The 144179-nt window shown below is 40.2% G+C and overlaps 1 protein-coding gene and 1 pseudogene across 2 annotated transcripts; one reads left to right on the forward strand and one right to left on the reverse strand.

Moving 5' to 3' along the window:
• The first annotated feature begins 23400 nt into the window (after positions 1 to 23400).
• Positions 23401 to 118170, forward strand: Micu2 (mitochondrial calcium uptake 2). Of its 2 annotated transcripts, XM_048341653.1 has the most exons (12): positions 23401 to 23615; positions 52887 to 53025; positions 66221 to 66252; positions 66352 to 66427; positions 76926 to 76973; positions 78623 to 78705; positions 90208 to 90273; positions 106962 to 107059; positions 109927 to 110098; positions 114456 to 114564; positions 115017 to 115174; positions 117569 to 118170. In XM_048341653.1, exons 1-12 carry the CDS (start codon positions 23409 to 23411, stop codon positions 117671 to 117673), a joined length of 1293 nt encoding a protein of 430 aa, XP_048197610.1. In that variant the 5' UTR covers positions 23401 to 23408; the 3' UTR covers positions 117674 to 118170. The 2 variants fall into 2 exon arrangements, with proteins under 2 accessions (XP_048197610.1, XP_048197611.1); XM_048341654.1 differs by lacking the exon at positions 90208 to 90273 and having other exon boundaries at positions 23409 to 23615.
• A 12658-nt stretch (positions 118171 to 130828) lies between these two features.
• LOC125348429 lies at positions 130829 to 132657 on the reverse strand (annotated as a pseudogene).
• Between the last annotated feature and the right edge of the window lie 11522 nt (positions 132658 to 144179).

Consider the following 144179-nt stretch of genomic DNA (forward strand, 5'->3'; position numbering starts at 1 on the left):
GACTAGTGTTGGCTTTAAGACAATCAAATGGTAGAACCACAAGTTTATTTTTACTTTATTTAACACACAGTTATAAGAGAACTACTTTATTTTTACTTCATTATTTTAGGTTGTCTTTTACTACTTTGTTTTTACAAGTTTGCTTTTACCTCATTGAATTTTATTTAACAAGTAGTTACAAGAGTACTACCATAGTGGAAGAAGGTACCCAGTTGTACCTTTATCATTGTTTTTGTCTAGAATATACAGATTGTTCTAATTTTTTCCATATTCCATTGGAATAACTTTATAGGAATGGTGGACATAAATACATATTTCAAGCACAGAAAAGAGGCTGAAATTCAAATAAAGAAGAGGTAAGTTAGGTAGTAAAGTCTACTACAAAAACACAGAAAAAAATCTGTGTTGTACATGATTCAAAGATTTAAGGCACTTATGCACATGTGTGGAAACACTGCATGACACCATATTAAAATATGCATTTCAAAACCTTTGAATACTCGAGTCCCTGCTATATATTGGCACAGGATTTGCAAAGAACCTACATACATACTTTTGTTTCTTTTTCTTTTTTTGTACTAGTCCTGGGGCTTAAACTCGGGGTCTGGGAGTTGTCCCTAAGATTTTTGCTCAAGGCTACCCCCTCTACCCCTTGATTCACAGTTCCATTTCCAGCTGGAAATACAATTCCCGTGACTAATTGAAGAGTCTCACAGCTTTCCTGTCCCAGCTGACTTCGAAGTATGATCCTCAATCTCAGTCTCCTGAATAGCTAGGATTAGAAGCATGAGCTACTGGTACATACATCCTCAATTATCTGTAGATTCCTTAGCACACATCGTATGACATAAGAGCTATGTAACTAGTTGTTATACTGTATTATACTGTTATACTGTATTGCTCTGGGACTCATAATGAGGGAGGGAAGTCTGTACATGTTCAGCTCAGACACAATTTGGGGGAAATCATCCCATCTGCTGTCTGGAAGAGATGAAAGGACCATGGGTCAGAGTGATGCTATTTCTTCTCTTGTTAAATTGGAGGCTCTCTCTGCAGTCCTACTTCCTTACTGCTGGAATCACAGCTGCAATCAGTATCTGTGTATATATATATATCTATACGTAGAGATTCAGGAACTTGACTGACGTGTGGTTCCGTTTGTATATATTAGGCAAGTACTGTACTTTAGAGTTTTATTCTCCACCCTTATGGTTTCTTTTTCTGCTTTGATTTCATTTGATTTGGTTTGGTATTACTTATTTTTATTTGGGTTTTACTGTTCTTGTTGTTTTTGTTTTTGCCAGTCCTGGGGCTTTATCTCAGGGTCTGGGAGATTCCCTGAGCTTCTTTTGCTCAAAGGTAGCACTTCACCACTTGAGCCACAAATAGACTGTGGCTTTTGTGGTAGTTTATTGGAGATAAGAGTCCCACTGACTTTCCTGCCAGGGCTGGCTTCAAACTACCATCCTCAGAACTCAGCCTCCTGAGTAGCTATGATTACAAGGGTGAGCCAGTGGCACTCTGCTGTTGTTGTTTTTGAAATAGAATCTCACTATGTTGCTCAGGCTTGCCTAGAACTTGAGATTCTCCTCTCTCAGACTCCTGAGGGTTGGGATTACAGGCATGTATCACCACACCCAACCACACACAATTTTTTTCAAGTGTTTTTAATCTATAGGTATGAAACCCACAGATATGGAGCTCCTGCTAGCATTCTTTAACCCTAAGAAGGATATACACTCCTTTCTTGAGAGTCTTTACGTGGCTTTTTTAATCCATTTTCTTCTTTTTTTATTTAAATGTTGTTGTAAAGGTGATGTACAGTGAAATCACAGTAACATAAGTCAGATAGTGAGAGAATCTGTTTTCTTCTTTAAACACATTCATACTTAATAAGTACTAATCCATCTCTTTCTGATTTTTCAATTATGACACATATGTGCTTTAAGCATGGATGATATTTATATAATATAAAAGGATTAGACATGCCTTTCTCTGTCAAACCCATACTGTGGTTAACAATCTTCAGCTTAGCTCTGTCTGCTCACTAAAGTTGCATATATGTGTGTGTGTGTGTGTGTGTGTGTGTGTGTGTGTGTGTGTATACATATATAATTTTACTACCTGCCGGCCTTTCCCACCTCAATGTTTCAAACATACTTTGAGACAGGTACCAGTGGTCACACCTGTGATCCTTGCTATCTAAGAGACTGAGGCCTGCAGTTCAAGGCTGGCCCTAACAGGAAAATCCATGAGGCTCTTATCACCAATTAAACACCAAAAAGCAGAAAGTGGGGGCTGGGGATATGGCCTAGTGGCGAGAGAGCTTGCCTCGTATACATGAGGCATTGGGTTCGATTCCCCAGCACCACATATACAGAAAACGGCCAGAAGTGGCGCTGTGGCTCAAGTGGCAGAGTGCTAGCCTTGAGCAAAAAAGAAGCCAGGGACAGTGCTCAGGCCCTGAGTTGACAGCCCAGGACTGGCCAAAAACAAAACAAAAAGCAGAAAGTGGAGGCATGGCTTGAGAGGTAAAACACAGGTTTGAGTGAAAAAGCTAAGTAAAAATACCCAAATCTTGAGTTCAACCCCCAGTACTGTCATGTGTGTGTGCGTGCACACACGCACACACACACACACACACATCTTTGAGTACCACAAGACACTCCTCTTTACCCTGTCTCTTTTCCCTGCATCCACCCCCTTTTTGGCTGCCTCTGGTTTTTCCATGGCAATGCCAAGATTCTAATAGTGTCACCTTCTTCCTTCAGGATCCTGTCAGCCACCAGTTTGTTTCCATTTTACCTCTAACTTGTGTTTTGAATTTCCTTATCCTTGATATCCACTTTCCCTGTCATAAGTCAAGTCTTTATTTCCTGACTTTTGGACCATTTAATAGCTTTGTAACAATTAGAAGCATTGATGATTCTCCATGAATTAGAGAATGGAGTCCAATAGGTCTAACCTAGAATTCAAAGCAAAATCCTTCACTCTGGGATTCTTTTTTTTTTTTTCATTTTTGATGGGCATATATTAGTTAAAGCCAAAGGGGTTTTACTGTGATAGATCTACACATGTACCACAGTCAAACTCAGCCTCTATATGAGTCCTCATTATCTTCCTAGTCCCTTCCTTGGAACAATTTCAACAGGTTTTGTTTTTCTACTTTCATACATATATAGAATATTTTAACCATATTCAATCTCCATATTCTCTCCTTTCACCCTCTCTTACTTCCCACTTGAGAATCCACCTCACCCCAATCAGAATGATCATCAAGAAAACAAATACAAACCAAAGCCAGCAAGGACATATGGATAAAAGGGATAACTACTTATAGACTAAATGTAACTTAGTGCAACCACTATGGAAATTAGTATGGAAGGTTCCTTAAAAAATTAAAGACAACCATGTACCAATGGCTCACACCTGTAATCCTATCTGTCCAGGAAGCTGAGATCTGAGGATTGCTGTTCAAAGCCAGCCTGGGCAGAAAAGTCCATGAGACTCTGATTTCCAATTAACCACTTTAAAAAAAAAAGGAATTAGAGCTGTGGCTCAAGAGATAGAATGTCAGCATTGAGCAAAAAAAGAGCTCAAGGACAGTGCTCAGGCCCTGAGTTCAAACCTGAGGACTGGTAACAAAAATAATAATAATAATAATACAAAACTCTTATATGTTCCTGCTAGACTACTATTGGCTGAATATCTAAAGAAATGTGAGTCAGCACACAGTCAGATTCCTGCATCACATGTCTATAGAAGCAGTTCACAGTGGCTACAATATGGAATCAGCCTCCATGGCCATCAACTGATGTAAAAGAAAATACATGGTCAAGTATTATTACTCAGCCATAAATGAGAATGAAATTGTCTTATTTATAGGAAATTGGTGGAAGTAAGAATCATCCTGTTAACTGAAAAGTCAGACTGAGAAAATTAAATATGACATATTACTCATTTTTTGGGAGGGAGGGGTGCCAGTCCTGGAGCTTAAACTCAGGGCCTAGGTGCTGTCCCTGGGCTTCTTTTGCTCAAGTCTAGTGCTTTGCCACTTGGGTCACAGCTCCTCTTTTTTTCTTTTGAGTAGTATATTAGAGATGCAGTTTCATGGATTTTCCTGACCAACCAAGCTGGCTTCGAATTGCGATCCTCAGATCTCAGCCTCCTGAGTAGCTAGGATTACAGGCATGAGCCACCAGTGTCTGGTTTTCACTCATGGATCCCAAGCTTCAGCCTTATTTGACACTGGCCTTAAACTGCAGCCTCCATTTATTGATATTCTCCCCAAAACATGTCTTACCTTTGTTCAAATATCTACTCGTTGATAAATTTGCAAATCTTGAACCACCAGCACAAACCACCCAATCTCTTCTAAGAAGAGTCCCATCATAATTAACCCCTGCTTCCCCAACACTTCAGACCTCTTCTGCAACATTTATCCCATTTTTACCCTACATAGGTTATTTACATGAGTCTTTATCCCACTAAACCTCACACTTTTTCAAAGCTTACACTATGTCCTCTATATTTCTGTATTTTCTACTAAAATATTTTTATCAAAGTGAGTGGGTCCTTTATAATATTTATATCAAGATGGAATAAACACCTCAATGAAATCAGAATTAACCATAAGAAGGAAACCCTGAAGAATAAATGGTGAGAAGAGGTTTTTCTTGTTTCCTTGTTTGCTTTTTATGTCTCTACATTTCTAACAACATGTTGTACATTCTACAAAAAGGAATAAGGCAGGATGGAGGATTTAATGAAACTGATTCAGGCAAAATTCATATGACATCAGGTAGAAAGGGCTTTACAACCCGTGCTTCTTAGTCAGTCCTCAGAATGTGGCATGGAGATTGCTCTGTTTATAAACAGTGACATTTTCATAAGGTACTAAACACCTAAAAAGGATACACCAAAGTCTTTTGGAAGTCCTTTGATCATATAATCTATTTCTTCCTTGCTTTGGAGGCTCTGAAAATGAAGATGACAGAGAGACAGAATGGAAAATAGAAGAACATAGAAAAGAAGCAAGTGACAGTAAAGAGAAAATAAAAGGCACAAGAAACAATTTAAAAGGACTAGCCGTGATTTACTACCTGTGGGTGTCCAGTATGTTCCTCACTTGCTCTGGGCCCCACATTTTCTTTGATCTTCCTCTCAGCTTGTCCCATCTGCTGCTCAGAGGAGATGGAAAAGACCAAGGGTCAGAGTGATGCTGTTTCTTTTCTTGTGAAACTGCAGGCCCTCTCTAGAGTCTTGCTTCCATCACATTGGAATCACAGCTACAATCAATGGCTCCCATGTATGTGTACCTGTGTGCAGACAGGAGAGGATTTGGCTGCACAGAGCTAAATGGTAGAGCACTTGTGTTATATATTCAAGGATGGGTTTCATACTTAGCACTGGAAGGGGAAAAAAAAAAACACAGGAGGTTGATCAATAATGGTTCATGCCTATAACTCTAGCTACTCAGGAGGCTGAGATCTGAGGGTTGTGGTTCAAAGCCAGCCTGGCAGGAAAGTCCATGGGACACTTATCTCCAATTAATCACCAAAAAGCTAGACATGGAGCTGTGGCTCAAGTGGTAGAAAACTAGTCTTGAATGAAATGGCTTAGGCACAGCACTCCAGGGCCATAGTACACACACACATACACACACGATCTCACACATACACACACACACACAATCATAGGAGAAGGTTGGGAGTTAAATCCTTTTTTAAAAAAAATTCACATCATGAAGCCTGATATTATTTTTCCTAAGAAAATAGGTCAGATGTTGCAGGGGTCTCTGCACCCCAGTGCTCTCCCAACCAGCGGAAGAGGCGAGGAAGCACACCCTGCCCGAGAGTGAACCCAGAATAGGTAACGAGCCACAAGTCACTCGCAGGCAGCCAAACCCAACCTTTCTGCCACGGTTAAACAGTAATTCGACCCCGGAGAAGTTCAAGACTGCTCAGTTTAGTGGTGTGGACCAGATCTTAAGTATGGGCAATGGCAGGAAGAGGAGGGTGTAACATACCTAGCCAGGGGCTATGATTGGCGGTCTGAGCTGTCAGTCAAGGGCAGAAGGCCATGGGACCTCCCTAAGGGGCAGCCTAAGTACTAGCAGGACCGCCCCCAGGTTACTGCCGGCAGCCATCTTGCTGCACGTGGTCTTAAGGCTGGGAGGCATAAGTACTAGCAGGACCGCCCCCAGGTTACTGCCGGCAGCCATCTTGTTGCACATGGTCTTAAGGCTGGGAGGCGTGGCCAGCTAGAGCTGCCTTTCCAGTTCCGGACCTGGAAGGCAGGCAGGGCTAACCAGGATCCCTCTTCCAGGAGGCAGTGCGAACAAGCATGCCCCCAGGGACTGAGGCAGGTGGGGCTCTTCAGGGCCTCACTCCCGAGGCACAACAGCCACACAACTCCACATACCTCCGGGGCATAGACAGGAGGGGCCAGTCTGTGTGCCCCACAAGATGTTATTGAATTTGCAAGTGTGAGCAAGTTAAGATGAGAGCATACTGGTTTAAAGTGGATCCTAGTCCAGTGACTGATATCTTTTAAGAAAAAGAGAATTTTAGGGGTTGTAGACATGGTTCTGCTGGTAGAGGTTCTGCAGTGAGAAAAGGCATCAGGTACCAAGTTCAAATCCCCATCTCAGACCAAAAAGAAAAAAGAAAAACTTGGACATGGACATTCACATACCCAAGACAGCCATATGATAAGGGAGGCAGAGACTGGAGTGAGGCAGTAACAAGCAGAAGAATGCTGAGAATTGCCCGCCACCACTAGGAGCTAGAAGAGGGAAGGAGGGATTTCTCCCTGCCATCTCCAGAATGGACCTGGTTCCTCTAACACTTGAATTTCAGACTACCAATCACAACAGCTGTGAGGGGACACACTTCTGTTATTTTAAGCCACCCAGTTTGAGGTCATTTGCCTGAGATACTGACATAGTGACAGGAAGTTGGGGAATCATAATCCTAAGAAGAAAGTTATAAACATTCTCTCCTCCTAAGGTAGAAATTCATCTAGTTGGCCCAGGCCACTAAACAATGTGGTTTGCCCTCCTTGGAAAAATATTTTGTAATATTAAACTCTGGCTGGATAATTTCATTTTTTTAATGTTTGAAATCTCAAGCAGACAAAGAAGCTGTCACGGGAGAGGAGAAAGTAGAGGAGTCAGCCGATGCTTGACATTCAGTAGGTGTTTAATAAATACTTGTTGAATGAATAGAAATAAAATTGTCAGAAAATGTCACAAGACATCAAAGCAGATTCTGATCCCCAGAGAATAGAACTGAGTAACTCAAGAGTATATGTCTGCTACCAGGGAACCATGAAATTCAAGTGTAATAGACCTTATACAAAATCTGGATAAACACTTGGCCCTGAAGAAAGTGCTATGTGCTCAGATAAATACAGTAGTTTCCTAAGAAGATGGATTGTAAGATGGATCTGTAGGGTAATATATTTGTGTACTCACTACTCATAAGAAATGTAATAAAGCTGGATGCCAGTGGCTCCCACCTGTAATCCTAGTTACCCAGGAGGCTGAGATCAGAGAATCTCGGCTCAAAGACTGCTCAGGCAGGAAAGTTCCTGAAACTTTTATCTTCCATTAACTAACATGAAAGCAGGAAGTAGAGGTGTGGCTCAAGTGGTAGAGCAAAAATATCCTTGAGCAAAAATAAAGCTTTAGGGACAGTGCCTAACCCTGAGTTCAAGCCCCAGGACCAGCACACACACATACACACACACACACACACACACACAATAATGAGTTAAAGAATTTGTCATGATACAAGCAAATGATATTTCACTTTTCTTTCCTGATCCACACCTCTTCTTCTGTATCTGTGAGTTACCTCTCAATAGAAACAGTACAGACTATCAAAAGACTCCATGACACACTGGGCCATTCATTCTTCCTCACAGACAATCCACGAAAATCTCCTCTTTCTCACCGTCCAAAGACCCTCCCCATCCTGCCTACACCTGCCCATTTCATTCCCCTTCTTTTGCAGCTTAAAGACTGTTATTGAAACAATAGCCATCTAACCATTTTTAATGACTTCCTCTGAAACCAAGCTTCCCTTCCCCCCACAATTCTTGAGTGGCACTGCCCCACAGAATTTGCAAAACCATGGAAATATTCTCCATCTATGCTGTCCAGCAGTAGGTACTAGACACATATAGTTATGCAATACTCTAAATATATTGAATGCAACCAGAGATCATAATTTAAATTTTTACTTAACTTAAATTTAAACAGCCACAGGTAGCTGGTGCCTACTACATTGGACAATATAATTTAAATTGTTATTTTTGTGTGTTTGTGTCTGCCCTGGTGCTTGAACTCAGGGCATGAGCACTATTCCTTAGCCTCTTTCCTCAAGGCTTGTTACTCCACGATTTGAGTCACAGCTCCACTTCCATATTTTTAGTAGCTAACTGGCGATAAGAGTCTCATAAACTTTCCTGCCAGGGCTAGCTTCGAACCACAATCCTCAGATATCAGCCTCCTCAGTAGCTAGGATTACAGGCATCTGCCACTGGCGCCAGGAGGCTTTAAATGATTTTTAAGGCAATCCCACTCTTTTTCACTGCTTCCTTTGCCTTCTGCTTCCTAACCTCAGACTCAGGTATGACCAGAAAGAGCTCATAAGCTTCCATCTCATACATGCTATCTATCCATTGATCCTGAAATCTGCAGCCTCTTGCAGGTGTTGGAGAGTTTTTCGGCACCCATTTAGCCTATGGAATGGCAACTATTTGAGGGAATTAATGAAAGTCACAACGAAACCCACCGTTCAGTCATTTGGATAATCCACTGCTGAAAGGAATTTATCACAAGAAGGAATTAAGCTGGCTCCCCCTGGAATTTTCATCTGATATTTCCAGTGACCTGTACTGTCAGTCAGTCAGCATTTAAAGATTCTTGGGAACTTCTTAGAAATATAATCTCCACCTTATCCCCACAAAACCTGAACTTGTATTTGAATGAGCTTCTCAGGTTATCTGTTCCCACATTAGTATTAAAAAGCATTCATCTAAACTATTCTGAACTGTCTCCATTGACTCCAATAAATGTGTGTGCTTGTTAGTAAGAAAGTAATGCACTGGTCTTTAGTTGGTATTATCTTTTAGGAGATGTGTAAATTACTTGTAGAAAGCTCATTAGTAAGCTAATTTACTACAACTGAAATTTAAGAAGTAATATATTGCTGTGGAAAGACAGAGCTAAATTAAAACTTGAAGAGTTGGAGGCACGAATCAAATGCTAGAGTGCCTAACTAGCAAGTATGAATTCAAACTCCATCACCACCAAGACACAAAACAAAAATGACTAGAAAACCTCAACTTTCTCTTTGGCCTCCAGTTATTGGTGTAATCTGCTAACATTGCTTTGTTTCAGTTACTTTTGTTTTTTTAAATTGCTATTCACTTGAGTATATTAAACATATAAATATATTCATTTAAATATATTAAAAATTCTCAGAGGGGCTGGGGATATGGCCTAGTGGCAAGAGTGCCTGCCTCGGATACACGAGGCCCTAGGTTCGATTCCCCAGCACCACATATACAGAAAACGGCCAGAAGCGGCGCTGTGGCTCAAGTGGCGGAGTGCTAGCCTTGAGCGGGAAGAAGCCAGGGACAGTGCTCAGGCCCTGAGTCCAAGGCCCAGGACTGGCCAAAAAAAAAAAAAAAATTCTCACAGTATTAAATGTATATCAAACACATTTAAATAAAATATATTTAAATTAGTTGGTTTTAAAGTGGGGTCCACCTTCTTTAGAATGTCACAAAAGGAGTGAAGCTAGGATTTCAAGGAATTTGTGTGTGTGTGTGTGTGTGTGTGTGTGTGTGTGTGTGTATGATTCTAATACTGAAATTATCTGTTTAATTTCCATAAGGTTACCTAGAATTTTCTCTTTATCTCTCACAACTTCATTGCCTCTCCAGACCAAAGTCAAGAGTTAAACAGCAGACAGACTTTGCCTCATCAAAGTACACTGTGAGCATATAGATATATCACAATGAAACCCACTTATACAATTAATTGATGCTAATTTTTTTTTTTTTGGCCAGTCCTGGGGCTTGAACTCAGGGTCTTGGCACTGTCCCTGAGCTTCTTTTGCTCAAGCCTATCACTCTATCACTTGATCCACAGTGTCACTTTTTCTGTGTATGTGGTACTGAAGACTCGAACCCAGGGCTTCATGCATGCTAGGCAAGCACTCTATCACTAAGCCACACCCCCAGCCCAAATTGTCTTACAGTTTCTGGCATGAGCCACTAGTGGTAAGCTCACTTTTCTTTCTTTCTTAGACTTTGCTGAGAATGTGAAATCTTTCATTTGTTTATCTATTTTTATTTGTTTATTACAACATGGGGTCAAATTCACCTTCATACTTAGCACTGTACCACCAAGCATTACTTCCCTACCCTTACACCTTCTTTTCTGTTTGCTATCAGTAACTTCATACAATCAAAAACCTTCATAAAAATAAAAAACAGATCTGTCCCCACTTGAGATATGTGAATTTTTTCCAGTCCCTCCCTGTTCTAGGGACTTCACAGACTATATTTAAATACCACAACTCTCACCTGTAACGCTAGCTACTCAGGAAGCTGAAATGTAAGGATCACAGTTCACAGCCAGCCCAGGCAGGAAAGTCTGTGAGAGTCTTATCTCCAAATAACCACCAAAAATCCCAAAGTGGTGCTGTGGCTCAAGTGCTACAGCACCAGCCTTGAAAAAAAGACTTAAGGAACTTAAGATTACCAGATCTAATCCTCAGTAACAGCACCCAAAACAAAACAAACAAACAAAAACCTTGCTCTTACATCCCCAAACATACTTTCAAATATAATAAGAGCTCTGCCTGCCAAGGCAGCTACTCTGGCTATAATTAAAAGGGAAGAAACGTTTTACATGAGAAAATGTATTCTCTAGTTAAAGCACAGGAACAAAATCCATGAAAGGTAATAAGATAATACTGTATGTTCCTCTTTGTGCTTTCTGAACAAGCCATTGGAAGAAAAACAGTTTCAACTCACTTACTATTTTCTATATGTTTTTAATGTTTCACATGGCGACCACCATGAGGGCCTGTAAAAATAACTTTAAATTCCCATGTCAAGTGAAGCCTGAAGATTTGGTTTCATTCTCTGAACTGCTTTGTTGAGAAGTATGCCCTAAAAGGCATTTCTCATTTTACTCCCTCCTAGCTTCAACAGCTGCGGGATGAATTCTAAAACGTCTTTAACCCAATCTGAAATGTAGAATTCTGATCTCTGAAGAAAGTATTTTGGAAGAGTCTCACACATGCTAGAGAAAGGATTTAAAGCTTTGATAAGGCTTCAGAATGTGAGAAGCACTGTGAAATTTTAACAAAGGGCCACTTGCTTCATCGCCCCCTCTCCAAGAATGCTTCAGATCTGTAATGTACAATCTCATACTTTCTATGCTATGTTATACATGAGTGAGTTGTACTTTATCCCTGAATTTAACAACCTTCCGGACACAACCCATTACCACTGCAAAAAGGAACCTTGAGAAAATAAATTCAAGTAAATATTTAGGTGTTTTGTTTTTTACAATATGCAAGTGTTATATGCATATATCTCTATAATCATAGAAATTTCTGTAGGTGGGTATTTTTTGGCTATTGCCTATAATTAGCAGGCTTTAAAACCTAGTGTATCTTTCTGAAACTGCAGGCAGTGATTTGTGGAATGATTGGTCAGTAAAGGCCCAGAGACACGGTGATGTAAAAAGCTATGCAGGGCAGCATCCTAGATCTTTAGATATGTATGCAAATGCTATATTCTCAGTGTTCCATGCCTGATCTTGAATCCATAGCTTCCTTCCTAGGTCTGACCGGCAGGCTTCAGAAAAGCATAATACATGTACATGAACACACACACACACACACACTCATGCACACACTAGGGCTTGAAGTCAGGGCCAGGGTGTTGTCTCTTGCGCTTGTTTGCTCAAGAGCACAGGTCCTCTGACCTTTTTGTTAGTACATTGGAAATAAGAGTTTCCCAGACTCTCCTGCCCAGGCTGGCTTCAAATTCTAACCCTCAAATCTCTGCCTCTTGAGTAGCTAGGATTACAGACATGAGTCACTAGTACCTAGTTCGACTAATGCCATCGTATCTACACTTACAGCAAGGTGCAATTCATTACTGCCAACATCTCAAGAAAAAATGGCAACACAGTACTCAGGATCTATCTCACTAACCGCCATGGTAATATCTGTATTTGCATAAATACATAATTCTAACATTAACTAAGAAGTCTCATGTCCTATATCACTGGTTTTTCTTCATTAAAAGATTTAAGTGGAATCTATAAACCCTAAACAGTCATCCTCCAGTTCCCAGAGGGGTGGCTCCTGGTCTTCCTTTCACCATGGGCAGCAAAATCAGCAGCTACTGAAGCTGCAGGAGTATTTGCGTATCATTTATGTACTTACATGATCTCTAAATATAAGCCAGGTTGCAGTGGCTCATATGTGATCCTAAATACTCAGAAGGCTGACATTTGAGGATCCCATTTCAAAAAGAGCCCAAGCAGGAAAGTCCATGAAACTCTCATCTCCAATTAACTGGCAAAAAGCTGAAAGTGGAGGTACTGCTCAAAAAAAACTGAAAGCAGAGGTGTGATTCGAATGGTAGAGTGCCTACCATTCTTGAGTGAAAAAGCTAAGCAAAAGAGTAAGGCTCTGCGTTCAAGCCCCAGTTCCAGAACAATAAATAAATGTTCTATGTAAGTGATTGCCGTACTATATTATTTAGGGACGGATAGCCATAAAAAAGTCTATCTCTGTTCAGTACAATTACAACTTTTTTTTTTTTTTTTGCTCTTTAAAAGGTGTTTATTTTTTGGGCACTGGTGGCTCATGCTTACAATCCCAGAAACTCAGGAGGCTAAGACCTGAGGATCATGGTTCAAAGCCAGCCCAGGCAGGAAAGTTCACGAGACTCTTATCTCCAATTAACTACCTCAAAAACGAAACTGGAGCCATGGCTCAAAGTGGTAGAGCTCAAGCCTTGAGCAAAGAAGCTCAGGGACAGGGCCCAGGTCCTGAGTTCAAGCTCCACAACCAACAACAATAACAACAACAAAGGCATTTATTGATCATTTAAAAAATAAAGAAAACTTTATTTATAACAAACATATACTATACATAGCTAGAAGGAGCCATAGGACATGCCCAGTGCAACCCCCTCCCATACAGTAATTTCACAGTAAATATTGTGAAGGGTATGGATGGGTACAAATGCCGCTGATCACTGAAGTCAGGCCCCTGACTCCCCTACACCTGTGCAAGTATACAGGCCTTACCTCTCAGCCTGCCCCAAGCCTCTCTCCAACAGTTGCAATTTGTTTTAATATTGTTGACCCACAGTTTGTTTTGGGTTTTTTTTTATTTTGTTTTGTTTTTTGGTGCTGGTCCTGGGACTTGAACTGAGGGCCTGGGTTTTTATTCAAGGCTAATGCTCTACCCCTTGGCTGAAGCAGAAAGCTTGAATTTGGTTTGGTTCACCAGCTCCTCAGGCCACAGTCACCCTTCCAGATGGCTACAGCCTTTGGATGTTGAAGGGAAGAAATGAGAGGAGTTTCTAGAAACAGACCCACCTACTCTTCTGTTTGTGCCCATACTGGGGATTGAATCTAGGGCTTAGAACTCTTGCTAAACTTTCTTTTGCCAGTTATCTTTATGTAGTTGTACAAAAATGTTGCCATTTAACAAGACAGTTTATGAATACAATGTATCTTGATCAATGTTGCTCAGCTTTTTTGTACAAAGCTGGTGTACTACCCCATGAACCATACTTCCACTTCCAGCTTTTTTGCTGATGAATTAAGATTAAGAATCCCATGAATTTGTCTACCTTGGCTGGCTTTGAACCTTAATCCTTAGATCTTAGCCTACCAAGAAACTGAGATCACAGTGTCAGTTACCAACACCCAGCTTCTTAGCTATTCTCAGTTATGATAGAGGAGCCATTACCCCCAGCCCTCATTTCTCCTTTCTGGATTGCCAGCACTTTATGATTTCCACTCCCTCTGTGAGAAACAGTGAATGATGACCAGCCCATTGTTTTTTTCTAAGTCTACAAAGCATAAAACAGATTCAGAACAACCCAGTCCTTTGGAGAGAGAAACCTCTGAAGGAGCTAAGATACTTCTTTCAGGTGCCATTCCTTTCCTGCTGGCCTTTCATCAGGCGGCGACTGGGTGGTGACATAATATGGAAATCTAAACACAGGTAGTGGCTCTGCTTTATGGGTAAAGGAATGAACAATGAAATTGAAATTTTTGTTTTGTTCCTTTTAAGAAACAAAGAGTCAAAGCTTTTGTCTTCTTTTAGTGATATCATTTTTTTAATCCTGGAGCTTGAACTTGGGGCCTGACTATTGTCCCTGGCCTCTTTTGCTCAAGCTTAGCACTCTACCACTTGAGATACAGCTCGATTTTCAGCTTTTTTTGTGGGGGAGTTCTGGTACTGTGTTTGAACTCAGGACCTGAGAACTGTCCTTGCACTTTTGTACTCAAGGCTAGTGCTCTACCACTTGAGCCATTTCTGGCTTTTTGGTAGATAACTGGAAATCAGAGTCCCATACACTCTCCTGCCTGGGCTGGCTTTGAACTGTGATCCTCAGATTTCAGCCTCTGGAGTAGCCAGATAAGAGGTGTGAACCACTAGCACCCAGCACTTTCAGCTCTTCTTTGGCAGTTAATCATTAAGAGTGGAGCTGGGTGCTGGTGGCTCATGTCTGTAATCCTAGCTATTCAGGAGGCTGAGATCTGAGGATTAGGGTTCAAAGACAGCCCAGGCAGGAAAGTCTGTGAGACTCTGATCTCCAATTGACCACCAAAAAAATGGAAGTGGTGCTGTGGTTCAAAGTGTTAGCGTGGTAGCCTTGAGTGAAAGAGCTCAGAGACAGTGCTCAGGCCCTGAGTGCAATCTCTATGATGAGAGAGAGAGAGAGAGAGTCTAATGGAAACTTCCTCAGCAGCTAAGATTACAGGTGTGAGTCACCAGCACCCTACTAATGATATCTTTTTGATAGTTAAGGATATCCCATGGTATTCTGGCTGCTTTGAAACATAGGAACACATGTCACAGACTTGAAATTCTTGCCTGAAATCTTGGAATCATGAAACATGTCATTCGTTTTTTTTTTTTTGTTTTGGTTGTGGTGGTTGTTAAATTACTGTCGCCTCCTTTCTCCTTGCTCACTTGGATGTGCCATCTTCCTAAGGCTATCTTGGATTTGTCTGAAATGTATTTTTTTTCCTCTGACAATACTGGTGTCTGAACTCAGAACCTCAAGTTTGCTCGGTTTACTTGCTGGACTGGTGCTCTATCACTTGACCCATGCCTCCAGCCTAGTTTTTTAATAGCTAATTAGAAATGAAGTCTCGTGGACTTTTCTGCTCAGGTAAGTACAAAACCTTGTTACCAAATCCCTTTCCCTAGAACATTCTTAAATTTTCTTCCATTCATTCAACATCTGACCTAAATGGAGTTTTATACATCACTTGGATTGTAAGCCGTATTTAAAAAATACAAAATAGGGGCTGGGGATATGGCCTAGTGGCAAGAGAGCTTGCCTCGTATACATGAGGCCCTGGGTTCGATTCCCCAGCACCACGTATACAGAAAACAGCCAGAAGTGGCGCTGTGGCTCAAGTGGCAGAGTGCTAGCCTTGAGCAAAAGGAAGCCAGGGACAGTGCTCAGGCCCTGAGTCCAAGGCCCAGGACTGGCAAAAAAAAAAAAAAAAAAAAATACAAAATAAAAAAACTCAGAAGATGAGTTCTTTTCTGAATCTCCATCTTTTCAAAATGCATGGTGAAATGCATAGTATAAGACTGTGTGAGTCTGGGATCTGTGTTGACACAATCTAGTTGAGGAGAAAGGAATAGGTATTGGTAAAAGGTAATCACAGAAGGCAAGTAAGTTACCTATGCAGTATGTAGATACTCAATGTTGTAGTTTCTCAAATGTTGTGTATATTTGGGTTTTCATAAACAAAAAGCTAAAATAGTATCATAATTTCATTACTTCAGCTAATAATGTTGTCATTCCTCCATTTTCATTAATGTACCTCTGTGGGGTATTTTCTTGAACTATGACATTTAGTATAAATGTCTAAATTAACAGGTTATTAAATCAAACTTTTGTGTGTCTGTCTCAGAAATATTAAAACAAAATTTTCCAATTGAATTTGAAGAAGCCAAATTGATCATATTGAGCTCACTAAAATAGTATTAACATTCCTCAAATGAATAAAATATTCATTGTGCCTATAACAATATTTACATTTTCTTTAGTGAAAATGATTTCACATTCAAAATGTAAATCTTTACTATGTGTCTTAAATATTTTGTTATATATGTGTAGACTTTAAAAATAAAAAAGCAGCCAGGTGCTAGTGGTTTATACCTACAATCTTAGCTGTTCAGGAGGCTGAGATCTGAGGATTGAGGTTCAAAGCCAACCCAGGCAGGAAAGTATGAGACTCTTATCTCCAATTAACCACCAAAAAACCAGAAGTAGAGCTGTAGCTCAAGTGATAGAGTGCTAGTTTTGAGCAAAAAAGCTCAGGGGTGCCCAAGCCTGCATTCAAGCCCAAAGACCAACACAAAGAAAAAAAAGAGAGAGAGAAAGAGAGAGGTAAAAACTGTAATCCAATTCTGCAAGGCTGTTAGATTACACAAGACTATGCATTAAGACTGATTTTCTTTGGTAAAAAAGGAGAAAAATATGAAGAACTCTCCAACATACATTAAAGAGGTTGGATTCATTTTTGTATTAATGGAGTCATCAGCACATGAATGGACATTATGAAGAACTATTGCTTAGGGTAGTCAGATGTTGAACTATATTTATAGTAGGTAACTGTGTATCTGAGGGTATGAATCACTCTCAGAGGTCTTAGATGAGTCAAAAGAATTGCTAATTATGTCTTCCTGTGCAGTTTGGGGCCGTGGGTAAAAATATCTGGGGATCATGACTGATACCAGCATGTGTAGAAATAGGTCGAGATAAAAATCTCACTGACAGGAGAACAGCACTGCCAAGAAGAGCCTTTTCTGTGTCTTTCAAATCCTCCTCTTGTTTTCATTCCCTTTCTTATCACCCAGGTTTTATATTCTCATTAACTTGTGCCCTGATAATAGTGAACATCTCTTAACACATGCGTTTGCTTTCAGTCTTTTTCTTCTCCCAAGCATTTCACAGATGGATGTCAGCTCAGTCTTTCTAAAACATTTCTTTCATCATGTGTCCATTAGCTGTGTGATTTCACCTTTAGAGGCCCTCTCTCTCCTTGTTGGAAAAATGAGGAGATTGGTTTCAGTTTATTTTCCCAGTCCTAAAATTTTTATTCTCTATCAATCCAAAGACGGTGAGTTGGTTTTTTCTTCCATTTGTAAAACTATATTAAGTGTGAAATATGTGCCAAGCATGCAACCATGCCTTGGAGCCACAAGGAGAAATAAAACTGATTTCCTTCATTCTGCCAAGACTGGGCTGGGGTCTGACATTGGATTGGGAAACCAATGCTTAAAGTGTGTGTGTGTGTGTGTGTGTGTGTGTGTGTGTGTGTGTGTGTGTGACACGCACATGCCAGTACTGGGGCTTGAACTCAGTGTCTGAGTACCGTTTCTTAGCTTTTTAATTCAAAGCTGGCACTCTACCACTTGAGTCACACCTTTACTTCCAGCTTATTGCTAGTAAATTGGAGATAAGAATCTTGTACACTTTCCTGCCCAGACGTACCTTTGAACTGCGATTCTAGGATCTCAGCCTCCTGAGTAGTTAGGATTACAGAAGTGAGCCACAGTGCTCAGTTATATTTTCTTTTAAGAGGTTGAGGGAGGGGGTAACAATGTTTGACAAGAAATGTACTCATTACTTTACTTATGCAACTGTAACCCCTCTGTACCTCACCCTTACAATAAAAGAAAAGAAAAAAAAGATGTTATAGAAATATAACACTTATTGTCTTCAGTGAGAAGAAATATTTGATCTTTTCAAGACCAACTGTCCATAGGAATTAAGAGTGTTTGTTAGCCAGGGGCTTGTGGCTCATATCTATAATCCTAGCTCCTCAGGAGGCGGAGATCTGAAGATCAAGGTTCAAAGCCAGCCCAGACAGAAAAGTCCCCAAGAGACTCTTTTCTCCAATTAGCTCCTCAAAAATGGGAAGTGGTGCAAAATGGTAGAGCAATAACCTTGAGCAAAAAAGCACAGTGACAGAGCCTAGGACCTGAGTTCAAGCCCCATAATTGACACCCCCCACCCTCACCCCCATCCCCAGGGAAAAAAAGCACATGATGGTAAATACAGCAGAAATCACTCCACAGTCCCCTTCTGGCCACCAAGCCAATCCAAGCCAGTCTTCTGCTCCAAGCCTTGTAAACACTCATTGCATCCAATCTTCCCCTGGCCCTTAGTCTTACCCCTTCTCCCACCTTGGAAGGCTCCCTCAGACTCTGCCAAGACCCACACTCAGTTTCCTCTCTTCCCTTCCATCTTTTCCTTCTACCCCAGCCATGCACCTTTCTCTTCTGTGCAGCTCAATATTAAAAAGCCATCAGGGGTTGTTTTGACATTGGGCCCAGTCTTTCCAGTGAAAATAAAAATCCTTGTGGGTAACTTTTATTTATTTATTTATTTGTCTATATCACTTCTGTCCTCTGCTTGAGCAGGGGAAAAAAGCAAAGGATAAATGAATTAAGACACCCTGTTTTGGAACTGTTCATGTTTCCATTCTGCTTTTCTCCAATTGCCATTTCAAACAGACTAGGTGTTAGCTGGAGATGCAGCTGCTTCTTATTTGGGAATTGGTTTATATATACACTGCAAAGATGAAAATACACCCAAGCTTAGGCTTTCTCTACAGCTGGTGATGAAGAAATGCACAAAGCTAGAGCCCCCAAAAGACCAGTATAGTCAATGTGCTTAGCCAAATGTCAGCAGCTGCCAAAGAAGATTCATACTTCGGATGGTTAGCTGGCTACAATTCTGTTCTATTGTAAGAGTTTTTCCTCTGCAAAAGAAAAGTTTGTATACAGTAAATCTTAAATGAGAGTTCTAGAGGGTCAGGCACATAACATAAAAATGAACGAATAAACAAAACTAATTACTATGGACAGTGTTCTAAGGAAGTTCAAAGATTTGCAACAAAAGACACTAATTAAAAATAAAGCTTTAGCCGGGCATTGGTGGCTCACAGCTATAATCTTAGCTATACAGGAGGCTGAAATCTGAGGATTGAGGTTCAAAGCCAGCCAAGGCAAGAAAGTTTGTGAAACTCTTACCTCCAATTAACTAACACAAAACCAAAATGGGAGGTATGGTTCAAGTGGTAGAGAACCAGCCATAGGTAAAAAAGCTAAGGAGCAGTGCCAGGCCTTGTGTTCAAGCCCCAGTACCAGTCAAAAATAAATAAATAAATGCTTTGTTCTGTTGATAAGTAGGGGGTTAGGGGGCAGGGAAAGAGAAACAGGTTGGTTGGCCTGATAGGTAACAGCAGGAGAATATGTCTGATGGTGAATATGATTTAAGTATATAGTTTGCATGTATGAAAATAGCACCATGAAACCTCTTGAAATTGTTTGGGAAAGGACAAAAATACAGGAGAAATGATAGAGTGGTGAGATTGACTGGAATACACTGCATACAGGTGTGGAAATGTTACAATGAAACCCCTCCTTGTATAACTAACCTATGCTAATCAAAACAAAATAATGCTTTGTCTTAAAAAAAAATACACTATACCAAAGGAGCAATATATTTCTGTACCCTTGATTGGCTAAACTTGGGGACAGATACTCTACAATTACACTTGTGCCACATACTTATTCACCTATTCTTATATGCATCCATTAAATGTCTAATATACTCTAGGTGCTGTACTTGCTAGGTGCTAAGGAAACGAGTAAAAAGCTACAATTGTCCTCCACTGAAAGATGCCAAATTCTGGGAGAAATAGAAAGTTTTTAAATACACCAAGTGATCTAATTGGAGTAGCATCTATTTTGGTCTGTAAGACATCTAGGATCTCCAAACACATCCTAAAAACCCTATAATCACCAGGAAATAGAAACAAAATAGATTTCAACAATTCAGGAAAGCAGGACATATATCAAGAACTACCAAGTTAGCAAATGTGAAAACAAACCAGCAGTTTACACCATCGGGTAAGATAGCTGAGAAAGTAAGAAGTCTTATGTTACCACAGGCTAGTGATCTGGATTTGGCAGACATTTCCAACAAGTTCAATTGATCACATAGCAAGACTAAGCCAAATCTGGAGAAGATGAATCTACATCTGTTGTGAGCCCACCAAGTGCCAAGTATTCTGTTAGTTACTTCATATAAATTCTCCCATTTAAATTTCCCACCCTAAAGTATGAGAGTTCTTAACAGATAAGAAACAAACACTTAGATGAACATTCCTCAGTACCAGGGGCTCACACCTGTAATCCTAGCTATTCAGGAAGCTGAAATCTGAGGATTGAGAAGTGAAGCCAGTCTGAGCAGCACCGTCTGTATCTCCAATTAACCACCAAAAAGCCTGAAGTGAAGCTGTAACTCAAGTTGTAGAGTGCTAGGTAGCCTTGAGTGAAAAAGCTGATGGACAGTGCCAAGGCTTTGAGTTTAAGCCCCAGTACCAGCACAGAGAGAGACAGACAGACTAAACAGTGCCCCCAATCACAGTGATCATCTTGGTAGAACCTTGAGATAGCTTTAAAATTTATGCATTGAGTCAAATCTCTTTACTTCCTTCCTAGAAGTCACGTTGAAAGTGATTTCAGCCACCAGGGAAAAGTGAAAAAGGTCTGAATGCAAATTAATTTTTGGCAAGTCAGCTAAAAGGAAAGGAGCACATACTAAGTGTGGATAACTAATTTATTCATAAAACTTCCAATAAATGGTCAAATTAGATTCAGCCTGGAAGCCTTTTTGTTGTTGTTATTGTTGTTCATTTGCAAAACTCTAAGATGGTAATGGATAATACAATCAGGTGTCTTGGCACCTTCAACTTGGGCTCCAAATTACTCCATGGCCAATTAAAAGCTTCAGGTAGCTGGGGACATTTCAGATGCTGAATGAGCAAAAAGTTAATTAAATTTACTCAGGAAAAGTGATGAGCAAAGAATGGAAGATCAGAGACTACAAAATGAAGCCAAGTTGTCTGCGTCAGCTAAACTACTTATAATACCAAAAGAACCTCCAGGACTGGCGCACTGTTCTGCACCTGCAGTAGGGAAAACACATATTTCCCAAGTAGTAGGGACATGAGTGGGTACACTGTTGCATCTAACATCAGCTCTTAATCCCAGGTGAGGTGATAACAACTATCAGATACTTGGTTGGAACAGAATTTAAATATTCAGCAAATACTAACTGCCTGGAATTGAGCGGCTTTGTCTAAGAGTTCATAAGAAAATTAGTCAGAAGGCTGAGATTGGATACAACTTAGCTGAAGTAAAAGAACAGCTAAGTCCAGGAGCATAGGAAAGAACAAACAAAACATATGGGAAAGGGACTTTTTTTTTTTAATGTTTTCCATAAGGAAAAAAAATCTGGAGGTGGATGTTGATGATGCTTGCATAACAATGTGAATTGACCTCATGACACTGCTGTTAAAATGGCAGTGTTGTGTATGTTTTACCACAATGAAAAATAAATTTTAGGGCTGGGAATGTGGCTTAGTGGTAGACTGCTTGCCTGCATGAAATGTTGTGTTCAATTCCTCAGTAGCAGGTAAGCAGAAAAGGCCAGAAGTGGCTGGGTGGCTCAAGTAGTACTGTGCTAGCCTTAAGCACAGAAAGGCTCAGGAATAGAGCCCAGATGCTGAGTTCAAGCCCTAGGACTGGCAAATAAATAAATTTTAAAGTAAATTTTAAAAGGTAGCTTATGCCTATAATTCTAGCTACTCTAAATGTTGAGATCTGAGGATCATGGTTTTGGAAGGGAAATCTGGGAAACTCTTATCTCTAATTATATTAAACAGCAACAAGCTGGAGATGGAGCTGAGGCCCAAGTGGTAGAGTGCCAAGCCTTGAGTGAAAAAGCTAAGACAGTACTCAGGACAAGTTCAAGTCTCAGTACCCAGTTCATGCATAAATAAATAAATGTATTTTAAAGTTTCAGCTATAGAACACACATACTGGGGCTGGGAATATGGCGGAGTGGTAGAGTGCTTGTAATGTATACATGAAGCCCTAGGTTCGATTCCTAAGGACCACATAAACAGAAAAGGCCAGAAGTGACACTGTGGCTCAAGTGATAGAGTGCTAGCCTTGAGCAAAAGGAAGCCAGGGACAGTGCTCAGGCCCTGAGTTCAAGCCCCAGGACTGGCCAAAAAAATACATAGAACACACATACTTTTTCTTTGTTTGTACTGGAGCTTGACTGTTAGCTTAGCTTTTCCACTTATTGCTAGAGCTCTACCACTTAAGGAATGCCTCTAATTTCAGCTTTTTGCTGGTTAATGAAGTCTTTCAGATTTGCCTGCTGGGGCTGGCTTTGAACTGATATACTCAGATTTCATCCTCCTGAGTAGCTAGGATTATAGGTGTGAGCCACTCGTGCTTGGCACCTTTTCTTGAATAAGGATAATTTACCATGGGTTAGGCAACTTGATTGTTGTTACTTAAAATAGTTCGTTAAAAAAAAATCCTCTCAAGATTATTTATGTAAACTTCTGAATAACAAGACATGGATATATAGATATATATGTCTTAAGAAAGTCTTAATCTAGGCAGGTTTGTGGAAATTAGGGCAAATACAGAATTGTGGGAAATGTAAAATTTTCCAGTCCTGCACCTCAACCCACTTTCAGGGACTGACTGGGATTCCACTACCAGGATGGTTCTCGTCCTTGATCAGAATTAACACCCTGGCTGTCAGAGGTGGCTTTCCCTTCCAGTTCCCACGGTATCCACCAAGCACTGGGTTCCTGCTTTGACCATGAAACGACACATTTTTCCTTAAGTAGGTCAAAAGCGCCAAGATTCCTGTCATACAATCTTTTGCAAACAAAACAAATACACACAAGTCAACTACAGCTAACTAGCCTACTTAATGGAAGCTCCTTGGATCATTCTATTATACACCTGGAGCCCAACTCCGCAGAGCTTCTTACCCTACAGGGCCACTCTCTGCCCTTTCTTAGATAAGGGAAGGCAGTATGATCCGACAGTTGAAGGAATTTCTCCCTGCCTCAGGCGGCCCTTTACCCCGGCGAGAGCCTGGCCTTGACAGCCCCACCAGCGCGCACGCCTGCATCTCGCGAGAACTGGGCCGCAGGGGGCGTGCCCAGGTCCTGAGCGATAAGGGGCGGGGCGTGGTGCCACAGCACTTCCGCAAACATGGCGGCGGCGAGGCAAAGTGCTCGGCTGGCGGCCTGGGGCGGCCGGCTGCGACGCGGGCTCGCGGCCGGCCGACGCGCCGTGCCGAGCCGGGGCTCTTTGGCAGCGGCTGTGGCTGGAATGGCCCTGGCAGGGGCAGGAGCAGCCTGGCACCATGGCCGCGTGAACGTGGCGACGCGCGAGGGCAGCCTCTCGGTGTTAGCACAGGTAGGGGCTCCGCGCGATCCGGGAGCCCACCCAGACTCCTCCCTCCTTTGACGCCCCCAGCGGGTTGGGTCCCGCCCTTCCCTCGGGCCCAGAGCGGGCGCCTGTGGCGGGTGGGCGGGGCTCGCCCCTTCCGGGCATCGGTCTCTCTCCCCCACTCCCATCCTCTCACCTTCCCCCCCCCCTCTCTGGGATACTTGAGGCTGGTGACCAGAGTCAGGCTTCCCTGGAAAATGAAGGCCGCGGGCCAGAAATGCACCCCTGTATGAGTGTGGGTGTGTCTTCATATACCATCTCTAGCTGCAAGCTGCTTCCCACCTGGTTAGAAAAGTGGGTTTGTGCCAGGCACACCTGGGGACTCAGGCTTGTCTTCCTAGCTACTCAGGACGCTGAGATCTGAAGATCTCGGTTCAAAGCCAGCCCGGGTAGGAAAGTCCTCGAGACTCACCGAAGCCTGGAGTGGAGGTGTGGCTCTAGTGATGGAGCCTTAAGGGGTGGGGAGAAAGCTCAAGGACAACGCCCTTGGGAGGGGCAGTTCAAGCTCCAAGACTGACCTCCCCCCCACCATTAAAAAAAAAAAAAAAAAGAAAAAGCGGGTTAATGATCTGCAGGTAGTGTTCCCCTTATTCCCTACCCGACACTGCCCCGCTTCTTTCTAAAGTTTGGTCAAGTTGCCCTATTAGCAGATACTTGTTGTTAGTAATGAAAATCAAGCTGTAAAAATTAAGCAGTTGTCTGGGAGAGAGGGAGGGAAAGAGTGGCATTGTCCAAAAAGAAAAGTACTCATTATCTGACTTAGGTATCTGTAAGCACTCAGTATATCACCTGCATAATAACAATAGAAAAAAAATTAAGCAGTTCTCCAGGCATTACTGACTCACACCCCTGTAATCCCAGGCTACTCAGGAGACTGAGAAGTGAAGAATGTGGTTCAAAGCTAGCCCACCAGCCCAAACAGCAAAGTCTGTGAGAGTCTTATCTCCAGTGAAGCAGCACAGAGCCAAAAGTGGAGCTGTGGCTCAAGTGGTAGGAAGCCAGCCTGAAGCCAAAATAAAGCAAAAGAGAAAACAAATGGTGAGAACACAGGTCCTGAATTCAAGCCCCAGTACTAGCACCAAAATAAATAAGGAGTTGATAACTTCCAGATATCCATTCTAAGGAATACTATTACAGATTATAAAGCCTGATGCTTAGTGGACCAAATGTACAAAGCAAAAAAAAAAAAAAAACTTTTCTCTTAAAAATCTCCATCTCGGCAAGAGCGGGTGACTCATGTCTATAATCATAACTATTCAGGAGACAAAGTCAGCCCAAGCAGGAAAGTCTGTGAAACTCTTATCTCCAGTCAATCACAGAAAAAGCCTGAAGTGGCCTAGTGGCTTAAGTGGTAAAGCACTAGCCTTTAACCTGAGCAAAAGGTGCCCAGGCCCAGAGTTGAAGCCCTAAGACAAGAAATCTTTGAAATGTAAACATCAAGTTCCTTACTTGGTAGGGAATTTACATGTACAATTTTTGACAATTTGAAAGATTACTTACAAAATATTGTATAGATATTTTAGTGTTAATGTATGTTTTCTGGGGGAAAAAAGTATTTTACTTTATTTGTTAGGTTTTTATTTCTAATGAAAAACTCAAGGGAAGCCAGACCAGTGGCTCGAGCTGATGCTACTCAGTAGGCTAAGATCTCAGGATTGAAATTCAAAGCCAGCTGGCCAGGAAAGTCCACAAGGCTCTTATATCCAGTGAACCACCAAAAAGCCAGAAGGGAAGCTGTGGATCAAGAGTGCTAGATTTAAGCAAAAGAGCTAAGGGGCAAGACCCAGGCCCTGAGTTCAAGCCCCAGTACTACCACAAGAAAAAAAGAGGGGTGGTAAGAAAGAAAAGAAAGAGAGAAAGAAAGAACTCAAGGGATGTTCAAGTACTTAAGAGACTGGGAAAACTCTTGGCTTCCTGAGTAGCTAGGATTATAAGGCATGAGCCACCAGCATCCCATTTTCTAGTCTGTTTTTGTTTTTTAATTCATTCTCCTTAAAATCTTTGTGCCAGTGTAGTATTTTGGATTCTTTGATTAACACTCATTTCCCTCTCATCTACAACTTTGTAACTTTAAGCCTTGTTAAAATAACACAGAAACTATTTTATTATCCATTTGTTTTATAATGTCTGCTGATACATTTTCTTGATCTGCTTATTAGACCAATTTAAGACAGTGGTTTTTCTTTTACTACCATAGTGTACAGTTCTTGTCAGCAACAGTAGCTGAATCTGAATACTAGGGTATTTAGTGTAGCTATAGCTTGAAAACTCTTCTTCCAGCTCTAAAAGGTGTGTGTTTGGATGGGGGAAGGGAGGGGGCAGTTACTGTTAATCTGCTATTATCTACTTTGAGAAGCAAGAATGTATAGTTGAGAATTCTTAAAATAGATATATACCAGAATTTGGTTTATAATTAATTATAATTCTTTATCTTTTGATTCAATTTTATTTTGTGCATTAGCATGGTTATAATTATTTTACTTAGTATCATGGATCTAAAATAATACTGATAATGTCCTTCATATTCAGTTATCACACTATAAATGATTTTTTATAAATGGTGAATTTATATTAATGGAGTGTTATGCTTCCCCCACCCCCCGCTGTGATCACAGCTTGCAGTTGTGAAGGTTATTCAGGAATTAAGCATAGAATTTCAGGTCAGGGGACATCTGGTTAGTTGGGTCTCCCTTCTTCCTTTCTTTCTTCTTTCTACCATTATTGAAATCTTGTTGTAAGCCAGGCTGTATGCACAAACTTGGGGGTGGAGGGGTAAGAAGACAGCTTATGTAATTGTAGTTTATTTGGAGAAGGCAGTTTGAATACAGTGTAACTGCATGTGTTGGGGAAGTGGCACTGTGGCTAAGTCTTGAGTGAAAGAGCTCAGGAACAGCACCCAGGCTGTGAGTTCAAGCCCCACAACCGACCAAAAATATCATGTATTGGGTGCTATGGAAGTGTGATACCAGATCACCTAATACAGTGTTGGTTTCGTGGAGGAATGATTAACCAGTATTGTGATTGGAAATATGGTGGACAGAAAGCCAAAGCAGTGTTGCAGCAGAGAGAATAGCCTGGAAGAAAGTGACTTAAAAGGAGTATAAACAGTGTCTGGAAATCAGATTATTAAGTGACTTAGAGCTAATTTGGTTAAAATTTCCTCATGATTTATGTATAGATCTTTGTCTGGAACACCATGAGGTGGTTCTATGTGCTTTATTTTATTTTTTGGCAATACCTACTGGGATTGGAGCATGCATTCTTACTGGCATGCACTTTTTTATGTTTTTATTAATTTAAGTGATTATACAAAGGCATTGCCAATCAACAAAGCAGTTTATGAAGATATGTGTCAATTTTGTAAAATATGCATTGAGTTTTATTACTGCATTCTCCCCCTGCCCCTTCTGTCTTCATTCATCTAGCATGTACTTCTACAGTTGAATCATACATACCTGTAACCTTTTTTGCTTTGGATTATTTTTCAGGTAGGGTCTTCCTTTTATCTTGGGGCTGTCCTCATCCCACCTGGGATGATATGCCCAGCTTGTTGGTTGAAATGGAGTCTTATTGCTTCAACTGGCCTTGAACTGTGATCCTCCCAACCCTGCTTCCCAAGTAGATATGAGTACCTGGGCTTTGTGTGGTGTCCTTTTTTTCATTACATTATATCAGAAAGCACATGATGTAGAATTCTATGATAATATTTACTTTTATCATATAGTAAAAAGATATCTTCCAGATTTCTTCATTGTAAAGTTTAAAAGTATTTTATACTCAGTGATTAATAAATGTTTTATGAGAAGAAACTTTTAGACATCATAGGACTTTCTCTTCTCCACTTTTTAAAAAAATTTACTTACATTTGCTTAGACTCATGGATTGAGTTTTGAGTTTTAGCCAAAGGATTTAAATCCATTACCACCACAATTTGTTTTAATGCCTGGTCTCTCAGTCTTCTGAAAGCTGTGCATTGGACATGCTGTGTGCCCTACTTCCCTTGTTCCTGGCAAAAAAGAGAAGGAAGAGGAGGTACAGTTAATTCTTGAATACCTCAGCTAAGACAAGAAAGCTTTTGGCTTAGGTAACACAGAATGACAGTTAATTTGTCCTAGATAGGGAAAATAAACATCACCTCTACCAGTGTTAAATGCAATCATTTCCCATATGCATTGTTTAAATGCTTATTTATGCTGGCTTTAGTGGTAGAAATATTTAAGGTGGTTGGGAAAAACACTACAAGTTGTGTTTTATTTGATTGTTCATCTTGCAGTATTATGAATTGAACCCATGACCTTGAATTTAGTAGGCAAATACTCAAGTTGAGCCACATCTCCCAGCTCATATCTCTATTTTGTTCTTGAGATAAGTCTTGGTACCTTTGCCCCGTCTGGCCTTGTAATCAAGGTCCTCATGCTTCTACCACTCAAGTAGCTGTATATGATACTGCCAGGCTTTCTGTTTTTTCTTTTCTTTTTTTGTCTGAGACCAGGACTTGAACTCAGTATTTGATGCTTGCTTTCTCTCATTGGCTGGCGCTCTGCCATACCTTCAACCCCAAATAACAAGTTTTAAATGGAGAAAAAGTAGGAAAATGAGAGCAGTAAGTATAGACCGCAAAGAAGATTAAAATAAGCCTGGCCCTGGTAACTCATCCCTGTAACTCTTGTTACTCAGGAGGCTGAAATCTGAGGATCTCAATTCCAAGCCAGCACAAGCAGAAAAGTCTGTGAGACTCTTATCTCCAGTAAACTACTCAGAAAAAAAGCCAGATGTGGAGCAGTGGCTCACATGTTAGAGCCTTGAACACAAAGAACCTCTGGGACAGTATGCATCCCTGAGTTCAAGCCCCAGGATCAACAAAAGAAAAAAAAAGATTAAAATATATGCTATAAAATCATCTATTTTGCTTGAAGTCTATCATAAATTTGATTTTAAACTTAGCTGTAAATTCACAGGAGAGTAGATCAGTTTTATGCTTTACAGTAGCCACTTGTATAGGAGCATAATTGATTCTATGAATGAAACAGTATTTTCTTCCATTTCCTGAAGAGCATAAAAGAAGATAAAGGATAAAGAGGATGTCCATCTTTATAGCTAAAGGTTTTAAAGGGCAGTCTCGTGTGTGTGTGTGTGTGTGTGTGTGTGTGTGTGTGTGTGTGTGTGTGTGTGTGTTTTACTAGGGTTTGAATTCATGGCTCTGCACTTGCTAGCAAAGACTTTAAAGTCAGACTCCCAGCTATCTTGTCTCTTTTTGTTTGTTTGTTTTTGTTTTTGGCCAGTCCTGGGGCTTGGACTCAGGGCCTGAGCACTGTCCCTGGCTTCTTTTTTTGCTCAAGGCTAGCACTCTGCCACTTGAGCCACAGCGCCACTTCTGGCCATTTTCTGTATATGTGGTGCTGGGGAATCGAACCCAGGGCCTCATGTATATGAGGCAGGCACTCTTGCCACTAGGCCATATCCCCAGCCCCCATCTTGTCTCTAAAGTAGTCATTTGCGTAGCCAAAGAATGACAAACTGATGTGTTCAATATGAGCTTACAGTTAATGAGAAAATATCAAATATGGACTGTCCACTTGTGTCTATTACCAAGAAAGTAAAAACATCAAATTGACTTTTGGATGTGGTAGAAGGGAAATTAATGGTGACCTTAATAACAGGAATTTCCTCTCAGCATTAGATTTGGAACATCTTTCCACAAGTGTTGGTGTAAACAATATTTAAAGTGTAAGTAAATTGCATTTATGTTAAGATATAACAAGGAATGCTTAAATGCTGATAAAATGATATAACTAGATTAGAAAAATATTATAGAACTGGAGAGGCTGCAGGGAGTTACAGGTCTTCTTCTTTGAGAAAGGAAGTTATAAGGAGGCCATAAGTAGGAAGGCTAGATTTTCTTAGCAACAACATCTCTCTTCCTGCATTATAACAGGAATGAAAGCAGAGGGTATCATTGATCCTTGACATTGGCTATGGATCAATTATACAATTTCCTCGATGGTTGGATGGACAGATGGACGGACAGACGGACAGAAAACAGGCTGGCCAAAAGTACCTGGTTGTGAACTAGTCTGGAAAATAAGGAGATAGATAGAATCAGGGAAATGTGGGCCATGTCAAAAGAGAGAGTAACCCTAACTTTATATTTAGGGAGATAGGGACAACAGAGTTCACCTAATCTAAGCAAGCTTAGATGCAGCAGTTATGATGAACTGCTGCAACAGACTTCTATAGCTTTTGCTTTGATGAGTATATGAGGTAATGAGTTACTTTTCAGAAATTTCAGAAACCTGGATGTTATGGATTTAGTACAAGTAATATATTGTAGCTGGGCATTAAATTTAAAAATCAGAACTCTTTCAAAATAGTAAGAGAATACCAAAGATGATTTTTTTCTTTGATATTAAATTCATATTAGAACTCATATTTTATGAGTTTAACCTGACTGAAACATATCATCACAAATTTTAAATGAAGGAAAGAATGTGGATGATCATGCTAAACAGTCAAACAGAAATGTGTTTACTTAGACGAGTGATGTGGCTCAAATAGTAGAGTACCTGCTAACTAACGGTGTGGCCCTGAGTTCAAATCTCAATACCCATGTGGGAGGGAGAGTACTAACCTAGCAGTGTGTTTACTTACAAATATTATTGAATATAGAGCACTCTTTCCATTGTATATCAATGATTATTTAAAATTTAATAAAATAGAGCCTTAATCAGTTTATAGTTTTAAATGATATTGCTTTCTTTTATTTCACATTGCCTATATTTATGGTGATTATGTTTCGAAAAGGGGGGAAAAGGACATTAAGTCGTTAACAGTGAGTAAAATTGGAACTTATTGGAATATGTTGCTAGCATATTTGTATGCAGTGCTTTGGGTTTCATAATATTCACTTAAAATTCATTTTTGAAGGACAGTAAACTTTATAGCAAAATGCAGGAGTTTAGTAACTAGGAAACATGATATGCCCATTGAAGAGTTAAAGCTTTCTTTCAACAGTGAAGCAAGAATGCAAAAAAGTTTGGGTTTGGGATTTTATTTTTTTCTGTTTTTACTTTTGCCTCAGGTAAAAATGTCTGTAGAAACAGGTAAAAGATGACAGACCTTTGATGTTAATAAGCCCAAATGGAAGTAAAAAATCAAAGTGTGTAAATAGCAAGATTATGAAAAGAAAAATGACCAAGTTATACTTTGTAATTATGGGTAATTTGTGCTTTTGGCATAGCTATTTGTCCCTCACGAATGAGAGACTGTCTTACGTTCCTTCCTTGTGTAATAGTACAGTACTTAACATAGCCTACTGTAAATCTCTGGAAGTACTTTTCTGGGGGCCAGAAGTAAAAAAGAAGATTGTAATATAAAAGCAGAAGACTATTTTAATCTTTTTCTTTTCCAGTTATATTTGTTTAACTGAACCCAAACAAAAAGTTGGTATTATTTGCTCTTTATTTTATAAACCATATGTTTTAGGAAACAGTGGATACAGTAATTGCTTCTGTTACTGGGAATTTTGGTGTTTTTGCATGAACATATCCTAAACCATAAATCGTAGCAGTGTATGAATATAACATTTATTAATAATATAAATATTTAGTGATTGATACAAAACTATTGTGCTGATAACCAATTTTCCATAAAAAGGTTATTACTAAATGGTTCTTTTGCTATAATTTCAATGTAAACATCACATTTAATTAGTTGTACTTTCAGTACAGTATAGTGTTGGTTTTAAATTTGCCGGGCTTAGCTCTATCCCTCCCCAACACGTGGGGAAGGGTCCTGGGCTTATCTATCTATTCTGCGGGGGATCCATACCTACTCTCTCACGCCCCCTCCGGCCGGTTCGTGGGAGTGGGGTCCTGGGTTTAGCCTTAGGTCGTGTGTGGGTGCGAGACCTCTATACTCGCCAGCCCAAGGGAGACACGAGCGCGTGAGATCTCGGAGACATCTCTGGGACGGTACTGTCTTTATTCAAATGAGAAGCAGCAGATATATCCCAAAGGCAGGCACAGGGAAAGGGAGAACATATTGGGCACGAGAGCTGTCCATCAAGTGATGTCAGGGGACCTCCCTCGGGGGCGGAGGTCCAGCCCCCCAAGGATGGGCCCCTGGGGTACCCCTCCATTGCACACGTGCTGCCCCAGGAGCAGGGCCTTCTCTTCCTGCCAAAGGCAGGAAGGGGAGGGGCAGGCCAAGGTCAGCTGTGGCCCCTTAAAGGCACAGCTGACCCCAACAGTATAGTCTATATAAAAATGTTTCCTTGACATCTATGAAAATTCTATGAATGTGTGATGTAGAACAAAAGTTGTGATTACCATTTATTAAGAAATACAGCCTTAGCCAGGTGTTGGTGGCTCATACCTATAATTCTAGACTCATGCCTATAACCCTAGCTACACAGGAGGCTGAGGTCTGAGGATCATGGTTTGAAGCCACTCTGGGCAGGAAAGTCTATGAGACTCTTACCTCCAAATAACCACCAGAAAACCAGAAATGGTTCTGTGACCCAAAGTGGTAGAGCAGTAAGTAGCCTTTAGTAAAAAGGCTCAGGGATAGTGCCCAGGCCCTGAGTTCAAGACTCATGACTAACAAAAAGAAAAAAAGAAGAAATAAAGCCTTATAAAATCCTAATTTTTTCCACCTGTACATTATATACTCTGTATTATACTAGAAACTTCATAGATTAAGGTCCCAGGCATCTTTGTCCTCAGTCCCTTGTCAGTGCTTAGCTAGTATATCCCCTAGAAATGCCAACCAGTTTTGAACTTTAGGCAACACAAACCTTAAATCTGAAAGCCCAAAACTTTTTTTTAAGAAATTATTCTAGATTTTTCAAAGCAAAATAAGGACTTAACTGGATCTGCTGTTGGTGATTATGTAGTTTTTTTCTCATTCCCTACCTACTATGCATAACAAGACTATACTAAAAAGAAAGTTATATATGGTCTGGTTTCAGTATTTTTGTGCATACATGTAAATACTGAGATTAAATCACACTGTTAAGTGTTTTAAAAACCATCTTTTTCCTGGGGCTGGGAATATGGCCTAGTGGCAAGAGTGTTTGCCTCCTACACTTGAAGCTCTCAGTTCGATTCCCCAGTACCACATATATGGAAAACAGCCAGAAGGGGCGCTGTGGCTCAGGTGGCAGAGTGCTAGCCTTGAGCGGGAAGAAGCCAGGGACGGAGCTCAGGCCCTGAGGCCAAGGCCCAGGACTGGCCAAAAAAAAAACCTGAAAAAAACATCTTTTTCCGTTTTATTTGTTCATTGTCGGGATCTCAAGGATCCCTTCTCCTCACTTCTCTGGAGGAGATGCCCAAATGTTGGAGTCTCTAGGACCCCCTTCCCCCTATCTCCCGGGGGAATGCCTGAACCCAAATTATGAAAGACACTCAGCCCTACCCCTCCCACCAGCAGAAGGAATAAGGCGTATCTTTGTGAACTTCGCTGAGTTGAGGAGAAATGATGAAATCCCCTTCCCCGCCAGCTCCCCTCATGTGTCTGATGCAGGAAGAGAATCCTGGGGAGACAGCTTGAAGGTTGAACGGGTCTCCGCCGCCCAGAGGGTGGGGAGAAGGATTTATTACGATGACAAAGGCGTAAGGGGAAGCACTTGGGGTGACTGACTGATTGGCTGACTGGGATGCCCATCAGGTGATGTCATGAACCTTCCCTTGTGGGCGGGGATTACAGCCCTCCCAAGAGCTGGGTCTCTGTAGAAGTCCCCGCCATGATGGCATGTACACGTGTTCGCCCCCCAGGAGCGGGGGCTTCTCTTCCTGTTACAGATGGAAGGGGAGGGGACAAGCTAAAGCCAACTGTGGCCTTTAAAGGCACAGCTGTCCCCAACAGTTCATAATTGCCCAATGAAGAACCAGCTTAAATCAGAAGCAGATCTCTAGTAAAGTTTCTTTGCTTCCTTTCAAATCCGTAGTCCTGGGGCTGGGAATATGGCCTAGTGGCAAAAGTGCTTGCCTCATATACATGAAGCCCTGGGTTCAATTCCCCAGCACCACATATATTGAAAATGGCCAGAAGGGGCGCTGTGGCTCAAGTGGCAGAGTGCTAGCCTTGAGCAAAAAGCAAAAAGAAGCCAAGGACAGTGCTGGGGCTCTGAGTCCGAGGCTCAGGACTGGCAAAAAAAAAAAAAAAAAAAGACAAATTCGTAGTCCTGGGTATTTCTAGGATGGCTCCAGGATTGAATCCAGGTTAGGGATTCCCCTCTCCTCCCTCCCTCTTTCCCTCTCCGCCCATGAGTTGTTCAGTTTGTTCACACCAAACAGTTTTGCAAGCATTGCTTTTGTAGTCGTTTGTCTTTTTATCCTGTGTCTCTCGATTTTGGTATTCCCTTTTACTTTCCTAGTTCTAATACCAGTATACACAGTTTCCAATGTACTCAGATAAGATACAGTGATAGTGCAGGTACAACCACAGAAGGGGATACAAAAGGATCATCAACAATAGAAGCTACGGTTTCACATGGCATGTTGGAAATAATTACAATGATGATATAACAGTCGTTTCCATAACATGGAGTTCATTTCACTTAGCATCATCTTATGTGTTGATAAGGGCATAGCTATTAGGCTCTTGTGATCCTCTCCAGCTACACTATATTATATTCTAGACCAATCTAAGATATATGGTAAAACCCTGTCTCAAAACAAGAGACTCAACAGGCTGAGATTTGAGGGTCACAGTTTGAAGTCAGCCCAGGCAAGAAAGTCCATAAGATTCTTATCTCCAGCTAACCACCAACAAGTCAGAAGTGGAGTTGTGGCTCATGTGGTAGAGTGCCAGTCCTGAATAAAAAGGTAAGAGACAGCACCCAAGCTTTGAGTTCAAGCCCCAGTAACAGCACAATTTTAAAAGAGAAAAAAGAGTGGGGGAGAGAGGAGAGAAAAGGAGAAAAGGCAAAGGGAGGGAAGAAAAGGAAAAGAGAAGAGAAGGAAAACAAAGGGAGAGGAAGACAAAGGGAGGGAAAGGAAAAGAAGGAGAAAAAAAAACTTGCAAGACTTTAAGAACTAAAAAGGGACAAAGATGTATCCTAAATATTAAGAACGTAGACTTTTATCCTCACACTATGTGACTGTAATTCCAGTGTGAGAACCCCTAAAGTCATATGCAAAATGTGTGTCTACTTTTTCTGAGAAAGGACACCTGATATTTTCAAACAGATTTACAACCTATTCAGTGATTAAGGAAAATGTCGAATATGAAATAGAAATCTAGTTTATCTAATTATTGTTCTCTCATATTTAGAAATCAAAGTTTTAGCTCTAAGGCTCAGAATAATAATAGTGGTCCCACATAATGTCAGTATAGTGTAAGTGAGCTGTGCACACTCTTCACAATGTGCCTTGTCACTGTATCCTTGCTCTCCAGGCTTTTACCTCTGTTTCTCTTTAGTACTTCTTTACCAAAGCTGTATTTATTATACTTAACAGTGATATTTGCCCCCTTATATAGAGAAGTGGGAAATGCAGTCAACAGCGGCTGTATCACATCCCCCCCACCAAGAAAAGAAGATGAAAATTAGAATTATGCAAATATATTAGAATATTTTAAGTCAATGCTTTTGAACATTTATTTATTTACTTACTTACTTATCTATTTGTGCTAATCCTGGGGCATGAAGTCAGGGCCTGGACATTGTCCCTGTGTTTTTATACTCAAGGTTGGCTCTCTACCACATGAGCCACAGCTCTACTTTCAGCCTTTTTGGTGTTTATTTGGAGATAAGAGTCTCATGGACTTTCCTATCTGGGCTAGCTTCCAACTGCAATCCTCAGATCTCAGCTTCCTGAGTAGCTAGGGTTATAGAGTGAGCCACTGGTACCCAGCTATCACAGCCTTTTTCAATTCATCCCATTCTTTTCTGGCTTATTTATTTTACCTAATTCTTGCTGGGGATTGAACCCTGGGGTTCACAAAGACTAAACACCATAGCCCTTAAAGTTTTTTTGTAGCAATGACTTCCTTTTAATATTTTGCTTTGTTTTAATACTGGTACTGGGCTTGAATGCAGGGCTTCATGTTCTTTTCTTTTCTCTTTTAAGAGAGTTGCTTTACATTAATGGTCCTGGAGTGTTTTAAATATATAGATGAGTACATATATATTTCAACAAGAAATGTAAAAATCTTTCAAAACAAATCACAACACTGGTAGCTGCTTTACATATGAAGGTCTTAGGGCCATTAAGGTCAAACTATTATATTAAGTATACTTTTTTTTTTTTTTTTTTTTTTGGCCAGTCCTGGGCCTTGGACTCAGGGCCTGAGCACTGTCCCTGGCTTCTTCCCGCTCAAGGCTAGCACTCTGCCACTTGAGCCACAGTGCCGCTTCTGGCCATTTTCTGTATATGTGGTGCTGGGGAATCGAACCTAGGGCCTCGTGTATCCGAGGCAGGCACTCTTGCCACTAGGCTATATCCCCAGCCCTATTAAGTATACTTTTAAAAAGACTGAAAATGGGGCTGGGAATATTGCCTAGTGGTAAAGTGCTCGCCTTGTATACATAAAGCTCTGGGTTCGATTCCTCAGCACCACATACATAGAAAAAGCCAGAAGTGGTGCTGTGTCTCAAGTGGTAGCATGCTAGCCTTGAGCAAAAAGAAGCCAGGGACAGTGCTCAGGCCCTGAGTTCAAGCCCCAGGACTGGCAAAACAAAACAAAACAAAAAAGACTGAAAATGAGGGCCTCAAGTTCTTGGTTGGCTTTTTTACCTGTGGTTGGTTGAATCACACATACAATTTCAGCTTTTTCTGTTAATTGGAGATACAAGTTTCATGGATTTCTCTGCCAAGATTGACTACAGACTGTGATCACCAGATCTCAGATTCATAGCAAGAGCCACAGTTAAGCCTTTTTTCTTTTAAATTGTAAAAGATAGCCAGTAGGTGGCATTGATGAAGATGCATTGTATTCAAAAACTGGAAATTCTTTTGTAAGACTACTTAAAGATTTTTTTTTTTTTGAGGGGTGGGTGGGATGGTCAGGCCTGAACACACTGTACTTGAGCTCTTTTGCCCAAAGCCAGCACTCTATCACTTTGAGCCACTGTGACACTTCGGATTTTCTGGTGGTTAACTGGAGATAAGAATCTCATGGACTTTCCTGCGTAGGCTGCCTTGGAACCAGGATCTTCAGATCTCAGCCTCCAGAGTAGCTAGGATTATAGGCATGAGCCACCAGCGCCCTGCTTAAAGATAATTTTTAAAATAAATTAATTAATTAAAGCCAGTTGCCAGTAGCTCACACCTGTAATCCTAGCTACTTCAGAGGCTGAAATCTGAGGTTTGCAGTTTAAAGCCAGCTGGACCAAGAAAAATCCTTGAAACTGTGTCTAGTAACTAGTGACATGGCTCCAATGGTAGAGCATCAGCCAGGCAGCTGTGCAGTCTGTACCAGAAATGACAGTTTTAGGGTGCATATAAAAAAAAAATGCTATTCCTTTTTTTTTTCTCTCTCTCTTTTTTGCCAGTCCTGGGGCTTGGACTCAGGACTCAGGACCTGAGCAATGTCCCTGGCTTCATTTTGCTGAAGGCTAGCACTCTGCCACTTGAGCCACTTCTGGCCATTTTCTATATATGTGGTGCTGAGGAATCAAACCTAGGGCTTCATGTATATGAGGCAAGCACTCTTGCCACTAGGCCGTATCTCCAGCCCTTAGGGTGCATGTTAAAGAAAAATCTTTGTTTTGACTCCTGCAAATTTAAAAAATCATATCAGAAACAAAATTGGGAACTTGGTATGTGATTGATTGACACAATTTACGTTTCCCTATTTAACTCCAGTTATTGTAAAAGACATGAAAAGCTAGGTGACATAGGAGCTGGGAATTTGGCTTAGTGGTAGAGTCTTTGCCTACCATACATGAAGCCCTGGTTTCGATTCCTCAGTACCACAAAAACAGAAAAGGCTGGAAGTGGTGCTGTGGCTTAAGTGGTAGAGTGCTAGCCTTGAACAAAAGAAGCTCAGGGACAGTGCCCAGGCCCCGAGTTCAAACCCCAGGATGGGCACAAAAAAAAAAAAAAAAAAAAAAGAGGTAGAACAGCTGAAGGTGAAAATCAACTCTGGATCTAGTAGTTGTGGAAGTTGACGTTTAAAGTGGAAAATTCTGTTTCACTTACCTAACTGTTGTTTTACTTTAGCTATACTTGGTGCTACCTTCAACAAATCTGGTTTTTCAGGAATTGTTCTGCAAATTCCTTTATAGAATTTAAAATAAGAGCATGGGAATCTTGCTATAAAATATACTCAAAAGAATAAAGTAGGGCTAAGAATGTGGCTAAGCAATAGAGTGCTTGCCTAGCATGCATGAAGCCCTGGGCTCGATTCCTCAGCACCACATAAACAGAAAAAAGCTAGAAGTGGTACTGTGGCTCAAGTGGTTGAGTGCTAGCCTTGAGCAAAAGGAAACTCAGGGACAGTGCCCAGGCGCTGAGTTCAAGCCCCAGGACTGGCAAGAAAAAGAGAGAGAGAGAGAGAGAGACTAAAGTAAAGTAGAAACAAGTTTTAGCAAATCCTTGCCAGGACTTAAATTACTTACTCTATATCTTATAGATAACATATACAGCTTTGCTTGAATAAAACTAATTTGACATAATATTATATAATCCTACGTATTTTTGTATTGTGAAGCCTACATATTACTTTTATTTACTAGTGATTTATTTCATAAGCCAACAGAATAACATGTATATTAGTACCTTGCTAGTGACAAGTATTATAATATTTTATACTCAAACAACAAAGCTGCTGGAATTTAGCTTTATTTATTTACTTTTGGAGGTGGATTTTGAACTCAGGGCCTTGTGGTTTACTGGCAAATGCTCTACCATTGAGGCCACACCCTGTGCTTTTGCTAGTGTATTGTCTGTTTTAGTAAAATAGTTGGCTCATCTCCTGGTCTTTTTCTTCAGGTGTACTTAAATAACAAAATTTTGTTTTAGAAATACTGTATTGCAATCTGTTGGTGAATCCAATATGAAGCTGGAGGGGGGGGGTGCGGAATCTGGTAAAAATGAAACCAACCAGCATAGAAGGCATGAAATTTATCCGATCCTTCATTCACATTTTTACAGGAGGGAGTGAAACAGCTGGTGTAATCCAATTTCAGAGCATTCTGTTTCTGAGAGATGCCATGGTTTCTATGCTAGGCAAACAATCAGACAGACCCCTTTGTTTGGTTAACACACCAGCACCTGTCAATGGCTTTGCCGCTTTCAACTCTTATTATGAAGGCATATGTAAAGTCTACAGTAATTAGCAGTATGCAGTAATTTGTACTTATAAAAGGATCATATGCATACTTAGTGAAATTGCATGTAGCACAGCACACACCCAAAACATCTAAATTGTTAAAACATCAAAAATTGTTAGTGAGGTTTAAAATATGCAAGCATAAAAACCAAATGTTTTCATATTTGTCCTAATGCTGGAATCTATTTTTAAATTATTTTGAATTTACAGTTTGAATTTGGAATTTATTCCCGTTCATAAAGATCCATTCATTCATGGCATGCCTGTTTTTATATTTGTCTTGAGACCAGGAGTCTAACTTGGTCCCCAACATTTTCACTCATTGGCTGGCACTCTACCAGCTGAGCCACACCTCCAATCTCAATGCCATGCTTTAAAAAAAACAAACATTTAACCATGATAAATATGAATTAGGAACTGAAGACACAAAGCTAGCTAAAAGGCACTTTCTGTTCTTGAGAAACAATGTAGTAAGACACAATTCTAGTAGTCGGTTATGAGAGCTTTGTCTAAAATTTCCTCAGGTTCTGTATGCTCGTGGAGTAAACATCTAACCCAAACGGATACTCCAGGAAGAACTTCTAAAGGAGGTACATATCAAAACTAACTCTTAATAAGTTAGCAAATGAGAAAGGGGACAAGAAGCAATTAACTGTATTGCATGCTTAACCTTGTGAAATGTTTTCATTACAGTCAGAAGCAAGTCTTGCTCTGTCTTTTGAAAGATTTACTGATGCTGATCAAAGGCAGCTAAATGAACACTGGCGCTAAAGATACCACAGTAGTGCAGACTAGTTTTAGGAAAGTCATGTCAGCAAGGATCAAATCTAAGGTTGGCATTTGAAATTGGCATGTTTGTTTTGAACAAACACCTAGTCATGAAAAAGTGGAATTTGAGAGAGGGAGAGGAAGGGGTGAAGGGAAGGGAGAGAGAAAGTCAGAACTGGAGCTTGAACTCAGGACCTTATGCTCTCACTTGGCTTTTTTCACTTATGGCTGGTGCCCTACCACTCACTGAAACTTCCAGATGTGGAATGTTTTTAAGAAATACAGTTTTTGGGCTGAGGATATGGCCTAGTGGCATGAGTGCTTGCCTCGTATACATGAGGCCCTGGGTTCAATTTCCCAGCACCACATATACAGGAAACGGCCAGAAGTGGCGCTGTGGCTCAAGTGGCAGAGTGCTAGCCTTGAGCAAAAAGAAGCCAGGGACAGTGCTCAGGCCCTGAGTCCAAGCCCCAGGACTGGCCAAAAAAAAGAAATACAGTTTTTGTTTTTAATGGGAAATTGTAAATCTGCTCCTATATTGAAGCTTCCATTATCTTTTTTATTTACCTGAAGTTTAAAAAGGTTTTGTTCTATTTGTATTTCATATACAGTTCTCACTATGTGCAGTCAACACTCATTGCAGGTTTTTAAAAATAATTTCAACCTTTAACTAAATTTTGTAAGATTAAGGTGTGAGACTTTAGAGATTATGATAGTCCAACTGCTATCCACTTTCAGCCACAAGCTTTGCACAGCCATCCTCACTGCATTTCTTTTAAACTAAGGAAGCAAATGGAGGTGACAGCCATCTGCTGGGGATTGGGAGATGGCATTCAGAGTGGATCACAGAGAATGTGGGAGCATGAGGGAAAGCGTGGCAAAATAATCTGTGAATGAATCACTTTCCTTCTGCAGTCCCAAACTATGAGATACATTCAGATACAGATTGCAGCTGTTCCCAAGAAGGCAAGGGAGGAAGGATTGGAATCCTTTAATCCATCCCTTCTTTGCTTCATACTGCATCACGTAGTGCTGGAAACAATATCCTGAATATTGTTATCCTTGGTGGCTGCCTGTGTTTGTGACTCAGCCCTCTGACAGCAGCACTTTCCCCAGGCTTCCTTAAAGCTCTCCATTTCCAGGAGACCTTTGTTGCATGCTATATAAGGTTCCTGAAATTAGATCATGGCTTCTGTCACAAAAGTTCCTTGTTACTGCTATGCATTTATTTGTCAGCTGCCCAAAGATCATGATCCAGATAAATTTATTTATACCAGACCTGTTACTTGTTTTCTATTTAAGTTTTATTGTATAATCTTGAAAGTTACTAGTGATGCATATCTCCTTGTGAAACGTAAAACTCAGAATGTCATGGTTGATAAATAACCTGAAAAAAAAAATTCCCAAAGTTTGAAATCTATCCTTGTGGGACACACGCACATGCTCAATGCTACTTGTTCTTTCCTATGCCTTTTCCAATAAAACCTTCTGTAATGTCTCTCCACTGGGAAGGGAATGCCCATCATTCATTTTAATCTCAGTATAATAGTTGGTCATAAGACATATATTATTTATTTATTAAGTAAGTTGTTGTTGATTAACTGTAGAAAGAGAAGTATGGTATCCTGTGAAGAAAATAAGCTAAAGCAACTCCATCATGCCTTGAAAAAAACACGATTTAATTACTGTTGCAGTGAGTGCTACTCATGATACTTTAGGGGGATGTGAGATATGATAAGTGTAATGCAACTCTTTTGGATATTTGTCGGTTGTGGAGTTTGAACTCAGGATCTGGGCACTGCTCCTGAGCTTTTTCACTCAAGGCTAGTGCTCTACCACTTTGAGACACAGCATTTCTGGTTTTCTGGTGGTTAATTAGAGATGAGTCTCATGGACTTTCCTGCCCTGGCTGGCTTCAAACCATGATCCTCAGATCACAGCCTCCTGAGTAGCTAGGATTATAGGTGTGACCCACTGCTGTCCAGCTAAGATAATTAAAAAAAAATAAGTAAAATTATTTTTAGAAAGGCCTTAAAGATAAAAAATAAAGCTTTAGTCTTTTAATCATTTGAAACATTTAAACTTTTCATTTCGACTATATAGAGAATGTATATAGTTACTAGAATACATATATTCTATATATAGAATATATGCCATTATGAGTACTTCCTAGAAATAGTAATGGAGGAAGGGGAAATGAGTATTCTGCTAAGCAATATAGTTAGCAAGGAATAATTGTCGGATGTTGGGATCTCAACGATCCCTTTCTCCCCCACCCCACGGGGAGAATGGTAACCACAAAATCTATGAAAGAGCACTCGGCCTTGCCTTCCGCCGGCGGAAGGCCAAAGTACTCCATGGGATTGCGCTAAGTTGAGGAAAGGTTGCTGAAGCCTCCCCTCCCCTGAGTCCCCTCACATGTTACCAAGAGCGGGGGCGAAAAGGAAGGCATCAGGGACACGCTGCGGTGGTGCTGCGGTGGTGGGATGCGTCTCAAAGACTTTAATATGGAAAGGCACTTATATAGAAGTAATGGCGGGAAAGAAAGGGGGCTGGCCAAAGGGCCAGTCATAGGGTAAGGACCATGTCCATCAAGTGACATCACGAAACTTCCTTTGTGGGCGGGACAACCCCATCATGGTGGCACGCACGTGTTCACCTCCCAAGGGGCGGAGGCCAGAAGGTGGGAGGGACTTCCATTGTCCCAAGGCTGGTGGATGGGCAGCCTTCCCCCAAGGCCATAATAATCCCCAACAAATAATTACTGAGAGAGATACTGTTTCATTATTTGTCAACAGCTCCTGACAGTAGCCACTCTTCTCAGATATTCCTGCGGGGGGGGGGGGATTTTTTAATCTATAAAATTAACATATTTAAGCATATGCCATTTCATCTTACCAAACATATCCAGGAAAAGCGACCTTCCCTCTTCATCCTCTGGAAAAAAGGCTAGAGAAACCAGGTACCCGTGTTTCATGCCTTTAATCCTAGCTACTCAGGAGGCTGAGATCTGAGGATCCAGATCTGGTTCCAAGCCAGACCAGGTAGGAAAGTCTGTGAGACATCTCCAGTTAACCAGCAAAAATACAGAAGTGGAGGTATAGCTCAAGTAGTAGAGTACCAGCCTGAGCAAAAAAAACTAAGGGACAGCACCTTGGCCCAAACTTCTCCTTTGCGAATATTCTTGTCATTTTGTAGAACTTCTCATGAGGAATAGTTACATGATGAGAATCTTGAGTCTGGCAGTATTTTTGTTTCATGGACTGTAAAATCTCCCTAGTTCAGAATAAGATGGAAAAGTTCTACCAAATGAGTAAAAATTTCCAACTATAAAGCTTTCTATAAGTAAAGAAGATAATCTTTTTTAGTCACACCACAGAAAGCTCAAAGACAAGAAAGCAATTGTATTTTATCCACATAAGTACAAACTTCAAAATAAAAGCCTCAGATGAGATGTCTTACAATATTTTGTCTAATGTAATCTGTATGTAGTAGACATTTTGAAAGCTCTAACATTGCAATGTATGCTCTTTCTTTTCCCACTTTTTTCTTAGGAAATATACAGACCAAAGAATGTTCAACAAAGAACAGAGAACCAACTTTCCAATTTGTCACTTCATGGATAAAAAGTAGACAAAATGGTGAAGCACCTGTTGCTTTACAGGCAATAAACTAGTGAAATGTTTCAACAGAAGTCATTAGCTTTCAAAGATCTCTTTTATCCAGTTCACATCACTCATTGCTCTTAATTCCTTTGTCACATTTTTTTTTACTGCATTACAAGTAATCCTTGAAATCCATGGAGCATTTTGTATATAACTAGAACCATGTGTATCATTCTCACATGTTCAGTATTGCCTCAAATCCCAATATTTCTTCTGCTCCTTCTCTCCCGTATATTTAGTATTAGATGCAGGTTTGAGAAGCAGATCTTTGTAGTAATGAGAGGAATTCATCCCCCACTCACCACTTTCCAGCTAGGGAGACTAAATGTAGTCCCTGGGTAGGTTTAGGATAACAGCCACCAACAGGCCCTAAACAGCTCTTTGATCTCGGCCTCTGCGTTCCATACCCTTCTCTTGCTGCAGAGCTAGTTCTTCAGGCAGCTGCTTCGCATGCCAATCCATCTGTTATTTGGTTATTTGTATGAAACTGTATACACTGGCTAACAGAGTAGATTTGTAGAAGTATTTAATGAAATCTCATTCAGATAAAGGTTAAGATTAATCGTGTTTATTCCATTCCTTCCAGAATATTCTCTTTACAATAAACAGGTTCGAGTAAGGAAGGGCAAAACAACTTTTCTCTTGGTTAAATAAGCTCAGTGTCCCCAATAGTTATGTACTAGTTTATTTCCCCCACATAGCATTCAATATGTGACTTTTAAGAATAATAGAATGAGCAGGCTAAATTGAAACTTCTTGGTAAAACTATTTGAAGATAATCTTTTTAAAAAGAGAGAAAGCAAATTTTAAAAAACAGTCAGAGATAAATTCTGTTTAAACCTCTTCTGTGTCTTTGTATTGTGTTTGGTTTCTTTTAGCACTACTAACTCCTTAAGAAACAGTTTTTAAAAGGTTGAATCCAGCAATAAGGAAATTCTTATATCAAACTTTTTTTTTCTTTTTTTTTTTTTGCCCTTGGGCTTGAACTCTGTACCTCTGCACTGCCTCTGGGCTTATGATCAGGGCTAGCACTGTGCCTCTTGAGCCATAGCGCCACTTCTGGCTTTTGTGAGTAGTTTATTGAGATTAAGTCTCACAGACTTTCCTGCCTGCACTGGCCTTGAACCGCAATCCTCCGGTCTCTACTTCCTTCCTGAGTACCTAGGATTACAGATGTGAGTCACCAGCCCCAGCCAAGTTGATCAGTCTTAGGCAGGTCTTCAAGGATTATTCAGATTTAGAGTGTATACACACAGGGTAGTGGTAAATAAACAGATGCTTGATGTGTTCTTTCTCATCCTAAAATATGTTATATGTGTGAATATTCTTTTTCCTAATTGCTTTTCTTCTGCTTTCAATATGTTCTCTATTCTATATGTTTTCCAATAATCTATATATTAACTGAATTGTTGAGTCTAATTTTTACAGTTTCTTTAACTTTTTTCAAGTTTTGTAATAGTATTTTCTTTTTTTTTTCTTGACCACCCTGTTTTAAATATTACTCTTGACTTGCATCTTTGCTTTATAATGTTTAAAAAAAAAGTGTTGCCAGATATCATCCTGCTCCTTTTAATGATGGCTTTCTCAAAGAAAAAAAAATCTTTAGTTTTTCTTTTGCCCTCTTACGTTTTCATTGAGAATATTATTTTTGTTATTTGTTTCCTACTGTTCTTGCCTTCATTTTCACCATAGGATTTTATTTTATTTTATTTTATTATTTTTGGCCACTCCTGGGCCTTGAACTCAGGGCCTGAGCACTGTCCCTGGCTTCTTTTTGCTCAAGGCTAGTACTCTGCCACTTGAGCCACAGCGCCACTTCTGGCCGTTTTCTATATATGTGGTGCTGGGGAATTGAACCCAGGGCTTCATGTATGCAAGGCATGCACTCTTGCCACTAGGCTGTAGTCCCAGCCCGCCCCCCCCCCCACAAAGGATTTTATATAGATCAGACCTTAGGTTTTAAATGGGCATTCTGGCCAGTTATGCCCTTTGCCATAAACAACGTGAATATATAGTCTTGACTTCTTTCCATCTTGATCCTTTCATCTGTCCATTAAAATATTAGCTGAAGAACAGAGAATGTTAATTGTTTTATCAACTGGTCAGTTACTCAGCTGTTATTTTAAGAGCTCGGCTGTGGCCCATTAAAATTGGGAACGCATCTATGCCCTAGCATTCTTGGAAGTTCTCCCTGTTCTGTGAACTTGAGGTTTATCCCCTCCCATGGAGGCAGCCTTCAAGTTTCATTTTGTTCCACAATTTTGGGGTGCCTGCCAATTTAGGGAAATGTCTGCTGTTTATAGATTTTAGATTATTATGGCCATTAACACAGTATTTTCCTCTGCCCAATTAATCCATAATATGCTGATGTTGATTCTGTCTTTGATAGAACATGGGAGGAAATGACAAATGTTGGGCCTTTAGTGAGTGCTAGGAATGTCAGGTAGAACAACATTCTGTACCCTTTCTGACTTGTTCAGACCCTTGTTCAGACATTGGGAGATATCCATGACAGTACAACCTCTAGCTCATATAACACCTGTTTATGACAGCCCCTCTTTGGTGCACTTTACTGTCATTTTTGTGACAGTCATGTCATGACAATATGAGTGATGCTTCTTAGAATTACACTGTGTACACCCCAAGCCAGTGAAATAGCTCAGAATTCCACCTTTGCCTTCTTATACCACAATCTTCTTTCTGAAGAACAAACTGTTTTCCAGCCTGGGTATGGTCTTACAGTTGGGTTCAGATTTTTTTTTTTTTTTTTTTTTTGGCCAGTCCTGGGCCTTGGACTCAGGGCCGAAGCACTGTCCCTGGCTTCTTCCCGCTCAAGGCGAGCACTCTGCCACTTGAGCCACAGCGCCGCTTCTGGCCGTTTTCTGTATATGTGGTGCTGGGGAATCGAACCTAGGGCCTCGTGTATCCGAGGCAGGCACTCTTGCCACTAGGCTATATCCCCAGCCCTGGGTTCAGATTTTTAGTACCTAGAAGTTCCTCTCCGAGAAATTTAAAGTTTAAGGCCTTAGCATAACTGCTTTGTTCTTTTTAGGTTTTGTGTTTTGTCAGGTTGGGAGAGAGGCAAGGAGGTTTTTTTAAAACTTTGACTTACTGCTCTGTCATAAGTTTGTAGATGTTTTTGTTGTTTGTTGTTGTTGTTGTTTTGGTTTTTGCCAGTCCTGGGGCTTGAACTCGGGGCCTGAGCACTGTCCCTGGCTTCTTTTTGCTCAAGGCTAACACTCTACCTCTTGAGCCACAGTGCCACTCTGGCCTTTTCTGTTTGTGGATGCTGAAGAATCAAACCCAGGACTTTGTGCATGCTAGGCAAGTACTCTACCACTAAGCCACATTCCTAGCCCAAATTTATTGATTTTTTTTTTTTTTTGCCAGTCCTGGGCCTTGGACTCAGGGCCTGAGCACTGTCCCTGGCTTCTTTTTGCTCAAGGCTAGCACTCTGCCACTTGAGTCACAGCGCCACTTCTGGCCATTTTCTGTATATGTGGTGCTGGGGAATCGAACCCAGGGCTTCCAGTATACGAGGCAAGTGCTCTTGCCACTAGGCCATATCCCCAGCCCAGATTTTTTTAATGACTTTTTAGTTAAAGAGTTAACGCACTTTAGGAAAGTACATTATGCTTTTTGTGGGGGGGGAGGGACTAGCATCGAGAAATTTAATTCCAATTTTATTTCCAACTATATCTCCAGTGTAAGTTCAGAGTAAAATCCAAAGAGAGTAAGAAATACTTAAAGCTTGGTTTGTGCATCAGATCTTACGATACCTGGAGATTCTGACCTCCTCAAGGGAAGCTAATCTATTCTCAATGGCCTTGAAATGATCCATAGCCCTTACAAGAATTTTAGACATGAGTAGCAACAGTTGTTCGAAAATTTACATCCAAACTAAATTGCTCAAAATTTGTCTCATGGTACTTTTCATCTCTGTTAGCAACTACCTTATCCCTAGGAGATGATAACAGTCACGTTGTTCTTGACATCCTGAAACCCAAAGATCTGTGTGTCTGCACACTGCATTGTTATTCATAGATTCTTTTCCTGTAATGCCTCATTATGGCTTAAGAATGAACTAATGATGAGCTATTTAAAAACATATGTTGACATTATTGGGAAGATGAAAGCTTTTGCATCTTGTGTTTTAATTTTATTTGACATGTAACAGTATTTATGACAGTGCCAAAGTATGTCTACTTGTATTTTTCATGAAAGACATTCTGTTTTCACTCACAGCTCTAATCATTTTCAGCTTATATAAACATAGCTCTAGTATTATTCTGAAGCATACATTCTACAGAGTACTTTGAATGTCAATAAGTCAGACAGTAGAGTCTGAATTATGCCATGTTATGAATCCTCCAGATAGCTAAAATTATCCTTGTAAACAAGAAAACATTTTTTCTTATGAAAAATTTACATCTAGAACTGTTACAGTGTATTATTTCACATTTTCCTACATTTTGAGCAGAGTATTCCCTACATAGTTTCTCAGTGACTGAAGATCATCCCATGAATATAGCTAGGGGCAAGCGTTAGTAATGGTGGGAACTTTGATTGGTCCAGACCACTGTAGCCATGTCTGTTTTATATTATTTTCCACCCTACCTCACTGTCAGGCTATTCAGTCCCCATTCTGATGTTACTGAATATTTTTAGTGCAAAATAGGCATTTTATTAAAGAGGCATTTTATTAAAGACATTTGGAGATATCCACCCATAAAGACATTGTGCTCAGGAAAACGATGAACCGTACCATGCTGATAATGAAGGTTACCATGATTTACTGACAAAATAGAAAATTTGGAGCTAGGGCATGGCTTAAATGGTAAAATATTAGCCATGACCAAAAAGCAGAATGAGAGCAAGAGGCCCTGAGTTCAAGTCCCAGTCCTGGCAAAAAACACAAAAGCAAAAGCCAAAAAATGTTTACAGAAGTTTATAATGGATATATATCAGAGGAAAACTTGATAAGATAGATGCACCACCACATGGTACAGTTAAGAGAAACACTTTACAAATGATTTATATTTTGTTTTTAAGAAATTTAAACATTCAGAAGTTTCAGTTCAGTTGGATTAAAAAATTTTAAAGGGTAACTATCAAAGTAAAAATAAGGAATTATACTCTATGTAAAATGGGCAATTAAGAGTTTCCACTGTGGGCTGGGGATATGGCCTAGTGGCAAGAATGCTTGCCTCCTATACATGAGGTCCTGGGTTCAATTCCCCAGCACCACATATACAGGAAATGGCCAGAAATGGCACTGTGGCTCAAGTGGCAGAGTGCTAGCCTTGAGCAAAAAGAAGCCAGGGACAGTGCTCAGGCCCTGAGTCCAAGCCAAAAAAAAAAAAAGAATTTCCACTGATTCTTCATATACCCCAAACTGGCTGCGACATCACTCTGGCTTATTCCTATTTTTGTTTTTAAGAATGAACCAGGTCTCAATGTCACCTTGCTCGATGTCTTCCCACATGCCCCCTTTCAAACTTACTACGGACTGAAGAAATTTTGAATATTTTCCCAAGTATATGTAAAATTCAAAATAGCACAAAACAATTTTTGGAAATAGAAATTTGAGACAATCTTTTTTGTTTTATTGTTTCTACAGTCATTACAAGCTCTCAGTAAGAATTCACCTCTTTGTCACTGCATCACCATACCACCTCTGCAGGCCCACTCAGTTGATGGCCAAAGAGTAAACAATAGAAGATAGACTGGCACTGGGAATATGACCTAGTGGCAAGAGTGCTTGCCTCCTACACATGAAGCTCTAGGTTCGATTCCCCAGCACCACATATATGGAAAACGGCCAGAAGGGGCGCTGTGGCTCAGGTGGCAGAGTCCTAGCCTTGAGCGGGAAGAAGCCAGGGAAGGTGCTCAGGCCCTGAGTCCAAGGCCCAGGACTGGCCAAAAAAAAGAAGATAGACTGACAACGTTGTATCACTAATTGTGCTTACCATTTTGGAAAAACAAAGCTGTTAATAATTCTTTAGGGGGTTAGAGTGCTAGCCAATGAGCAAAAGCATCAGGCACTGAGTTGAGTTCCAGTCTTGGGCCTAAAAAGAAAGAAAAGAAAAAGAAAATTTTATTTAGGGAAAGAATCTCGTGTGTGTGTGTGTGTGTGTGTGTGTGTGTGTGTGTGTGTGTGTGTGTAACTGTAGAGTCTGAAGTTGAAGTTGATAACTCTAGCAATAAACATAATTCCACACTCAGCACAGAAGTCATGACATATCCCCATTCTGTTGCTACATATCTTGATTAGACCTGAAGCAGCACCCTAGCACAAGGTTGTCTATACCTGAAGTGAATCAGATCAGCCTTTTAGGAGGTGAAATCTCAAAAAAAAAAAAAAAAGGCCCTGGAGAATCCTCAGCTGTCTTGTCAAAACAGAGAGGATAGATGACCATATAAAAGCCCTTTTTCCCTGACACACTGTGTGGGAAGACTACTGAACAAGGCAACTTTAATCTTCATATAGCATAAAAACTGATTTTGGAATTCCAAAGGAGAATCACATATACCCAAGGATCAAATGAAGTATAGTGAAACTACTTTCAACTAGGCATAATGGCTCACACCTGCTATCCTAGAGAGAAAGCTGGAGACCATGGTTCCGACATGGGCAAAAAGTTCCTTAAGACACCATCAGAATAGGCAAAGTATGTTGGTTTACACTTGTAATTCTGGCTATGGAAGAAAATATAAAAAGGAGGGGTGCCTAAATAAGAGGATTGCAATCTAGTTTGACACAAGCAAAAGTGAGCCCCTGTTTCAAAAACAACAGAGTAGAAAGGTCTGGATGCATGGCTAAAACAGTAGAGTACTTGCCTTGCAGGTGCGAAACTCTTGAGTTCAAATACTAGTACTACCAAAAACAAGAAAGAGCACTGGTGGCTCATCTGTAATCCTAGCTACTCTGGGGGCTGAGATCTGAGCATTTCTGTTCAAAGCCAGCCCAGGCAGAAAAAAATCCATGACACCCTTATCTCCATTAAACTACTCAAAAAAAAACTGAAGTGCCACTGTGGCTTAAGTGGTAGAGTGCTAGCTTGAACACAGAGAAGTTCAGGGACAGCACCCAGGCCTTGAGTTCAAGCCCCAGGACCAGAAGAGAAAGAAAGGAAAACCAAAAATGTGAAACTAGTGTGTCACCCTGCATTTCTGCTATTTTGGAGGCAAAGATTGAGGTATTACAGTCTTAGGACAATGTGGGCATAAAAGTTCTTAAAGACTCCATCTCAGCCAATGGCTAGGTGCAGAGACCTGTGCCCAGGGGAAGCACAGTGACTAAGCTTAGTCTCACACACCTGTCATCGCGCAAGTGACACAGGGAAGAATCAATAGGAGGATCACAGTCCAGTCCTGCCTAGAAGTAAAAGGAGACCCTATCTTGAAAATAACCAATACAAAAGGGTTGGTGGAGTGGTTCAAGTGGTAAAGTACGTGCTTAGCAATGCAAGGCCCTGTGTTCAAACCCCAGTGCCACACACACAAAAAAGTATTTTAATGTTTTAGAAAAACAAGGAACAACCCTTCCCTATATTTGGAAGCAAACAATTAAATGAAACTGTCATTCGGGGCTAATTGTGAAAACATGGAGTGAGGATAAGACCTAACCTAGCTGATGAATTAACAGCACTGTGGAAAACAAAGAATCACATCATAACTCATAACTGGCTCAAAAAGATTCCATCTTGTACAGAACAGTTAATTATAATTGAACAGAAAAGGAAAAAGGGTGGCTCATTTTCTTCTATGGCTTTTTTGGGGCATTTTGAAATAGGGTCTCACTGTATAGCCCAAACTGGCCTCAACAATCCATATTCCTGCCTCACCCTCCCAAATGTTGGAATGACAGGCATGCAACCATAGGACCTGGCTTAAATCAGCTGAACCAGACCTCAAGATACTCTGTATGTCTAGTGATAGAGAAAAGGAAAAAATCATAACTACTTATAATAAGTTTATTTATTTGGTTTTTGTTCTGCTAATCTAGCCATTTAAGTCTTGGGGAAAATCTTGTGAGACTCTCACCCTGGAACTTAGTGACAAGACACTTGTATCATTTGTACTGTTTTTCCAGTGTTTCCTTCAAAGAAACTGGAGTTATCTTTTTAGGCTTTTTTTCTTTTTTTTTGCCAGTCCTGGGGCTTGGACTCAGGGCCTGAGCACTGTCCCTGGCTTCTTTTTGCTCAAGGTTAGCACTCTACCACTTGAGCCACAGCGCCACTTCTGGCCATTTTCTATGTATGTGGTGCTGAGGAATTGAAGTCAGGGCTTCATGTATTTGAGGCAAGCACTCTTGCCACTAGGCCATATTCCTAGCCCCTTTAGACTTTTTAAAAGTTGTTTCTATGCTGCTTATTAGTAATAAACAGACTGAAACAAGGAAATCATTCACTCTTTTCTAGTTTAGTGCATCATATATATCCCATTTCCCGTTTAGAAAGGAATGAGTCTGTGGATGTTAGTACTCATGTGGAATTCAATATCCCACTAGAAAGCAGGATATAATAAACATCCAGATGAAAGAATGAAGGAGCCAGGCACTAGTGTCCTAAACCTGTATTCTAGCTACTCAGGAGGCTGAAATCGGAGGATCATGGTTTGAAGCCAGCCCACTAGGAAAGTCTGAAATTCCGATCTCCAATTATTTACCCAAAAGCCAGAAGTGGAGCTGTGGCTCAAGTGTAGAGCACTAGCCCTGAGCAAAAAACCTTAAAGTAGCACTCAGACCTTTAGTGCAGTCCCAGGATTGGCAACAACAAAGAGAGAGAGAGAGAGAGAGAGAGAGAGAGAGAGAGAGAGAGATACCTTCTGACCAGAAAGAGAATCGCATTTTTAATTTAACATTTTGGTATTATAGAGTTTTAAAACTAAAGTTTATTAGATTGACATGTTGGTTAAGAGTACATGCTGAATCATATTTCTGTATTTCCATACAGGCTTTTATGTCTTACCTCAATGATGGCTTTTAAATAAATTAACAAAAGACAGTGTCAAAACCTTGGTGATGTTCTGCTGTCCTCTTCTGTCCGTGTTTGTCATGTGCCCTGTAGACCGTTTATACCATGAACTTGGCTGCCCAGACTTTAGAACTAACGGCATAGTTTTTTGGGTTTTTTTGTTTTTTTTTTACTATTGTTCCCTCTCTTGGAAAACTGCTCATCTATTGATTTCTAATTAAATATTTCTTGCCTCTGAAACACCTTTCTTAAATGTACAAAGCAACTAATTGGTTCTCTTTCTGGCCTTCTTAAAGAATTATTTTGGGTCACATCTCACCATCTTACATTTATATACTTATTGTTATTCTCCCACTCTGGAATGCAACATCCCTCAGATTAGTCTTACTCATGCTGTAAAAAAGCAGGCACTGAGTAAATATTTGCTAAATGATTTAAAACTTTGAGAGTTGTCAGATATAACATAAAAATTACTTTTTTGAAACTATTCCAAAAGTAGCTGAGTTTAGAAATACTGAAAAACCTTTAATTACTTTTTTTTTTTTTTTAAGAAAAGTGACTGTGAAGCAATAGAAAAAGTGTCCCTTCGTAAACAGCGGTTTATGCAGTTTTCTTCACTGGAACATGAAGGAGAATATTACATGACACCACGCGACTTCCTCTTCTCAGTAATGTTTGATCAAATGGAACGTGAGTTGAGTTTATTTACTCTTTTTTCTTTTCTTTTTAACTCTGGATTGTGGTAGTATATTCCTATAATCCCAGCACTTGAGAGGAAGAGACAGGATGGTTGCAAGTTCTAGGTCAGCCTGGAGTTACTTAATGAAATCCTGTTGCAACTAAATGAATCAAACTTAAGGCTGAAAACTTACTTTTGAAAATTGTCAGTAGCTTCATCATTACTCCTGTCCTCAGAACAAGAGGATAAAAAAGAAAAATGAAAGATCAGCGTTTAATTATCTATTCTTCATATGATACACTAACAGACTTTTCATTCTTTCTGACACACACATACATATATACATATATGTGTGTGCAAATGTATGTATGTATGTTCCCAGACACTTGGGAGGTAGAGACAGATCGAGGCCAACTGAACAAAGTTAGCAGCTCCTATCTCAAAAATAAGCCTATGTGGAGCTGGGGATATGGCCTAGTGGCAAGAGTGCTTGCCTAATATACATGAAGCCCTGGGTTCAATTTCCCAGCACCACATATATAGAAAACGGCCAGAAGTGGCACTGTAGCTCAGGTGGTAGAGTGCTAGCCTTGAGCAAAAAGAAGCCAGGGACAGGACTCAGGCCCTGAGTCCAAGCCCCTGACTAGCAAAATAATAATAATAAGCCTTTGTGGTTGTACACACTTGTTTGTGGTCCCAGCTACTCGTGTGTGTGTGTGTGTGTGTGTGTGTGTGTGTGTGTGTGTCCTGAGGTTTGAATTTAGGGCTTGGGTGCTGTCCCTGAGCTTTTCTGCTCAAGGTTTAGTGCTCTACTACTTGAGCCACAACTCTACTTCTCACCTTTTGAGTAAGGAGTTTCCTGACCCAGATGGCTTCTAACTGCGATCCTCAGATCTCAGCCTCCTGAGTAGCTAGGATTACAGGTGTGAGCCACCACTGCCTACAGAGAGTATTCTTTTTAATAGGTTTTTCAAAAAAGACAAAAAAATTAGGTAAGTTTTTAAATGCTACTCATTATATTCCTGATAATTTGTCTAGAATATTAGTTTTTGTTGATATTGATGTTTTAATTGAGAAGGAAGAAAAGAAAACTTTAATTAGGAGAGCTGTTTATTTATTTATAATTAATTTTGCCAGTCCTTGGACTTGAACTTGGGGCCTGAGCACTGTCCCTGGCTTTCCTTTGCTCAAGATTAGCACTCTACTACTTGAGCCACAGCACCACTCCTGGCTTTTTCTGTTTATGTGGTGCTGAGGAATCGAACCCAGGGCTTCATGCATGCAAGGTTAGCATTCTACCGCTAAGCCATATTGCCAGCCCAGGAGAGCTATTTAATGGAGTCATTAGGCCACAGGTTGAAAATATATGAGAAATGACTGGGCACTGGTGGCTCCCGCTTAATCCTGGGTACACAGGAAGTTGAGATCTGAAGATCATGGATCAAAGCCAACCTAGGCAGGAAAGTTTGCAAGGTTCTGATCTCCAGTTAACCACCAGAAAATCAGAAGTGGCTCTGTGGTTCAAAGTAGTAGTGTACTGGCTTTGAGTTCAGGGACAGTGCCCAGGCCTTGAGTTCAAGCCCCACAACTAGGAGGAAATTTTTTTAATTAGATGGGTGGGTGGATGGATAGATTGCATAGATACATAGATAGATGTGTGTGTGTGTGTGTATATATATATATATACACACACATATGTGTATATAGAGAGAGAAACTAGAATTCACCAACTGTAATTGTGAACAATCAGTTCTCAATTACTTCAAATAATAAAAGAAATTCTTAGTTTTATTTCCTAAACTAATCCCTTTCACTTTGTTACTTTGTCAAGGTTTGGAAATATATTACAAAAGTAGTCTATGACACTTCCTGGCACTTCGAACATGCTGGAGTACTGCCTAGAAGTTGCTGTGTATTCAGCAGCTGACCTGAGCAAGGACAGGGAACACAGCCAGAGAAGGACTGGTTAAATTGGAAAAGGCTATAATGGCTGAGCACCAATAGCTCACACTTGAAATCCTAGGTACTCGGGCTGAGATCTGAGGATTGAAGTTCAAAACCAACCCAGGCAGAAAATTCCATGAGGCTCCATTTCCAGTTAACTGTCAAGAAGCTAGGTTAAAATATTGCTCAGTGATTATAGTGCCAGCCCTGAGCAAGCAAGCCAAGCTAGCACAAGGCTCTGAGTTCAAGCCCCAGTAATGGCAGTAATAAGCAAGCAAACAAATAGGCTAAGGAGACATGGAAGGCATTGTAAATATGGAGGGGGGAGGGGCTTGAGCAAAATCAAAATTAATAAGTATAGTGCATCCTATAGTAAGTTCCCCAAGTTACTGGAACCAAAGAGTTGTTTCAGGCAGTAGTGAGAGAAAATTAAAAAAAAAAAAAATAAGGACCAGATTGTACTGAAGATTTCAGTGACTCTTTTCAAGCACATAATGAATATTTGCTAGGAATTAGTAGATGCCCATCTTAAGTCAATAAGGAAATTATGAAAGTTGTGAGCATAAGAATATGGTGATAATGTATGTTTACATTATTTTAATAGTTTCTTTAATCAGCAGTTTGATAATGCATATCAAAAACTTTTAAAAAATGACCTAACCTTAGTTCATTAAGCAAATAATTAAAGAAGTGCAAAAAGATTTCTTTTTAAAATAGTTTAACCTCTTTGATGCAAAAATAAATAAATAACTTGGACATCATCACTCCTGTCCTCACAGAAAAAATAAGGGAAAAGGAAAAATGGAAAATCCGCAACTCCTAAGACCTATCAAAAGGCATGCTAACCTGAAAACTTCAGACAAGCAGATCTAGAGAATAAGAGCCTATGCAGAGAAGAATCCACCTAGAACCCACCCCTCAAGCCAGTGTTGGAAATATTTGATGGATAATTCACTAGCTGCTAGAATTTTTTTTTCTTATTTATTGTCAAAGTGATGTACAGAGAGGTTACAGTTTCATACATTAGGCATTGGATACATTTCTTGTACTGTTTGTTACCTCCTCCCTCATTCCCCCCGCCGCCTCCTCCTTTCTCTCTCCCCCCATGAGTTGTTCAGTTTGTTCACACCAAACAGTTTTGTAAGTATTGCTTTTGTAGTCGTTTGTCTTTTTATCCTGTGTCTCTCAATTTTGGTATTCCCTTTTACTTTCCTAGTTCTAATACCAGTATACACAGTTTCCAATGTACTCAGATAAGATACAGTGATAGTGCAGGTACAACCACAGGAAGGGGATACAAGAGGATCATCAACAGTAGAAGCTACGGTTTCACATGGCATGTTGCAAGTAATTACTACAGTGATATATCACTCATTTCCATAACATGGAGTTCATTTCACTTAGAATCATTATCTTACGCATTTATAGGGGCATAGCTATTAGGCTCTTGTGATCCTCTGCTGTGACTAGCCTAAACCTATGCTAATTATTCCCTAGGAGGGAGACCATAGAGTCCATGTTTCTTTGGGTCTGGCTCATTTCACTTAGTATAATTTTTTCCAAGTCCTTCCATTTCCTTACGAATGGGGCAATGTCATTCTTTCTGATAGAAGCCTAAACTTCCATTGTGTATATGTACCACATTTTCCTGATCCATTCGTCTACTGAGGGGCATCTGAGTTGGTTCCATATTTTAGCTATGACAAATTGTGCTGCAGTGAACATCGTTGTGCTGGTGGCTTTAGTGTGTTCTTGTTGTGGTCTTTTGGGTAGATGCCCAAAAGTGGGGCTGCTGGGTCATAGGGGAGCTCTATGTTTAGCCTTCTGAGGAATCTCCATACCGCTTGCCAGAGTGGCTGAACCAGTTTACATTCCCACCAACAATGAAGTAGGGTTCCCTTTTGGCCACATCCCCTCCAACATTTATTATTGTTAGTTTTCTTGATGTAGGACATTCTTACTGGAGTGAGATGGAATCTCAATGTTGTTTTGATTTGCATTTCTTTTATGGCCAGGGATGTAGAGCACTTTTTCATATGTCTCTTGGCCATTCTCATTTCCTCATCAGAGAAGTCTCTTTTTAAGTCTTTAGCCCACTTGTTGAGGGGGCTGTTGGTTCTTTGCAGTTTTGTTTTGGAGGAATTTAATTTTTTTAGTTCTGCATATATTTTAGATATGAGGCCTTTGTCCATTGTATGGTCAGTAAAGATCTTTTCCCAATCTGTGGGCTTTCTGTTTATCTTGCGAGCTATGTCCTTTACCCTGCAGAAGCTCTACAGTTTGATGCAGCCCCATTTGTCCATCCTTTCTTTGATTTGTAGCATTTCTGGGTCTTTATTAAGGAAGTCCCATCCTGTGCCAAGGAGCCCAAGTGTTTCTTCTCCTTCTTTTAGTGTTTTCAGGGTATCTGTTTTAATTTCGATGTCTTTGATCCATTTGGAATTGATTTTGGTGCAGGGTGATATATAAGGTTCTAGTTTTAGTTTGTTGCAGGTGTTAAACCAGTTTGCCAGCACCATTTGTTAAAGAGGCTATCTTTCTTCCATCCTATTTTTTTAGCTCCTTTATCAAAGATTAAGTAGGCATAGTTCTGTGGGTTCATTTCTGGATCTTCAATTCTGTTCCATTGGTCTTCAGGCCTGTTCCAGTGCCAATACCAAGCTGTTTTTATTACTATTGGCTGCTAGAATTTTAATGTGGACTAGCCCAGGAGTTTAAAACTTCTGAAGACCAAACCATAGAAAGGCCTTTAGAAAATCACTAAGAAAATCACCTAGCAATAAATAGCATAATTAAACTACAGAAAATTAAAGAAAGAGGAAGTCTCAAAAGAAACTGAAGGGTACTTTACCCATAGAGGAATGTAAGAATTATTTTTCATATGTCTCATAAATTATGTAAGAGAGTAGATCAACTAAAATTTTCAAAGTCCCCTACCCTAAGTAGATACTAGATGCCATACTATAAAATAATAGTTGCCTAGATTCTGAAGAAATAACCTTAAGAAGATTTCAAATTCCTTGCAGGAAAAAATTGTTTTTTTGAGAAAAAACCTTAAGCATTCTCTAGTAATAAAAAGAAATGCTCTTTAGATATAGCCAACATTATAAAGAATTACATGAATTTTTTTTTCCTGCAGAATGAAAAAACAAGTCAGCTGACATCTTTAGAAAAGTTCTCTAAAGAGAACTCTAGAAGAAACAGTCTAGATTACTGAGTTTAAAAAAAAATTGTCAGGGTTTTTGGGTTTTGTTTTTATTTATTTTTTTTGTTTTTTGTTTTTTGGGGTTTTTTTGGCCAGTCCTGGGCCTTGGACTCAGGGCCTGAGCACCTTCCCTGGCTTCTTCCCACTCAAGGCTAGCACTCTGCCACCTGAGCCACAGCGCCCCTTCTGGCCGTTTTTCCATATATGTGGTGCTGGGGAATTGAACCGAGAGCTTCATGTGTAGGAGGCAAGCACTCTTGCCACTAGGCCATATTCCCAGCCCTGGTTTTGTTTTTTGGTTTTTTGGGGTTTCTTTGCTGAAGGTTTAAACTCAGGATCTGGGTACTGTCTCTGGGCTTTTTTGCTTATGGCTAGTGCTCTACCACTTGAGCCACAACTCTACTTCCAGCTTTTTGATGGTCAGTAGGAGATAAGAATCTCATGAACTTTCCTTCCCTAGCTAGCTTCAAACCATAATCCTCAGATCTCAGCCTCCTGAGTAGCTAGGAATAGAGGCGTGGGCCACTGACACCTGACCCTGAGTATAAAAAATTTCAGACTTAAAAGAGTATGAATCAAGTTGATGTAGTACATAGTTAAAGAGGCAGGGTTTGTGGCTAACTGAAGTCTAAATCTTGTTACAAACATTCAGATTGAAAATCTTTATAAAACACTCTGCCACCCACCTAGGAATTTCTACAAGTATGAGTATAGCAGTAAGCCCCATTTGGTAATCCCTTATCTATAGTTGTAGTACAGTTACAGTGATAATTCTAGTAGTTTGGGTGAGTGTGTGTGTCATAGTTTTTGACAAGCTGACAAGAACGTGTGTCTAGAAAAACAAGGGGCCTAAACCAGCTAGATAGTCTGAAAGAAGAAACTTGGTAATTAATTTCCTTACAGGAAATGAGGCTTATTATAAAGCTATAGTAATCAGAATCAAATGGCATAGACATAAAGAAAAAATTGTTGGGAATAGAATAGAAAGCCCAAAAGCACACAGGCATAAATACAATTTTAATAGATGGTGGGCTGGGGATGTGGCCTAGTGGCAAGAGTGCTTGCCGCGTATACATGAAGCCCTTGGTTCGATTCCCCAGCACCACATATACAGAAAATGGCCAGAAGTGGCACTGCGGCTCAAGTGGCAGAGTGCTAGCCTTGAGCAAAAAGAAGCCAGGGACAGTGCTCAGGCCCTGAGTCCAAGGCCCAGGACTGGCAAAAAAAAAAAAAAAAAAAAAACAATTTTAATAGATGATGGAGTTGGCAAATTTAGTGCAAACTAGTGGAGAAAATGACTATTCAATAAATAATGCTAGGGCAGTTTGATATTAATTTAGAAAAAAGTAGTGCTTTTAAATTTTTGAGCAATAATTTTTAAATCTTGAAATGTTTGAAAAATATTGATTGAACAAGATACAAAAAGTACAAGCATAAAAGAATGCTAATGTGGGGCTGGGAATGTGGCTTGGTGGCAGAGTGTTTGCCTAGCATGCATGAAACCCTGGGTTCAAGTCCTCTGAACCACATAAACAGAAAAAGCCAGAAGTGGCACTGAGCAAAAAGAGGATGAGGAGGGAGGGAGGGGGACGGAGAGGGGGTGGGGAGGAGGAGGGAGGAGGAGGAGGGGGAGGGGAGGGGGAGGGGTGGGGGAGGGGAGGAGGGTGGGGAGGGGGAGGGGAGGAGGAGGACCCAGTATTTAAACCTCAGTACTGCTCCTTGCAATACATAACTGTAATAGATCAAATACAGAAATATTGCTGAATCATGATTACATATTATTTTTTTTTAAAAAAGAATGATAATGCTGGGTTTTGGTGGCTCTTGCCTATAATCCTAGTTACACAGGAGGCTGAGTTCTGAGGAATGCACTTCAAAGCCAGCCTGGGCACAAAAGTTTCTGAGACTCTTTTTTTTTTTTTTTTTTTTTTGGCCTGCCCTGGGGCTTGGACTCAGGGCCTGAGCACTGTCCCTGGCTTCTCTTTTGCTCAAGGCTAGCACTCTGCCACTTGAGCCACAGCGCCGCTTCTGGCCGTTTTCTGTATATGTGGTGCTGGGGAATCGAACCTAGGGCCTTGTGTATCCGAGGCAAGCACTCATGCCACTAGGCCATATCCTCAGCCCCTCTGAGACTCTTATCTCCAGTTAACCACCAGAAAACTGGAAATGGAGCTGTGACTCAAAGGGGTGGAGTATACTAGCCTTGAGCAAAAGAGTTCAGGGACAGCACCCAGTCCCTGAGTTCAAGCCCCATGACCAACCAAAAAAATTTAAAAATGATAGAATTCAACCATACTAAAATTAGAACTTCTGTTTACCAAAAATTTAATTGCCTCAGAGACGTTGGAAAGATAAGCCAAAACCGAACAAAATTTATTTCCAATACATATAAATAACAAAATTTAATATTTACATACTAAATTACAATGAAGAAAAGGTAAATAGAGTTAAGGACATGTCACTCCAGCAATGCCAACATACAATTGACAAAACTTAATGTTTATACACTGAGTTACAAGGAAAAGGTAAACAATTGGAGTTAAGGAGGGCCATTCCAGGATATGCCAAATGGCATATTGATCGTTTCAGTCTGGCATTACTTGAGGAACTGGAGCTTCAAAAAAGGCCATTTGACTTCTTTTTTCCTTCATGCAACAAGCCATAAAGATTCTTTGGGGAGAGAGGTCCTTCACAACAAGGCCAGAAAATAGCCTTGATCACCAGACTGGCAATTGGGGTAATTCATTGCAGCCCCAATTAGCAAACTCTTTGAAGTAACCTTTATCTCCACTAGCTTCAACACTCCCATATATATCTCTTAATGACATTCCTAGAATTTACATTAGTACAGAGATTTATTTGTCCCATCAGTCCTTTACAAATTTATTATTCTTCCTCTAAAAAGTATAAAATGTTTTCCTTAATCAGCTTTTAAGTCAATTTCTAGATCCAGCTAAAGAGCTTTCTTAAGAGCCAAGGATGTAGCTCATTTGCCTAGAGTATATGAAGACACCTGGGTTTGATTCCTAGAACCATAAGAAAAAATAAATAAAGAGGCCACATATGAACTAGGGAGAATGTATGTATGATTCAGCTTTAAACATGTATAGAAATCAAGAACCATCAACAGAGGGAACAATAAAGGTAAACATGTGTACCCTTGTTAGTAACTACAGTACGATAATTTTATACCTATTAGATTGGCAGCAAACAAAGTTTGAAGATAATGTAGATCTTTTTTATAGCCTTGATTAGAAATAAAAATTGAAAGTACTGGGGTTTAGTGATTTACCTCAGTGGAAGAGCACTTGCCTGGAAAGTACAAGGCCCTGAGTTCTGGAGGGAAAAAAAAAATTTGAAACTACTGCCAGGCACTGGTGGTTCATGCCTGTGAACCTAGCTACTCAGGAGGCTAAGATCTGAGAATCACAGTTTGAAATCAGCCCAGGCAGGAAAGTTGTGAGAGTCTATCTCCACTAAACTACCAAAAAAGCTGGAAATGGAGCTGTGGCTCAGGTGACACAGAGCTAGACTTGAACAAAAGAAGCTTAGGGACAGTGCACTGGCCTGAGTTCAAGTTCCAAAACAAGCACACAAAAAAATTGAAACTACTACTATGGAAAACAATTTGCAAAATTAAAGATTAGCATAACTTTTGACCTTCATTCCCATTCTTAAGCATAGACACATAGAGTGTATGTATCTCAACAGGACCACTGCCCGTGTGCACTCGGATATATATTTATATATATGAACACTCACAGCAGCAGTGTTAGGTGAGCAGAAAGACTGGAAATAATTCAAATTATCATTAGTAAAAAGATGGATACATGTTAGTGTGTTCACACCGTGGAATTTTACATAATAAACGTGAACAAACTTGAGGAGAATCATTTTGATCATGGAGTGTAAGGAACTCTATAGATCTACTGCCCACTAAAAGTAATATAAATAAATAAATAATCATTTAAAGCCTCTGGTGATGTTCCCAAGATTATACTGCAAATTATAAAACATCTGAGCAAAGCACATGCCTACAATCATAGCTACTCTGGACCCTGAAATTTTAGGATCCCAATTGAAGCCAGTCCTGGCTGGAAAGTCTGTGCAAGTCTTATTTCCAATTAAACAGTGAAAAACTGGAAGTAGAGCTGTGATTCAAGTAGTATAGCACCTGCCTGAGTGAAAAAGTTAAAGGACAACACCCGGGCTCTGAGTTTAAGCCCCAGTTCTGGCATAAATAAATAAGCAAACAAGTAAATAACAAAAACAAGCCCTAGGAGAAGAGAGAATTAGTACCTAGATTTGCTATAGAATATTATCAAAAAGGTTCATTTTCCAGCAAAAAGTTTAAGACATGCAAGGAAACAATAAAAATGACCCCAATGGGCCAAAGCAGGCAACTGAAACTGTGACTGCAATCAGATACCTGATTTAGCACAAAAAGACTTCAGAACAGCCACTGTAAATATAGTAAAAAAATTAAACCATGATTAAAGATTATAACATCTTCACTTTTATTATTCATTGGAATGCAATTAAACTGTCTCAGAAGGCATTTAACCAAATCAAGAATTCAGTAATTGTGAAGGCCTAATAATGCATCCTTTATGTATATGATGTCCTTCATCTTCGTTTTTCATCATGGATAAGAAGAAGAAGAATCTTGGTTGCATTCCTGAGGATCATGAATTAAAACAACTAGAAGAAACAGAGCCAACCCACTGACCCATGGTATCTGTGTGTAAACAGAGGGATAAAAAACAATCTAAGACTTATTAAATTTTAAAGTCATATTTACCTGTTATTTATCTTTTTGGCTTTTTGCAAATGAAACACTTTATTAACAGAAGTTGGTAGACTTATGTAGACCATCTATCTCTTCATTGTAACCCTGGCTTTTCCTTCCCCCTGGTTCCTTCTTGGGCTTGGAATTCTCCCTTGTGCACTCAAAAAAAAAAAAAAGTGAGAAAGAGGTTATCTAACCAAAATATTGTTTCTCTTCAACTTCTTCTTAACTGAATTCCTTTGTTGTTGTTGTTGTTGTTGTTGTTGTTGTTGTTGTTGTTTTGGATGTTTTTGTTGGAAGTTTGAAGGGTTTATTTTAGTACAGTGGGGAGAAGAGAGAGAAAACACTTCCTGATCCCCATGCAGAAAATGGGAGTTAAAGACTCCAGCCCTGTTTTTCAGTTCATAGTTCTATTGTCCTCACTTTTTACCATTCATATCCTATGTCTGTTGCCTGGGATCACTCCAATTTAAAATTTTTAGACTTCAGAACCCCACTCACTAGCATTCTTCTTTACCATACCATTCTTTATACCATATCCAGTATGTCTGTTCTCTGACCTCGTAAATGCTTCTGTCTCAACTATTCTGTAATTCCCAAGCTCCACTCCTGGATCTTCTTCCTTTGCTATAACACAAGCTTTGTCATTTTATTGTTCTGTTAACTAACTCCTTGCAGATCTTTCCTGTTTGTCTCCTTGAACATAGCCTACTAGGAACTCTAGGGAAATCACAGGACTGTGCACATCTAAACCATTAAATTCACTGTCTTCAACCCCAGCTACATTCTCCAGGCATATTTAACACTTAACACTGAGCTCTTTCCATCCCCTTTATGAGCTCTTCCAAACTTTTGCTCCCTTTTTAAACATCTTATCACATGCTTCCTTCACTTTTTAAAGGATATCATTTTAAATGATAGGAGTGTGTGTGTGTGTGTGTGTGTGTATGTGTGTGTGTGTGTGTGTGTGTGTGTGTGTGTGTCCTGGGCTTGAATTTGGGGCCTGGGTTCTGTTTCAGAGCTTTTTTGCTCAAGGCTGTACTTTACCACTTGAGCCACAGCTCCACTTCTGGCTTTTTTTGGTGGTTAATTGGAGATAAAAGTCTCCTGGACTTTTCTGCCTGGGCTGGCTTTGAACTTCAATCCTTAGATCTCAGCCTCCTGAGTAGCTAGAATTACAGGTATGAGCTACTGGTGCCTGGCTGATTTTTATCTATCTTTAGGTGAGCAAATTAAGTCCTAAATCAAGGAATCCTTCATATCCCTCCCATACCGCCTAAGAATATCTAGTTTTCCTACCCCTTTTAATTAGAAAACATTCACCTCACCCTACTGTGGGTGGTCCTGCCCACCCTATCCTCTGTTTCTCTGCTCATATCTTTGCTATCTTGAAAATTTCTCACATTGTCTATAGAGATGTAAATTTAAGAGTCTTCAGAGGATAATTGCTGTTGAAAACTTAAGTTACCTCAGAAGTTCTCAAACTGATTTTAGATAGGGGGGAAAAAAAAAAAAGTGAAGGACTGAGCCATGAGGTATAACAGCACTCTGAGGCTGGAGAGTGGAGGTCCCAGAAGAGAAAGCAGATAAAAAGGTAGGAGGAAAACTAGGAACACCAACTGTCATGAAGTTCGAGAAACTCTCTGTTGGACTTGGCAATGTAAGATATCAGTGACCTCTCCAAGAGCCATTTTTGTGATTTGATATAAAAATGAAAGCCCATGTTTTAAGGAAAACATGGGCAAACGGAAATAACAAAAAGTAGTCATTGAGATATTTTACATGAAGAGAAGGTGAGATGAGAAGCAATAGATGGAGGTGAAAGTATGATAAAGAAAGGCCTTGTTAAGATGGGATACATAATAGTATTATAGGTATTGAGAAGTGGATGAGAGATAAAGGGGTTTGGTGAGTTATCTTAACTCTCCTTTCTGCTTCTAGAACTATAAAATATTAGTATCTGCCTCATAGTAGTGTTAAAATGCTTGAAGAATATGATAAAATTTCTAAGGCTATAGATTAAAATTTATTTTCCTAGTTAAAAGGTAAAAAAAAATTAACTACATGTCTAAAAAATCAATATAAGCACAGGGTATGCCAATGCATACATGTAATCCCAGTTACTAGAGTATAAATTAGAGACCCTATTCAACATTAATGAGAACTGGAAGGGGTGGGGTATGGCTCAAGTGATTAGTGTTCCTCCCTTGCCAAGGGCCTAAATTCAAACCCTAGTACCACCAAAGAAAAACAAAAAACACATTCCCAACTCATAAATAACACCTAAGTTTACAAACATGATTATAGATGTTTCTAAAAACTCTATAGTGATATTTGTATTAATTTTTCAAATAGGATGAAAGCAAAATCTTAACAGTTTATGAGCAACAAACAATAGAAATTGTACACACTGGGCCGAACACCAGTAGCTCATGCCTGTAGTCCTAACTACTCAGGAGGCTGAGATCTAAGGATCGCAGTTCAATGCCAGCCCAGGCAGAAAAGTATATGAGACTCTTATCACCAATTAACCATCAGAAAACTGGAAGTTGCACTGTGGCTCAAAGTTGTAGAGCAGCTTGCCTTGAGCAAAAAGAGCACAGGGACAGTGCATAGGCCTTGAGTTCAAGCCCTACAACAGACAGACAGACAGAGATGGAGGGAGGGAACTTTTAACCTGGATTAATCACATCTAAATAAATGCACATCTAAAAACATTCCTTTTTTTTTCTAATGTATATGTTGCAGACATCTAAGATAAACCAAAGGGGATTATTAGATTTCATATTCTGAAACAAAGTGAGATAGAAAATAGGTCTTGATTTTTAAAGAATTTAAAAGCACAGCATCTTTGTATTTAGATTTAGAATTCGTTGGCTGATGATTTTACTTTAGTCAAACCTTTACTGTTTGTTTGGGGTTATTTGTTTTTGTTTTTGCTAGTCCTGGGGCTTGAACTCAGGGCCTGGGCATTGTCCCTTTTTTGTTCAAGGCTAGCACTCTACCACTTGGAGTTATAGCTCCACTTCTGGCTTTTTGTTGCTTAATTAGAGAGAAGTGTCTTAGGGACTTTCCTGCCTGGGATAACTTCGATCTACAATCCTTAGATCTCTGCCTTCTGAATAGTTAGGATTATAAATGCCCAGAGTAAACCTTAACTTTTTATAAATTTGTAGTTGTTTGTCTTATAAATGTTTTTCTTCCTTAGTGCTAGTTGAGTTTGGACAAGGAATATGGGTACTAAGTAATGTTTCTTCTTTTGCCACAGGTAAAACTTTAGTCAAGAAGTTAGCAAAAAAGGTAAGCAGTATGTGATTTTGTTGTTGTTGTTTCATTGTTTATTTGGGTAAGACAGAATATAATTATTTAAATTGAAAGACTTAATTTGTGTATTCAAAGGATATTGATGATGTGCTGGCAGGAATCCAAACAGCTAAGTGCGGATCAACATTTTTTAGAGACCTTGGTGATAAAGGTAATTAACATTTGTTGTTCAATTTCTAGTTGTGTGCTTTATTTAACTAAATGTATTATTATGGAATTAGGCATGAAATTTATATCTTGTTATTTAATAGATGGTTCAAAACACAATAAAATACCCATTTAAATAAGAAACAAATTTCTCAAAAAGATTTGAGCAGTTAAGATAAGCTACTAAAATATCAGTGTTAATTAAAACCTAAAGGGAGAATGAGGTAGAGTAAAAGGTAAAGAGTTGAGACATAAATCTAAAGAATAAAAATGAGAAGACCACCAAGAGAATCCAGAGGAACACAAATGTGTAAGGAGATAGATGATGGTCAAAAAGATCAGAATGGACCTGTGAATGTGGCTTAGTGGTAGAGTACTTCCCTACCATGCACAAAGCCCTGGGTTCAATTCCTCAGTACCACATACACAGAAAAGGCCCGAAATAGTGCTGTGGTTCAAGTGGTAGAGTGCCAGCCTTGAGCAAAAATGAAGCTCACGGACAGTGCCCAGGCCAAGTTCAAGCCCCAAGACTGGCAAAAAAAAAAAAAAAAAAAAAAAGATTAGGATGCCAGGCACTGGTGGCTCACTCCTGTAATCCTAGCTACTCAGTAGGCTGAGATCTAAGGATCACAGTTCAAAGCCAACCCAGGCAGCAAAGTCCATGAGACTCTTATCTCCAATTAACCACCAGAAAACCAGAAGTGGTGCTGTGGTTCAAGTGGTAGAGCACTAGCCTTGAGCTGAAGAGCTCAGGGACAGCACCCAAGCCCAGAGTTCAAGCCCCACAAAACCCTTATTAAACAACGGAGTTACTAAATACATAAAAATCAAGTAAACTAAGGGATGGGGCAAGCTAGGTCCATCAGATTTAGCAGCAGAAGTGCTAGCCTCTTAGAATACAGATGAATGAGGGCAAGAGATCTGAAGCTATACTGTAGAACTTTGAGAAGCGGATGTGCCCTAAGAAAATTAAGTGCACAGTTTTTGAGATATCTAGGCATGCACAGAGGAATAAGAAGACAGGAGCTCAGGGGATGCAGAAAGCTGAAGAAATGTTGGTTTTGTTTTGAAAAGAGGCCTGAGCATGTTTCTTGTCTCAGAGGGAGAGATAAAAAATATAAGAGAAAGGAAGCATGAATAAGACAAAATCCTGGAGAGGAGGAATTGTCTTTGGGACTCGGGTGGAAGGACTAACATACCACAGGCTAGCTGGAGGAAAGGGTGAATAGATGGGTATTTTATATTTGTACTTGAAAAGTAGTGGCAAAAGCCATGGCAGTGTTGGAGTAACCTTGACTTTTTTTTAAATAAAGCAAAAGTGGTAATACTAACTTCTATGGAGAAAGAAATTTTGAAGAAGCTTCTATAAGGAGAAAAGAGAACTGAACAGATGATAGAAATAGAAAACAATAAGCAAGTAGAGCATGAAATACTAATGCCATCAGCCAATGCAATTGTGTAATCTTTTTCCTGCAGCCTTTATGTAGGAATAGAAATGTTCAACAGCTGTATTAGAGTGAGGATTTTGCTATGTTAGTGGATGGAAGAATTTTAAGGCTAATAGAGGAAAATGTACAATAGGAAGAAAGGTGAAAAGAAGAACATAAAAAAGTCAAAAGAGGTAATCTATCAGTGAGATTGAAGCACAGATATAGTGAGTAACAGACAAAAATAGAAAAGAGCAGATAGATTAAAAATAGCCATTTAGAAATCTTTCAAACAAGCTGGACAGCAGTGACTCATAGCTGTACTACTAACTACTTGGTAAGCTGAGAGCAGAAGATCATGGTTTAAGGACATCCCAGCCCAGTAGTCCAAGAGACTCAATTTCCAAAATAACCAGAAAAGTTGAACAAAAAGTAATGCTGGAGCTATCACACGATCAGACTTTAAATTATAGTAACAAAAACATCATGGTACTGATCTAGAAACAGACCTGAAATTTTGAACAAGTCAGAAGACTCAAGAATGAACTTACACCTACAGCTATCTGATTTTTAACAAAGGACACTAAAATATATGTTGGAAAAAAGATACTTCAACAAATGATGCTGGGAAAACTGGATATCCTTATAGAACAGACTATCCCTTATCCTGTACCAATATTAATTCAAAGTGGATGAAAGACCTTAATAGAAAACCTGAAACTTTGAAACTTCTACAAAAGAGAATAAGGAAAAACACTAGAACTTAAAAGTATAGGTAGTAACTTGGAGAATAAACTCGTGTCGCTTGGCACATAGGAATGGGGGTTGACAAATATGATTGTGTCAAGCTAGAAAGCTTCTGTCTAGCAAAGGATGTAGTCACCAGGCTGAAAAGACAGCCTACAGAATAGGAGAAAATCTTTGCCAACTATATATCTGACAAGGGATTAATAACCAGAAATATACTGGAAGTTCAAAGTATTTAATTCCCAAAGAAATGACCAACAAATGGGCAACAGAGCTAAACAGACATATCTTGAAAGAATTACAAATGGCCAACAAATACAGGAAGACATGTTCAGAGTACCTGGCTATATAGGACGTGCAAATCAAAACAACACTGAGACTTTTATCTCACTGCAGTCAGAATGGCTGTCAAAAACAAAAACACCAGCAAACACAGGCAAGGATGAGGGGAAAGAAACCCTGATACACTGTTGGTGTCACAGTGAACTAGTGCAATCACTGTTTGAAACTACTTGAGGATTCCTCAAAAAAAAAAAACTACTCATAATAATATCACTAAAGGTAGAACTACTTACCCACCAGTAATAGCAGGCAGGATATAATAGTGACACCTGGACACACATGTTTTTTGTAGCACTATTCACAACAGCCAAGCTATGGAAACAGTCCAGAACCAACTAAACAGTGGATGGATCAAGAAAATGTGATGTGTGTATGTATATACACACACAATGGAGTATTACTCAGCCAGAAAGACGAATGAAATTATGTCATTTGCAGGAAAATGGATGGACCTAGAAAGCATATTAAGTCAAGTAAGCCAGGCTCTGGAGAACAAAGGTTGTTCTTTCTCATATCTGGATGTTAGACCTAAACTAGAAACATATGTGTGGACATATTATGTATTTTAATTAAAACATGGTACTTGTAGATGTGAGAAACCCCTTTTAATAATTAACATGAACTGAAACAAAAAGAATGTTAGGGAATTGAAACATGCCTGAGGTGTAAGTACTAGTGGAAGGGAGCAGACAAACATAAAAGAGAAAGGAAAGTGAATATAGCCAAAGCACTTTATGTGTATGTGTGAAAATGGAAAGGACATTTGATGATACTGGGTTTGTGAAGGGCCTAGAGGGGAAGAAGGAAAAGAACACATGATGCAGGTGCATTGTATATATCAATGGACATATCAAACCCCCCTGATAAAACTAATTGATGCTTTTTTTCAAAAGCCAAAATGAAGCCAGGTGCTGGTGGCTCACCCCTGTAATCCTAGCTGCTCAGGAAGCTGAGATCTGAAGATTGAGGTTCAAAGCCAGCCTAGGCAGGAAAGTCCCTGAGACTCTTATCTCCAGCCACCAGAAAACCAGAAGGGGGGCAGTGACTCAAAATGGTAGCGCACTAATCTACTAGTCTTGAGCTGATAGAGCTCAGGGACAGTGTCCAGGTCCTGAGTTCAAACCCCACAACCTACCAAAAAAAAGCCAAACTGAAGACAGGAGGTAAAGTGCTAGAGCTGCAGTCATGCTAGGCATGTGGCTCAGTGGTAGAGCAAGCATAGTCTGTGCGAGGACCTGGATTCTGTCCCAGCTCTATCTTCAGTGGTATTATCATGGGTAGTAGTTCTATCTTTAGAACTGTTTATGCAAAAATATGTAAGTAATAGTCCATACTTAGATTGTTGTTAGTAAGTATCTGTTTCTGCTCCTCCCTCAGTATATTTGTATTTAGTAGACTACATGGAATTTAAATGTATTTTATAAGTATTGGTTCCTTATATGAAATTATTTAATTATTACTAAACATCCAGAAATGAATTTCTTCCATTCATAGTAGCATAAAAATAGTTGAAGTTAACAGTATCCTAGATTTTTCACAGGGAGAGCTTACTGAAATGTAGCCTGGAGTGTATGTTTTGGAATAACTAGACTCAGGTTTAAATTTTTCCTAGGCTTATTACTTCAAGAAATGATCTAATTGCCTTCACCCTCATTTTCATCATCTTTAGAACAAGATAGTAATACCTGCCTCACAGGAGGAGATTTTAATAAGACAAGATGTGTTTAATATTTGTAGTGCTCTATAATAATAGCTCTAAAACATCCCCAACTTTATTAGTCTAGTTTTCATACTAGGTCTGGCACATTGTTAATTATTGGAATATTATCATTTCATATGCTTTTGTAAGATTTTAATATTTACTGGGCCCTGTCCCTTTATTAGTGATTTGTAAACTAAAATAATTAGTAGCTTTTTCTATTAGCTATACAAGGGAGGATGTCATTGTGACATTTCCAGATATGTGCATAGTATGTTCCACTCAATCCACCCCAAAACCCCTGCCCATCACTTGTTCTTCCTCCCATTACCTGCTCCCTAATACAATTGCAACAGGTTTCATTGTTCTACTTTCATACATGCTGACAGTCTGTTGGACCATCTTCCTCTTCTTCCACCCTCATTAGCCCAACCCCTCACTAGCCCAGCCCCCAACAGAGCCTGTTCTTTTCCTGTCCTCAGCCTCCTATTTACCAAATGCTTTAGTGCATTTTAAAAGTAATGTGTCTGTTCTTTATTAAGATTCAGCAATGACCACCTAAACTGGGGAAGCAAATGATTAGGTAATTCTGATGGAGTGAGTTTGAAGGAAGAGGCTGCCTAGTCGATCCTAAAAGAGCTATGAAAGGGTTCTGAGTCTCACAAGAGATACTGAAGGTCAGAGGTGAGATTTAACAAACTTTGAACAAAGTAGAGAGGCTGTTTTGTCACTATGAGTAACATTTTTGAGACATAAGTATGAGGGGAAGTAGGAATTTCAAAGAGCAGAAGAATTTCATTTTCCTGGTCTGAAGAAGATAGCAGTAATGGATATTATATAAAACTGTTTAATGGAAGCTTTGAAAGCTAATGAGATTCGAAGGCAAGCTAAAAGCATAGTGTTGACTGTTCAGTTTTTTAGTGTCTTGTTTAAGTTGAGACCACTTGTGTTCATGTTCTCTTTATCCAGCCTCTGATTTCTGGAGAGCTTTCCATGTTGGCAAGTGAGAAGCTGGGGAGGAATTCTCAGCTCCTCCAAGGCTGAGCCCGACAATTCCATTGAAGGGTAGTACATCTGGAAATCAGGAAAGTCCATGAAATCCTTATCTCAAATAAACCAAAAAAATCAAAAGTGGAGCTATAGCTCAAGTGGTAGCATGCCAGTCATGAGTGGAAAGGCTATGGGAAGCAAGAGAAGAGGTGACGTCCAAAAAGAAATGCATTCATTACCTGACTTATGTAATTGTAACCCCTCTGTACATCACCTTTATAACAATAGTTAGAATTACAAAAACAGTAAAAGCTAAAAGAAAGCTCCAAGGCCCTGAGTTCAAGCTCCAGTACCAGCAAAAGAGAGAGAGAGAGAAAAATTATTATGAAAGGATAGAACAGACAGAGTTACTCTCACCATTTGTCCAAATGTTGGCTTCCTGCCACTTAGGCTACATCCCTCCAGTGTATCTACTTTACCATACTTTCCTTTTGGTGGGGGAGGTGGTTGTGGGGCTTGAACTCTGGACTCAGTGCTTGTCCCTGAGCACTTCAGCTCAAGGCTAGAGCTCTATCACTTGAGCCACAGTGCTACTTCAGGTTTTCTTGTAGTTAATTGGAGATAAGAGTATCACAAACTTTCCTGCCAAGACTAGCTTTGATCCTGGATCCTCACTCTGATCTCCACCTCCAGTGTAGCTAGGTTTACAGGCATCAGCCACTGTACCTGGCTGTTTGCCACACTTTAGATGGAAGAAAACTGTCCCTAAGGTCTAGGAAAGTATCAGAATCTGAACACATGAAGCCTTACAATTCCCATCTGGCCCGTAGTTTATAAGCTTCTTTAATGCCTACTTCATCTGTAAAACAGTGTGTGCCTCAATCTTAGAATGAGACAAGTATAACACATCTAGTATAGGGGACTGGGAATATGGCCTAGTGGTAAAGTGCTTATGAAGCCCTGGGTTCAATTCCTCGGCACCACATATATAGAAAAGGCCAGAAGTGGCGCTGTGGCTCAAGTGGCAGAGTGCTAGACTTGAGCAAAAGGAAGCCAGGGACAGTGCTCAGGCCCTGAGTTCAAGCCCCAGGAGTGGCAAAAAAAAAAAAAAAATCTAGCATAGTACCTGAAATAAAGCATCCGTAGAAGATTGCTTTTATTATTAGGGAAACCCATGTGCCACAATTCTCTTGGTCTCTGAAGCCATACTAACCTACTTATCTTTGAACCTCTTTTTCTGTCAGTGTCTTTTCTTCCTCTTGTCTATTAAACATTGGTACTTCTAGAAATCTGGCTTTCACTTAACTACCTTTCTTCAACCTCTTATTTTAGCATTCATTAAGCAACTCTCAAATCTCTTTTCACTGTCTCTAGCCCAGGTTCATCCCCTGAGCTTCAAAGATCTGAATATAAATGACACCTACTTTTGTTTTTGGTTTTTTTTTTTGCCAGTCCCTGGGGCTTGAACTTAGGGCCTGGCCACTGTCCTTGAGCTTCTTTTACTCAAGGCTAGAACTTTACCACTTGAGCCACAGCGCCATTTCTGGCTTTTTCTGTGTTTGTGGTACTGAGGTATCGAACCTTGGGCTTCATGCCTACTAGGCAAGCACTCTACCACTAAGCCACATTCCCAGTCTGACACCTACTTTTGGATCTCTCTCAGTTACCTTGAATTCAACAAATCTCAAGCGTCACGATTTTTTGGGGGGGATAGGGAATGGTACCGGGGTTTGAACATTCAGGGTCATGCTTGCTTAGCTTCCTTGCTCTGCTGTTGCTCTGCCACTCAAGCCCTAGTTCCAGCCCGGGTTACTTTTAGAACAATTAAAAATACCCCATTTTACCACATGTAAAAGCTATGGAAATTTTTACTATATCATAACTAACAAAAAAAAATCATCCCCACCATGCCTTATTATAAAGAAAATAAATGAAGCCATAGTAGCTCATAGATACTCGGGAGGTAGAAATTGAGATAATCATAGTTTGAGGCCAGCCTAGACAAAAAGTTAAAAAACATCATCTCAACCAATAATTCTGGTTGTGGCAGCATGACTGACATCCCATCTATCAGGGAAGCATAAATAGGATTCCAACTCAGACAAAAATGAGATCCTATTTGCAAAACAAAAAGCAAAAAAAGGCTGGGGGAGTGGCTTAAGTGATAGAGCACCTGCCTAGCAAAAAACAAGGTCCTACTTTCAAACCCCAGTGTGTGAGTGTTGGGGGGGGCTATAAGTTATTGATATTGTTACTGTATAGTAAACTATCATGTCTTTTTTTAATTCACAATATCAATAGTTTATACTTTAAGTATACTGTCAATATAATACCATCCTTATAGATGTATTGAACATATGTTATAAGAAACGTTGTAAGATATAGATATATTTCTATGACAGATATGATAATCCAGTGTCCTTGAGAAACAGGATTCTCAATATTTCCGTATTTGGCATGCAATTCGGAAATGCTGCCACTTAGCAGGATTTATTTTATTTTTTTAATAATTACTTATTTATTGTCAAGGTGATGTACAGAGGGGTTATATTTTCATATGTAAGGCAGTGGGTACATTTCTTGTACAATTTGTTACCTCCTCCCTTATTAACCCTCCTCCCCCTCTCCCTCCCCCTATGAGTTGTTCAGTTGGTTTACACTAAATGGTTTTGTAAGTATAGCAGCATTTACTTTATAGTTAAATATGCCAGATATTTGCAAAACTATTTCTGCTATACGTTTTCTAAAGTGTTACTTTCTTTCAAAGCATTTTCAGAGGGCAGATGCCTAGAATGCTGTTGTAAAACTATATTTTTTATTTATAATCTATCTTAAGAGTCTAAGGTTCTATTTTTATATTTTCTCAACTTGGTTTATTTAAGCTTTTATTTAAGTCAATGTTTTAACAAAAGACACTGAAATTTTTCTTTTCACAAAGTTGCCCTTGCATCAAGGACCTTTACCTATGTTTAAAGAAAAGAAAAGTGAGGTCTTCCTTTGGCTCCAAGCCCGGTGCCGTCCTGCACTTGGCCATTTTTTTTCCCTTGCTGTATTCCTTTGAAAATTAGAAATATGCTATTCTCTGCTCTTTCGAGGCTGCCAAGGGATGAAATGCTTTGATCCTGCAGCTAACATTAGAGCACTTCTGCCAGATACAACATATGACAAAACATATTTTGCTGCTTCTCCTTTCATATAAATACTGAACACTTTTAAGAAAAAAAAAATCAGAGGACTTACTGTAGTCTTGTTAGAATTGAAAAGGACTATACCTACACCAAAATAAAGCCAGCAAAAAGATGGTAATGTAATAAGATCCAAGTCATTTAAAACATAGCTGTAGCATTGGGGCCCTAGATACAGGATCTTTCCTACATTGTCCCGGACCACATTTATCCCTGAGCCCCAGTTTTTTTATTTAGAGCTGTTAGGGCATAGCCTTCCTTTACACAAAGGTAAATGGAGTACCACTATATCACCCACTTCAGTACTTTATTTCTCACCTGGGGGCCACCATAGTAGCTTTATTTCATATTGCATCTTCCACATGAATGTTATTTCAGATAATTACTTTTTAATTTTCATATTCAGGTTCATCTGTCATATTCAGGTCCACTTGTCTTTCCCACTCATAACACACCTTCTCAACTAAATTACACAAAACTGGACAAGATGGGGCACGTATGTACTAGCTCCTTGGAAAGCTGAAGCTGGAGAATTGCTTGAGTCTAGGAGTTTGAAGCCATTCTGGAAACAGAACAAGGTCTTGTCTCAGAGAAGGGGGAAGAAAAAAAACTCATCATTCAAAGACCACCATTAACATTACTTCCTCAAAACACCAGTGACAATCTAAACTCTGTATATGACTTCACATCTTCTAAATTCCTTAACTCTTCCAGTCAGTCCCCCTCAGTACCAATTCCAACACTTAAATTGAAGAGTAGCAAACAGAAAAGGGAAAACCTGCAGATTCAAAGAGATTTAGTCCCACTTGGCACATAACTCCATCAGGGGTCCCAGAAGCTCCTATGTGATAAGCCCACAAGGACTGTACCTGGGGCCTAGAAGTTCCTGTGTGACAGGCCTGCCCTGACTCCACCACAGACTCAGAAACTCCTGTGCTACACGTACACATGGACTTCCCAGAGGCTCCCAAGTTGCACATGACTACACCATGGGCCCCACGTGGTGCCTGGTGGACAGACCACCTTAATATGGGCACTCAGTCAGGCCAGGCACTGCAGCAACCCACAGGTACATCTGGTAGATCCTGGCCGCTAGTGGTGCTGGAAGCACAATGGCTTCCAACTGGCAGGTGCAGACTATTGCAGTGAGTAGATGCCCACTACTGTGAGCTCTGGAACTTGGGAGGTGAAGCTACAAGTTTAGTGGAAACTATGTGGAACTTGGGGTTGAGAGCACAGATTTCACTGGAGATTGTGTCTGCAACTCCTAATCCTCTCCCTGTGCCTGAAAACAAAAACCCCACTCCAGTCAAGTCCCTAGACGCCACCTACTGGTTTGAAGGACTTGGGCACTAACACTAAGGGGAAAGGAAAGAAAGAGAGCGAGAGAGAGAGAGAGAGAGAGAGAGAGAGAGAGAGAGAGAGAGAGAGAGAGTGCCTGAGCAAACACATGTAACCATGAGAGCTAATGAAAATTCTGATTTTGTTTCTTAAGTTCATTTTTTATCACTGTATTAATTTCATATCAGATTTAGGCAATTTTTGTATCCTACCATTGTCTTTTTAGTTTTGCTTTTCCCTCTTCCAGTCACTGTAGCTGAGCCACAAAACTTACTGCTCAATGTTTAAAGTTAAACCACAGTGTCTCTCCTTTCCTATTTACCTTCCCCATTTAAACTTTCTTCTGTGTACAAGTAGAAATGCTCTCTCACTTACACTTTCTTCTGTCCCTATCTCTTCATTTGTGATCCTTATTTAACAATACTCCAATTCATCTGCTAATTTCAACTAGGAACACCCTCCTATATACACACACCTAGAAATCAAGTTCAATCTAGGCAGGCATTCCTTGGCCAGTCTGGTTGATATTTAAAAGTAATTATCATACACTAGTAATTATCATACTACTTATCATACACTAGTAACTTAATTTAGAAAAATAGTATATTCCGCTGTTTGTTATAAAGTGTTTCTACTGGAACAAAGAATGTTAATTTAAAATAAAAAGTAAAAATATTTGTAATTAGGTGAAGTTTCAATGTTAACATCTCTATATAGTTACTTTTAAACCACCTACAACTTATTTCCTGGTGTTTTCATTTTCTTTTTCAGGGCTTATTTCATATACTGAATATCTTTTCTTGCTTACAATCCTCACTAGTAAGTATCTACCATTTTGTACAATAATTTTGTATAATTCTCTATTCTTCGGTGGGGGGTGGGGGGAGTGCACTGGTCCTGAGGCCTTGAGGCCCGGGTGCTGTCCCTAAGCTTTTTTTGCTCAAGGCTAGTGCTCTACCACTCCCGGGTATATGCTGAATAGCTAGGATTACAGGCATGAGCCACCAACACCAAGCTCTTTATAGGAATTTGCAAAGCTTGGCATTAGTTATTTGGCCTTATTATTAAAAAATCAGTGACGTAGCCTGGTACCTGTGACTCCTGCTTATAATCCTAGCTACTTGCAGCTGAGACCTATATGATCTCAGTTCAGAGCTGGCCTAAGCAGAAAAGTCTGAGAGATTCCATCTCCAATTAACCAGCAAAATGCTGGACTGGAGGTAAGGTTCAAGTGGAACACCAGCTAAGCAAGAAAACAGTAACTCAAATGTTGGTATACCAACATGCACACAAAGAAAGGAAGGAAGGAACGAAAGAGAGAGAGGGAGGGAGGGAGGGAGAGGGAAGGGAGAGGGGATGACAAAATAAATGTTAGCTTAGACTACCCCTTTAGATCTCTTCTGCATCCCATGAACCATGGTACCCATAACTTTGTTTCTTGAATAGATGCTTTGCTGAACAGAAGTATTATAGTCAACTTTCACCTCAGAATATCAAAAAACCCTCATCTGACATTATGAAGTTTCTTACCTGTACTCTCAAATGTATGAAAGTCACATAATAAAGAAGGTCCTTATTCCAGAAGGAGAAATATGCTTAAGCATATTTAAGGAAAACCTGGGCTACTTCCACAAATATAGTGACATTAAGAAGATACAACAATTAAATTCAACATGTTTCTCATACCAGATCCTAGAATAGTAGAACAGCATTAGTGAAAAATATGAAATCCAAACAGAGTCTGAAGTTTAGCTCAAAATGCAACACCAATGTTCATTTATCAGTCCTGATAATTGTTTGTGGGTATATAAGATGTAAACATTAGGAGCCAGATAGGAAATGGGGATTCTAGTGTCTTTACATTTCTTGTGCACATAAAAAAATTACAAATTCAGAGCCTGCCTGAGCAGAAAAGTCCGTGAGACTCTTGTCTCCAATAAAACTACTAAAAAAAAAAAGTAAAAACTTATGAGAAAACAGAACCTTATAATTTGAGGGGATGAATGAGGTTTGGGAAATAGGGGGGAGAAAAATAGAAGGAGTAACATCAGCCAAGATGCATTATACTTATAAACTGATTTGTTAAATTGGAACCTCTTTGGATAACTACTAAAAGATAATTAAAATTTTTAAAAACTGCTTTGAGAAAGAGTTGTAAAAAGTAATGGCTATTATGAAAATAGCTGGAGCTATAAGAATAGCCCCTGATGGAGTTAAACGAGTTCTCAAATTAATTTTACTTTGAAGAGCGGAAAAGACTTTTCCATGGAAAAGATGCTAGAGAAGGCAGGAACAAAGCCTTCACTACCTACCTATCTTTGGAAATTATCTGAAAAAGAGGTCATTTCTCTGCTTAGGTGCTTGCTCATAGAGTTTCTGGTGGTTTGTCTCAAACTTGAAGAGTTATTTGTAAATAAGTTGTGATTCACCAACATTTAAGCAATTAATCATTTTTCACTTCATTGCAGAACCCCATACAGGGTTTCATGTTGCTTTCAAAATGCTGGATGCAGATGGGAATGAGAGGATTGAGAAAAGGGAATTTGTTAAGGTAAGAAAGTGCTGAGTGTTGTTTATCATAAAGCACTTGATGCTTGTGCAATAATTTCACACTTCCTTAACTCTCAAAATTATGTTCACTGCTTACATTATGAAATGTTAAGAAATCATTTGCACATTAAAAATTATTTGTTACATTTTCTGAAATATTACCTTGAGCAAACAACACGTAAGATTCCAAAAGGAGAAATAAGCTTAAACATCTATATGTCTAGGGATTTATTTTTATGACTTCAGCAAATTATAATACAGTAAAAAGGGTTTCGTATTGTATGTATATATGTATGTTTTTAAAATGGTGGTCAGAGACATTAAATTATTCTTAACAAGAAAAAAGTAAGAATAATAGAAACTTTTAAGTAATATGTCTTTTATCACAAAGCTAAAAAGCCTCCAACTTACCTTTTTTAAAAAACACCAAATAAATTTCTTCAGACACTTTTGTTGTAGTATCAGGTTTTGAAATCAGGGTTTCATTCTTGCTAGACAAGAGCTCTACTGCTGAGCCACAACTCCCATCCAGTTTTTGGTTGGTGATTTTTTTTTTCCAGTATTGGGGCTTGAACTTGAAAGGGGCCTGGATGCTGTCTCTGAACTCTTTTTTGCTCAAAATGTGCACTCTACCACTTGAGCCACAGTTCCACTTCTGGATTTTTGTGGTTAAATTAGAGCCTCACGAGGGGGGAGGCAGGGGAAAAATGAGGGAGGAGGTAACAAGTTGAACAAGAAATGTACTCACTGCCTTACATATGAAACTGTAACCCCTCTGTACTTCACTTTGACAATAAAGGATGGGATTTTTTTTTTTAAGTCTCATGGACTTTCCTGTCTGGGATGGATTCAAATCTCAGTCCTCAGTTCTCAGCCTCCCAAGTAGCTAGGATCACAGGTGCAAGCCATCAGTGCCCAGTTGGATGGTGATTTCTTTTTTTGACTGGTGATTTTTTTGAGATGAGGTCTTTTTTCCTACACCATGATTCACCTATTTTAGGCTTCCTATAGTTGCTGGCATGACAGGCAAACACCATCACACAATGGAGGGAACTCCATTGGGATGGCATCCTGAAGACTTTTCTGCCCAGTCTGTTTTGAAAATGTAACCCTCCCAATCTCAGCCTTTCGTGTAGCTCCAGAATGACAGGCATACAATGCCTGAGAAGGGTCTCAGGCTTGCCTTGAACCATAATCCTTCATTTCTCTGCCTCTCAAGCAACTAGGATTATAGGTATAAGTTACCAGTGATTGGCTGCAGCCTGATTTTTTTGTGACATTAAGTATTTCCATTATTTCAGAATGAACTGTAGGAAATAGGAAGAGACTGAACACACACAAATACAAATAGGCACACATATACCATAAATGGGGGAGAAAGAGAAGACATTCTCATGTTTAACCAGTGTTTAAATGTGAACTCAGTAGGGGAGGATAGCCACCTATAACAGGGATCTTAGCATCAGCTCCCAAGACTATAAAACATCTGAGGAAGCAAGAGAGTAGCAGGTAACAGCATATTCATAAAGTCCAAGATCTTGTCACATGAAGACTTTGTTTTATATATTTTTCTTTTGTAGTGCTAGGAAGGCTGTGAAGTAGTAGGGTTTACATCTGTGAATTAAATAGTAGAAACTACAAATCAAGAAAGGACATGAAAGTAAAAGGGATCTGGAAGGGTGCTTAAGAAAGGGTAATAGAGGGAGTGCCTATCATCAAAGCTCATAATACACATGTGTAGAAATATCAGAATGAATCCCATTACTTTGTATGCTAATAAAAAGAAAAATGGGAATATTACAGAATAACCTCTATAGAACCTGGTCAAGTTGAAGTAGAGGGATAAGAGGACAGGACAATTCAATGGCTACTGCCTTTTCTAGCCAACTAACTGAGTGGGAAAGATAAATAACAATAATATCTTCATTAGACTTTTTTTGGCATCACTAGGGTATGAACATATTTGAAGAAAATATTTGCCCAAGTAGAACCTGAAATATCAGTACCATACTTCTACTCTACCATACTTCTTACTCTTGATATCTCAGAGACAAGAAACAAATGTATAACAATTACTATCATTCGGGTAGCTTATATGGGTAGTTCATATGAAAAGCTCATGATCCATGAAGATGAGATTCTTTTAGGTTGATTAAGCTATTAGTGACGCCTTGGGAGTCACTAGATATAGGGAGCTAAGTCTTACATCTCTTGGAGAGTAAAATTGGAGCTGGTTTTATAAAGTGGACTTAAGAGAGCCCTGGTAATATTGCTATCATGCTTTAAAAGTTCGGCATTTTGTGGACTTGTATGAGGTTTGATAATGACATGAGGCCAAACCACAAAACCTAAAGTAAAGAAAATACTGATGAGCAGTAGAGAGCATGTTATTGTTCCCATTTCCACAAGGACATAACTAAGACTTTTACAAGATCACAGTCTTTTCTTAGATGAAGGCTCTACTCCTGATATTATTACATATACTTTAATGTTTTAAATGTATGTTTTTTACTTAACAGGGCATATGCTGCATTTATATACCAATTTCTGATTACTGGCTTATCCTTAAATATCTGGAAAACTATTGAATAACAGTCCATGAATTATGATACATCACTGGTTTTTCTTTTAAGTTTGTGGTTATAAAATTCAGTCTTACACATGGGGGGAAAGGGAAAGGGGAAGGGGGAGGGGGAAATGAGGGAGGAGGTAACAAATAGTACAAGAAATGTATCCAGTGCCTAACGTATGAAACTGTAACCTCTCTGTACATCAGTTTGACAATAAAAATTTTAAAAAAATTCAGTCTTACAAGCCTATAAGATTTTTCTGTGCTAATCATAGAGATAGAACTTGATAACCCATCTACTATTATGTGACAGGATACAGTTCTTTAAAAACAGCACTTGAGCCAGGTATCTGTAGCTCACACCTGTAATCCTAGCTACCCAGGAGGCTGAGAACTAAGGATTGTGGTTTAAAGCCAGCCCAGGCAGGAAAGCTCATGAGATTCTTATCTCCAATTAACCACCAAAATAGCTAAAAATGGGGCTGTTTCTCAAGTGGTAGGAGCACTAAACCTGAGCAAAAAAGTTCAGGGCAGCACCAAGGACCTGCCTGGGTTCAAGACCTAGGACTGACACCAACAAATAAAATAAAAATAGCATTTAGAAGAAAATTACATTTAAATTAATTATTTCACTTCCATGGTCTTTATATTACTAAGCCTAAGTATGTAGCATCTTCCATTTGAAATGATCTTAAAGGAAACTTTTACAGACCAGAAAACCTATTTAAGGAATGGGGGGTTGCTGGGAATATGGCCTAGTGGCAAGAGTGCTCACCTCTTAAGAATGGGGGGCGCTGGGAATGTGGCGTAGCAGTAGAGTGCTTGCCTAGCATGCTCCAAGCCCTGGGTTCCATTCCTTAGCACCACATAAATGGAAAAGGCCAGAAGTGGTGCTGTGGCTACAAAAGTAGAGTGTTAGCCTTGAGCAGCAGAAAGAAGCCAGGGACAGTGCTCAGGCCCTGAGTACGAGCCCCAGGACTAGGGGAAAAAAAAAAGTACAGGGAGGGAGCTTTAGCCTAATCTCAATGTTGACTCAATCAATTTTAGTTATTTCCCCACTATAAATACCAGAAAAGTAATGAGATTTACTTTAAAATCCAAAAACAAATAACAAAGTGATTTCAACAACAAATATAAAAGTAATGATAAAACATATTAATATAAAATCTTGTGAAAATGTCCCAAAATACAAATTACTCTGGTTTACTTCTGTGTTTCATTGGATACTTATGTTTTATTAACAGCCAGATCTAAAAGCTGTATTACTGAGTGTATTGCTGTGCCTTTATCCCAAGAACGTTTAAAATAGCAGCTATCTACATGACTTGTACTTTGTCAGGTAATAATAAACAATACCGACCGTGATCAAAGCCAGTAATAGTTAATCTATTTCATCTCTACCTTGATAGATGATACATCTGCTTATATGGGAAAAATGCCAACGTTTTAATGTAGCTTCTCTAAGCAATAGATTAATGACAAGTCTGTTTACTAACATAAGTTGCTCCTTAGGTGGTCCTTTCACTTCACATTGTTTTCATATTGGTAGAAAAGATTACTACAATAATGTCATAATTTTACCATACTAAATATTCTACTAGAATTAATGCTAAGTAAATATAAAAGCCTTTAGTAGAATGTATTTTTCTTGGTTTTATGATAGTATTCTTATTCCAGAGTTTATTTAAACTATCATTTCCCTGAAAGCAAATTGACTGCACGCTTTGTATTCAGCCTCAAATTGGAAGTGCCCATCAAGGTAAATTTAATAGTCAATTTAATGGTACTTTTTTAGCCATTCAGAATTTGTATCTAGTAAATGGGAACCCTTATGTGTCTTTAACCCTGTTTCTGTAACATAGTACCCCTATTTCCACCCAAATCTCCTTCCCCCAATCCTATGGTAGCTTTTAGTCATTCAAATCCCAGCTCAAATACCATCTCCTCAAAGAGAACTACCTTTCTCACAATGACCCATCTCCAGCAGTATGTCTCTGTCCTATTACCCTGCTCTATTTTATTATACTCATAGAACTTGACATGCTGTGAAATGGCCGTGTTTGTATACTTGCTTGTTGCCTCTAGCTCATGAGAATGTAAGCACTGTCTCTACTATTCATATCCCCAGCACAACGGTGCTGTTCTCTCACAGTTAGCACTTAGTACCTTGTTATCATGAGCTAGTGTCATGTTCAGCCATTGTAGAAAAGATCTTAAGATACCAGAAAGACCTTTTAGCCTGTGTCTCTAGACAATATGTTTAGGTTCATACTTTTTTCAAATGGAGACATTATGTAGCACCAAATACCCAGAAACAGAACCTTCTGGAATCTACCCTTGAGTCCAACTATATTATGTTAGGCAAAACCTGACATGACAAGATTTATCTGGAACAAAACTCACTTTGATAGACTTTAGGATAATCCCTTGCTATTCTAAATTTCGCCCCATGTTTGATAAGCCGCCTAAAAAATTATTTCCTCAGTGAACTAAGCCTATTTGCTTTTTTTGTTTTGTTTCATTTTATTTGCTTTGAACTTTTTTTATAATACAGTTATATGAAGACTATAGTAACTACATAGAATGCCACAATAAAAGAATAATAAGCTTTGAACCTCTTATAAAATTTTATAGTTAATATCTAGTCTATTTTTGAAGGTTTGTTTATTTTAAATGTTTAGTTTATATGATAAAAATAGAGGACCAAAATTACCAATATTAGGAATCAAAGGAGATAATGTGAAGATCTACAAAGAGCAAAAGGGTAAAAATGAACTATTGTGAACAGCCATTGTATATGTGCCTAAAAATTTGGCAGTTCAAATGAAATGGACCAAGACCTTAAAAACAAGCCGATAAGATGAGCTCTAATCAGTAGAACCTTTTGTCAAAGAACTGAATTTATTTTCCAAAATCTCCCCACAATGCAATGTGTTCAAGTTCAGTCAGTTGCATTGGTGAAATTAGTGGAGCAGTTAAGAAAGAGGTACTGCTAATTTCCACACTTACAGAAAATAAAAAAGAAGGAATACTTCCTTCTGTTGATCATCATTGCCCTGGTAACTACAATTTAACAAAGACCTACAAAAAAAAGTAAATTATAGTCCTGTTTTCCTCATGAACAAAAGTAAAAGAAAAAAATTTAACCACTTCACTGAATAGAACAAATCAAGAACTATATACATTATCGCCAAGTAAGATCTGTCCAAGGAATATTAATTGATCTTAATGGTTGAGAAATCAGTTTACCTTAATCCATTGTATTAACCAGATAAAGGAGAAAACAATAAGATCATGTTAACACACAGAAAAGCATTTACCAGGGGCTGGGGATATGGCCTAGTGGCAAGAGAGCTTGCCTCGTATACATGAGGCCCTGGGTTCAATTCCCCAGCACCACATATACAGAAAATGGCCAGAAGTGGCACTGTGGCTCAAGTGGCAGAGTGCTAGCCTTGAGCAAAAGGAAGCCAGGGACAATGCTCAGGCCCTGAGTTCAAGGCCCAGGACTGGCCAAAAAAAGAAAACATTTACCAAACTAAACCATAAAACTCAGCAAAATAGGAATGGACCTTCCTCAGTCTAATAAAGAGCATTTATAAAGAAAGCTGGGAGTGTGGCCCAAGTGTATTGCATGCTGAGCAAGACCTTAAGTTCAGTCCTGGCACAAAGAAAACAAAAAGCAGAGCAAAAGCAACACTACTATCATACTGTAGGGTGAAATCCTAAATGATTTCATTTAAGATTAGGAACAAGGCTTGTTCTTACCTCTTCTGTTCAATATTTTCTTGGAGGTTCTAGTGCTAACAAAAAGAAATAATACGCGGTAAGAAAGCTGAGAGAGGATAGGGTTTATTTAAGCTGACATGATTTGATATAGGACATCCTAAGGAACCAAAACAAAAAGCAAAAATTACTAAAACAATATGAATTTTAAAAGAACTGAAGATAGAATATGAAGTGTATTCTTTTTTTTTAATCCTCCATAACTATGCAGACCTTAATGTATTTATGTTAGGTGGCACAGGAAATCTTCAGATACATTAAAATTATGTAGAAGTTATACATTACAATTGTTAATCTTCCTCAAGTTATGTTAATCTTCCTCAAGTTATGAAGTATATTTTTATATACTAGTAACAAGCAGAAGATGAAATGAAAATCAGTTCTGTTTGGGACAGTATCAAATAACAAAATGAGGGCTGGGAATATGGCCTAGTGGCAAGAGTGCCTGCCTCGTATACATGAAGCCCTGGGTTCAGTCCCCCAGCACCACATATATAGAAAACGGCCAGAAGTGGCACTGTGGCTCAAGTGGTAGAGTGCTAGCCTTAAGCAAAAAGAAGCCAGGGACATTGCTCAGGCCCTGAGTTCAAGCCCCAGGACTGGCAAAATTAAAAAAACAAAAACAACTAACAAAATGATTAGAAATAAATTTAACAGACACTACACTAAAAATTTCACATGTTAAGAAGACTTAAATAAATTAAGATATTAAGATATGTATCATACTAAGGAATTTAATAGTCTTAAATGTCCGTACTTGCCAAATTTGTCTTAAGATTCAACTTTCCTAAGCAAAATCTGAGCAGACTTTTTGTGTATGTGTGTGCAGGTCCTAGGCTTGAAATCAAAGCTTTGACACTGTCCCTGTACTTTTCCACTCAAGGCTAGTACTCTACCACTTGAGCCATAGCCCTGACTGGTTTTGAACTGTTATCCTCTGTTATACTCTGTCTCCTGAGTAGCTAGGATTACAGGCATAAGCCACCAGCAACCTGACCTGAACTACCTTTAAAAAAGAAAAAAGAGCTGGGCACCAGTGGCTCACACCTGTAAATCCTAGCTACTCAGGAAGCTGAGATCTAAGGATTGCGGTCAAAGCCAGCCCGGAGAAGCAAAGTCTGTGGTGAGACTCTTATCTCCAGTTAACTACCAGAAAGCCAGAAGTGGCACTGTGGTTCAAGTGGTAGAGTGTTAGCATTGAGCCAAAGAGCTCTGGGACAAAACTCAGGCCCAGAGTTCAAGCCCCACAACCAACAAAAAAAAAAAAGGGGGAGGACAGTGGGAGAAATATAAGGGAGGGGATAACAAGTATGACAAGAAATGTACTCACTGCCTTTGTATGTAACTGTAACCCCTCTGTACATCACCTTGACAATAAAATTAAATTTAAAAAATAAATCATACTGTTAAAAACAAAGGAGAAGAAAAAAATTGATAGTTGCATGCATGTGGTTCATAACTGTAATTCTACCTACTCAGATAGCTGAAGTTGAAGATCAAATTGAAAGCCACCCAAGACAGAAAAGTCGTGAGACTAACAAAAATACTAGACTAGGGATGTGGTTCAAGTGGTAAAGTACCAACTATGAGCAGAAAAACCCAAGCATGCACACAAGGCCTTGAATTCAAGTTCCAGTGCCACCACAAAAAAATTAATTAGAACAATAATAAATGAATAATTAAAAAAAACAAGGAAGGATCAGGTGTCGGTGGCTTATGCCTGTCATCCTAGCTGCTCAGAAGGCTAAGATATGAGGACCACAAATCAAAGCCAGCCCAGACAGGAAAGTCTGTGAAACTCTTTTTTTTTTTTTATTTGTTGTCAAAGTGATGTGCAGAGGGGTTACAGTTTCATACGTAAGGCAGTGAGTACATTTCTTATCAAACTTGTTACCTCCTCCCAAGTCTGTGAGACTCTTATCTCCAATTAACCACCAAAAAAGTAAAAAAAAAAAAGAGCTGTAGTTCAAGTAATAGAACACTAGCCTTGAGCAAAAAGCTCAGGGAAAAGCACCCAGGCCCTGAGTTCATGCCCCAGGACTGTATAAATAATTAAACAAATAAATAAATACATTGAAAGGAAGAAATGAGAGAAGGAAGAAAAGGACAGAGCTAACAAGTTGATTTTAAAGTGTTTGAAAACTAGGGCCGGTGGCTCACACCTGTAATCCTTTATACTCAGAAAGCTGAGATCTGAGGGTTGCAGTTCAAAGCCAGCCCAGGCAGAAAAGTCCCCAAGAGACTCTTATCTCCAATAAACTACTCAAAAAAGCCACAAGTGGCCCTGTGGCTCAAGTGATAGAGCTCTGTCCTCGAGCACAGAGGCCCAAAGACAATGCTCAGGCCCTGAGTTCCACTTTCTAAAGTAGGTTTGTTTTTTTTTTTTTTAAAAAAAAGAGAGATTTAGGAATGTGGCTTAGTGGTACATTGCTTGCCTAGCATACATGAAGCCCTGGGTTCAATTCCTCAGCACCACATAAACAGAAAAGGCTGGAAGTAGTGCTGTGGCTCAAGTGGTAAACTGCCGTGAGCAAAAGAAGCTCAGGGACAGTGCTCAGGCCTTGAGTTCAAGCCCCAAGACTGGCAAAAAAAAAAAATTTTTTTTTAATTTAAAAAATAGAGAACTGCCTCCATGGGATTATAGACAGGAAGGATTGCAGAGAGATACAAAGGAAGCTATCCAAATTGGATGGATGGGAGGGGGGTAAGGAAGGGGGACATGGGCTATGAAGGAGTGGGTACTAGTGGGGAGGGATTGGGCTAACAAGGATGAAGGAGGTCAAATATCATGAAAATAGATTACTTACAACTATGAAAATAGAATAATGAAAACTGAAGCATGGCTCAAGTGGCCAACTAATGAGTGAGAGCATCAGATACTGAGTTTGAGTCCCAGACTTGGACCAAAAAAAAGAAGGAGGAAAATGGGGACAGTAGAATAATAAAGAGGGTAAGATTTATTGGAATACAGTATACACATGTGGAAATATAACAATGAAATCCCTTCTGTATAACTAAGCTAATTAAAAAATGATATCGGGCTGGGGATATGGCCTAGTGGCAAGAGTGCCTGTCTCATATACATGAGGCCCTGGGTTCAATTCCCCAGCACCACATATACAGAAAATGGCCAGAGGTGGCGCTGTGGCTCAAGTGGCAGAGTGCTAGCCTTGAGCAAAAAGAAGCCAGGGACAGTGCTCAGGCCCTGAGTCCAAGGCCCAGGACTGGCCAAAAAAAAAAAAAAAAAAAAAAAAAACGATATGGCTTCTAGACACCAGGTGGCTCATGCCATCTCTGGAAGCTGAGATCTGAGGATCACAATTCAAACGCAGCCAGGACAGGAAAGTCAATGAGACTCTTATCTACAATTAAGCACCAAAAAGCTCAAAATAGAGCTGTGGCTCAAGTGGTAGAGAGCCAACCTTGACTGAAAAAAAAAAACTAAGGGGTAGCACCTAAGCTCTGTATACATGGATGGTATGGCTAATATGGATACATTTTAGTATCTAACATTTTCTGTAACTTATAGTTATTACTAGAAGGTATAACTGAGAGAAAAGTAGGTAGAAGTAGAGGAACCAAGAATGATAGTGTGCTGATTATCAATGAAGCTGAGTAATGATATATGGTGGCTTTTTATAGAATTCTGTTCATATTGTTTATGTTTGAAATTTTGCATAATAAAACTAAAGAGGATGGTGAGAAAATTGAGAAATATTTGAATCTTGAACCTGGCTTTCAGCTATTTCTTTTTTGAAGTTAAAACTTACGAGCTGAGGGGCTGGGAATATGGCCTAGTGGTAAAGTGCTCATCTCATATACATGAAGCTCTGGGTTCAATTCCTCAGCACCACATATATATATATATATATAGAAAAAGCCAGAAGTGGCACTGTGGCTCAAGTGGCAGAGTGCTAGCCTTGAGCAAAAAGAAGCCAGGGACAGTGCTCAGGCCCTGAGTTCAAGCCCCAGGACTGGCCAAAAACAAAACAAAACCAAAAAACTTAAGAGCTGAAACAAAAATAAAACTTTTCTCTCTAAACTAAGTAAGCAAAGAAAACAAGGATATAGAGGAGTCCAGATAACTCACTTGCTAAGACAAACATAGTAGACATAGTTAAATTTGAGATTGAAGCCTGGCTCCACTATCTCAAGCCTGTAATCCTTGCTACTTGGAAGAGAGAGATTGGGAGCGTTGTGAGGCCAGCAGGGTAGCCAAGTCAGCAAGACTCCTGAGCTCATAACTAGGCTTAGTGGTTCGTACCTGTCATCCTAAGCTGAGATTGTTAATAACTAGGAAAATCTGGATTCCAGGCCAGCCCAGGTAGAAAGTACATGAAACTCCATCTCTATAGCTAGAGGCTGGATACGTTAACCAGTGCCTATAATCCTAGCAATGGTAGGAAGCCTAAAGTAAGCAGACACACCTATGTGAGAAGCGAGACACAGTATCTTAAAAATAACCAGCAAAAGACAGGACTGAGAGTGTGGCTCCAAGTGAGAAGCCCTGAGTTCAAACCCTAGTGCAATAAAAAGAGAGAGAGAGAGATTAATCACTCAATCGCAGCAGTTTGCAAGCTACTAACAAATTAGGAAAAACCCAGTTGCTTTATTTTATCCATAACTTGGAATTTTAGTCTATATCTGATGTTTAAAACCTTTTTTTTTAATCTGCCTTCCTTAGAAGATTGTTACAAAGGACTCAGAAAGGTAGGTAGGTTTTTCAATGTACTCAGTTTCAAAGGACTATTGACAATTTTATAATTAATAGAAGTAAATCTTTGTTTTAATGCCTTATAAATAAAAGAAGACAGAAACGATGTATAGCATAAATAACTTAAAGAACCATATACTTGAAAATGTGGCCATAAACTATGTGGTAAAAAATTATGAATGAAAATTCTTTTGAGACAAAGATATGGTAAACATGAAAATTTTGTGTAGACTTCTGTTTCTATAACATTAAGTATGTGAGCTTTCTTAAAAGAAAGTTACAGTAATCATCTGTCTTATTGTTTGATTCTTACATGGTCTAAGAAAAATAGGATAACAGTTTATGATATAGAAAGTATTTTAGTACTTAATAAATAATATATTTTGAAGACTCCAATAGACAGGCATCTAAACTCATGTTTGCCATCTTTTTAGCTGCAGAAGATTATAAGCAAGCAAGATGACTTCAAGACTATGAAAACTAATGAAACAGAATGCCAGGTATGTACATATAATCTAAATATTTCCAAACAGGTGATATTTATAATAATTGTTCTATTGCTCAAGTAAATCTCCTCAAGTAATTGGTAAGATTTAACAATAGCAATATTTTAAATAAAAGTGCTATAGTCACATGGTCCTAACTCCAAAAGGCACAAATGATAAATAGAGTAGAATTGTAGAGCAGAATTTTCCCCAGGTAGTCAGTTCCCCAGTTCTCCCTGATCAGTGAGCATTATCAGTTTCTTTTACACTCTTCCATATGTATATGTGGGTGTGTATGTGTATGCACATACATAAGTTAATGAGCTTTTACATTTTTTGTTTTATTTTATTTTTTGCCAGTCCTAGAGCTTGAACTCTGGGCCTGAGCACTCTCCCTGGCTTCCTTTTTTTGCTCAAAGCTAGCACTCTACCACATTGAGCCACATTGCCACTTCCAGCCTTTTCTATATATGTGGTGCTGAGGAATTGAACCCAGGGCTTCATACATGCAAGGCAAGCACTCTATTGCTAAGCCATAGTCCCAGCCTGCTTTTACATTTTTATACACAATAGGGTTCTATACCTTACACCATACATTTCTTTTTTCACTTAACATTTCTGAATATCTCATTCTTGTTAATGGTCCCAGAGTACTTCATTGTATGGATATTGCCTCTATATAATCATGCTCCTCCTTTTTTTGTGTGATCATCCTGAGGCTTGAATTCAAGTCATGGAAACTATCCTTGAGGATTTTTTGCTCAAGGCTAACACTCTATCACTTGAACCACAGCTCTACTTTCAGCTTTTTGGTGGTGAATTGGAGATAAGCATTTAATGAACTTTTCTGCCCAGGCTAGCTTTGAACTATGATCATCAGATCTCAACATCCTGAATAGCTAGGGTTCTAGACATGAGCCATGAGCCACCAGCACCCAGTCAAGTAATCATTATCTTTGAAAGATATTTAATATGTATCTATCTTTTTACATTATAAAAAAATTCTGGGGGCTGGGAATATGGTCTAGTGGTAGAGTGCTTGCCTCATATACATGAAGCCCTGGGTTTGATTCCTCAGCACCACATATATAGAAAAAGCCAGAAGGGGCGCTGTGGCTCAAGTGGTAGAGAGTGCCAGGACTGGCAAAAAAAAAAAAAATCTGTAGTGAATAATACCATTTTATACATATGCAATCTTAGGGATTGCATCCCAGAAATTTGTTAGTTGGATCAAAATACACAACTGTAAGGTCATTGACAGACCTTGATAAACACTTTCCAATATCTTTTATATAATATGAACCAATTTTCATTCCCACCTTTGCGAGCACATTTTTTAACTGTTAATCTTTAAATTAAGCACAACCCCACCTCATGATTTTCCTTAATATTTTCTTTTTTTTTTTCTTTTTTTTTTTTTTTTGCCAGTCCTGGGGCTTGGACTCAGGGCCTGAGCACTGTCCCTGGCTTCTTCCCGCTCAAGGCTAGCACTCTGCCACTTGAGCCACAGCGCCACTTCTGGCCATTTTCTGTATATGTGGTGCTGGGGAATCGAACCCAGGGCCTCATGTATATGAGGCAGGCACTCTTGCCACTAGGCCATATCCCCAGCCCCCTTAATATTTTCTTATATTTTCAAATCATTTCATTTTCTAGAGCATGTTTATTTCAAAATTTGCAAATTATTAAAGTCAAGGTGTTTTTACATACCTAGATGTACACAGTGTGTATTCTAGTACCTATGTACCACTGTCTTGACGCTTTGTAACATGTGAATAGAATTCTTCATTGCATCCTCTTCAATGAAAGCACCATGCAGAAACTTTAGCTTGTGTGAGTTAGGAAGCCTGGTTCAGTCTTTAAAAGGCCTTCTCATGACAGAGTGAATCTTGAAATGCTAACCTTCATTATCATCTGCCTGACTTCTGGTTTTCCTTGTTTCCATTTAGTTTCTTCACCTTTGCTCTCCATTCCACTGCTGTCATTTGGCCAAGCCACTGTCATTCGTTACTTGCATTCCCACAATAGCTCTACTGACCTCCAACCTCCCTGCACCTACTCTGTCTTGTCTAATCCATTGTCTCATTTTCGCCATGGTGACTGAAGTACTTATATAACTACTCTTTAAAATTAACTGACTAAATAATCAAATAAGCTCCAGTAGCATGTAAAAAAATTAAGAGTTTCCCTTTGTTCTTAAGATAAATTCAAATATCCTCATAAATCTGGGTTATCCAATCCTCCTCCAGCCTCCTATATCATTCCCACTCAGCGCCCAGCTGCCTAGATTCAGATGTTGCTTTCCTCAGACACTGGGCACATCTGTTTATCTACCTCACTGGGAAAGTGGAGAGATTAAGTGAATTAATATACTATAATCTCCCATAGCTAACCTTAACAGCCCAAGTTGTATATAAATATGAATTTGCTATATATGTCAAGCATAGTGGCTCACACCTGTAATCCAAGCTACTCGGAGGCAGAGATTAAAAAGATTGCAATTGGAAGCCATTCAAGCAAAAAATTAATGATACCCCATCTCACTCAATAAGCTTGGCATAGTGGTATGAAGCTGTAATCCTATCTATCCAAGAGGCATAATTGGTTTGCTAAAAAATGGGTGGGGCAGACAGGTGCAGGTAGCTGCCTGTAATCCTGGCTACTCAAGATGCTGAAATTTGAGGAATGAAGTTCAAAGCCAGCCTGAGCAGGACAGCCCATGACTGTCTTATCTCCAGTTAACACCAGAAAACTGGAAGTGGTGCTGTGGCTTAAAGTGGTAGAGCATTAGCCTTGAGCAAAAAAGCTAACAGTGCCCAGACCTGAGTTCAAGCTCCACTTCCAAAAAAAAAAGATGGGAGCTTGACTCAAGTCTTAAAAGGTCTGCCTGGGAATACAAGTACTACAAAAGAAATAACCTTGCCATTATATATTATTATTGTTGTTGGTTTCTACATCCAAGTCATAAAGCATCATTATAATGCCCGCACCTTCAAGTTTTATACAAATTCCCCGTAGGGGCTGGGGATATAGCCTAGTGGCAAGAGTGCCTGCCTCGGATACAAATTCCCCGTAGGTATGTTTACTCCCACTTTCTTAATTTTTGTAGAGTCTTCCTATCATAATTTAAATTACATTTCTTAGGGGAGTTTCCTGAAGTTCAGCTCCTGCACCATCACTTGTTTTTAATAATTTGTTGAATGCCCAGGAATGTAAAACCACAGATCCTCAAGGCCTAAGAGTGTGTAGTGCATCATGGGAATTTGCTACATCTTTATTGATGACTAATAGAGTGACTGACTGACTGACAAGTACCATTGGGTTTTGCCCTCTTGGGTTTTTTGTTTCTGTGTTTTCAGGGGAGAGAACTGAGGCTTGAACTTAGAGCCTTACACTTGCTATGTAGGTGCTCTATCACTTGAACCAACCCTCAACCCAATGTCTCATTATTTCACAATAAATTCCAGATGAGGCAGAAATGTAAGTGTCAAAAATGAAACTGTGGAAGTATTTCAGGAAACTAATATTTTTATATTACTGAAGTTCATAAATATTTTATTGAGGTAAGTAATACAGTTGTATTCCAAATTCTGTTGAATTTTGCTGCTATTTATTTAACAGTTAATACCTCAATTTAAAAAAAAGGTCAAAAGATATGAAGAAGCAGCAGGATAAATACAAATAAGCAATGAACATGAATAATCAGAGAAATACAAGTTAAAATAGCAATTTTTAAAAATGTGTTTTCCTACCAGACTGGCAAAAGTACGAGATTAATAGTATGTAGTCCTAGCTAGGCATGGTGGCTCATGCCAGCACACTCTCAGAAGCTGAGGCGGAACATTGTGAGTTCAAAGCCCACATGTGCTACATAGTGAATTAGAGACCAGCCTGAGCCAACTGTAGCAGGATCCTGTCAAAAAAAAAAAAAAAAGAAGTCTCAATCTGTGTTCAGATAGGTACTCTTCATGGAAAAGTAAATTACAAAGGCTGAAATCTGAGGATTGCAGTTCAAAGCCAGCCCCAACAGGAGATGCTTATATCCATTTAACCACCAAAAAGCCAAAAGTGGAGGTTTGACTCAAGAATGGAGAGCACTGTCCTTGAGCAAAAAGAAATCTCAGAGATAGCACCAAACCCCAGGAATGGCAAAAAAAAAAAAAAAAAAGTCTATAAACAACCTGAATATCCACTGAATTCATCACATATGGCAGCATCCGTGGCCGGCTCACTGCCATCTGTGAGATTTTCCTGCTACCAAAGGGCATTAGACAGAAAGAAAAAAAACTAAAACTGGGAGAAAATGAGGGAAGAGGTGACACTGTCCAAAAAGAAATGTACTCATTACCTGACTTATGTAACTGCACCCCCTCTGTATATCACCTTCACAATAAAAAACAAAGAAAGAAACTAACATGCTGCCCTCAGGAAATGTATACACATGAGTACACACACAGCTGTGCAAACCATGGGCTGACTACCCAAATTACAGCAGATCTATGCTGTTTGTATGAAAATGTTGCTCCACCTTAAATGGGAAAAAAAATCCTATTTCTAAAAATAAGTGCATAATAATTTTCTCTGCAAAGAGTATATTTGGGGAGAGGGATTACAAATCCACCATTGAATTAACAGCAATTCCTGCATAGTGAGATTTCAGAGTTTAGGAGACTTATCTTTTGTTGTTCTTCAAGCATTTACTGTTATTTCTGTTTCCAGAGCATGTATAATTATTTTTTAATCATATAAATGTCATGCTTTTTTTTTTTTTGAAGTTGTTTCTTTGTCGTACATTTTTCCTTCTCTTTCTCTTCTAGGGTTCTTGGTGAGGGTGCTGTTGGGGCTCACATGGGGAGCATCCTCTGCCACTGCGCACCCCTGCAGCCCCTCACCATACCTTCTCTGCATTAATGAAATCCTTTACAAATTATACACACAAAGGAATAAATTACAGATTCATTACATTGAAGAGAACCTCAAAATATTTTAACTGGATCTACAGGCTTTCTACAAATTTTCTTGTTTGTCCTGTACTCAGAACTACCCATTTTTAGCCAGATGCCCAGTGGCTCACACCTATAATCCTAGCTACTCAGAGGCTGAGAGCTGAGGATATAGTTCGAAGCCAGCCTGGGCAGAAAAGCCTGTGAGACCCTTATCTCCAGTAAACTACTCAGAAAAAGCCGGATGTGGTGCTATGGCTCAAATGGTACAGCGCTAGCCTTGAGCACCAAGAGGCTCTGAGCTCAAGCTCCAGAATCAGGGGAGAAAAAAAAACTACCAAATTTTAAATTATATACAAGGAGATATCTGTAGGCACATATTAGTAGTTTACTTTGCCATATTCCGACTATAGTAGTAATAGTCAGATAACCAGTAGTGATAGACAAATAGTGATAACCTTTTCACAGAAAGTGACTTTTTCTTTTTATATACAGGGTATCTTTAGTCTCATATATTCACTTATTTTACTGGGTTTATTCATCAGTTACACATAATCACAGATAAGAATCACAAATAAGAATGAACATTTTTATTCACACATTAGCGAACTAAGTTAAAACATTTTTTTTTTTTTTTGCAACACTAGCATTTGAACTCTCACTTGCTCTACTTACTCACTTGGCTTGCTCACAGCTGGAACTCTATCCTTGAATCATGCCTCAAATCTGACCTTATGTTGGTTATTTTGAAGATTTATCTCTGGGCACCCTTCTCCACCCAGTTGGCTTCAAATCCTCTAGATCTCAGCCCCCTGAATAGCTTGGATAACAGGTGTGAACCATTGCCACCTGGCTCTAATATCTGTTTTAAAATTACCATTTACAGCTGGGCACCAGTGGTTCATGCTTATTATCCTACCTACTCAAGAAACTGTTATCTGAGGATTGTAGTTCAAAGCCTTCCCAGGCAGGAAAGTTTGTGAGACTCTTACCTTCAGTCAGCCACCAAAAAGCCAGAAATAGAGCTGTAACTTAAGTGGTACAGCACTATCCATGAGCAAAAACGTTCAGGGACAGTGCCCAAGCCCTGAGTTCAAGCCCCACAAGTGGCACAAAAAGTAAATAAAAATAAATAATTGGGTAAAACTGTAATTTTATTTAGTTGTATACTTAGAGCAATACTTGTATCTTATTAGAAAATATTACTATATGTTCTATCATTTCTGTATTGCCACATGGTAAATATCAAAATGAGAAACTATTCTGTAGGAAAGTTTAACAATGTGTCATTTTATCTAGAATGCATAGGTGCTGGGGATATGGCCTAGTGGCAAGAGTGCCTGCTTCATATACATGAGGCCCTGGGTTCGATTCCCCAGCACCACATATACAGAAAATGTCCAGAAGTGGTGCTGTGGCTCATGTGGCAGAGTGCTAGCCTTGAGCAAAAAGAAGCCAGGGACAGTGCTCAGGCCCTCAGTCGAAGCCCCAGGACTGGCCAAAAAAACAAAACAAACAAAAAACAAAACAAACAAACAAATAGAATGCATAGGTAGCTGTAAACCTAGAAAATTAGTAATGTTCTTATGTCTAAATGTATATAGTAGCCCCACAACCACAAAAAAAAGAAAAAAATATACAGTGTTATCTCAGATGGTTGGGATATGTATAATAGTCAGCTGATTATATCTGCCATCTGTGAATATTATCTAATGTTTTAGAAAATAATTTTGCCAAGAATAAATTTAACTAATTATTCAGTTAATACACCCCCTTATTGGACCATAAAGCTGAGGCTTAAATTAATTAAAGCTAAGCTGTAAATTAATTAGAGATATGGAACCTGAGTCTTTGAAGAGACAGAATTGAATCCAAGAACAGAAATGTCTAATTCATAGCTACTTTGAACAGAAGGGAAAACAAGGTTTTGCAAAAACCATGGTTTGTGAATATTTGGGAATAGGAAAATAAAGAATCTGTATGTCTAATTATGCATGGGGATCTAACTTGCTAAGAGGGGTCAGAGAAGCTCTCTCCACTCTAGGCAAGCCCCTGTTTCAAACAGAGTCTAGAGAGCACAAGATATGTGGCACTGGTCAGAATCAGTTAAATAGTCCAAATTACACTGCCAGTCTCCAAGGGGATGAAGGAAAGGAGCAAAGCCAAGCATGGTAGGGTTGGAAATAGATTGAGAGTTTAGGAACTAGAATTAGAAAGGTGTGTGACATAAGCATAGAGCACTGGTTTTAAACTTGTAATGCTCCTGCCTCAGTCTCTGAGTCCTGGCATCACAGGCATAAGCCTGCCTTTTCCTTGAATTCATATCATAGAATAACTTAATATGCATTTGAATTTTAATAAAGAACTCTTCTGCTTCTAGAAAGATGGAATTGATATGCTTTCCCCTAGTCTACCCACTAACTATAGCTTTAAAAACTCTGAGCATAATACATAAGACATTTAAGCCAGACCTGGTAGTGTTGATTTTAGTCCCAGCTACTTTGGAGAGTGAAGTGGGAGGATCACTTGAACCCACGAGTAAGACCAATCTGGGCAATACAGAGTCTCAAAAATAAATTCCAAAAATACTTTTCTTTTTGCCTGTTCCTGGGGCTTGAACTCAGGGTCTGGGAATTATCCCTGAGCTTTTGTGTACAAGGTATAGCACTCTACCACCTGAACCACAATTCCACTTCCAGTTTTTTTGGTAGTTAGAAATAAGAGTTTTTATAGGCTTTTTTGCCTGGGCTGGCTTCACAATGATTTTTTTTAAACACCACATATGAAAACTTGACAGGGGCTGGGAATGTGGCTTAGTGGTAGAATGCTTGCGTAGCATGTGTGAAGCCCTGGGTTCAAATCCCCAGTACCACATACACAGAAAAAGTTGGATAAGGCACTGAGGCTCAAGTGGCAGAGTGCTAGCCTTGGACAAAAGAAGGTCAGGAACAGTGCTCGGCCCTGAGTTCAAGTTCCAGGAGACCAAAAAATTTTAAAAAGACTTGACAGGTATAGAAAAAAAAAAGTTCCAGCCTGGGCAAAATAGCAAGACCCTTTTTAATAAATAAATAAATGTCATTATTATCTCTTAAAGTATATAAAATTCCAAATAATGGATGAAAATATAACAGACTAGCTAGATCAAAGCATGTAAGGCTGGGCTGGGGATATGGCCTAGTGGCAAGAGCGCCTGCCCTCGTATACATGAGGCCCTGGGTTCAATTCCCCAGCACCACATATACAGAAAATGGCCAGAAGTGGCGCTGTGGCTCAAGCGGCAGAGTGCTAACCTTGAGCAAAAAGAAGCCAGGGACAGTGCTCAGGCCCTGAGTCCAAGGCCCAGGACTGGCAAAAAAAAAAAGCATGTAAGGAAAGACAAGGTGAGTTCCCTAGATTTTTATCTTGGCTTTAACCTTATTTGTACTAGACTTGGCAGTTCAGAAACACCAAAAAGTCCCATCAAAAAGCACTTGCTCTAACCAGAAAATAAGGATGCATCACAGCAAGACGAAACTTTGAGGGGAAAAAAATGCATATACCTGAGAAACTTGGGAAATAACAGCAAAAAATTTGGGGCCTGGGGCTGAGGCTCAGTGCTAGGTCCAAGGTTTGGTCATCAGGCACAGAGGGAGGAGAGGAGGTAACATCAATGTCATTATAGTCTCAAAAGGAGATTTAAAATAAGATGATGGTGTTAAAAAAAAAAACAACAACATAAAATACATGATATCATAAATCTACTAATTCAAGACTTTGAGCAAACCCCAAAGTCTAGCCCCAAAGAAATCTACAACAAAACATTAAAATCTGAAAATAAGCACAGACCAAAAGGAAATTGAGGGCTGGGGATATGGCCTAGTGGCAAGAGAGCTTGCCTCGTATACATGAGGCCCTGGGTTCGATTCCCCAGCACCACATATACAGAAAACGGCCAGAAGTGGCGTTGTGGCTCAAGTGGCAGAGTGCTAGCCTTGAGCAAAAGGAAGCCAGGGACAGTGCTCAGGCCCTGAGTCCAAGGCCTAGGACTGGCCAAAAAAAAAAAAAAGAAAAAGGAAATTGAAAGCAGCAATAGTAAAACACACCTGGCCTATAGAACAAAAACATTTCGAATGGCAGTAATTTTTCATCAGAAACCATGGAAACCAGAAAAAAATGGCACAACATTTTTCAAGTACTGAAAGAAAAGAACTGTTGAAACAGATTAACATTCAGTGAAAATGTTTTTTTCAGAATAAGAAGGTTATCAGAACATTATCTAAGGAAGGAAAATAAGGGAATTTGCCATTAATCGGCATACCCTATATGCGTGGCTAAAATAGTTCTCTGAACAGAAAGGTAACAATAAAATAAAGAACTAAGGAATATCAAAAAAGAATTCAGGGGGCTGGGAATATGGCCTAGTGGCAAAAGTGCTTGCCTCCTACACACGAAGCTCTCGGTTCCATTCCCTAGCACCACATAGATAGAAAATGACCAGAAGTGGCGCTGTAGTTCAAGTGGCAGAGTGCTAGCCTTGAGCCCAAGAGCTCAGGGACAGCACCCAGGACCAAAGTTCAAGCCCCACGACCAACAAAACAAAAAGAAAACAAAAGAATTTACTACGCAGGGGCTGGGAACATGGCCTAGTTGTAAGAGTGCTTGACTCATATACATGAAGCCCTGGATTCAATTCCCCAGCACCATTTATATAGAAAACGGCCAGAAGTGGCTCTGTGGCTCAAGTGACAGAGTGCTAGTCTTGAGCAAAAAGAAGCCAGGGACAGTGCTCAGGCCCTGAGTCCAAGGCCCAGGACTGGCAATAAATAAATAAATAAATTGAATAAATAATTGGAAAAAATATTTTAAAAAAATTTTTAAAGGCAGGCTTAAATCTTAATGCATGAATAATTATATTAGCTGATGAGGTCTAAATGTGCCAATTAAAATGCAAAAGTTAAAAAAGAGGGAGTTAAAAAATACAACTCAACTATATGCTACAGAAAACTCACTTCAACTATAGATATAGCCAGGCACCAGTGGCTCACACCTATAATCCTAGCTACTCGGAAGGCTGAGATCTGAGGATTGTGGTTTGAAGCCAGCCCAGGCAGGAAAGTCCTTGAGACTCTTATCTCCATTTTAACACTAAAAATCAGAAAGGGAGCTGTGGCTCAAGTGGAAGAGCACTAGCCTTGAGCACGAATGCTCAGGGATATTTCTCAGGTCCTGAGTTCAAGCACACACATATGCACACAATCTTGTCTGTCTGTGTGTATGTATATGTGTATAAATATATATATGTATATATCTGATATAGGCACCTTAAAAATAAAATGATGATAAAAAGATATATCATGCCCTCCACCCCCTGGGCGAGGAGTTCAGTTCAAAAAAGAAAAAAAGATATGTCATATAGACATTAATTTATTAAAAACATGAGTTCCTGTCTAGTATCAGGTAAAGTTGACCAGATCAAAGGAAATTGCCAGAGGCAGGAAGAGACACCCACCAAGACAACATACCAAATTCTAATTGTGTATACAATGAAACAACAGAGCTTAAGAAACAAGTGGCACCAAAACTGATAGAACTAAAAGGAGACATAGACAAATCTACAATTTTAGCTGGAAATTCCAAAAACTGTTTCAACAATTCATAGAACATCTAGACAGAAAATCAGCAAAGACATGGAGTTCAACAATACCCACAACCAGAAGGACCTAACTGACACTTACAGAACATCCCTCCCAATAACAGAATACCTGTTATTCCCAAGTACCTATAGAACGTACATACTACATCCCAGGCCGTAAAGCAAACCTCATCAAATTTGAAAAAATTGAAATTATACAGAGTATGTTCTCTCATCATGACAGTGTCAAACTAGAAACAAACAGCAGAAAAACAACAAAAAACTCCAAACACTGAGGAACTAAATGTTTAGATAGCCCTTGAGTTCAGAGCAGAGCATTTAGGCCAACCAAAAAAATGCACTTAACCGAACGAAAATAAAAATGCAGTGTGTCAAAATGTGTAGGATACAGCCAAAACTATTGAGAGGAAATTTAGTAGCATGAAATGCCATACTTTCTTGTTTGGGCATGGTGGCATTTACCTGTAATACCAGCTACTCAAGATACAGAGACAGGGAGGATCACATGAAGAGAGGATCAGCACCATTCATCCTGAGTGGGATGTAAATCAAAACCATTGTGGGATATCATGACTCACCCTCCATAGGACTAAACTGTAAGATACTAAGAACGCTAAATGACGCAAGGACAGAGAAAGAGAATCATGCCTCCATTGCTAGTGGGAATATAAAATGACGCCACTCTGAAAAGCAGTACTTTGACTCCTAAGTCTCTGTCCCAGAGAAGTGGACATGTATGACTATACAAAAACTATTCATAAGCCTGGGGATATGGCCTAGTGGCAACAGTGCTTGCATCATATACATGAAGCCCTGGGTTCAATTCCACAGCACCACATATATAGAAAACGGCCAGAAGGGGCGCTGTGGCTCAAGTGTGGCGGAGTGCTAGCGCCTTGAGCAAAAAGAAGACTGGGACAGTGCTCAGGCCCTGAGTCCAAGGCCCAGGACTGGCCAAAAAAAAAAAAAAAACTATTCACAAATGTTTTTAGCACTTTATTTGTAATAGCCCCAAACTGGCAACAATCCAAATGTCCTCAGCAGATAGATGACTAAGCTATGGTAGTTTATATCATGAAGTATTATTCTGCAGTAAAGAGAAACAAGTGATTGGCTGATTGCTGTATCAGCGTGGGTAAATTGAAGCAAAATATCCTGAGCAAAGGTAAAATACCAGATGTTCCATTCTGAGTGATTCCACTTCTATAACATTTTCAAAATAAAAAATTTAAGTACAGATAATTGATTAAGAGTTGTCAAAGATTAAAGACATGGTGGGAGCAATAGACTTGATTATGGCTATTTAAAAAGTATATAAAGGGGGCTGGGAATATGGCCTAGTGGCAAGAGTGCTTGCCTCCTACACATGAAGCTCTCGGTTCGATTCCCCAGCACCACATATATGGAAAATGGCCAGAAGGGGCACTGTGGCTCAGGTGGCAGAGTGCTAGCCTTGAGCAGGAAGAAGCCAGGGATGGTGCTCAGGCCCTGAGTCCAAGGCCCAGGACTGGCCAAAAAAAAAAAAAGTATATAAAGGGCTGGAAATACCTAGTGGCAAGAGTGCTTGCCTCATATACATGAAGCCCTGGGTTGCATTCCCTAGCACCACATATATAGAAAACGTCCAGAAGTGGTGCTGTGGCTCAAGTGGCAGAGTGCTAGCCTTGAGCAAAAAGAAGCCAGGGACAGTGCTCAGGCCCTGAGTCCAAGGCCCAAGACTGGCAAAAAAAAAAAAAAAAAAAGAGTTCTAAAAAGTATATAAGATTTTTGTGATTAAAAAAAAAAAATGTCTTACCAGGCACTGGTGGCTCACGCCTGTAATCCTAACTACTCAGAAGGCTGAGATCTGAGGGTTTCTGTTCAAAGCCATCCTAAACAGAAAAGTCCCTGTGAGACCCTTATCGCCAATTAACCACTTAAAAACTAAAAGTAGTTCTGTAGCTCAAAGTGTTGTAGAGCACTAGCCTTGAGCAAAAAAGAACTCAGGGATACGCTTAGGCCCAGGGTTCAAGCACCATGACCAACTCCCCCACCCCCACCCCACCCCCAAAAAAATTACCTTTTGACAGACAGTTCTGTAATTTGGCAACATGTCACCATTGCAGGAAACTGAGTAAAATGTACAGGGAATCTTTTTGTATTACTGCATTTTTTATGTTTTTTATTTTTTATTTTTTGCCATTCCTGGGCCTTGTCTCAGGGCCTGAGCACTGTCCCTGGCTTCTTTTTGCTCAAGGCTAGCACTCTGCCACTTGAGCCACAGCGCAACTTCTGGCCTCTTCTATATATGTGGTGCTGAGGAGTTGAACCCAGGGCTTCATGTATACGAGGCAAGCACTCTTGCCACTAGGCCATATTCCCAGTCAGTATTAACTGCATTTTTTTGTAATTTTATTTATTTATTTATTTGTTATACCCTCCCTCATAAGTAAATATTAACTGCATTTTTAAATTTTCTTTTTAAGTATATTTTTCTATACAAATACATGGATTATTTCAAAGATTTTTTTGTGACTCATATGGGGTACATTTATTCTTGGGTTATGTATGCATTCCTCTAGGTTGGGCTTTTTGTGCATTTTGCCTAGTTGGTTCTTAATATCACACCTTTTCAAGGTATGGTACCATCTTCCCCTTTTTCCCATGCTCTGCCCTGACCTCTTTGCTCTGGTAGAGTGTGAGAGCAATTCTCCTTGTTGCCTATCCCATCTTATCTGAAACTAATTTATCTTTTTCCCCTCTCCTGCAGGTACTGTATTTTGATCCACTGTACTATAGATGGAAGGGGTAGGGAAAAAGAAGAAGGGAGTTCCACATGGGAGGAAAAGAAAAGGAATTCCCAGTGAGGAAAAAATGTGATGCCCCAACCTTTCAAAGGCACTGTAGCAATGTTTAGAAATATGGGACTCTCCTGTGTCAGAAATTAATGGAAACACAAGAGACACAGGAGATTTCATCAAGGCAATTGACTTTTGCGCAAAAGGGTACAATGCCATTACTCTCCCCAGAGCTAGGCAGGCACACTGGGCTGAGCAATTTGCTAGGCTTTTATCCCAATCCAAACTGTCCCTCTTCCTTGTCAAGGAGTTAAGCTCACAGTCTTAAGTACAATTGATTACCAAGGTTAGAAAGGAGGCCATTCTTTAATTCTCATCAAAGCTTTACTTTTTTTTTCACTTCGCAATTACAGTTTATTATTTTGACTTTCTCAACACAAGATTTATCTCCCTAACATGGCTAACTGGTAAGAAGCAATACAGACAATAGTTACAATTGAAGTGAATGAATAACTAATTCCAAGAAATATCAATACACAATACCAAATACACTTTAGTTTGACAGAAAAGAATGTTTTCTCACAGCAACAACTAGGAAAAAATAATAAATTAGCCCTTGGTGGGGATGGAGAATCTAGATTCTGTTCTGTGACATGAACATGGGCTAGAACATGGATGACTCCACCCCTCCCGTATAGCCCATCTTCTGGGCTTCTCTTATTTCCTCCATTTAACCACAGAGCCCTGGGAGGTTGTAGACCTCAACACTCCCTCACACTGCTTCAGCTTCACCAACCTGCGTAGAAGCTTGAATGGAGGGAAGTTGGAAAGAAGGTTCCACATGACCTTCTTAGAGCTGTCTTCCTATCCATCAGTCTGCTTTTTGCTAAGTTGAATATATTTTTAGTATTATCTTTAAATAGTTGTACAAAGGAGTTGCCTTTCAACAAAGTAGTTTATGAATACAGTGCATCTTGATCAGTGTGTCACCCCTTTCAACATTTTTACCCCTCCTTTTGCCCACCCCTTCCCTTGCTTTTCTTAATTTTGTAATATATACACACACAGTGAATTCTTGACGGCCTTCTCCTCCTCTTCTCCCTTTCATTTATCTACCCCTTGGCCTTAGCCCCATCCCCCAATCACACACCCTTGCAAGTACTGGTTTCCTGGTGCTTATTCTCTGTTGGGCTTTGACTCCATAATTCTAAGGAATTACATTATTTGAGTTCTCCCTAAAGTCTACTATATTTCAATCAATATATTTGTAACCACCTCCATACCACCCAATGTGTTTACTTATAGGTAAATTCTAGCTACCAGATGAGGGAAACCATGCAATCTTTGTTTTTCTGGGTCTGACGATATAATTTTTACCAAGTCTTTCCATTTCCTTATAAATAGTACAATAATGGATTCTAATGGATTAGTAAAATTCCTACATTATATGCATATATACACCTATGTGTGTATATATGCATATATGTCACATTTTCTTCATCCATTCAGGAGCATCTAGGGCAAATTTTATACCTTGACTATGGTAAATAGTGCTTTACTGTAACCTTGCTTGTGCTCTATTGGATAAATGCCCAGAAGTGGAATTTCTGGGTCTACAGGGTAGTTCTATGTTTAGCTTTTTAAGGAACTCCATACTGCTTTCCAGAGTGGCTGAACAAGCTTACATTTTTACAACAGTGTATTAGAGTTACCTTTTGGCTACGTCCTCCCCAGTATTTGTTATTGTTTCTTTCCTGGATAATGGTCATTCTAACTGGGGGGAAATGAATTATCATTGTTGCTTTGATTTGCATTTCCTTTATGGTCAGAGATGTTAAGCATTTCTTCATGTGTCTATTGGCCATTTTTACTTCTAAGAAGTATGTCTTTATGCCCATTTATTGGCTGGGTTGAGGTTTTAGTGTTTCCTCAAAAATTAAGTTATGAAATTTACTTTTAAATAAATTTAAATTTTTAATTTTTGAGCTCTAAGTACATTCTAGATATTAGCCCCTTGTCTGATATATAGCTGGTGAAAAAAAATTTATAAACTTCTCACAATGCGATAATCTTACATCCCACTTCTATTCTGTGAAGCTGGTATAAGGAAAAGATTATGAGGCATGGACCATACCACACCTAGGTTGTCTTTTTTTTTTCTAAATATTTAACGTACATTTATACCTCTCCTTTGTTATTTGGTTACTGCTGGTAATTTTTTTAATGTTTTCATTTTTCTCTAAATTGAAGGAAAAATGTGTGAATCTGTCACTACCTTTAATGAGGACAAACAAATATTTCGCACTGTGTGTGTGTGAATGAGTGTTTGCCGATCCTGGGGCTTGAAGTCAGGGCCTCTGGGCACTGTCCCTAAGCTTTTGTGCTCAAGGCTAGCACTCTACTACTTGAACCACAACTCTACTTCTGGCTTTTTAGTGGTTCATTTGGGCTGAGTCTCACAGATTTTCCTGCCCATACTGTCTTCAAACTGCTGTCCTCAGAGCTTATCCTCCTGAGTAGCAAGAATTACAGGTTACTCAAAGGGTAAGTAACCCTGGCTCTATTTTGCATTTCTAACATTCAGCAAAATCTCAGTCTCCCTGTTCATTAGAAAATACCTAGAGATCACATTTTGAAATAACACTTACTTTACTATTCTCAGCTCTCTATTAGCCCCACCTAAGACTGTTTCCTGCTCAAGTTTATCTTGAGTATTTCTAGTGTTTATTTTTCTCTTGTCTGAGAAAAGATGATATTAGAACACTAATGATTATACAAAGTAGCCATCAGAAGTAATAGCTCCATCTTTGTTTTCTTTTTTGCCAGTCCTGGGGCTTGAACTCAGTGCCTGAGCACTGTCCCTGGCTTCCTTTTGCTCAAGACTAGCACTCTACCACTTGAGCCACAGTGCCACTTCTGGCATTTTCTGTGTATGTGGTGCTGAGGAATCGAACCCAGGGCTTCATGCATGCACCCTACCACTAAGCCACATTCCCAGTCCCCCTTTTCTCTTTTTCTTAACTACAAAAATCATTTCTGGGTATTGTCTCAAGAGTTCCAGTATAGGGGCTGGGAATATGGCCTAGTGGCAAGAGTGCTTGCCTCCTACACATGAAGCTCTCAGTTCGATTCCCCAGCACCACATATATGGAAAACGGCCAGAAGGGGCGCTGTGGCTCAGGTAGCAGAGTGCTAGCCTTGAACAGGAAGAAGCCAGGGATATGGTGCTCAGGCCCTGAGTCCAAGGCCCAGGACTGGCCAAAAAAAAAAAAAAAAAGAGTTCCAGTATACAAGTTCTGTTTTTGTCTTCATGAATAGTTACATAAAATTATTGTGTGCTTTTTTTTATAGGAACCAACAGTGAAAGAATGTGAAATGAATACAACTCTTCAAATGCGTTTCTTTGGGAAAAGAGGAGAAAGGAAACTTCATTATAAAGAATTTCGAAGGTAAATTTAAATATGCTTATTTAGAAGAATTTGATGGGTAGGAAGTGAAAAAACTGAACATATTTCCCAGAACTCCAGACAATAAAAATAAATACTATTTCTGAGTGCTGGTGGCTCATACTTGTAATCCTAGCTACTCAGGAGGCTGAGATGTGAGGATCACATCTCAACACTAGACTAGGCAAGAAAGACCATGAGATTCTTATCTCCAGTTAACCATCAGAAGATCAGAAGTGGTGCTGTGACTCAAAGTGGTAGAGCACCAGCCTTGAGCAGAAAAAAGCTCAGGAACAGCAGTCTAGGCCTTGAGTTCAAGCCCCATGACCGACAAAAATAAAAATAAAAATAAACACGGTTTCTGGATTTGCATAATAGTAATCTCTAAGAACTAAACCTAAGAAACATAAAATTACTATGCTCAAAATAGAAAAAATATTACCTATCTCACAGAATACAATATTCTTTTTAGTAATTTGATATATGTAACTAAGAGACATGTCCTTAGTGTCAATTTGTTGTTAATGTAAAACAAACTACCCAACATTACTTTTGAAAAAGGATCATTTATATTCTAGTGACTCCTTGGGTCCACAGGGTACAGTCTTCCTAAAGCAAGGGCCCTCCCCCCTAGAATTGTCTGATTTTAACTGGGCTTACTCTTATATAAAATCTACTGGTAGGTTGCCTTACAGGTGCCTCTTCTAACATTCCTCATCTGGGAAAAAAGACCTGTTCCATTCTCTGACATAAAGGCTGGCAAACTTTTCTGCAGAGGCCAAACAGTAAATGTGGTCTTTGTAACCACTACACAACTCTACTCTTTTTGTTGTTGTTGTTGTTGTTGTTGTTGTTTGTTTTCTGTGCCAGTCCTGGGGCTTGAACTCAGGGTCTGGGCCCTGTTTCTGAGGTTTTTTTGCTTACCATTAGCACTCTACCCCTAGAGCCACTGCTACATTTATAGCTTTTTTGTATGGGTTTTTGTTGTTGTTGTTGTTGTTGTTGTTTAGGCTGTCCTTAAGAAAGGCCATCAGCAGCTTAAGGGAGCTGAGATATAAGCTGAAAGTGGCTTCGAGCCGAGTCTGACCTTCAGTAAGGATGAAAATGACAAGGGTATTACACAGTATCCACAGTACAGTAGCATCTGCTGTCAGTATCCACAGCACCTTAGCAGCACTGTCAGTGCAACATACCTGGTGGTTTTTTGTTTTACTGTCTTCTGTATCTCTCAGAATGAGGTAGGCATTCTTCCCTTTTACAACTCGTACTAGTAAATATGTATCACACCATTTGATTTCTCTCTCTGTAGCCCATCAAATACTATTAATTCCCTTCTCAAGAATTATCTCTTGGATCTTTCCACTTCTTTCTATCCCCACTTTCTTTTTTTTTTTTTTTTTTTTTTTTTTGGCCAGTTCTGGGCCTTGGACTCAGGGCCTGAGCACCTTCCCTGGCTTCTTCCCGCTCAAGGCTAGCACTCTGCCACCTGAGCCACAGCGCCCCTTCTGGCCGTTTTCCATATATGTGGTGCTGGGGAATCGAACCGAGAGCTTCATGTGTAGGAGGCAAGCACTCTTGCCACTAGGCCATATTCCCAGCCCTCTATCCCCACTTTCATCACCTACTTCACTACTCCAGAAAAGCAGCAATCTCTCACAGGGCTCTTCCCTATTTCTTGTCTTGGCTTCCTCAGTCAACCTACCCAGTCTTAAGACCACTACAAAAAGAACAATTAGCTATGATTTAAAACCAAATACCCAAAGTGTGCATTCACTTGCAAGTAAAGCATTCTACTACGAATCCTAAATAAGAATCAGTTGAATGTCATCTCAGGATATAGTACAAGAAAGCTCAGTTAAAAGACAAAGAATATCAGTAAATCATCTTGCTGATCCATCAATCCACATTTAAAATGCTTCAGATTTTAGATAAAATTCTGCTTTGATCTAAAGAGAAACATGGAATTGAAAAATCTGAGTAGCCTGTACATTAAGAGAATGTTGTGGGTAAGAGACTCTTACCTGTGTGTGGGAAAAATGTAAAGCTTAAAGCAAGTAATTTTTTAACAGTGGCAACTTTTCCCCCACTGACCTGAAATGTACCTCTTTTTACCCCATGGATTTCCACTTAAGCTGTGATATGGCAGATAGAGATCTTTTAACATGAGGAAAAGTGAATAAGGGATCTGCAATGTATTAAAGCTTGTAGAGATTCTAATATTTTCCACATGGTTTATGTTATAAATAAATCAAGTATAATGTTTCTAGATTCTTGTTCAAAGAAAATAAAATTAATCTGATGTCCTTTCAACTTATACCTTTCCCTGAAAGCTGTTGGTGAACAGTTTGATCAGAGTGCCATGTTGTTCTTATAAGGAAGGAATGTTGAGTCATATAGATATAGACTATTATCCAAAAGTTTACAGATTTCTTGGGTAGACCCTAAGCTTTTGATGCAAAGCTATTGATAGCATTTGCCAGTTTTAGTGTCAAAAAAGTGAAAAACTACTAATTATGACTAATAATCTATGAACATGGTTCCCTTCTAAATTTTAAAACTTTCTGACTGTTGATTAGATTTCTATTTTATGAAAATTGCTTTCTGTGGAACTCTATTTTCTATGACTATATCAAAGCTCATCAACATGTAGGTTGCCTGGTAAATCTACACAAACAAATTAAATATGGGAAGTCTCAGATTAAAGCAGGTACTGGAGTTTATCAACTTCTCTATCATTTTTCTCCCATAATCCTTTGGGAATCCCCTATCTTCATTGTGCCCACCATATTAAGAGACTAATAGTGAAATGGTTAGTAATATTAAACTTGAGCACCAGTAGCTACTACTATGTTTTATATTTTAATATTCAGATTTATGGAAAATTTGCAAACAGAGGTTCAAGAAATGGAATTCCTCCAGTTTTCTAAAGGTTTGAATTTCATGAGAAAGGAAGACTTTGCAGAGTGGCTTCTTTTCTTCACTAATAGTGAAAACAAAGATATTTATTGGAAAAATGTAAGAGAGAAGTTGTCAGCAGGAGAGGTAGGTATACCCTTTTCTTATGCATAGGGTAAAGGTGAAATAAATTCAATGTTTTAGATATTTAATTTAACTTCTAAATTAACAAAGACTATGCTATCTTCCTTATGGAAGTATGAAATAAGAGAATTTTTTCCATACACTGTTTTCCTGTAGGTGAACTACTCTCAAAATCAATATAGCAACTATGAATTTGCAATTCTACTAAAGTCAAGAATAAGACAAGAACTCAATAACCTCAAACTTCAGTCCTCCCACTTGTAACTTTGAGTAGCCAGAATTAAAGATGTGAACCACTGTACCTGACTATTTCTAACTTTATATTATATATTGTTCTGAAAATATTTAGAGTGGACCTTTTTTAAAGGTATTCCAAGTGCAAAAGGAAATATGTATAATAGATACCATTTAAAAACACAATAGAGGGAGCTGGGAATATGGCCTAGTGGTAAAGTACTCATCTCCTATACATGAAGCCCTGGATTTGATTCCTGAGCACCACATATATAGAAAAAAGCTGGAAGTGGCACTGGGGCTCAAGTGGCAGAGTGCTAGCCTTGAGCAAAAAGAAGCCAGGGACAGTGCTCAGGCAACAAAAACAAAACAAACAAAACACAATAGAAATATATAACAATTAGAAATAAATATAACAGGCCAAGAGTGATCGTTTATGCCTGTACTCTCAGCTACTAGAGAGGCAGAGGTAAGAAGATTGCAATCCGAAGTCAGCCTACAAAAGTGTAAGACCCTATGATAAAAACACTACAGGCACTGGGTTGGGAATATGGCCTAGTAGCAAGAGTGCTTGCCTCATATACATGAAGCCCTGGGTTCAATTCCTCAGCACCACATATATAGAAAAGGCCAGAAATGGTGCTGTGGCACTGTAGCCTTGAGCAAAAAGAAGCCAGGGACAGTGCTCAGGCCCTGAGTCCAAGCCCCAGGACTGGCAAAAAAAAAAAAAAAAAACCACTACAGTCGGAAGCTCCTATCTGTAATCCTAGCTACTTAACAGGCTGAGATATAAGAATCACAGTTTGAAGCCAGCTCAGGCAGGAAAGTCCATGAGACTCTTATCTCCATTTAAGTATCCAAAGAAAGCCCCACCCCCACCCCAAAAGGCTGTGGCTCAAATGGAGAGAGTGCTAGCCTTGAGCAAAATAACTCAGGAATGATGCCCTGGGCTTGGGTTCAAGCTTCAGGACCAGCACAAAAAAAAAACTCACTACAAGCAAAAGGACTCTGGAAATGGCTCACATGGTAGACCCTCAATTCAGTCCCCATACTGCCAGTAATTAACAACAACAAATGAGGATAGTTAGGCTCTGGTGGCTTATGCTGTAATTCTAGCTACTTAGGATGCTGAGATCTGAGAATCCAGTTTCAAAGCCAGCCCATAGGAAAGTCCATGAGACTCTTATCTCAAGTTAACTACCAAAAAGACAGAAATTCAGGTTTGGTTCAAGAGGTAGAGTACTAGCCTTGAGCACAAAAGCTCAAGGACAGCACCCAGGCCCTCTGGATTCAAGCCTCATGACACCAGGGGAAGAATGAATGAGTGAGAGAAATTTTAAATTTGTATGTATGTGTATATATACATGGACATGTTTATAACCTTGATGGATATAAAGGAAAATGCACTCCTATTTCAATTAAGAGACTCTATTATTGAGTAGGAGGCTCGATATTTTTTTTAAATTGTTCTGCTTTTAATTAGTCCATAAATGTAATGACTGTATTATTCAGAACAGCCCATGTTTTCTGTAGTTACAAACTTAACCATAAAATTCCTTTGGCTAACAACAATGGGTTCTTGTTCAACCGTGCCATATTTCAGTTGTGGGCTCAGGAAAGCACCATCATAGCTGCTTAGGAATCCAAGTCTCTCTACTGCTCTGCCGTCTTGGAGCTCCATCATCTGGTAGAAACACCATCCTCAAAGGCTATGTCAGGAAAACAAGGAATCACATTCCAGGAATTAAGTGTCTTGGCCTGAAACATCACCTGACACTTGGCTGTTGGCCAGACTAATCACATAACACCACCTAAATGTGCAGAGGTGAAGGAGAGTGGTCTTTCCCCTGTGTAGGAGACAGAAAAACCCCCATATGAGTGAGTTCTAATGGGTCTCAATAAAAATGCCATTGAAGGAACATTAGACAGGCCACAGAAGTTAAAATGAAAGGAATGTCAAGATACGAAAGTTATCAAACCTAGGTAACTAAAAGTTTCAGATGTGAATCTGACAGATCAATTGAACAAGAACACAAAGTTCTGAAGTAGACTCATATGCACATGAAAATTTATTATATGCAAAATAGTATTTCAGGTTAGTTAATAAAGTTATTAATAAATGTAAATTTCATTGGTCACTTAGTAGACAAAGTGAGATAACTCTTCCTCATTGCTCTAAAACAATCCATATGGATCAAAACTTAAATCTTAGAGAAAATGAACCTGAGTACATATAAGAAAAACTTGGAAAAAATATCTTAAAGAGAAATAGATATAGATACAGATCTTTAAAAGCAAAACTCAGACGCTTTCAAGCAAAAGTTGTTGAAATGAGTACCTAAAAATTTTGTTGCCTGCCCTCTTCTTCACTTAAAGATATAATCAAAGGCGCACACACACACACACACACACATACACACACACACACACACACAAATAACAAAATTGGGAGTGGGATCTTGGCACCACCCATTTAATACCAGTCTCCTTAATTTATAATTGAACCTCTAAAACAAGAACTTTGAGATTTTTATCTATTTAGTATATGATGAGCTATTAAAAATCACCGTGTTAGCTTGGCACTGGTGGCTCATGCCTAAAATCCTAGCTGCTCAGGAACCTGAGATCTTAGGATCGCAGTATGAAGCCCGCCCAGGCAGGAAAATCCACAAGACTCTTATCTCCAATAAACTAGTCAAAAGAAAAAAAGCTGGGGCTGAGGATATGGCCTAGTGGCAAGAGTGCTTGCCTCCTATACATGAGGCCCTGGGTTCAATTCCCCAGCACCACATATACAGAAAACGGCCAGAAGTGGTGCTGTGGCTCAAGTGGCAGAGTGCTAGCCTTGAGCAAAAAAGAAGCCAGGGACAGTGCTCAGGCCCTGAGTCCAAGCCCCGGGACTGGCCAAATATAAAATAAAGTAAAATAAATAAATAAAATTGAAATAGTAAGTTATAAAAGAAGAAAACTTTAAAAAAAAAGAAAAAGAAAAAAAGCTGGAAGTGGTGCTGTGGCTCAAGTAGTAGAGCACTATCCTTGAGCAAAAGGAAGCTCAGAGACAGCACCCAGTCCCAGAGTTCAAGCTCCAGGAGACTAAAAAAGAAACAAAGAAAGAAAATCAACGTGTTTACAACTGTAAAGTATCTGGAGTCTTACATATTTTTAAGTTGCCTTGTACAATTACATGGCTCCTTACAGAAAATACAGGCCAAAAAAAAAAAAAACCCTCAAAGCCATATTATTTGCATAAGTATCATATTTGTGTCAGCTTTCTTCTTCCCAAGTCCTCTGAGGCTGATGCTGAAAAGCCCAGATGACCTCTAGGATCATCTTGAAGTCAGATGCTCCAAGGTTTGAATACTCATTGCTCTACTTAGTAAACCCTTGGGAAAGTACTTAGATAAGATGTAGGCCATGACTGCACACAGTAAATGGCAGAACTGAATATTTAGCATAATCCATCTCACTCCAAACCCCCCTGCTTTTTTCAATGCTTGTATGCCCTGATCCAACCAAGTACAAGTATACTCAAACAATGTTCATCTCCCGGGCTGCCATAGCAGAACACACATTGAGTAGCTTACACAACAGGAATGTATTTCCTCACCATGCTGGAGGTGGGAAGTCTGAGGCAAGGGGCTAGCTTTTCAGTGACAGGACATTTCCTCACTGTGCCCACTGTGCCCACACACACAGAGAGAGGAAGTAAGCTCTGGTGTCTGTTCCTCCTAACATGGGCCTATAGGATTGACACCTCACCCCTGTGACCTGATTCTACCCTCATTACCTCCTTACAGAGGCAGTTTGGGCATCATATGAATTGGGGGTAGGGATAGAAGTCAGTCTGTAACCCCAGACCATGCCAAGGCCTGCAATGAGCTTCTCTAAGAGACCCCACTGACAGTGTCCTGCCTACACCACTGCACACAGTGGCCCTTCTACATATTTTCTCCTGGTTCCTCCTAAGTTCTGCAACCTATTATTCTCTTATTACTCTATGTGTTGAACTTTTTAGTAGATTTGCTTAGAGAGATCTAAGTTCATAAGCTTTATGATAGAAGACTCACTGTTAAATTTATTCAATTTTAACATGTACAAAATTGTAATAACCCTTTATTTTCATTAGAGCATTAGTTTGGATGAGTTCAAGTCATTTTGTCATTTTACAACTCACTTGGAAGACTTTGCTATCGCCATGCAAATGTTTAGCTTAGCTCATCGCCCTGTTAGGATGGGTAAGTAAAATCATTTAATTTGTGTTAATCTGTAAGCAATTTCAGTCTGTTCTTGAATTAGTACCAACCAAGGAGTCAGCTATCTTTAAAATAATTTGCCTTTTAATTAAATGAGGTTATCACTTACGTAACAGGGGTTGGGTTTGGTGTTGTGTTTTTTTTGTTTTTGGGGTTTTTTTTGCTTTTATTTTCTTATTCTCATTCTGTCTTTCAAAAAGAAAAAGGAAATGTTTAAATATGTCCTTTAAAGTTCTTATTCAATTAAATAGCTCACTTACTCAAAGTTACTCTTGACATTTCTCAACCAAATTTATGATTAGAATGCATTTGCAATGGGTATTCTTGTATTTCACTTCCCAAATAATAAAAATTTAGATTTTATTTTCACAATTAAAATTTAAACCATGTCTAGCCTGGCAGATGGCCTGTTTTATGTTTTATTTCTTTTTTAGCGGAGTTTAAGAGAGCTGTGAAGGTAGCAACAGGACAAGAGCTCTCCAGCAACATTTTGGACACCGTTTTCAAGATCTTTGACTTGGATGGCGATGAATGCCTGAGCCATGGAGAGTTTCTTGGGGTGTTAAAAAACAGAATGCATCGAGGTTTATGGGTAACCAATTTTGAATTTAAAAAAGAACATTATTACCCAGCTCATGCTCTTAATCCTAGCTACTCAAGAGGCTGAGATCTGAGGATCGTAGTTCAAAGCCAGCCTGAGCAGGAAAGTCAATGAGACTCTTCAGTTAAGCACCAAAAAGCCAGCAGTGGAGCTATGGCTGAAGTGGTAAAATGTCTTTGGACAAAAAGCTAAGTAAGGGACAGTGAGTACCCAGACCCTGAGTTCAAGCCTCACGACTGGCCAAAAGAAAAAAGTTATTAGCATGATGTTCATCCTAAATTTTTAGGGCACATATACAAGCTAAATAGAATTTTAATCATTTATAGAAATTATGAGATTATATAAAATGAGATTGTAGCATTTTTCTGTACTTTAAAAAAAATTGGTGCCAGGTACCCAAGGCTCACCCCTATAATCCTAGCTACCCAAGAGACTGAAATCTGAGAATTGTAGTTTGAAGCAAGCCAAGGCAGTAAAGTCTGTGAGGGTTTTTATATCTAATAAACTACCAAAAAGCCCAAAGTAGAGCTGTGGCCCAAGTGGTAGAGGACTAGCCTTGAGTAAAAGAAGCTCAGGTATAATAGCACCCAGGCCCTGAGTTCAAGCCCCAGAACTGCCCCTCCCCCCCAAAAAATGTTAAATTATATAATGTTAACTACTGTTAAATTATAGCCTAGGGGCTGGGAATGTGGCTTAGTGGTAGAGTGCTTGCCTTGCATGCATGAAGCCATGGGTTCAATACCTCAGCACCACATAAACAGAAAAAGCCAGAGTGGCACTGTGGCTCAAATGGTAGAGTGCTAGCCTTGAGCAAAAAGAAGCCAGGGACAGTGTCCAGGCCCTGAGTCCAAGCCCCCAGGACTGGCAAAAAAAAAAAAAAAAAAGATAGCCTAATATTTGGCTTGGGGCTCTGAAGTTAGACATGGCTGAATTCAAATCCTTACCCTACCACTTCTTTTTTTTTTTTTAATACTTATTGTCAAAGTGATGTACAGAAGTGTTACAGTTTCATACGTAATGCAGTGGGAACATTTCTTGTACAATTTGTTACTTCCTCATTTCCCCCCTCCCCTTTTCCCTCTTACCCCACCTATACCACTTCTTAATTTTCTCTCTCTATGTGCAAAGCCACTTCATTTTCTTCAGGTTCCTCATCTCTGGATTATGATCAAACTAACAGGATCTGCCAGACATAATTATTATGAGAAGATACCAATACCTACGACACATCGATGTTAGCTATTCACTCAGATTCACATTTTGATATCTTATCTATGGGGAGAAATCAACCCTAAAATTCTGTTGAGACTAGAATCTACTACAAGTAGATTCCAGTACTAGAAGCACTCTCAGGAAAGAAACATAATAGGTAGGTAGGAAGGAAAAGCAGGATATTAGAGAATGTGCTGCTATTGATCATGAAGGCTAGTCTGTTCATTTACAACTTAGAAAAGTGAGCTCAGCTTCCTCCCACACACACAATTTACAGAAAATTAATATATGTGATTTTTAATACCAAATATACTTGAAAATATAATCTACCCCCTAGTATTTGGGGGAGGGAGGGAGTGTAGAAAGGAAAACAATATTAACAAAGTATACTTGAAATCATGTTTAAAATTGAAGAGAATGACTCTTAATTTTTACTTTTTTAATCAATTATTTTATTAGCATGCTAGTTGTACAAAGGGGCTTTGTTGTAACACTTCCACACAAGGATACAATATATCCCAATCAACCCTGCCCTTTCTATCACCCTCCCTTAGCCTATTGCCCCTTCTTAAAACAGTAACAGTTTTCTTTTTTTTTCTTTTTTTCTTTTTTTTGCCAATCCTGGAACTCAGACTCAAGGCCTGAGCACTGTCCCTGGCTTCTTTTTGCTCAAGGCTAGCACTCTGCCACTTGAGCCACAGTGCCACTTCTGGCCATTTCCTGTATGTGTGGTGCTGGGGAATTGAACCCAGGGCTTCATGTATATGAGGCAAGCACTCTTGCCACTAGGCCATATTCCCAACTCCCTGGCATCTTTTTTCTTTGTATGTGGTACTGACAAATTGAACTCAGGACTTCATGCATGCAAGGCAAGCACTCTTCCATTAAGCCATATTCCCAGCCCCCAGTTTTCATTTTTCTATTTTCATACATACATACAAAGTATACTGACCATATTCATCTTCCTTCACCTATTTCATTATGCCTCCCCCCTCCTGCTGGTGCCCACTTCCCCCAACAGAGCCTGCTTTACTTTCCTGTCACTTTTTTAGTGTGTGTTAATTACAGCAAGGAACCCTGCTGTGGTATTTCAGATCTGCATATATTATATTTTGACCATAATAACCCTCTGTTGCTGTCTCTTCCCTGTTAATTTTAACTTTTGATTAACAGGTACCACAACAACAGAGTGTCCAGGAATACTGGAAATGTGTGAAGAAGGAAAGCATCAAAGGAGTAAAAGAAGTCTGGAAACAAGCTGGAAGAGGCCTTTTTTAAAGAGATAATGACAGAACTTTGGGATTAGTTTTTCATAGTACTAGCAGCTTTTCTTAAATCTTCACTGACTCTCTTTGAATTGTGAAGATGCTTTCTGATTTAATACTCTTGATAAGTTTCCATTAAATATCAATAAAAACAAAAGAGCATATTTGTTTACAAAATAGATTGGATCCTGTCAGATCTATATTGGAAGTCATGTTTTGTGCTTTGGTAAGATGGAAAGCCTAGCTACTCTCTGATTTCTTACATAAGAGCAGATGTGCTTTCTGAAAGGGTAAATAAAGCTTGTGAGAAAAAGCAATTGATTCACAAGGCCAGTGTCAATTCCAGGCATTATATGGGTCTGATAGAATAAATGAAGTTTCAAATTTACATCTGTGCCATCTCAGAATTTCTCATATGTTTTATTGCACTTAATAACTATGCCTTCTTTGTCTTTAATATGTAAGTGTCTATATCTTATCTGGAAGCAAAATAAAGTATTTAAACAGATTCAGAAATACTCATAGCCTTTTTATTTTTAAGTGTAAATGCTTTTTCCCTTTGCCAGTCTTATTGATCTGTGTTCTTAACTAGTCTGAGCTGTTGTGCAGAGGCAGAATGTTTGCCTGGCATGTAGGAAGTCCTTGGGCTCCATCCCCAGCACTGAAAAACACTAGCATAGTTGGGAGAATTGTTGTCTTAAGCTCAGGGTACCATGAGACATATTGAGTTGTTTGAATAAATCTTTGAAATGGCCCTAGATATGAAAATGAGTACAAGGGTACCCCAAGAAACTAAAAGTAGACATACCTTATGATTCTACTCTTGGGTATGTATTCAAAGGAGAGTAAATCTATGTACAAAAAAGATACCGGGGGTCTTGGAATGTGACTAAGCAGTAGAGTGCTTGCCTAGCATGCATGAAGCCCTGGGTTCAACTCCTCAGCACCACATACACAGAAAAAGCTGGAAGTGGTGTTGTGGCTCAAATGGTAGAATGCTAGCCTTGAGCAAAAGAAGCTCAGGGACAGTGCTCAGGCCCTGAGTTCAAGCCCCAGGACTGGCAAAAAAAAAAAAAGATACCGGAATACTTAATGTTTATTGAAGCTCTATTCAGTCAGCCAAGCTACCTAGCAATGAACAAATGGATAAAGAAAATATGGTGTGCCAGGTACCCGTGGCTGGTACCTGTAATCATAGCTCCTCAGGAGGCTAAGATCTGAGGGTCTTGGTTTAAAGCCAGCCCAAGCAGGAAAGTCTGAGAGACTTTTACACTCCAATGAACCACCAGAAAACCAGAAGCGGTGCTGTGGCTCAAGTGGTAAAGTGCTAGCCTTGAGCTGAAGAGCTCGGGGACAGTGCCCAGACCCAGAGTTCAAGCCCCACAACCGATTAAAAAAAAAAGTATAGATGTGAATCTTCTGCCATTTTCTCTGTTAGCCACAAAAAAACAAAAAACATTTAGCTGCTTTCTTATATATCCTTTTTTTTTTTTTTTGCATTTGGTCAGATAATTTCACAAATAAATCCACATATTCTGCTTTGCGTTGGTGTAGATCAAGATTTTTATTTATTTTTCTTTTGTTGTTGTTGTTGTTGTCAAGTGAAATACAGAGGGGTTACAGTTCCATACGTCAGGCAGTGAGTATCCTTATAAAGATTAAGGTTACAAAAGCCCCAAATTCAGGAGGGTTTCCCATGTCTTCAACGTTGCCAGCCTGCTCAGCGCTAACCATGGCTGCTCCATTCTCCACAGCATCCTGTGAATTGTCGACTCCAGCAAGTCAAGCCCTGGGCCTCCCACAGCACAGCATGAACTTTTCCACTTCCCTGCCTTAGGCTTTACACTCTTCCCCACTCTCGTCCTAATAACATTCTAGGCTGCAAGGTGCTGGCCACCTATCAGCAGTTGGTCTCTAGTAAACTTAAATCAAGAACAGGATACCTTGGCCATCCTTATCTGCCCCTCTAGCTCAGTACCAGCTTATCGTAGACAACCAGCAAGTATTTGTTGGGTTGAAGGAAGGGAAAAGGAGAAAGGCTGTGAGCAAGGGAGGATAAGAACATAGGAAATAAGGCTTTCAAGGTCCCTAAGTAAGTGACAAGTATGCTGAATCCCTGCTGGGTGCTGAGTATGTGGTGGTGAAAGAAAACACATCATCTCTGCTTGGTTGGGCTCATAGTTAAACGTGAAGACTAGAAACTAACCAGAAAGAGTTTTTAAGTGACTATAATTGTGAGTAGATAAGCAGTGATGTTAGAAAACAGGGAGACTTGTTCTACTGGAAATTGAACTCAGGGCCTCCTGTTTTAGCTCCGATAAATGGCTGAGCCACTTTTTTACAGTAGCTCTTTTTGAGAGAGACTGCTGCTTCCTGCCTGGGCATGTGCCTGGACTGTGATCTGCCCTATTTTAGGCTTCCCCAGTGGAGAGCTAGGTTTTGAGTTCAGTTGTGTATGTGAGGAGGTAGTCATTTCCAACTAAGCTGTTTTAATGTCAAGAAGAGAACGTAGGCTGGATGCTGGTGGCTCACACTTGTCATCCTAGCTACTCAGACTAAGATCAGAGGATTGTAATTCAAAGCCACTCAGGGAAATTCTGCAGTTCTGGGGACAAGACCATTTTAGTGGTTCACCCTGAGGGGCCCCAAATAGAAGTTCCCCTAAAGGCTAGGAATATGGCCTAGTGGAAAGAGTGCTCACTTTGTATACATGAAGCCCTGGGTTCCATTCCTCAGTACCACATATATAGAAAGGGCCAGAAGTGGCGCTGTGGCTCAAGTGGTAGAGTGCTATAGCGCCTTGAACAAAAAGAAGCCAGGGACAGTGCTCAGGCCCTGAGTTCCAACCCCAGGACTGGCAAAACAAACAAACAAAAAAAAACAATATTCACACACACACACGCACACACACACACAAGTTTACAGCTCAGTGACTGAGAAGACTCCATCAGTAAGTCATCCAAATACTTAGTGAATGCCACAAAGGTGAGGCACGTCCCTGGTAAGGAGAACATAGGTGTGAACACAGACCAACTCCATTTCCACACAGGGCTTACATTCTGACACAGTTACTGCCAGTTAAACATGAAGCAACATGGACTGAAGAGGGAAAATAAGGAGCTTTGAAGGACTCCTGTCAGGAGTCATGCAGCCCTAAGATGAAACATCAGATAGTTCAGGAAAGCCCCTTCATGCAATCGCTAGTTGTAGCTAAGATGAGAGGCATGTGCAACCATGCCCAGCATCTTCCACTGAGATGGAGTAGCAGGTGTTCCTGCCCAGGCTGGCCTAGGACCTTGTTTCTCCTGATCTTCATCTCCTAGTAGCTAGGATTATAGGCATAAGTCACCAGCATATGGCTGTGCTTTTATTATTTGTTGTTGTTGTTGTTGATCATGGGGTTTGAACTCAGGGCCTAGGTGCTGCCCCTAAGCTTTTTCACTCAAGACTAATGCTCTACAGCCTCTATTTCCAGTTTTTAGGTAGTTAATTGGAGATAAGAGTCTCATGGACTTTCCTGCCTGGGCTGGCTTTAAACCAGGGTCCTCCGATCTTAGCCTACTGAGTTGCTAGGCTTACAGGCATAAACCACTAGCACCCAGCCTTATTATTTATTTTTTATATCCCTCTATTAAAGCTTCCCACATAGCTAGGGTGACAGGTACACATCAACATGGCCTAGCCTGTTTGGTTATTTTGGTTTGATTTGGTTTTGATTTTGTGCTGGTCCGTGGACTGGAACTCAGGATTTAGGCACTGTTCATGAGGTTTTTTGCTCAAGGTTAGTACTCTCATTTGAGCCACAGCTTCACTTCTGGCTTTTAGGTGGTTGATTGGATATAAGAGTTTCATAGACTTTCCTGCCCAACATGGTTTCAAACCATTATTCCCAGATCTCAGCCTCCTAGGTAGGATTACAGGTGAACCACTAGCACCCAGCTATGCCCAGCTTTTTAATGGTTGAAATGTGACTTCAGGGCTGGGAATATGGCCTAGTGGCAAGAGTGCTTGCCTCGTATACATGAGGCCCTGGGTTCGATTCCTTAGCACCACATATACAGAAAATGGCCAGAAGTGGCGCTGTGGCTCAAGTGGCAGAGTGCTAGCCTTGAGCAAAAAAGAAGCCAGGGACAGTGCTCAGTCCCTGAGTTACGGCCTAGGACTGGCCACAAAAAAAAAAAAAAAAAAAAAAAAAAGAAATGTGACTTCAACCAGACTTTTTGCTCAGCTAGCCTTGAACTGGGATCTCCCTAGTCTCTGCCTCCCAAGTAGCTATGATTACAGACTTGAACCACTGCACCCTGCTGAAAACAAGACTGTTAAAAGAGTATTTGGGGGGCTGGGATGTAGCTCAGTGGCAAAGCACTTGCCTGGCAAATGCAATGTCCTGGGTACAATCCCCAGTACCCCCCCCCCCCAAAAAAAAGAGTACTTGGGTGATTAGAAGTAGAATTTTTGCAAAATAGTAATCCTAGCACTAAAAAGTCTGAAGCTAACCTGGACTATATTTCAAGACCCGGTCTCAAAAAACAAAAGCTAAAAATAAAATTTACTAGGAATTTGGGGGGATTTGTTTTGACTTGTCTTTTGAGGGAGAGTCTCACTATGTAAGGCTAGCTAGCATCAGATTCACCATCTTCACACCTGGCCTCCCAAATGTTAGAATTACAAAAACATATACCACAGGGTCTTACTCTAAAAACAGAACTTGAAATTGTTTCAAATTTGAAAGAAAATACTAACTCCCCAAACAAGTAAATACATGAATAATTTACTTTTCTATGATTTTTGCAAAATTACTTGATCCTATTTGAAAAGTATATGGGTAACATGGAGTTCATTTCACTTAGCATCATCTTATGTGTTTATAAGGGTATAGCTATTAGGCCTTGTGATGCTCTGCTATGACTTGCCTAAACCTGTACTAATTATTCCCAATAAGGGAGACCATAGAGTCCATGTTTCTTTGGGTCTGGCTCACTTCACTTAGTATAATTTTTTCCAAGTCCTTCCATTTCCTTACAAATGGGACAATGTCATTCTTTCTGATAGAGGCATAAAATTCCATTGTGTATATGTACCACATTTTCCTGATCCATTCGTCTACTGAGGGGCATCTGGGTTGGTTCCAGATTCTAGCTATGACAAATTGTGCTGCGATGAACATTGTTGTGCTGGTGGCATTACTGTGATTTTGTTTGTGGTCTTTTGGATAGATACCCAAAAGTGGGGCTGCTGGGTCATAGGGGAGTTCTATATTTAGCCTTCTGAGGAATCTCCATACTGCTTGCCAGAGTGGCTGAACCAGTTTACATTCCCACCAACAGTAAAGTAGGGTTCCCTTTTGGCCACATCCCCTCCAACAATTGTTATTGTTAGTTTTCTTAATATATGACATTCTTACTGGGGTGAGATGGAATCTCAATGTTGTTTTGATTTGCATTTCTTTTATGGCCAGTGATGTAGAGCATTTTTTCATATGTCTCTTGGCCATTCTCATTTCCTCCTCAGAGAAGTATCTTTGTAAGTCTTTAGCCCACTTGATGAGGGGGCTATTGGTTCTTTGCGGTTTTGTTTTGGATGAAGGTAATTTTTTTTAGTTCTGCATATATTTTAGATATGAGGCCTTTGTCCGTTGAATGGCTGGTAAAGATCTTCTCCCAGTCTGTGGGCATTCTGTTTATCTTGCAAGCTATGTCCTTTGCCGTGCAGAAGTTCTGCAGTTTGATGCAGTCCCATTTGTCCAACCTTTCTTTGATTTGTATCCTTTCTGGGTCTTTGTTAAGGAAGTTCCGTCCTGCGCCAAGGAGCCCAAGTGTTTCTCCTACTCCTTCCTGTAGTGTTTTCAGGGTGTCTGTTTTGATTTCGAGGTCTTTAATCCATTTGGAATTGATTTTGGTGCAGGGTGATATATAAGGATCTAGTTTTAGTTTGTTGCATGTGTTGAGCCAATTTTGCCAGCACCATTTGTTAAAGAGGCTATCTTTCTTCCATACTATTGTTTTAGCTCCTTTATCAAAGATTAAGTAGGCGTAGTTCTGTGGGTTCATTTCTGGGTCTTCAATTCTGTTCCATTGGTCTTCAGGCCTGTTCCGGTGCCAATACCAAGCTGTTTTTATTACTATAGCTTTATAATACAGCTTGAAGTTGGGTATTGTAATTCCTCCAGCACTGTTCTTTCTGCTTAGGATTGTTTTTGCTATTCTAGGTCTTTTATTGTTCCATATGAATTTCTGGATTGCTTCCTCTATTTCATTAAAAAATGGTGTTGGGATATTAATGGGTATTGCATTGAATTTGTAGATAGCCTTTGGCAATATTGCCATTTTGATTATATTAATCCTCCCAATCCAGAAGCATGGGAGGTTTTTCCATTTCTTTAGTTCTGACTTAATTTCATTTTTCAAGCTTTTAAAGTTCTCATTAAATAGGTCTTTCACTTCTTTGGTTAAGGTTATTCCTAGGTATTTTATGTTTTGGGGGGCTATTTCAAAAGGAGTTGCTTTCCTGATTTCAGCCTCAGTCTTTGGGTCGTTAGCATAAAGAAAGGCCGTTGATTTTTGAAGGTTTATTTTATATCCTGCAACTTTGCCAAAGTTTTGTATCAGCTCTAGTAGCTTGGGGGTAGAGTCTATGGGATTCTTTAGGTATAGGATCATGTCATCTGCGAAGAGGGAAAGTTTAACTTCATCTTTTCCTATTTGGATCCCCTTTATATTTTCTTCTTGCCTGATTGCTCTGGCTAGGAGTTCTAGTACTATGTTGAAGAGCAGGGGAGAGAGTGGACATCCCTGCCTTGTTCCTGATTTTAAAGGGAATGGCTTTAGTTTTTCACCATTTAGAGTTATGCTTGCTGTTGGTTTGTCATAAACTGCCTTGATTATATTCAGGAATGTTCCCTGGAATCCCAGTTTTTCCAGGGCTTTTAGCATATGGGTGCTGGATTTTATCGAATGCTTTTTCTGCATCCAGAGATAAAACCATGTGGTTCTTTACCTTGCTCCGGTTGATGTGGTGGATTATGTTGATTGACTTGCGTATATTGAACCAACTTTGCATCCCTGGGATGAATCCAGTTTGATCATAGTGTATGATTTTTTTGATGACCTGTTGAAGTCGATTGGCCAGAATTTTGTTGAGAATTTTTGCATCTATGTTCATCAGGGAAATCGATCTGTAGTCCTCTTTCTGTGATGAGTCCCTGCCTGGTTTTGGGATGAGGGTTATACTGGCTTCATAGAATGAGTCTGGTAGTGAACGTTCTCTTTCAATTTCATTGAAGAGTTTGAGAAATATTGGTATGAGTTTGGAAACACTTGTTATAACACAGTTGTAACTACTTTCAATGACCCATGTGTATCTGTAGCATCTATTATTGATGATGTTCTTGTATCACCTTCCTGTGGTTGTACCTACACTATCTCTGTAATTTTATCTGAGTATATTGGAAACCGGGTATACTGGTATTGGAACTAGGAAATTGAAAGAGAATACCAAAATTGAGAGACACAGGGTTAAAAAAAAAAAAGACAAACAACTACAAAAGCAATACTTGCAAAACTGCTTGGTGTAAGTGAACTGAACACCTCAGGGGGGGAAAGGGAAAGGGGGAGGGGGGGTATGAGGGACAAGGTAACAAACAGTACAAGAAATGTATCCAATGCCTAACATATGAAACTGTAACCCTTCTGTACATCAGTTTGATGATAAAAAATTGAAAAAAAAAGTATATGGGTAAATATTTGTATCAAATAAGCTAACAAGATTAGCCAGTCATGCCTAAGGAGACAATCATCTTGCAAGCAGCTGCACTTCCTAAAACTCAAAACAGAACCTTCAGCTGTGTGTTTCTTTCCTGACATTTTGTGGAGTAAATGATCACTAGGTCTCCTAATGTTTGGGTGGTTATGTTCTATTTCTCTAGTTATCCTTTAAAAAGCAGAGAGTAAGGTCTCCTGAACCCTGACTTCATCCATCTTTCCTACTATCACCTGGGGATCTCATTATGCCTCTGACTTCCATTGTCTCCTATGAACTCTAGGAATATTTAATTCTATTTCTCTCTCTCTCTCTCTCTGTGTGTGTGTGTGTGCGTGTGTGCATGCGCGCGCACGTGTGCGTGTGCGCACTGGGGCTTAAACTCAGGATTTTGCAATCTCACCTGGTTGAGTTTTTTGTTGTTGATTTCTTTTTTCAGTCATGGGGCTTGGGCTCTGTTCCTTAGCTCTAGCACTCTACCGTACTTTGAGCCACAGCTCCACTTCCTATTTTTTGGTGCTTAATTGGAGATAAGAATCTCATACACTTTCTTGCCTAGGCTGGCTTTGAACCATGATCCTCAGATCTCAGCCTCCTGAGTAGCTAGGACTACAGGCTTGAGCCACCAGCGCCTGGCAGATTTTAGCTTCTTGAGTAGCTAGGATTACACATGTGAGCCACTGGTGCCTGGCTGGTTTGGATTTTTGTTTGTTTTAATTTGGGTTTTATGCACATGGCTGGTGCTCTACCACTTGAGCCACACCCACACTTCCAGCTTTTCACTGGTGAATTAAAGATAAGAATCTCTCAGGGCTGGGAATGTGGCTTAATGGTAGAGTGCTTGCCTAACATGCATGAAGCCCTGGTTCTATCCCTCAGTATCACATACACAGAAAAGGCTGGAAGTGGTGCTGTGGCTCAAGTGGTAGAATGCTAGCCTTGAGCAAAGGAAGCACCAGGGACAGTGCCTAGGCCATGAGTTCAAGCCCCAGGACTGGCAAAAAAAAAGAAAAAAGAATCTCTCAGATTTGGCTGCTTTAGCTAGCTTTGAACTAGGACCCTCGGGTCTCAGGCCTCCCGAGTCACTAGGATTACAGGTGTGAACCACAGGCACCCAGTTTGCCTGTGGTCATTGGGTTAGTCCAATCTTCTTGAGGTGTCTTGCTCTCAGTATCTCTCCATAAAGATCAAATTAAGAGCCAAAAACTCATCCCAGGTTCTCACTGCTTTACTTCTACACTGTCAAGTCCCATCAGTTCTGCTTCCTCAAGCTGGCCACAACATGTCCTCCCTGAGTCAGTCTGTTGCCCCTGCTGTAGTTCAAACCCTGATCACTCGTGATTTAGATGATCTCAGTCCTCCTAACTTGCCCATTGGCTTAGACTCCTGTAAGGCAGGAGCATTCAGTTCTTGATGGCAACCTAAATCTAGTTCTCATCACCATCATTCATACTATATAACATTTTGGCAAAGTGTTTGATTCATTTCCTCGTGTGTGTGTACATGCCTGCGTGCGTACACACATGTGCCAATCCTGGGGCTTGCACTCAAGGACTGAGCACTGTCACTGAGATTTTTTTGCTCAAGGAGTGCTCTACCATTTGAACCACAGCTCCACTTGTGGGTTTTTTGGTGCTTAATTGGAGATCAAAGTATCACAGACTTTCTTCCCCAGGCTGGTTTTGAACAGCAATCCCCAGATCTCAGTCTCTTGAGTAGTTACCACACACAAAAAAAAAAAAAATTGGAAAGAAAGGAAAAGGGAGGGAGGAAAGGGAGCGAGAAAGAGGATAGACAGCAGAAAGGGGAAAGGAAAAGGAGACAAAAAAGAAAAGGAAAAAGAAAAAATGTCAGTTAATCCCTCTGTACATGACTTTGACAATAAATTTTTTATAATTTATTTATTAATTAAACAAATTTTTTGACAATGTGTTGTGCAAAAGGGGTACAGTTACATAGTAGGGCAGTGTGTACATTTCTTGTGATAGCTTACACCCTGTTTTTCTTTCCCTTCCCTAGGTCAGGTAGACATATATACAATATATACAATACACAATGTATCAAGAACATATACAGTAGCCACGTGGCCTACGCCAAAGAAAATTTGCCTAGGGCTTTAAATGTAATGTCGACAATAGGGTTTGCTTATCCTTCTCTTACATGAATGTACATACATAGCTTTTGAGCTATTGTGATACACTGAGAGGTCTATTTTTGACCTTTATATGTTGAGTAATTGTTTGGTTTTTAGTTACATAATGTAGGGTCGCTGACCCAAACCTGTGGGAAATAACATTTGATAAGAAGTTTTTGGTTTCGCAGACCTGGTCTCTACTGTCTCCCCCTCCCCCCACCTTAACAGTCATATATCAAGGAGATCATGCCCCTTTGTTTTCTGTGTTCTAGGCTTGCCTCGCTCAACATTATTTGTTCAAGTTCTGACCATTTCCCTGCAAATACCAATATTTCACCATTTCTAATCGCTATGTGGTATTCCATTGTGTATAGGTACCATATTTTTTGGATCCATTCATCTGTGGAGGGACATCTGGGTTGTTTCCATATTTTGGCTATTGTGAAGTGTGCAGCAATAAACATGGAAGTGCGGATGTCTTTTTGATATCTTGGGACCTGTTGTTCAGGATAGATGCCTAGGAGTGGTATGGTATGGCTGGGTCATAGGGTAGATCTATGTTGAGCTTTTTTTTTTTTTTTTTTTTGGCCAGTCCTGGGCCTTGGACTCAGGGCCTGAGCACTGTCCCTGGCTTCTTCCCGCTCAAGGCGCTATAGCACTCTGCCACTTGAGCCACAGCGCCGCTTCTGGCCGTTTTCTGTATATGTGGTGCTGGGGAATCGAACCTAGAGCCTCGTGTATCCGAGGCAGGCACTCTTGCCACTAGGCTATATCCCCAGCCCTATGTTGAGCTTTTTGAGGAACCTCCATACTGTTCTCCAAAGTGGTTGTACTAATTTGCTCTCCCACCAACAATGGAGAAGGGTTCCTCTTTCTCCGCACCCCCTCCAGCATTTGTTGTTGCCTGAGTTCAGAGTATAGGCCATTCTAACTGGAGTGAGGTGGTATCTCAGGGTTGTTTTTATTTGCATTTCCTTTACTGCCAGAGATGTTGAACATTTCCTCATATGTTTCTTTGCCATTTTTATCTCTTCTCTTGTGAAGTCTCTCTTTAGCTCCTTTGCCCATTTCCTAATTGGTTTACTGGGCTTGGATGGGGTTAGTTTTTTGAGTTCTCTGTAGATGACAGATATTAGGCCTTTGTCTGTTGCTGTGCTGGTAAAGATCCTTTCCCATATGGTTGGCTGTCTTTCTAGTCTGGTGGCTATGTCCTTAGCTGTGCAGAAACTTTTTATTTTGTAGTAGTCTCATTTGTTGAGTCTCTCCCCTATCTGTTGTGCCCCTGGGAGTCTATTCAGGAAGTTCCTTCCTGCGCCTATAAGTTCTAGCATCTTTCCTACTCTGTCCTTCAGTAGTTTCAAAGATTCAGGTCTGATGTTGAGGTCCTTGATCCATTTTGAGTTGATCTTGGTGCATGGTGATAGGCTAGGGTCTACTTTGAGTTTTCTGCATATGGCTGGTTTCCCAGCACCAGTAATTGAAGAGGCTTTGTTTTTTCCATTGTATGTCTTTAGCTCCTTTGTCGAATATCAGCTGATTTTAAGAGTGCGGTTTTATTTCTGGGTCTTCAATTCTATTCCATTGGTCTTCAGGTCTGTTTTTATACCAATACCAGACTGTTTTTGTTCTGATGGCTCTATAGTAGAGCTTGAAGTCTGGTATTGTGATACCTCCTGCACTGCTTTTTTTTGCCTAGAATTGCTTTGGCTATTCTAGGTCTTTTTTTTTTCCTTGTTAGCTGGATATATTTGTTGGTTTTTTTTTTCCTTTTTCCTTTTTTCTTTTTTTTTTCTTTTTTTGTCACAGAAAACTGTTTGCAGTAGAGGAAACTGGCATTGCAGTCTGGTGGTATAATAATGGCTTGTTCACATAAACCAGAACATGTTCATCCTTTAGCACAAAAAGCCTTAATGGCACGTACCCTATTGAAAGTCAGGACATCTCCAATATTTTCTGTTTTTGTCATATTTTAAAAATAAACATTTTCAAGGTTTGTCCAAAAGAAGGCCATATAGGTTCCTGGCTAGTGGAAGGCAATTCAGAACAGTTGTTGCACACTTGGACTGCTGCCTTTTCTAGGCTGGCAGTTGATTTTTTTTTTTTCCAACTCATTTTTATTAAAAAAATAAAAAAATGCTCCAACTATCAGTTTTACAAAATCTCTAAGGGAAACACAAGAGCAAGGTGCTGAGGTAAAAAAAACACCTGAGGTAGCTTTTTTTGTGTGTTTTTCTCATAAAAAAAATCTGTAAATTTAACGCCCTGGGCCAACAACCTTGTATACATTGCAATTTTCGTCCTCTTTTTATTTTTCCTAAATAAAGAAATTATTTCGCTTGAATGTTAATGGCTTATACACCAAAATGTAAAAAAAGACAAAAATACATTCTTTGTTTATGGAATTTTTGTTGGGTTGGCTGGTTGGTTTCATGGGTTCCTGTTTTCCTCTTCCAAAATGCTAGGACAAGTACCATTGACTCTTGTTCTTTTGAGTAACCAAGTGTAAGATGAGGCTGGTTTGTGTGTTGCACGTTTGTTCCTTTTGTGTGATGTGATAACTCAGAGCACTGCTTTGCCTGGGAAAGGAGGGGAGAGCACAGATACAGGGAATTGAGAGGGAGGGAGGAGGGGGTCAAAAGAAATGGGGTGGGGGTGGGAGAAGGACAGGAGAGTGGGAGGGAGGGAGATAAACAGAGACAGAATTATATAGCAGTATGCAAAAAAACAGTTTAAAACCTGTGAAGCAAAGAGAAATGGGGGTGAGCGAGACAGGGCTGGAAAGGGGCAGGGATCCCACTTCCAGAGATGGTATCCCTTCTGTTGACAGACACAGGTGATCCAGAACTGCCCTCATGTGTCCTTCGACAAGATTTCCCCCTGGGTGAATTTTGTGTGGGTGGCCTTGAATGTTCCTTCCTACACCATTAGACCTCCCAAAGAAAGACTTCACTCTTGTAAAGTCTACAACAGCCTGCTTTCTCTTCAAAAAGAAAAACAAAATTAATAATTGAGTAAAAATGGGAGTTAGTTATCTGATATATTATTTCTAAAATATATTAATGCAGGCACCCTGTGGACCCCACGGGCTACATATCTGAATCCCTTTCCCCTTCTAATATGTACACCCATGTACAGAGGTGATTTTCCACAACCAAGAAAAGCGCAGGGATTTTGCTTTGCTTTGAACACGTTCACCTATGTTAGTTCAACTGGAAGGGATAGCGTCGTGGGAGTTAGGGAGAAATCTCCGTGGATGGTGGTGGGGGACTGGGAAGTCCGGGGAGGCGGTGGGCCTGGCTGGTGGCACTAGGGAACTTGGCCTTCCCCCTGCCCTTCTCAGTCCCGGGGAACCCAGGGCTGGGTGGGTGGGGCCACGTCGCAGGCTTCTCGATGCTCAGGATGGTCTTTGGTTTGCTCCCGATGGCTGGCTGTGTTTGGTCTGTGTGTCAGGTGTTGGGAGGGCTACATTCATCCGTTGTTTGCTGGCGCAGGGGAGCCTCACTTGCTTCGCTGGGAGCCCACTCCCTGAGGGTATTTCTGCTCCTGCTGCTTCTCCCACGATTTCCCTGATCTTGTGCTGCGCAGTCTGGCTAGCAAAGAAATGTCCGATAATCCTGACAACCACCTCCTCGTTTTCATCTGGCGTCTGGTCTCGAGGCACGATGATCTCGGCACTGGTTAAGTTCTGCAGTTCATTCACGGTTTTGCCACCTTTGCCAATCACCCGGCCAGCTGTAGAAGATGGCACTCGGATGTGGGCTTCCAGCTTCACCTCTTCTTTTGGGTTAAAGAAGTTTTCTTCTTTCAGCTTCCCAAAGATCCTTCCCTGGGCCTTGAACTGGGCTTCAGGTGGTCCAGTGATGATGACCATCCTTTTGCTGACATCTGGAGCTTCTGCTGGGGCAATCTTGATAGAGGCTCCGGCGTATCGTGCCAGCTGTTTGATATGTGCCCCTTTCTTCCCGATAATGGCCCCCACAGCCTGGGTTGGGATAAAGAGGTTCACAACCTCCTGCTCCGGGTAAGAGTGATAGTGCAGGAACAGGCTGAACTGGTGATGAGGATACAGGCTGGAGAAGTAGCCGGAGTGCGTAGTAAAAGGGTGATAGGGGCCAGTAGGGGGGACTCCACGGGGCCCAGCTGGCAGAGGCAGCACTGACAGTCCTGTTGAAAAGAGGCCAAGTGCACTGAAGTTCAGCCCTGGAATCAGACTGGTTTGATTGACAGTCAGCATATCATTTTCAAAGGCCTCTCACAGCTTTTTCATGATCTCCATTTCAGCATTTGCACAGGCTTCAACTGTGCCTTTCACAGTGATGGTTCTTTCAGGGTTGTAGATGCTCAAATCCTGCAAAGATGAGATGGTTATCTTGGTCCCTGTCTCATGCTCAATTTTCTTCAAATTTCTGCCTTCTTTGCCAATCAGTCTTCCAACCAAGCCATTGTGGGCCAAGATTTTCAAAGGAATCTCTTCCGCTAGTTTGGTCTCATCAGCTTCTGTCTGCATGATCTCAAGAATCATGCGGCATGCTTCAGATGTCCCCTCTGGGGTGGCATGAATGGTGACAGGCTTCTCAGCAGCCCCAGAGTTCTCCTTTCTATGGATGTCTACCCGGGACTGGGTCTGCTTAGTGATGTTCTTTATGGTCAAGCCCTCCTTTCCGATGATGGCACCAACAAACTGGGTGGGGACCAGGATCCGAAGTGGGAAATCAATCTGTCTGGCCTGAGAAGAGCCCCCAGGGGCATGGCCTTGCTCCCGGGAAGAGTGGTCCCCACGCTGCGCTTGCTGAGGGGGCGAAAGGGAGCTCAACTCTTCATCCGGGAAGTAGGAAATCTTGAAGGAATAGTTCTCAAACTGATGCCCACTTAGCTTCTCGATGGCTATTTTTTGCTTCTTCTCTTGTTGCATAGGTGACATTGACAACCACAGTTTCTGTGTCTGTGTTGACTTGTTCCACATTCTCCACTGTCCCATACTGAGCCAGCAGTCCATCCAATACCTCCCACTGCAGGTGAGGAGGGATGTTTCGAATCTGAATTTTCCTGCTCCTTAGCTTTTTAGAGACTGAGTAATCAACTTACATGATTTTCCCATGCAATTCCACTTTACCTTGGCCTGGCCGCTGCCCCGCCCCCACCCCCACGCGCTCCTGGGGAAGGGGTTCCGGGCGGAGCGCGGCTCTGCACCTATTCTAGGTCTTTTGCTGTTCCATATGAATTTATGGGTTGCTTTCTCTATTTCAGTGAGGAATGTAGCTGGGATTTTGATGGGGATTGCATTGAATTTGTATAACAATTTGGGCAATATGGCCATTTTCACTATATTGATTCTGCCTACCCATGAGCATGGGAGGTCTTTCCATCTCCTTGTGTCTTCTTTTATTTCCCTTTTTAGATTTTTATAGTTCTCATTAAATAGGTCTTTCACATCCTTGGTTAGGTTGATCCCTAGGTACTTTATTTATTTATGTTTTTGGCTATTGTAAATGGTATTATTTCCATAGTTTCCTTTTCTGCTTGTATGTAACTGGTGTACAGAAAAGCTGGTTGATTTTGTATCCTGCTACTTTGCCAAAATGGTTTATTAGGTGTAGGAGTTTGGGGACTGAGTTTTTTGGGTCCTTCAGATATAAGATCATGTCATCTGCGAATAGGGATAGCTTGATTGTGGATCCCTTTGATGTCCTCCTCTTGCCTTATTGCTATGGCTAGGGATTCCAGCACTATGTTGAAAAGAAGTGGGGAGAGTGGGCATCCTTGTCTTGTTCCTGAGTTTAGGGGGAATGCTTTTAGTTTCTCCCCATTTAATACGATATTAGCAGTTGGTCTGTTGTGTATGGCTTTTATTATTTTGAGGAATGTTCCATCTATTCCTGTTCTCTCCAGAGATTTTTTATTTTTTATTTTTATTTTTTTGTTTTTGTTTTTGGCCAGTCCTGGGCCTTGGACTCAGGGCCTGAGCACCATCCCTGGCTTCTTCCCGCTCAAGGCCAGCACTCTGCCACCTGAGCCACAGTGCCCCTCTAGCCGTTTTCCATATATGTGGTGCTGGGGAATCGAATCGAGACCTTCATGTGTAGGAGGCAAGCACTCTTGCCACTAGGCCATATTCCCAGCCCCTCTCCAGAGCTTTTAATAAGTATGGATGTTGTATTTTCTCAAAGGTTTTTTGGACATCGACTGAGATAACAATGTGATTCTTGATTTTAGTTCTGTTGATGTGGTGAATTACATTGATTGATTTATGGATGTTGAACCATCCTTGTGTCTGTGGGATGAAGCCTACTTGGTCATGATGTATAATTTTCTTGATCAGTTTCTGGATTCTGTTAGCTAATATTTTATTGAGGAGCTTTGTGTCTGTGTTCATTAGTGATATTGGTCTGTAGTTCTCTTTTTTTTGTTGGGTCTTTGCCTGGTTTGGGACTGAGTATGATATTAGCTTCATAGAATGAGTTTGGAATTTCTCCCTCTGCTTCTATTTTGCGGAAGAGTTTGAGGAGTATTGGTATTAGCTCCTCACTAAAGGTTTCATAGAATTCATTGGTGAATCCATCTGGGCCTGCGCTTTTCTTTGTTGGGAGGCTCTTGATTACCCCCTGTATCTCGCTGTAAGTTATTGGTTTATTTAGTTGATTTATTTCTTCTTGATTCAGTTTGGACAGTTTATACTTCTCTAAGAATTGATCCATTTCTGTAAAATTATTGTTTTTTAGTGAGTAGAGGTTCTGGAAATAGTTCCTTATGATTGTTTGACTATCGTGTGTATTTGTTGTAATTTTTCCTGTGGAGTCCCTATTTTACGTATATGAGTCTCTTCTCTTCTTTTTTTTTTGTAAGTCTTGCGAGGGGTCTGTCAATTTTATTTATTTTCTCAAAGAACCAGCTTTTAGTCTTATTTATTTGTTGAATGGTCTTTCTATTTTCAATCAGATTTATCTCTTCTTTAATCCTTGTGATCTCTCTCCTCCTAGTGATTTTAGATTCGATCATTTCTTGTTTCTCCAGTTGTTTTAGTTTCATCGTGAGGTTATTTACCTGCTCTGCTTCCATTCTTTTAATGTGGGTGCTGAGAGCATTGATCTTGCCCCTCAGTACTGCCTTATCTGTATCCCATAGGTTTCTTTGTGATGTGTTTTCATTGTCATTGTGGCTTATGAATTCTTTAATTTCATCCTTAATTTGGCCTGTGGCCTAAGTGTTAGGTAACAGTAATGGGTTTAACCTCCAAGAATATGTATAGCCTCTGTGGTAGCCTTTGTTATTGAGGGTTACCTTTATTCCACTGTGGTCAGATATAATACATGGGATGACATCAATACTTTTGTATTTTCTGAGGTTCTTTGTGTGGGCTATGACATGGTCTATTTTGGAGTATGATCCATGGACTGCTGAGAAGAAGGTGTATTGGGTCTCTGTAGGGTGAAAGACTCTGTACAAATCTATCAGATCCATTTGGGATATGGTTTTACTTAGGTCCTCAGCTCCCTTGCTAATCCTCTGAGTGTTGGATCTGTCTCTTGGAGACAGTGGAGAGAGTGGGGTATTAAAGTCACCCACTATGATTGTGTTTGGGTCTATCTTGATCTGTAGTTCTGTGAGAATTTGCTTGACAAATGTAGGGCCTCTTTTGTCCGGTGAGTATACATTTATCACCGTGATGTCTTGATTCTGGATTTTTCCTTATACTAAAATGTAGTGTCCTTGTCTTTTTTATTTCATTTTAATGAGAAATCCAGCTTGTCTGAGATCAGGATGGCTACTCCTGCAGTTTTGGTAGGTGCATTTGCTTGGAAGATCTTGCTCCATCCTTTCATTCAGAGCCTGTTTTTATCCCTTGCTGTAAGATGGGTCTCTTGAAGACAACAGATGGCAACTTTTTCTTTGTGGATCCACTCTGTCAGTCTGCTCCTCTTTATTGGAGAGTTTATACCATTTATATTCAAAGAGATCAAGAATAAGAGTGTTTTTTCCCCTTCCATTCTCCTGTTAGGCTGTTTTTCCTCTCCTTTTTTTTTTCTTGTCTTTAATGGGCTGCTCTTTCTTTTGGGCTCTAGCTATTGTAGTTTCTTTCTGTTTCTGTCTGTGTGTCCTGTACGATTTTTGGGGGGTGGGGTTCCTCTCTTAGAATTCGCTGTAAGGTTGCTTTTTATTCACATATTCCTTTAGATCCTCTTTGCTATGAAAAGATCTGGTTTTTCCCTCGAATGTGAATTCTAATTTCTCTGGATATCTAATTCTGGGTTGGCAGTTGTTGGCCTGTAGGACTTGGATTGTGTTCTTCCACACTCTTCGTGCATGGTAGGTTTGTGTGGAGAGGTCTGCTGTAATTCGGATCCTTTTCCCATTGTAATAAACCTTTCTTCGCTTTGGCTGCATTCAAAATTTGCTCTTTATTCTTGAGATCTGAAGTCTTGATTATTATGTGCCTGGGTGAGGATTTTCTAGGGTCTGGTCTGCCAGGCGCCCTATAGGCTTCAGTCACCTGGGTGAGGTCCCTTGTGAGATTGGGGAAGTTTTCTGCAATAACTCTATTGAAAATATGTTGAAGCCCTCTGCTCTGGTATTCGGCTCCTTCTTCTATTCCAATTATGTGCAGATTATATCTCTTGTCTTTGTCCATTAGCTCCTGGATTAGTCCGCCCTGGAGCTTTACTGTTTCTTGGAGTGTGGTAATTTTCTGGTCCTTATCGGCTGCATCGTCGTCCAGAAGAGAGATTCGGGATTCAATATGATCAATTCTTTGTGGTGTGGTTTCAAGCATGGAGTTTATGGATATCAGGGAGCTATTTATGGTTTCCAGATCAGCTCTGATCATGGAAATTTCTTCCTTTAAAGAGTTGTATTTTAAATCTATTTTTTCATGCATTTCGCTTCTCAGGATGTTAAGGTCTTCTTTAACGGAGGTTTGCACTGTATCCATTTTTGCTTCCATTTCTTTCTTGGTTTCCTGAAGGTCCTTCGAGACTTCCATTCTAAACTCCTGGAATTGTTTTCTGAATTCGTTCCTGAAGCTTTCCATCATTTCTGCTATCATAGCCTCAGTTGTTTTTTTATTCTCCATCTCCTCTTCAGTCGTACTGTTTTTTGGAGCTGGCGAGTTGGCTTGCCCTTTAATGAAATTTGTTATATTTCTTTGTGATTTGCGCATCTGGAGATCTGTAGGTGGTTTCCTTGGCTTGGCTTTGTGCTGGTTCCTGATGGTCCATCTGTGGAGACTTGTTTGTGTCCTGGCTCTGGGTTTGAGTTTGGCTGTTGAACCTTACTGCCCAATGGGTGAGTGTGACCATCTCAGTTGTTGCCGGGGTGGTCACCCTCACTGCACTTGGGGGTGGGTAGGTTCTATGTCTTTCTCTGCAGAACTGTGTCCTGCCACTGTGTTGTGCTGACCCTAGCGTGCCCCTGGTGGGGGTTTGCGGGTCGCTGATTCAGCGTGGCGTGGAGACTTTTCTCTTCTTTGATTCTTTTTCCCACTCGGTACCATGGTCAGACGAGCTCACCTCTCAGATTGAGATTTGCTGCTGAGAGGCGGCTTGCACACCTGTGTGGATTGCTCCTGTCGGAGCAGGTGTTGCTGTTGAGAGGCGGCCCGCCCACCTGTGCGGATTGCGCCTATTAGAGCGGGTGTTGTAGTTTGCCTGCTTGTGCTCCCGCGGAGGGTTAGGCAGGAGATCCTCCTGCTGGAGGGCTAGCACGCTGGCCCATGCTGGCCCCCAGGGCGGGGGGGGAGCATGTGCATGTGCACTCTAGTGCTTCCTTTGCAGACATGCTGCCCCGAGTTGTTGAAGGGTGCTTGTGCCCTCTTGCAAGTTTGCTGTGGGGGCAGTATGTGTGGACCCCAGCAGGTTCAAATGTCTGGGTGCGGGTTGGTGCCCACAGACTCTGCGCCTCCGCTGTGAGGAGGGGTGTGCTCGGGCCCAGGTGTCCCTGCTGGGCTGGTATTGCACACCAGCAAGCCTGTGACTGTTGTTCAAAAAGTCCCCAAGGACCAGGCGCCTCAGGTGGGGCTTCCAATGCCTACCGGTCCCCGGGCCTCTGCTGGGGAGGGGGCAGGGCCGGTGTGGCTAGGTTCAGGCTCCTCCGCTGGGACTTTGGGGGATGCCTCTGCTAGCTCCCATGTCCTCCCAGAGGCTGTGGGGTCCTAGAGCCACCAGATATGGGGCTCCTTTGTTCCCTTGGGGTAAGGAGGGGGAGGGAGGGAGCTCTAGCTTTTTTGTAGGGTTTGGGTCTCTGTTAGAGCTGGTCTCCCATTGGCAGGGAGGGGTAATGGGGGACTTACTAGTCCTGGATTGTGTGTGTGTCCCGCGCTACTGTGGGATTTTCAGGGCCGGGGTGCTGGGCTGTGGCAATCGGTCGTTTGGTGGTGGGGGTCCTGGCTCTCCCTGTCTGTGTTGCCCTGTTCCCCTGCTGTTTACGTCTGTTCCCAGCCATTCGGTCCTGCACCTCCAGTCCCTCGCCGCCATCTGTCTTGGTCAGTCTGTGCTCCGTCTGGGGTCCGTGGAGCTCCTGCTGTCTGGACTCTGCACTCCTGGTGTGACTTTTCAGCTGTTGTTTCTCTGGTTGCTGAAAGTCTGCGGCGCCGGGTCCCCTTTCCCAGCCTGGCCCTGTTCGGGCCCGGGTCGGCAGGAGGGGGCGCGGGGAGGGGAGTTACCCGGGAAATTTTCCGGCTCCGTGCAGGTTATAGGCTCTTCTTTTTTTTTTTTTTTGGCCAGTCCTAGGCTGGGAACTCAGGGCCTGAGCACTGTCCCTGGCTTCTTTTTGCTCAAGGCTAGCACTCTACCACTTGAGCCACAGCGCCACTTCTGGCTATTTTCTGTATATGTGGTGCTGAGGAATTGAACCCAGGGCCTCATGTATACGAGGCAAGCACTCTTGCCACAAGGCCATATTCCCAGCCCCAGGCTCTTCTTTTTTTGTTCTTTTTCATTTCCAGTGTTTCTCTGTTGCTTCTGGTTGTTGGGTTTGCTGGATTCTTGATGGAGTGTTGGGTGCTGGAGTTCCTGCTCACTATTCGATTGGAGAGAGTTGGGGTGCCTCCCTATTGTGTCGGTGCCATCTTCCCTCTCCCAATAATTTCCTTTTAATTAAAAAAAAAAAAAAGAAAACTCAGGCTGGGAATATGGCCTAGTGGCTCATGCCTGTAATCTAGCTACTCAGGAGGCTGAGATCTAAGGATCACTGTTCAAAAACAGCCCTGGCAGGAAAGGCCATGAGACTCTTTATCTTCCCTTTAACCACCTAAAATCCAGAAGTGGAGCTGTGGCTCAAGTGCTAACTTTGAGCACAAAAGCTCAGGGATAGCACTAGGTGGGAACGGGAGGAGGTAAAGCAAAGAGATAAGGTGTGGCACAATTACTAGAGCATCTACCTAACAAGTATAAAGTCCTGAGTTCAGTTCCTAAAACCACTCAAAAAGGGGGGTCGGGAGACATGAATACCACCTCAATGTCATAGAATAAATGGGACAAAAATGATGAAATATCCAAGGAGGAAAAAAGGATCCTACAATCTGATTAGAAATATAAGAATTCAATACAAAAGTTCCACAAGATGGCACCCTTGCTATTCCAAAAACATTTATCTTGCTTGGGCCCTGAACGTGATCTTAAATAAAAGCATGAAAGAAATACAGAATATCCCAAAAGCGACTAGAAAGAAAATACTGTGGGAGACTTTGAATTGGCAAGCTTTACCTAAATAATTACAGAAAATGGATACATGCTGCAATTGTACAGTGGAATTCTAGATGTCTAAGTGGTGACTGAATAAATTAGCTGATTACTAAACCATTGTCTCTCTCTTCCCCTCCCTACATGCTTAGCCCTTGAGATGCCCAGAAAGGCCACGTTCTTTTTCCCCTGCTGGAAGCATGCTGAGCTCTTCCTCCAGGTGGCAGTAGATGGCAGTTGAAAGCCTGGACTTGGACTGTGTCTGTGTCCTATCAATGTGACTTGTGTCCAACTCAGCTTTCATCCTGCAGCCCTCAGTACCAGCCTCTGGCTTTTATTTATTTATTTATTTAGGCACACTCAGAACCAACCTCTTTGTTTCCCTACCCCTCCCATCTTCCATCCCATCCCCCAAGACACGAACACCAGCCTCCTTTAAGCTTCCAGATTCCAAAACCTCCAACCCTTCCCCTTTGTTCCGACAGTGAGAGCTGCTTCCATCAAGGACTTAGCTGTCACTAAATTACCTCTTGTTTCTCATGTTCCCTAACACCTGTTTAATTAATTTCTTCTATTACACATTCTCTGTTGTAATGTAGACTCTGATATAATGACCCTGTATCAGGAAATATAGACAAAAGCTGGAAGAATAGATACACAGATACATATGTATATGAAGTTGTACATATATAGACATATGGATGCATATGTACAGTGTGTGCATGTGAGTGTGTGTGCACGTGTGTGTGTGTGTGTGTACCAGTCCTGGGGCTTGAACTCAGGACCTAACCACCATTTGTAAGCTTTTTTTTTCCCCCTCAAGGTTAGCACTGTTCTACGTGAACCACATCTCCACTTCCAGCTTTTTGCTGGTTAATTGGAGACAAGATTCTCACAGTCTTTTTTGCCTGAGCTGGCTTCCAAATGTGATCCTCATACGTTAGCCTCCTGAGTACTTGGGATTATGGGCATGAGCCACCAGCACCTGACAGACATATTTCTTATATATACTATAATAGCCCTATCTATCTATCTATCTATCTATCTATCTATCTATCTATCTATCTATCTACCATGAATCTATCTAGAGATATCTATATTGCTATAAACAGATCTATATAAAGATCCACTAATAGATCATAGAATTCTCTAGATAGATCTATATAGATATATATTACATACAAAATTTTTATCAAATCATCACAACAAATGCTATGAGAAAGATACTATCGCCCCTATTATATAGAAGGAGGAACAGAGTCTCAGGGAGGCTAAACAAACATAGCTAAGAAGAGATTAAGCTTCAATTTGTACCCACATATCCCTAACTCCACAGTCTGTATTTCTTTCATTATATTGTTAAGGTTATTTACATATTCCTGTGGTTTGGATGTGATTTTCCGCCCCCTGCCCCCAGGGTTCATGAGACTGAAGCCTGGTCCCCCATGTGGCCATGCATGAGAGAGGGTACAGCTTCATAGAGCTGTAATAAGAGTTGGCTAGCTCACTGGGGAAAGAACTAAGGTAGTTCCCCTAATAACTGATTATAAAAGAGTGAACCTGAGCCAGGAGCTGTTGGCTCATGCCTGTAATCTTAACTACTCAGGAGGCTGAGATCTGAGGATCGTGGTTTGAAGCAAGCCTGGGTAGGAAAGTCTGTGAGGCTATTATCTCCAATTTACTACTCAAATACTGAAGTAGAGTTCTGGCTCAAAATGGTAGGGCCTGGAGCAAAAAAGCTCAGGGACAGCACCCAGGCCCTGAGTTCCAGCCCCATGACTGATGAGAAACAAAGAGTGAACCTGGTCTCGAAAATGCTCCCCAGCTTCCTGTCTGGTGATCGATCACTCCATCTCACACAGGTAGATCCAAGAGGCTCAGCCAAGATACTACCTGCTATTATATATGAAGTCAGGAGGGCCCTCCTGGTGAACTTGCAGCCTCCAATACTGAGCTAAATAACTTTAGCTCAGTATTGAGACAGATTCTAACATGTTCCTGGGTTGCACTACACAAGAGTCTGTGATATCAGTGTTGTTAAAGTTTGCAGAAAGAAAAGTGTACTGAAAAATGGTGATCAAAGTGAAGAATTCATTTTAAATTATTTAGCTGGGAATAGCTGTGAACTATTTAGTTCTGCTTCACTGGCAAATGGGTATACATTGTGGAATTTGAGCCAGCTTAAAAATCAACCATGGCCATGGAAAAGTTGTCCAGGAATAATAGAATAAAATACAAGTGATATAAGAAAAAAAAAAAAACCTCGCTTCTGTGTGTGTGTGTGTATGTACTTTTTCTTATTATATTTAGGTAGTTGTACAAAGGGGTTTCAATTCAATATGTCAGTTTATGAGTACATTGCATTTTGGCCAATGTCACTCATCGTCCTCCCGAATCTCTCTCAACCCCACCCATATGTACATTGCATATGACTGTATTTGCCCATCTTTCCTTTCTCCATCTGCCTGCCCTCCCTTCCTTTTTTTTTTTTTTTGCCAGTCCTAGGCTTGAACTCAGGGACTGAGCACTGTCCCTGGAGTCTTTTTGCTCATGGCTAGCACTCTCCCAACTTGAGCCACAGCGCCACTCTTGGCCTTTTCTTATGTGTTGTGCTGAGGAATTGAACTAGGTCTTCATGTATACAAGGGCAAGTACTCTTGCCACTAGGCCATATTCCCAGCCCCACCCTCCCTTCCCTTAACCTCCCTCTCCTAACCACATATTTCAGCTTCCTGCTACTCATGCTGTTAAACTATGTTGTTTGAAGGATTATTGGCCCCCTCCCCTGCATTTACCATACTTTAGTTAATATACTATGTATATCTATATGATCCTGTCAGTGTTCTCATACGTATTTATAAGTCAGATCTAACTCCCACACATGAGAGACAACATGTACCTTTTGCTTCTCTGAGTCTGACTTACTTCACTTGACATAATTTTTTCCAGGTCTATCCATTTCTTTGCAAATGGTGGTATATTATTCTTCCTGGTGGAGGAGTAAAATTCCAGTGTGTGTGTGTGTGTGTGTGTGTGTGTGTGTGTGTGTGTGTGTGTGTGTGTCACATTCTTCATTCATTCACCCATTATAGGGCATCTGGGCTGCTTCCATAACTTGGCTTTGGTGAATAATGCAGCAATGAACATAGATGTACAAGTATCTTTATTGTATCCTGACTTGTAAGGCTTTTGGATAAAAGTGCCAAGAGTATGGCTCATATCATCAGGTCAGAGGGTAGTTCTATGCTTAGTTTTTTGAGGACCTGCCAAGCCGCCTTCCATAGTGTTACACTAGAGCTCCTTTCCCCCCACTTCTTTGGCAGCATTTGCTGTTTGTATTCTTTTCTTTTTTATCATGGAGCTTGAATTCAAAGCCTGGGCACTGCCCTTGAGAGTTTTTGCTCAAGGCTAGTGGTCTGCCACTTGGAGCCACAGCACTACTTCTGGTTTTCTAGTGGTTAATTGGAGATGAGTTTCACAGATTTTCCTGCCTGGACTAGCTTTGAACCACAATCCTCAGACCTCAGCCTCCCAAATAGCTAGGATTACAGGCGTGAGCCACTGGTACCTGCCTTGTTGATGGGCAATCTTGCTGAGGCGAGATGGGATCTGTTTTGTTCTGATTTGCATTTCCTAATAAATCTCTTTTGTTTACAAATGTCCCAGCTTCACATATCTCATCGTAGCACTGAAAACAGATTAATATAGACTTGAAAATCAATTATGCTTAACTGTAATCCAAGGCTAGGGATATAGCTCAGTGGTAGAACACGTGCTTAGTGTGCACAAAGACCTGGATTCAATCCTTAAAACTACAAAGCAAGATAAAATTATTTTCTACAGCATAGTTCAGGCTCTAGACTGGTCACAAATATTGTAAATAAGTTTTATTTATAATAACATAAATAAAACACAATTTTCCTTTTCCTTCTTCTTTGCCTGTATTAGGGCTTGAACGCAGGGCCTGGGCATTGTTCCTTAGCTTTTTCACTCAAGACTGATGCTCTACCACTTGAGACACCCCCCACTTCCAGCTTTTTGGTAGCTAGTTGGAGATAAGTCTCATGGACTTTTCTGCCCAAGCTGACTTCGAACATCAATCCTCACATCACAACCTCCTGGGTAGCTAGAATTACAAGTGTGAGCCGCCAGTGCCCAGCTCATAATACACTTCTAATAACACTAGAAAATATAAGCATCAGCTGCAAGGCTTCAATGATTGAAGTTATGAGATTGAAGAAAGTGGAAAGGAAGCATGTTTATCCCCAATTCCAACTTACCTATCACTCGATTGCTGTTATATGATGCCCTTTGTGACTGAGAAATGTGCTGGGAAAATAGATCTGGACCCTTCTTCAGGAAGCTTTCAGGTTAGGGAAACTGTCTTTCTTTAGTTAAATCATATATAGAAGTTCTTGACTGCACCCTACAGGATTTAGTATAGACAGGATTTGGTACTGCAAGGGCAGTTTCAGTGACCCCGTTTTCCACCGCCCCCTCTCAAAAGCCCCTACCTGGGGCTGGGAATATAGCCTAGTGGCAAGAGTGCTTGCCTCATATACATGAAGACCTGGGTTCGATTCCTCAGCACCACATATAGGAAAGTCCAGAAGTGGTGCTGTGGCTCAAGTGGCAGAGTGCTAGCCTTGAGCAAAAAAAAGCCAGGGACAGTGCTCAGGCCCTGAGTTCAAGCTCTAGGACTGGCAAAAAAAAAAAAGCCCCTTCCTTCCCTGTTCTGTGTCTAGCATGGCATATCAACTCTGCTGGACCATGAATTTGTCAGTTCTTAAATCCAAAGTAAGTTTCCAGAAGCATCAGAGCACCAGAGATAGTGGCAGGGCAGGTCCATGTCTCCTAAAAGCCTGCTCCTCTGCTGATTTCACTCCCTGCTTCCCACATGGCCTATGCCAGCAACCAATGCTTCCATCTGCAGCACCTGAGAGCTCACACTCGCC

This window comes from Perognathus longimembris, chromosome 3 (genome assembly GCF_023159225.1).
Source record: "Perognathus longimembris pacificus isolate PPM17 chromosome 3, ASM2315922v1, whole genome shotgun sequence".
Lineage (NCBI taxonomy): Eukaryota > Metazoa > Chordata > Mammalia > Rodentia > Heteromyidae > Perognathus > Perognathus longimembris.

Bases quoted from the DNA above. Each gene is read 5' to 3' on its own strand.
- Micu2 (XM_048341653.1), top strand. From the start codon at position 23,409: ATGGCGGCGGCGAGGCAAAGTGCTCGGCTGGCGGCCTGGGGCGGCCGG. The intron at 66,428-76,925 runs GTAATTAACATT...TTTCTTTTTCAG, and splicing joins TAGAGACCTTGGTGATAAAG to GGCTTATTTCATATACTGAA. The intron at 114,565-115,016 runs GTAAGTAAAATC...TTTCTTTTTTAG, and splicing joins TCATCGCCCTGTTAGGATGG to CGGAGTTTAAGAGAGCTGTG.